The sequence below is a fragment of the Brienomyrus brachyistius genome, chromosome 5 (genome assembly GCF_023856365.1).
Source record: "Brienomyrus brachyistius isolate T26 chromosome 5, BBRACH_0.4, whole genome shotgun sequence".
In the NCBI taxonomy this organism is placed as follows: domain Eukaryota; kingdom Metazoa; phylum Chordata; class Actinopteri; order Osteoglossiformes; family Mormyridae; genus Brienomyrus; species Brienomyrus brachyistius.
Window position 1 is genome coordinate 7,288,084 of NC_064537.1, and position 144,179 is coordinate 7,432,262.

At 48.7% G+C, this 144,179-nt stretch overlaps 2 protein-coding genes and 1 long non-coding RNA gene across 9 annotated transcripts in view; 1 reads left to right on the top strand and 2 right to left on the bottom strand.

Moving 5' to 3' along the window:
• Positions 1-5,084: 5,084 nt before the first annotated feature.
• On the bottom strand, positions 5,085-102,935 carry elfn2a (extracellular leucine-rich repeat and fibronectin type III domain containing 2a). 3 transcript variants are annotated; one of them, XM_049015515.1, is made up of 3 exons: positions 102,600-102,935; positions 66,174-66,388; positions 5,085-16,739 (listed from the first exon to the last, which is right to left on the bottom strand). In XM_049015515.1, the coding sequence occupies exon 3, from the start codon at positions 16,417-16,419 to the stop codon at positions 13,636-13,638; it is 2,784 nt and encodes a 927-aa protein (XP_048871472.1). In that variant the 5' UTR covers positions 16,420-16,739; positions 66,174-66,388; positions 102,600-102,935; the 3' UTR covers positions 5,085-13,635. The 3 variants fall into 3 exon arrangements, with proteins under 3 accessions (XP_048871472.1, XP_048871473.1, XP_048871474.1); XM_049015516.1 differs by lacking the exon at positions 66,174-66,388; XM_049015517.1 differs by lacking the exons at positions 66,174-66,388; positions 102,600-102,935 and adding an exon at positions 96,121-96,161.
• Positions 102,936-110,931: 7,996 nt separating this feature from the next.
• On the bottom strand, positions 110,932-121,438 carry mfng (MFNG O-fucosylpeptide 3-beta-N-acetylglucosaminyltransferase). Of its 5 annotated transcripts, none has more exons than XM_049015291.1 (9): positions 121,404-121,438; positions 120,439-120,700; positions 117,060-117,105; positions 116,486-116,588; positions 115,693-115,846; positions 113,556-113,641; positions 112,943-113,108; positions 112,358-112,443; positions 110,932-111,830 (listed from the first exon to the last, which is right to left on the bottom strand). In XM_049015291.1, the coding sequence occupies exons 4-9, from the start codon at positions 116,524-116,526 to the stop codon at positions 111,779-111,781; spliced, it is 585 nt and encodes a 194-aa protein (XP_048871248.1). In that variant the 5' UTR covers positions 116,527-116,588; positions 117,060-117,105; positions 120,439-120,700; positions 121,404-121,438; the 3' UTR covers positions 110,932-111,778. The 5 variants fall into 5 exon arrangements, with proteins under 5 accessions (XP_048871248.1, XP_048871247.1, XP_048871244.1 ...); XM_049015290.1 differs by lacking the exon at positions 121,404-121,438 and adding an exon at positions 118,985-119,093 and having other exon boundaries at positions 120,439-120,575; XM_049015287.1 differs by having other exon boundaries at positions 120,439-121,435.
• Positions 121,439-142,130: 20,692 nt separating this feature from the next.
• Positions 142,131-144,179, top strand: part of LOC125742989 (uncharacterized) — a 7,006-nt gene continuing 4,957 nt past the window's right edge. Inside the window, exons 1-2 of the long non-coding RNA XR_007398254.1 lie at positions 142,131-142,231; positions 142,557-142,576. This is a non-coding gene — a long non-coding RNA (uncharacterized LOC125742989). The remainder of the gene's footprint in view (positions 142,232-142,556; positions 142,577-144,179) is intronic.

Sequence of the window (144,179 nt, forward strand, 5' to 3'; positions counted from 1 at the left end):
TATTAGTCTGTAGAATTACTGCTATCGATGTGCCACCACGGGCCCGGACATTTCACTTTTCGGTTTCGCTGACCCAACCGTGTGAAAACGAGCAGTAGGTTTTTATTTTTTTACTTTCTCTCTTTTTGCAATGATTTTTTTCGGATGGATGACTTCTGATTTTTGTTCCAGCCTATGTTTGTTTCGTATTAAATATTGATCTGAAGACACACCAACGGTGCCGCAAGTGAGTAATGAAACTAATGACTCGGAAAGTCGGGAAGAGAAGGTGCCAGAACGGACGAGAGTTTTATTGGCCCGGCTGCGCCTCTTGCGACTAATGTATGCCGCGCGTGGATCGACGTGAACCTTCGCAAACAACGTAAACCGCAGCCGGGTCATTACTGCCGTGACTCTGCTTAAATCGGCAATGCGATACACCCTTCGCATTGATTTAACTTTAATATTAATTCATTTTTAACAGCACTGTGTTGGGTAATAACCCTGGTATAAAAAAAAAAAAATGGCCGACAAAGATTACAGAGTCATAAATCACCGGCTTAAATGTTTGATCCGACTGTCAGGTAGCAGATTTATGCACGCATCCCTGTACGTTTTAATTAAGCTGATCCAGGCTCCATCTGCATGTTTTTGGGAGCGGCGACAATTTCTCGACTCACTGAGGTCCTAGGTTCTCGTCGTGTTGCAAGCAGCTTGTCATGGTTTCGGAAATGAAGCATGCTGTTGCGTGTTGCGTGTACGGCGGCACGCGGAGTCCGGGTCTGACGAGGAAGCGACAGTAAAAAGCAAGAATGAGAATCTACCTGGAGAAACGCAGCTCCGGTCTACATGTGACTCTACACATGGCTGGCGGGGGGGGGCATCCAGCACAGACTGTATGTTCTTGACAACTGACGTGCATCTCTGGACTTAACAAGGCCTCTGAGAGTTAAATAACAGATAATACATAATGTGTGGGAACTGTCTGGTAAGTTCATCCTGGTCTATACCCAGCCGATGATGTTTCTAGAAGTTTCTAATCGATGATGATAATGATAACTTCGGTATGTTCAAGAACACATCAGTCAGCAGGATGTTGTGGACCTGACCTTTACTTCCAGACATCCTTTCCCCATGCTAGTTCATACAGGGAAGGTATGTGTGAGTTTCAGGTTTACGGTGTAACCCCTGATCGGCGTGGCATGATAAAGTCCCCCATCCTGTCAGGTGGTACGTCCAGGTGCCATGACGACCGCTGGCATGAGCACCCCGCTGGGCTCTTTGCTGGAAAACACTTGTTCTTCTGAGTTACTAAAAATTGCCCTTAGGTGTGCATGTGTGAGTGTGCCCTGTGATGGACTGCCCCCCCCCCCCCATCCTGGGTTGTTCCCTGCCTCGTGCCAGTAGCTTCCAGGATAGGCTCTGGACCCCCCGCGACCCAGAAAGATGAGCAGTTTGGAAAATGGATGGATGGATGGATGGATGTTCTTCTGAAGCACGAGGTGAGCCACGCGGTCTGTGCTGTGCGTGTTCGTTTTCCCTTCATATGTTGTCATCCTCGTACAAAGCTTTGGGGTGGGGAAAACCTTTTGTATAGCACGCATGAAGAGTGCAGTGGGAGGCACTGCCAGCTGTCATGGATACGGCCCACTACTGGGGAAACCTGCGCCAGTCAGAGCCATAAGTGTGACACTCCGCAGCCACTGCTCCGAGCCAATCAGGGGCCACGCAGCACTCATGTGACCACCAAACTCCCTGAGGATTCACGGAGGGTACAGGGTGCCAGAGGGCGATGTCTCAGGCTGGCCACTAGGGGGTGCCGCTCTTAGAGAGGATGGGTCCCTTAGCTGTCATATGGTGAGTCACATGGGTCCTTGAGGTCTTTGAGCAGAGTTTCGTCAGCTGGGTGTCTGACTGCCTGAAAGGGGCATTCATATACACACACACACACACACATGGTCCAGGTATGCATTACATTTTGGGGACCAAATTTTGGTCCCCAAGAGGGGAAATTCAACTTATAAAAATTTGTGACTATAATCAAAAAATGCCAAAAGACTTCTGGTTACTTGTGGTTAAGGTTAGGGCTGGGTAGGGGTTAAGGTCGTCATGTTGGGATTAGGGTTTTGCCCATAGAAGTGAATGGAGAGTCCCCACAAAGATATGAGTACAGGTCTGTGTGCGCATGCGCAAGTTCATGAAGTCTGATATATAGATGACGTGAGGGGTGAGGTGGGAATAAGCATATTAGGATCAGAAGGTTGCATGTTCAAATCCCAGGGTCATCTGAGTGATCTTACCACTGGGCCCCTGGGCAAGGCCCCTATCCCCCACTCCCCCTAGGAAATGTCTGAACCTGCTTTCTCGTAGATGTGCACCATTCTGTATAAAAGCATGAGATAAAAAATGTGGATGTACGCTATGCGGTTGTGTTCAAGGTGATGTGCAGCCTAACATAACAACACGCCCTTCATCTGAGTGACTGCCATGGTCTCAGCACACTCATCTCATGGGACCAGATCTGCGAGACCTTCAACAAAGACAGAAGACTGTTTTCTTTTCAATAAAAATTTATTGCAAATATAGAAATAGATCTTTTTGTACAGAAACCCGGGAGGAAGTACGCTAACGTGGTGATGATGCGGGAAATAAAAGAAAACAAGCAACCAAAAGTGGCGAGTTCGTTTTCTTTCTAAAGGAAATGATTTTCATAACCCAACACAAAGGGAGATGGGGTCATATAAACAGCTGGGGGGGCTGATTTCCTAGATCACTGAGATCGACACGCAGAGGGCTCTGCTGAGACGCGGACTCTTACCACGCCGTTCCGAAAGGTCATGACCTTTTGGAGCCGCGAGGACCATGAAGTCCAGGGGTGAGGGGAGGTGCGGCAATGGGAAAGTGGCAGTGGGGGGACTGATTAAAGACATAATCAGTGAGGAGTCCCTTTTCGACCAAATTGGACCTTTTTGTCTACTTGGTGAAGCTCACAGATGCAGTCCATAGCCAGCTAGGCTCCACACACACACACACAACACTGTGTCAGACTTCAAATGGTCAAACTTAATCTAACCCCCCCGGTTGGACACATGCTAATTTGCGCCGTCATACTCACTTTGACTGATGTGGTCAGTTTATCTGGGCTGACAAGTGGGAACTAACAACTGGAATCCCACCAAAGGTAGCTATAGTCTTTGTTCTGAGGTGTTTCTCTGAGAATTTCTGGTGTGGAAAATGAATTGATCCTAGAGCTCAATTTTTTTTTTTTAAGTGCCATATTTTGAGAGAATTGTTTCATATCTCCTGGCCTAAAAATGAATTCATCCTGGAACTGCATTTTTTTTTTTGTAATGCTGTCTTTTGAAAGGCAGAATTGGTTCTGATCTGCCCGGTTCTGGGTTTTCCGGCTGTGATTAGAGCCGCTGGCCAGCAGAACTTTGACAATCAGGAGATTAATGCAGGGATTTGTGTGTCTGGGACAGTGCTGCCACGCTTCTGCCCCCTCCCAGCTTCTGGAGGGAGCAAAAACGTGGACCGACTATGGATCCGTGTCGACCAGATTGACTGGCCTGTGATTTCACATGTAAAACTGAGCTCATATGTGAAAGCAATACAATTATCACCCCAGTACAGATTGTCCCCAACTTATGACTGGGTTCTGTTCTGACAGGCAGTCCGTACGTCGAGACGGACGTCAATATGTCAGAGTAGGATTATCGCGCTGTGAGAATGAGACTGAGAGGTGTGTGTGAGGCTGGGATGCTCACGCTGCCATACTTCATAGTGCTTTCCAATGGCGACTATCATACGGCGGGCAGCACGCACTAGGGAGCATAGACCTGGGGGGCATACAGCTGCCCAAAATGTATTTTTACACACATTTGTGCGAGTCATCATGAGTCATATAGGTTGTAAGTCAGGGATAGACTGTTGTCATAAATAGTGGGTAGCGGCACAGAATGCTATCGGACTAATAGGCATTTTCACGGGGTAAGTATGAAGTCCCCTTGACTGCGATCTGCAGGGAGGGAACCACTGCAGGTGTGGCTAATGGGGGGGCGCTCTTCTACGCAGGAGGGCAGGGGGACGTGACCCGAAAAGCCCGTTGTCACGTTTTCCTGTGGACCAGTGCTGACGGGACACGCTGCAGTCTGGGACCCGTCAGAAATGTCACTGTCCACCGTGAGCCAATCGGAATAAATTAGGTCTGCCTACTGATCGCCCTCAGGTCCGAACCATCCCGTTCCGTCACCCTAATCTGTCTGAGTGCCAGTACAATGGTGCCCATACAGAAGTCCAGGCCAGGTTGTGCTGGTCATTAACTAATTTATTTGCCGTTTTAATTGTGTTCGGCACTAAGGTCTCACCTTGTCTGCACTCTGTAGGGCCCTGGCTGACTATGGCTGAACCGATCAGTGGCTCGGTACCCAGTGCTCATGCAGTACCTGTGCCACAGGGCACAGCCGGTCACACTGGCCGCAACTGGGACGTCTGTAAAGGGAGGAGAGCTCCCAGTTCACAGGCATGCAGGACCTCTGGGAAACCTGATGTGTTTTAATTGGAAGTGCGTCGTTAAAAGCGATCCAGTTTTTAATTGCGAATCCCCACTTTTCCATTGCCTGCAGAAAATCCCAGCTCCTCTGCTGAAACCCTCCAACAGATAACAACAGCAAGGATACAACAGGACAGAAAGGAGGCTCAGGTCCGCGTGGATGGGAGCGAAGCGGCTGATGATGTAAACCGATGAAAAACAAACAAAAAACATGGAGCCTAGGTCTCAAAAGGACAGATTCCTGTCACGAAAAAAGGGGTCAAAATCTTGAGTTCATTTTTTTAGTTTTCAACGTACATCCACTCAATATACACAACGATAGATTTCTTCTCATGAAAAATACAGGAATTCATGCAAATATAACACTTTATGTCATTGTCATTGATCTTTTTAACATTCTATATTCTCAATCTATTTTATATAGGTCATTGCACAACCCCGACCCCATCCATAAACAACTTACCCCTCAACCTTTGTCATTTATAACCCCCCCACCCCGACTCCCACCCACCCACCAAAAAAAAAAAAACAAACTAAAAAAAAAACACACGGAACAAGTTCAGTTAGAAAAACAGTCAAATGTTCCTTTTTTGTAAGTATACAAAACTCACAGATATCTCGCCATTGGTTGTACTGTGTCCCCCGTGTTTGGAATCGGAAACCGCATTGTGGTGAGATGAGACGGACCTCCACTGCACCTCATGTTTACCTTCCTCCATCACCGCGTTTTTGCCACATGTAGCTAACGGCCTTCAGGGCTCTCCTGCTCACACGTCCCCGGTGTCCCCCAGAAGGCTACTGCCTCTGTGACCGTCAGACATGACGATCGCTCCTTATAAGGTATACGACATCGCTACAGCATAGCACACATGCTAATACGACACAAGGGCTCTAGAATTACTTGTTTGGGCCAATAGGGCCATAGAATGATTGATAAACCTGGAGTATGAACTTTGATAAAAACTGTGACTATGACAAAAAAAAACTGTAAATACTTCTATCGTATCATATTGTCCGTTAAATTTTAGATTAAAATAAAATCTCTTTTAATTATATTCTCTCATCCAAGTTTCTGGAATTTTCAGTGGGGCCCCATTTTCCTCCAAAATTCTGGACTCCTCTCATAAGTACTGACCTTGTTGTGGCACCTTCCTGCCAGCTCCTCATCTGCACTGCCGAGACACCAGTCCGTTGTTCCTCCATCAGACACGATAAACAATGCAAGCACTCATCCAATATTGCCTCCCCCCAATGTACACACTTCAACACCCGAGGATGATAAAACCTCATTAATTGATATGTGAAGCCTTCTTGATATTAACCAGCCATTACGGAAAGCTGAGCCGGGGACCAGAGACGACCGCGATAATAACCAACTCCGCCTGCGAGTTAAGGAGCCGTCTCCGATTGTAAGAGAGGGATTACTCCTGATTGCTCCGGGATCGGCTGAAGCACGATACGCTTCGGACAATGCTGAAATGCCATCGCCCATCAACGGAATAATATCGGAAATGGACTGAAATTACGAGCCCATTGTCGGCGGGTAATTGAGACGTGCCTGATGCATGAGCCGCGTGAAAGTAAGCGGGCAGGATTTGCGGCCTCCGTATGCAAATCCATGCTCCCAGATTAGTCCGTTCCCATGACTTTGCAGTCGTCGTGTCCTTCGCTTTAAACAGCAACACATACTGCAATGGCTTTACTTTCACATTTCTTTCCCGCCAATAGGTCACGAAGTTCAACTCGCACAACGCTGATCACTGCACTAACCTTAACCCATGTAATCAATAGCTGAGACGCCATTCTGCTGTGGTGTGTTCCCTTCCCTGCTTAGCGGCCTGCATGCCATCCCATCCAACCCGTGTCTATACATGCGCAGGATTTCTCCTGCATGCGTGGCCTCATTCATGCCCGGAAGCCATGTTGGTTCCCTATTGGACTGCTCTCGGCGCCAAATAGCCAACTGAAGCTCATCTCCACTGCAGGGTACTCACAAAGGAGAATGGTGCGCACACACACACACACACACACACACACACACACACACACACACATACGCGCGCGCGTGCATGCACTCCACAGCAAGGCCGGCACTTTCACCCGGCAAACAGCGGCAAACACGCGGCGGGCAAACTCTCCCAGGCCTCCCGGGAGCCGCTGACACCTCAGCGCCGCCGCGGTGAGAGATAAAAGATCCTCGCTTTCCACCGCAATCCGTAAATCGGCACAGAGAAGCCGATTCCGGTGCCTCACGGCCGTCACGTCCTCCCCCGGCTCCCCTGCTGAAGCGATCTCTTTCCTCCTGCGTCTTACTGTACTCATCTCCGCGCACGTCTCCAAGCCTCATTTTGCACGACATGTTTTGACGGAGCATCAGTGCATTTCCACTGCTCCGCTTCCTCACTCCCCCCATCCTATCTCACCTCCTTCCACAAGCTATTGCTCTCCCCGCTCTCACTCTCTCTTTACCTTCTCCATGGAGGGCATATATAAATCCATCAGTGATGACAATGATATGTAACGTAGAGAATAAATACAAGCTTATTCTTACATAATGTGCACGCAGGAAATCAATTTGGCAGGAGAATCAGTTTTTGGTCCAGGCAAAGTAGCATTTCCCAACCCAGTCCTCAGGGACCCTCCAGACAGTCCATGTTTTTGCTTCCTCCCATGAGGGAGCAAAAATGTGGGCTGTCTGACAGTGAGCTGGGTAGGAACTAAAACATGGACCATCTGGGGGTCCCTGAGAACCGGGTTGGGAAACATTGATGTAAAGAACTCAGAGCTAAATGTTTTTATTTTTTTATATAATAAGGGTGTTCAAAGCTTAGAACGAACACTGAATTTTCAAACACAAAGTGATTCTTGTCAAATACGGGAATCAAGATGGATGGATGGAAGTCAACTTGTCATTAACCCTCCCTGCTACATCTCGGCGTTTTGAATCTCACCACGCTGCTGTTACGCAAACAGCACCACAAAGGAGGCAGGGCCCTGCTGAGCACTTTGTACTGTAGACCAGGTGATGCTCATCTGCAGAATCCCCTGGAAAGGTTCCTCACCTTAATTGCCGCAGTAAATATCCACCGAAAGTTTCAATCACCACCTCGGATACTTCAGTCGATAAAATATACAAATTTACAATCGGGGGGAGTCACTCTGGTGTTGACCGTCTGCTGTATAATTAAAATATAATTAATGGAATGTAATTATACGATATACGCATCACAACTGGCTCCATGGAGATACCTTCAATGGATTGCAATTTGTAAACAGGGCCAACATCATAAAATTCAATTGGGAACCCTGAGTGCAATTCGGTCAGCTGTTGAAGATCTTGACCCAACAGATTTGTGCCCAAATGGGCCAGTGTTTTATGGCTTGTGACCTTAGCCAAGACCTCCTGTAACTACACGACTTTCCATCATCGCACCACAAACCTGCTGCCCTTCCAGAGGACAAGATGAGGTTCGAAAACCTCCCCCTTGTTCACAGTTATGGTTACACAAATTATGGGCTATTTCATATACAAGTGAGCGAAATTAAAATGACTGATCACATGGTGGTCAATGCCTTGACACCCCATAATACTTCTGACCTCAATTCTATAATAAACAAATGCAATACACCCCTTTTAATTTCATTCTGACAGTCCATTTGCTCTGTCTGACAAGCAAGAAATGACTTTCCTCTTGAACAGCTAAATAATCCGTCGAGAGTTATTGTCAGAGTGATTCTATTTAAATGTGTTCTTACATTGGCCAAGCTGTGTGCTGGTGGCAAGTTCCCACTATGGTTAGAAGCATTTAAAAGCGGTTAATTTAAACCCAATGGGAAAATGACTGTAGCAGAGCTGAAAGCTACAAACATCTAGGGTCACTTGGAGGCTGTAGAAACATGCCTGAGGCCTCGTCTGCTTTGGACGATTCGTTCATGCCTCACTGAAGCGTCGCACAATGTTGTGTCAGCAGCTGGAAAACAACGACCAGTCACGACAATTAGCATGACGACAAACTTTAGCTAAATGCGGCTCTCCCGCACTAAACTGCTAAGGGTAGATATATCATTGTACAGTACATACAGTACAGTCCAGCAGGTGCTGTCGCATGGACTATCTATGTTCTCAGACGACCCGTTGTCATGGGGTCCCAGAGGATCATGGGAGGGAGGAAGCTAGCAAATCAACACTAGGCCATAGCTTGTGCCGCTACTTGTCGCCCTCGCAGTGCCATAGGGATTACAATGAGGCCAAGAGCACAAATACAGCCACCAGCCTCTCCCCCCCCACCCCCACTGTTGGCCACCCGTATGTTTAACATTGTCAACATGACTGAAAAATGGCTCAGAATGCAGTGCGGAAGGATGCCAGTGTCCAATAAACCGGGGAAATACGAAAAGATGTCTGCTGCAGTAGTCATCGCACGTCGATGGCAAGACTGCCGGAAGCTTTGCAGTGTCCTCCTCAGTAAAGAGCAGTGAGCAGCGATGCATAATGCATGCGACCCAAGACAGCCACTGTTCGGAGGAATAAATCCTCAACCCAACAAGCGGTGGGGCATTGCTTCCTGACAAACAAGCGGGGGTTGTGTCCCATTTAACGGCGATGATACATGGGAGGAAACGTACATCTGGGTCTCGTCGTTGTCCTTGTGAATCTCAGGGGCTGCAGACCACCGCGACGTCTCAGTTTTGCGTAAAACTGCAAAGATGCGTCTGACGCCATTAACTGGCAGTCGGGCTTTCATGACGTACCTGGGCCAGTCTGCTTTCAAATGGAGCCTTTATATCAAGCTAATGGCACCGGAACACACTGATGCGCTTCTTCTGCATGAAGGCCTACTTGTATCATAGAAAAGATCATCTTCCCTCGAAATGCAGAGAAAGGTATCCAGGAACACTCAAGCCCGCTGAAGACGATCAGCTAAAGCTATGTATTAGGGTAATGTGGAACCACCTTCCACAGAGGGTCTAACTGCACATACTGTATGATACAACAAAAACCTTAATTAGTCAAAACTTATGCTTGAGCCACAGTGGTGGTCTATAGGACCCCTGATAGTGAGTTTTACCAGAACCAGAATTGCAACTTTTACTGTTTTATTGTTCTGGTTGAAAACATTCTCACCTTCTTTTACTTTTATCCCTCTTTTTATGTGCATCCCTGACAAGCTGTGCACATGGTCAAGCACAAGAAAAATCTGAGATGAAAGATGTTTAAACTTTGTAAACAGATGTGACCACATTCCCAGTCCTGAATTCTGTCACCCTGCCTCTAAACGGAAACACAGAGGACCTAATCAGGAGAGCCACTGAAACGATTTCACAGTCCATATCCTATACATGCATCCACAGAATGCTGATGAAATGGGCATAAAGACAGCTCTGGACACGTGAAAACCAAAATAAAGGAAACAAAACGTTCAATTTCAGTGTCAAAATGTCAGTTCCGTTTACATTAGTGGGATAAAATATACCAAAACAACTTGCCGTTAAATCTATAAACACATACGCTGGTAGCACTGATGGGGGTGTTTGGCACGTGTTTGTTTTCACAGATGTTTAGGTCCTTGTCCTTTGTCACCACAATAGCTTGTTTTTGTTTTTTTTTTTTTGGGGGGGGGTACTTTTAAAAAGATTATTTATTTCTGTAAACGTAGATAGGAAATTCAGTCTTAGCCTTCTCAAGTGATTAGGCGCGTCCGTGTGTCTTCACATTTTCTGTCTGATCATTTTAAAACGAGATCTTATTTACTTAGTCTACGCTGAGACTGTCACAGTTAACCTCCGGTAGCAGTTCCTCTGTGGGGGGTGTTTCTGTGATGGGAGGGGGCAGCAGTAGGAAGTCTCTCCGGCAGAATACAGCGTTCATTCAGTTTGCATGGCTTGAAAGCGAATGCTACGCCGCCGCCGGACTAGACCGGATCGGAAGTGAACGTCATCCCAGCTGCAATGCCTGAATCTATGCACCGATGATTTTATCAGGCTCTGCGTAAACAATGTCACGTCTGATTGCGCTACATCTCTAAGAAACATTTAAATCGTGTCTGCATGCAATGCACGTTAATTTAACATACAGGTAATGTCGACATTTACTAAGCTTCCCATTATAGATTAAGAATGAGTGCAAATTAGAGCGCAAAATAATTCGAGTGACGTTTTTTTCCCTGCAGACACGGAAATCTGACCGGCAGCATTTCGTTAGATGCCGACAGAAAGCAGATGGGCTTTCGGTACCGAGCTGAGCCAGCTGAGCGCATGCAGGCTGAATGAACACTGACATAAGTGTTTATTAGTTGTTAGTTTGGTTCCATTTTATAACAAGAGATTAAAATCAGACTTAGACAATGGAAAACGAAATCCATCCGCGCCCCTGGGTCACGGTGACATGTTGCTTCCCCTTTCTTCGTACCACGTGTCATGCATCTAAATGCGTTGATTTTATAACTGGCCAAAATGGGTGAGATAAAGTCAAACTGGAGTCTAAACTTTAAGCTTAAGTTGACAACTACAAAACAAGACATGCAGCCACTTATAAAAGCGATCCCACTCCAGTCTACTTGTCCTTATATCTGATGTATATCTCCATCTCAGGGAATTCCCTTTTCTATATTAACACAGGTGTTAAATCTGAAGGAGAACTTCACATTAGCTGTACCCAAGACCACTGGCAGGTGGCAACTTGAACTGCAGGAGCTGCCGTTGTCACAGTGTCCTCCTCGGTTACCAGAAGGGGGAGTTTGTCTCCATATTCAACGTAGTAATCACCAATGGAGGGTGCTGACCTTAGGCCGAAAGCCAAAGGTGGAAACAGGCTAATGGTGTCGACTAGCGAAGAAGCAAATTCCTTTTAATCAAATCAAACCAGCCTGACAGCACTTATAATTCCCTCAGTCGCCCTGTGACACCTTTTTGGCTGATTGCTAATTAATTTGTCTAATTAAACTGGACATGAATGATGCGGCAATCTAAAAAAAGATGTATGAATTAATTAAATGTGTCTCTCTCTTTAGGATTCACTCTGCATTATATTAGTCAACAAAACTAGGCCACGTAAAGGAGGGAAAGCAGATTTAGGTGAGAGAGTCACAGGTAACAGGCATACGGTAGCTAAGCCAAGAGGTGCACACCGACTCTCTCCCAAGGGGCCTCCCTACTGGTGTACAAACGTGTGATGTACTAGTTTCAATTCACATCTACAGCGGCAAGAAGTTCAGTCCTGTTTACAAGTAAGTTAAGACACTGTGGATAAAAATGCATCTACACACGAAAGTTACGGAGTGATGTGGAAGCCCATCCAGGAAAATCTTTCCATGCCTTAGGCGAGGGCTCTGTGAGGCCCTGCACCTGTCCTGTCCTGTCGTCCTATCCTGTCGCCCTGTCCTGTCGCCCTGTCCTGTCGCCCTGTCCTGCCCTGTCCTGTCGCCCTATCCTGTCCTGTCATCCTGTCCTGTCCCGTTGTCCTGTCCTGTCATCTTGTCCTGTCGCCATGTCCTGTCCTGTCGCCCTGTCCTGTCCTGTCGTCCTGTCCTGTCCTGTCGCCCTGTCCTGTCCTGTCATCCTGTCCTGTCATCCTGTCCTGTCCCGTTGTCCTGTCCTGTCATCTTGTCCTGTCCTGTCGCCCTGTCCTGTCCTGTCGTCCTGTCTTGTCATCCTGTCCTGTCCTGCCCTGTCCCGTCCCGTCCTGTCATTTGCCCTTCCAGTCACAGGGAGGCGGACGATGAATCCCAGCTGCTCCTCTGATGTCTTTGTCCACGTTTCTAATGCGTATTGGGGGGGCAGAGCCTGGCAGCCCAAACACGGCACGAGGCAGTGCGTGCTGCACAGAACAGACCGGATGCACGCCACTTCGACCTCAGTGACCTTTCAAGCGCATGGAGATGGGCAGGGCTACAGGGGAGGGGGGTTAACGTGCTGTTCTTTCAGGATGAGCAAATGGGCACTACCCTTGGGGGGGGGGGGTCGGTGACAGTGATGTAAAATAAAGCACCCCAGTAGCTTTAGTGATGTTACCATAAATGGCGGTACTTATTTAGCCTTTACCTCCCGACCCCCCCCCCCCCCCCCATGTAAGAGTGTTAGCACTGGGCTGAAAGGTCTGCACAGTACGATTGAAAGCAGTTATTTGCATGACTGGTGAAGGTAATTTTCTGTTTGTTCGGGCTGCATTGTCACATTATTGTCTTGTTTATTAATAATTTCTTTTTAAAATACAGTGCCCTCTCAAAGGTTACCTTTTTCGGTGGATACAATTACCCGCTGCACTCAGTTGTCTGAGCGGAACACCAGGGCCATTTTCCCTGCCAGCCCGAAGTGAGACCGCGGATGTGGATCTCCTGCTGAATGTTTACGCTGCCATCATGAAACCCCCTCAAGGTGCTTCTCGGCAACGGTCGCTAGCAGGACGCCAATGACGCCAAGCCGTACCGCGACACTCGGGGGTAGGGGGGTTAGCATGGATGCAGGTGGCACTGCAGAAAGTTTGGTTCAGCTCCTGACATTGCGCCGAATGTGAAGGACGTGCTCGTCGCTGATCTGGAAATCTGCGCGGTGCCCTACATGCTGCGCGGTGCTCATGCAGGTGCATGAACACAGCGCCACACGGCGGCTTAGCGGCCTCTCGGAGCACGTGGCCACCTCGCCGCTGGGTGACTAAACCCTTATCTGTTCTTCGATAATGAATTAACAAAAGACACAATTTAACTGTCCATCCCCACCTCAGTGTGTCAACTCAAGCATTTTTTGTTTCGGTATCACGTCTAATTTCCCCAGTTTTGGTTTATTAAATATTTCTCCTACCAATACAGAGGAAGCCGTGGTAATTAACAGAAAAGTACCGGCTTTAAAAATTTGACATAAACAGTTGCCTCCTTGACATATTGACTTGGATCGCATTGTTCTGTCCTGTGATTAATATTTAAGAGAGACTTGGAAAACCTGCTTGACTTTAGGTGTATTTTTAAACTAAGGGTCCACCACTCCTCCCCCCCCACATCCCTACGGTGGATTGTAAGGCTCTGTCGAGGATCAAAATGTCAGGCAACAGAGGACTCTGCTCTCCAGAGAGTTCCCCTCCTGCTGTGTCTCCCCCCCCGCCCCCCCCCCACTCACAGCTTTTGCTGCGCCGAGACACCCTTCCAGTAGTCAAGGATGTCATGCAGATCCTCGTCCTTGGCGAACTGTACCTTCTTCCGGAGAGCGTGGCCGGCAGCGACATAGGAAGCCTCTTCCCGGGCACTCTTCTTGTAGGGGCGGAAGCGCTCCCAGATCCTGAGCGTGCTCTCAGAGGAGTACTCAGGGCTAGAGGAATATCCAGAGTAGTTGCGATGGCGGGGGGAGAGCTGGGAGTAAGCGGCGTCCCTCTTGCTGCGGGTGAGGGGCTTGAGGAACGAGGCCTTCTGAGTGGGGGAATCAGCGGGTCCCTCGTAATACAGAGCCGGGAATGAGTGCCGGTGCTCGGAGCAGTGGTAGTCCGGATGCACTTCCAGGTGGTGTTGGCCTCCTGTGGCAGCCCCCCCACTGCCTGCACTGCCAGCACTGCTGCCCCCATTGGTGCCTCCGCCGCCATTGGCACCGCCTCCTTGGCTCCCCATCAAAGGCATCCTTTCCAGAGGCTCCCCACAATCCACGGGGCTGCCCTTCTCTGAGTACTTGCAGGAGTCTGGGCTACGAGGCTCCGGAACTTCTAAGCTGAATACACGGGTGTTTTTAGCTGGCCCACTGGAGGAGGAGGATGAGGAGGAGGAGGTGCTGCAGCGGTTCTTGACAGGGCCTATGACCACCACAGCTGCATCTGCGCTCAGCTGTCTCTGGAGTGGCCGGGCAGCGGTAGCCGGCGGAGGTTCCCGGTAGGGGGGTGAAAGAAACCCCCCACCGCTAATCCCCGGCCGCTCCGACAGTGGCAGGACAAGGGGGAGTGGGGGAGGAGGAGGGATTTTTGGAGATGCGAGGACCTGGCATCCCTCGGTGATCCCGGAAGCCAGGGGAATGTGTCCCCTAGCTAAGGATGGGATGCAAGCCGATGAAGGAGAGGTGGGGTTGTCCATTGCAGTGGTGACAGCAGCGGCTGCAGCGGCCACAGAAGCAGAGTCCAGCTTAAGTGCATCAATGCAATTGTTTATGATCTGGTTCACCTTGTCCACCTCCTTAGCAATGGTAGAAATCTCGGAGACAGAGCCCCGGCCGTCATCGTCAGAATCTTCAATCAAGTCTGTTCCGTTGCCCTCCCTTAGTTTCTCATCGGCAACCCTGGACATGCTGCCATCTCTAATTCGGTCCTCCCCGGCTGCAGAGGTCCTCACATCCATGTAGTTGCCCTTGTTGGCTGCCATTACTTCTGAGAAGGTGGTGGACATCTTCCCCTCTTGTGGGATAGACGAGAGACGGGAAGAGCTAGTGTTAGCTGAGCCCTGCATCATCCCGGAGCTGGTAGAGGAAGAGGGGGGGAGCTTACTTTGGTGGTGCTGGTGATGCGCCTGGTCATGGAATTTCTGAACAACGGAGAGGTCATTGGCAGCCGCGGCAGCAGCCTCAGGCCCGTACCGCATCTCCAGGATGGTTTTCTTAACGCTAATGGACTTCTGCTTCTCCTCCTGCATCCGTCGCTTGCGCAGGCAGTAGTAGACCACCCCCAGCACGATAAGCATCCCGAAGAGGCAACCCAGGATGGTCATAATGTAATGCGTAGTGGTGGAAGTGCTGGGCCGCATGTCGTCGGGATTCTGCATGCGCGTGGCGAAATGGAGGCACGTGTGGTTGTAACGCTGAGAGTTGCGGATGGAGGCCACGCAGAAGGTGTAGTTAGTGTGTGGTTTGAGATTGTTCAAGGTGATGATCTCCTTCTTGTTTTTGAGGTTCATTATGTCAGACACATAGGTGTGGTTATACTGTACCAAGATGTACATCTTGCTGTAGGGCCTGGGGATTTGTACCAGCAGGGAGGCTGAAGACAAGGACACATGCTGCAGCTTGATGCTGGGACTGTACGTGGGATCGGTGGTGGAGGATGTAGTGGGCTGATGGTAGAGCCCCATGCGGTCGGATATGTCTGGGCCCAGGCCTGAGGCATCTGAGTCAGGTGGTAGCGAGGTGATGCCAGGAATTATCATCCCGTCCCGACACATAGAGGACAGGATAGCTCGGGCGTTGCGGCTGTGGCCTGTGACGGGACTAAGCAGGGGAAAGCCGGCAAATTCACGTGGCGTCTCGCACTGCAGCCGGTCGTATGTGTGGGTGACATTGTTAAAGGCCTCCAGCCAGGTGAGGAAGCTGTACAGCTCACAGCCACAGTGAAAGGGGTTCCCCGCCAGCTCGCACACTGACAGTCGGGTGAGGCTGGTGAAGGTGGAAGGGTCTAGGCGGGCCAGCTTGTTGGAGGACAGGTCAAGGCTGCTGAGGCTAGGACACTCCCAGAAGGCGTTGTAGGCTATCATCTCGATCAGGTTGTGCTGGACAAAGAGGCACTGCATGCGGCCCAGACCGCGAAGCATGCCCTCCGTCAGGTTAGTCAACTTGTTGTAGCCTAACTGCAACACCTGTAGGTTGGCTTGGCCAGCGAAAGCCCCATCCTCAATGTAGGAGATCTCATTCTTGGTGAGGTTGAGGTCCGTCAGGTTGGTGAAGCGGCTCAGCGACGAGAAGAAGACGGCCTTCAGCTTGTTCTCATTGAGGCGCAGGTCGTGCACCGTGCTGTTTATGTGCTGGGGGATGGTCTCGTAGGGGGGCTGGTTCTGGCTACAGATGGCCAGCCACACGTAACCCTTGTCCCCCTCGATGAGCCAGCAGTCGGCCCGCACTGGCGTCAGCAGGTGGAGAAGGAGCATAAAGGGAAGAAGGAAGAGGACCAGAATGGTAGGGCTTGTAAGTGAGGGGAAGTGAAGCCAGTTAGCCATAATGAGTACAAAATAAGGTGGATAGCAGGATTCTCGAAAGACGTAGGAAGAGAGCAGAGGGTGCTGGGCAGTGCTTCACCTCCAGGGGGCCACAGGTGAGGATAAGCAGTATAGGCTGACGAGACACTTGTGGAGAAACAGGTTTCCTGAAGACAGTCACAGCTGTGGCATCGGCATTGGGGAGTGCACAGTCCCCATTTCAGGTCTTCCGTGTTGGGCTACGGTACTGGACGTGACAGAATTTACTCATGGCCTCGCCTCAGTCTTCTTCTCCGCTCCCCCAGCAAAGTCTGATCAACATCCACCGGCTTCAGTCGGACCTGCAAAAGGAGGGTGAGAGATCCATTAGGGTTCCCGACGTTTAATTTTACATCAAGCACAAGTTGATTAAATCCTTTTTTTCACACGGCTTCTTGTTCTGGACTTTGATGTTTGTGCACATTACTAATAAATGTGGCTGTTTTAACTGGACGTTGGCAGGAGAAAACTTAATTCATTAATCAGTAAGAAAGGAACTATTGGGACCTCACAGTGCATCCATGGACAGTGTAATTACAAGAAACCCAAGTTCACGAACACCATCTGACATGCAGTCGGGCTTCACAAGTCTAACACTTCTAACTTCTACATGCTAAAACAGGGCTGACTGAAAGGCCATTTTCCTAATCTCAAGTTTATCTTTTAAGGCAATGAAAAGCTTTGAAAGAAAATTGCAGCATTAACTACAGTGCAAGTAAGTTGAGCGTCAAATGTCTCACAAATACAAATATTATTACAAGACATTTACTACAACACATTATATAAACTGTGTTTTTCTTTTTTTCATGATTTGGGGAGTCACTAATATACAGCATCACACCTGTGCCTGACACAACATTACTAAAATGTGGGAATTTGCACACGGCCTGGTTCCCGGGTCTGTAAAATAATTATAATTCAGGCTTTAGCCTGCATTGAAAGTAGGGGCAGGAGCAGTAATAAGCCTAAGTTTTCACTACAGCACTTATCCAGCGGGACATAATTGTCTAACTGATGCGGCGCTCTGGCAGGACGGAGCAGACACGCACAAATGCATCCGTCGTGAATTTATTTCAAGAGCGGATGCCTGATATCTGGGTCCGTGCAACACAAATGCAGATGCACAAAGGCATTCGTTGTGATTCATCACAGGAGCAGATGCCCTATATCTGGGACCATCCGACGTCCCAAAAATGTACAGATTTTTTTCTTCTTCATCCCAGTGGTACCAGTCACCTAACAATGTCTTTAACCTTGTACCACTGCTTACACTGAAGGAGACCACACCAGCAGACCACAGGAAAGGCATGTAGACAGGGGCCGACTGTGAAATTCGGCCTTGGGAGACGAACATAGTATGCACCTGTTTGATTGTCTTTTTTTTAAACCTTGTTCTCTCATGTAAGTCCCTAAGTTAGTCACCTCTGTCCATCATTAAAGCTCAACTGTCCCTAACATATGGACTGGGAAGGACCAAGGTCCGGAACTGCTGCCTCCTCAAACAGCCACCCACGCCCACCGACAGCTACTTGTCCCCCTATGCGGCGAGTGGCACCATGCAGGATGACTGGCGCCGCTCCCCTGATGCAGCTAAGTAGTCCAGTACTACAGGAACCGTCGCTGGTGAAGAGGCGACATGTCCCAGTTCAGGCAGGAGCTAAATCGGGACGGGAGCCTTTTCTGGCCGAGGTGCTCGAGGCGCCGTATTTACGATGTGAGGCTTAGCGTAGCCCCTCAAATCACACGGCTGCGTTTGCGCTTCTCGAGGGGTGGGACTTCCAGGAACTTCAGCGTATATGTCAGAAACAAGTCGTGGGATTTGATGGCGGAGAACAGGCACACCCCTCATTAACACACTTAAGGCCAATTCATACTCTCTTGTCTGCATGTGCTTTTAGTTGCAGATTTCAGTTTTTTCTATCCATTGTCAAAATTCAAGCTTTTAAATTACTCCAGTTAATTCAGACCAGTTGGGCCGAATTGACAAAAAAACAGTGATCGATCCTTCTGCCATAACCAGTTATCTGGAACAGGGTCACTGCGTCACTGGAATGTCTTTCAGGATGCACTGGGCCAGGATCCCCCTGGGCAGGACGGCACTGCATCACAGTGTACATGCTCAGAAAGAGCATCAGAAATAAACAGCAATTTAGAGACACTAATTCACCTAAAGAGGTTGTGAAAAACAGACCCCTTAAGACCAGCGTTACCTCATTTCATTTCTACTGTGTTCAGTTACACAAATAAAGCTCTGTTTTGAGATAAGACAACTTTACCTTCTTCACTGTAAAATGAGCTGAATTTTCACGGTTTATGTTCCATTAGGTCTCCGGATTTATATTTATAAGTGGTTCTGCATGATAGCCAAGAACTAAAATGAAATTTAAATAATACATTATTCAAAATGGCAGAAGCAGTTGTAGTTCACTATACATCTGCTTTCTATTGCTAATCTAAAATATAACATGTGCTGTGTTTATCACAGGATGGATGACAATTTTAAGATATTCCGGACGGTTATATTTGTGTGTCATAAAAGGACAATGATCTGGGTGATTCTGGTACAAGTGAAATCACACACACATACTGCCTGATTCTCCGTCTTTACCTCTCTCACAAAACAGCACGTTTTCTTTCTTGTCTTTTATTGCATATTCTATGGATATTCAGGGACTGACGTAAACGGCATGGTAACTAGTACACATTCGGCATATAATGCAATATGTGTGGAAATTTCTGGTCGTAACGCCGCAAATGCACATATAAGTAGGCATTTGTGCCGTGATGACAAGATATTGCCTCTCATTTTAACCTTTTTGGACAGAGTGCATACCTCATTTGCAGTATAAAGGTTAAAATGCACAGTAATTTCTTGTCACAATGCACAAATGCACATTAAAAAATAGTATGTCCCAGTACTTTTTACAGGAAACACGCACTGGCGGACCAGTTATGTCAGTGCCTGTCTATATTGCATATTACTTGTATATTGTATATTTTCTATGCAGTTTCACCAGCTTTGGTCAGCTGGCTGGTCTGAGGTTTTCCGGTCTGCTCGCTCATTTACATGTGTGTAACAGTTTTATTATCTAGCAAATAGTCTCTAGGGTTTGCAAACGACCCCAACACTTTTGATGTAGCTAATTTTAGGTTTTTAATGGAATAATATAGATTTGCGTAAAGAGGGGCTTGAGAGCGCGTGTCCTCCGTCAGAACCCGGACCACTCTCAAGCCCCGAAACGTCATTCCGAAAGACACTATTTTACGGGATGCCGGAAGTATCAAAGCGTATTGCTTTTTTCCGCGCTAATAAGCAAAATGTGCACATTAACCTGTCAATTTTGACAAAACGTTTCATGTCTCACTCCAAAGTACCGAAGTAGCAAAGGAGTACCCTAGTTTGTTTGGCACTTTTGGTACAGGAACTTTTGGTACAGGAACTTTTGGTACAGGAACTTTTGGTACAGGAACTTTTGGTACTTCTACTTGACCGGAAATCAAAGGAAAGTGAAAGTACCAAAAGTACAGTACTTGGTGCGGTGGAAAAGCGCCCTTAGTTTTGATATAGACTTATTTTTAGTCTTATTTTTGAAAAGTGTAGTCATATGCTATAATAAATAAACGGAGTATTCTACAGATGGGCAGAATTGTTTAATATGAGATATTTTTATGTGACCTACAACTCCTCACACACATACTTTAAGGCAAAGACGTGCGTGCTGTCTGTAGTTAGGAGAGCTGTTCAACACATGTACATTACGATGTAATCATCAATTTATAAATTATTAAGCCAGACCTCACACATGTTTAAGGAATGACTGCCACAGTAGCGAAACGTAAACAACGGCTTCTGTCGTAACATTTCTACATCTCTGAGAATGACGTATTGGGGCTTGCGAGTGGAACGCGTTATCTCAAGCCCCTCCAGCAGCCAGGTGCTCGTGAAAATTTCTTGCGTGAGTGTTCGAGTCTGTGAGTATGAGAGTCACATCAGATACATGACAGTTGGCAACCCTGTGTGCGTAAACTGTATGTCATTGTTCACCATTCTGTTATTTATTGTCCATCATTATGTTACATCTGCAGGGAGGCACCAAGCATGTATGACAATAAAGCTGTAGAATCCTTTAAAACCAGCCACACACACACTGACACACATAACTTTGTATGCACACACAGAAACATTTTTCACGGTAAAAAGCATTCCCCTCCACTCGGTTCGCTCGCCCTCCCTGTACTGCACTCTCTCTTTCCTCCCTCTCCCTTGTGGCTTTTGACCTGTTAGAGTACTGGTCTAATTAAACGGTCTCCATAAAGGTAGCTCCAGTGTGGTGGATGGGGGAGCCAGATCACGGAAGCAAGAAGAAAGTGTACAGCAGGGGAACGGCGGCAGTAAAATATTTCACCTCATTATATTACACATATACATACTGTATATATTATACTTGTTTTGGGAACTTAATCAATGTGGATTTTATTTCTTTTCTTTTCTTTGAAATAAAAAGCAGTTAAATTAAGATCCCTGGCATCCTTCCCAGTGTGTGCCCACCTCATTCAGTGGGAGTCCTAGGATAGGCTCCAGATGGATGGATGGATGGACTGACTGACTGATGGAGGGAGACATTTTCACATTTGTTTTCCACATGGTTGAATGAAGGAAAATACAATTTTTTCTTCCATTATTTTTATTATTGTCATTTTCTCTGATGACCTGCTCTGAATTGATTCACCATTTTTTGCTGCATCCATTCTTTGCATGTCTCCACCCCTCACAGAGCCCCTGTCAGCCCTGGGGAGGGCGGCTTGCTCTGGTTGGTTGCCTGCTCCCATGACATCATTAAATTAAACCATGCTTTTACAATCGTACAAAACATCCTTAAAGAACCTTGAAAGGTTTCGAGTAGCAGTAAGCAGGAAGCAACCAACCACAGAGAGACTGATAGTCTGCAGCTATGTATTGTGGGTAAAAAAAAAAATTATAATAAAAGCTCAAGGTTCAAGACGTGTAGCAGAGGAGTTTGCTGGAGACGCATGGCTGGAACAATGCAAAGTGCATGAAAATGTATCATTTATATTAGCCATGGGAGACACAAGCCTCACGCCAAATGGGAGCCGCCAAACTAACCAGCGAGATCCTGGGTAACATCAGGCAGCGGCTGACAGCCCATGGCGAGCGGGGAGACACTGCAGATGGTGCGGTGCGGAAACCTGCCTGCGGGGAACAACAGTGCCTATTTTGTCACTCGTCCCCCAGGGTTCCTCTGACAGCGGCGCTGTGTAGCCGCGATAGAGACGCCGGTGTGAGAACCAGACCGCCATCCCAGCCTCCCTGGAGCTCGCAGGTTTGGCCCAGTTAGCAGCCTGGAGAGGGTCTCCTTCATGTTCAAGCCACCCGCCGTCCTGGGTCTGGAAGCAGGCCCTGCCGGGCTTCGGCGCCGAGCGCCTTGTGAATTTGGGGCGCGGCGTCTCCGGCCCCCCAGGCACGGCACCGTGTAATCTCGCCCTCCCCAGCTACATCCCACAGGCACTAGTGACTTTCCCCATCCCCGCTGTTCCTGTTCTCCTGGATAATGCATCATGGGTACACACACGTCTCAGCTTTCCTTTCACAGCATGTCAGGGAAGTATCACATCTCATATCACACCCCTCCCCCATCTCCTTATTCTTACCAGCCGTCTCCTGTACCTACTGGCTCGGCTGATCGCCCATCGTACCCTGGGCTTTCCTAGCTCTGGTTAACCCTAGACACCAGTGTCTGCCATAGCCAGGCTCGCTGAGCCGCAGTGCGCATTCGCCGGCTCGCTCTCGCCGTAGATCCTTATTAACTGCTATTTACTGACCCGTCAATTGAAAGTATGGCAAGAATCGCGGCACTTAAAGTCAAACACTGTAATTTTCCGGACGTGTTGATTTTGAGGACTGCCTGTGATACAATGAGGAAATACTCACAGCTTGGATTGTTATTTTATAATCCCTTTGCGTAAATTTTTGAGCTTGAACCAAATGTTACACATTTTAATTAAATCTAAGGCTTGAAGTTATTCAATCTTTTAATTGCTTAATCGTTCAATGGCTGAGAATAATTGATGTGTATATATATATTTAATTAGTTTAATGAAAAAACATAAACGAACCTTTTTACCATTACAGTTATGTTATTCCTTGTACAGCATAAATTTAAATTATAATGAGACTTTGGCAAATTAATGTGGCTAAATTAAAGTAAGACGTCGACGGATTCATCCATCCGTCCCACTTCAGAATCACTTATCGATTGCGGGGTCATCGTGAGCACTGAGCCTATCCCAGGAAGTACAGGGCAGAAGGCAAGACACCGCATGAGGATTAACCTGCAAGCTCCACATCAATCCCCCAACCCAGTACTTAGCAGACCTTATGGCGTCGAATTCCATTTAACGCGGCTTCGACTCCTCTATTTTAATGTTTTCACCATGGACATCCTTATATCTAATGACTGAACTAAATATACTTTGAATGTAATTAACAGAATGCGTGCATTAATTAACTTACTTCCTAGATTTAAATGAAATCTTAGTCCGGAAAAAGACAAAAAATACCGATAATCCGCAGTTTCAATGGAGCAAGCGGCATGGCATTGAACTGTTGGTGCGCAGAGGCAGTCTACAAAGCATGGAAGCTCCCAGAACATTTAATTAACAACATTAACATAAAACAGAGACCTAATAAAAAAATCGTCAGGCACAGACTAGTTAACAACTAGGAGATAATATGAGCGGCTCTGACAAAATGAGAGGAAAATGTCCCTAACAATGTTTCCATTGATCAAGTCATTAGTTTATGTTTTTGCTTTTTAAAAACCGTGTGATATTTGGCAAAGTGCATCTGGGCAATTGGCAGCAAAGGGTCCCAGCAGTGGGCTGAGGGTTCGAGTCCAGCGTGCGATGGACGTCTTCCTCAAGCTCACATGCTGCTCCAATTTGCACCCAGACAGGTGGTTTAGGTGGTGTTTCGTCTATGTGTTAGTGCACCTTCCGCTGCGTGTTGTGCTTCCCAGGACCGGCTGCCGGATCACGTCCATGCTCTGCTGCAGAGGTCGGCAACCTGGAAACCTGGTCCTGGAAGGCTGGGCTCTAGCAGGTTTTCCATCCTACCTGTTGCTGCCTGAGGTGTGGTTCACCAGAGACCAGGTAGGTTAACCTGCTGGATACCAGGGCTGTGTAGCCCTGCTCTACTGGATACACTGGTATGGTGGATGGATGGATGGATGGATGGATGGACAGATGGATGGACAGATGGATGGATGGATTTATTCACCAAGCAAATATGCAAAATGAATTTTACTTGGTATGAAAGGTGCAGATGCACGGGCAGAGAGGCATGGCTCTGGCACGAAGGTGGGCTCAGGCTGGGCCTGTGGGTCACGTACACACTCCCAGCAAAGGTGTAAGCCTGTCAGCCTACAATACCACAGGCAGCCTGTGGAGGGAGCATATGCCAAGGGGGCTGCATATCAGCCCCCGTACTTAGCTGTGGGGGACAGGCTCCTTTTATCAACAACCTCTCTGGGCAAAAGGGCTACCTGAGGCAGGAAATGACCCTGCCGCTATTGCCATGGAGACCGCCGTAGGGATGCTGCCGTCCAGGATGTGACTTCCTGCAGTGGGAAAATAGGCTCTGCGGGGGGGAACGCTGCACACATGCGCCGCACCCCTCCTGGGCGTCAGGGCGAGGAAACTGGGCACTTGCCAGGGATTTGACAGGTATGTATACAGGGGCGGCTGGGCTGTTAGGGATGTGGATTCGATTCTCCGTCACATCAGACCAACAGTTTAGGATGATATTAATGTCACTTTATCTGCCCAGGTGAGCTGTTTTATTTCAGGAAGCTGGCTAAGCATCAGTGGGTTATAGGCTCGAATCCAGAAAGTGTCTGAGAAATGGGTCTGGCCTGAAATATATATGTGGACCAAAGTGGATGGATGATACCTTCATCTGCTCAGTAAAACCCTGAATTATATTTTATCAGGTTCTGTAGCTATAGGTCCACATCCTGAAGGTGCTCAGAAATAACTCATTAGTTTTATTCATCGTCTAAGCATGTCAGGCTTGTGGGAAATCAGTTTCTGTTTATGAAAATAATCATGTTGTGTTTTTAGTGCTAGAAAATATTACTTATTAAACCCCATCTGTTTCTCCATCTGATGGCCTTTTAAGTGAGACCATCCATTCAAAGAATCCTGTTACTGGTATGAAACCAGCAGAATTATACGCGAGATCCTTGCATCTTAAGTGACGAATGACTAATAATTTTGTTTCAGTGGAAATTTTTGTAGCACTATGCCGTAAAAAGGTCTGGCTGCCCGAGAGGAACGACCCCACTGGATGTAAATGTTACAGGCATTAAACAAAAGCTGAAGCGCATTTCGACTCTCCTTGCCATCTCTCCAACAAGCAACAAGGGTGAGACTCTAAAAATTGCACAGGAAGCCAGATGTCACCCAGCAACCATGGATCAGACGTAAAGCGAGGGCGAGGCACACACACACATACACACACACACACACACACACACACACACACACACACACACACACAGAGGATTTTATACCATTTAGGCCCCAGGGTGCTGATGGATTACCAGCGGGACAGTCATTACTCAGCAAAGCCGCGATTCAGTGCCACTGTGACTGTGTCTCCTGTGATTCTCTAGTGCTTCTCGGTGGGTTTATGCAGGACGGTGACGGCGTGCAAATTTTTTGCCCATTTTTAATAAAACGGTTATGGTGCTGCTGTGTGACAACCATGGAAATTTCCGTAGAAACCCATCCTGCCATCGCTGCTTATCAGGTAGAGGGTAATGGAAAGTCTGGAGCTTATTCCAACCAGCATGGACCCCGAGGCAGCGGATTCCCTGGACGGGACGGCCGTCTCACAAGCAATTCAGAGGCATCAGATCACCTCAGCGCATGTTTGTGGACTGTGTGTGGAAACCCTCTCATCGCACAGCGACACAAACACACCCACGTTCTTCCAGAAAGTCTTCCTGTCCTCCAGAAAGGACACAGTCCTGTTGCCAAGCGACAAGAACATCAGCAGCAGCTCCTCGATGTTGCGGGGACACGCCAGTGATTTTACTCGAGAGTGTCCTGGCTGTATCTCGAGAGAGTTTTCCGAATCCTTAAGGTCTCTTTGTGTAGTGTGTAGTGGATGCTATTTTGCCATAATGAGGCAGTAACTGTTAATATTTAGGAATTCCAGCTTAACTGGAGATAACTTTGGGATACGGAGTTCGGCCCCCTGTGAGAGATGGGCTTCTCCTGTGTCTTGTTAGCAGGAACACCTCTGGGCTGGGGTCTGGGGGGTCTGGGGGGCACGGCGTGACAACGTACCCAGGAGAGGATCAGCCAGAGACAGCACAATCGATACGCTCTCAAGCAGCCTCCAAAATCCCGTGCATGGCAGCCACAAAACCGGTTCTGTTGGCGCCTGCGGGTCAGCATTGGTCCCAGGCCACAACCTCTCGGACACAAGTCTTCTATCATCCACCACCCATAAATCCCCGCCTCTTTCACCAGGACGTTGATTTTCATGGCAACCAGCAGCAGGACCTTCGTCTCCAGAGGAGGAGTGAGGAGGGACGTTATCCCAGGCTCTCGGTCGACCATGTGGGCGAAGCCGAGGGTAAATATAAGGACGGCGCGGATCTCGGAGGCTCCCCGATGGCAGGAGCCTCTCAGCTTCTGCTTAGACTCGGACCCGGCCATGTCTCCAGCAGGACTCCGAAGTGTTCAAACGGGAGAAGCCGCGGGCTCCGACATGTCGCCCATTCCAGGAGCAGTTGTGTATGGCACCTCCGCTCAAAGCTGCTGCTCTTGCTGCTCGCTAATTAGGATTCCGGGCTAACGAAGAAATAAAGTGGCATTTCGTTTCACCCATCCTGTTCATTAAAGAGAAAAGTCTGATCATGACTTTGAGCGATTCCCTTTCACGGGCCAATTACGGGCTCTTTGACAGGCCACAGACGGCTGCGGATCAGACCATCTCAACACCCACCCCTGCCCCCCACCTAACGTCAGAACGGAAACAACAGGCGAGATTGTCAGCCAGCGGGGCAACAGCGAAATCAATCAACTTAAAGCTTTAACCAGCAACTCTGCCTGTGTTCAGCGCCGGCGTGGTGCAATCGCGCATCAAAGGCGAGATGATTTATTATGTATTTTAAATGTATATTTTTACTTGTTACTTGATATTTTGCCTGAAACCGCCACATAGGCCTGCTGGTAATGTGTTTCTCTTGGTGTGTATTCAGTATCTTCAGCACTGCCAATACTGAGATCCCACAGGAGTAATTTAGAGTAAATTAAAGCTGCAGCCTAGTAACCCCCTAAACACTCAGGGCATTATGCTGTCCAAATGGGTCTCAGGGTTGCTGATTGGGCTGGCGAAAACCCCCCCAAATGCCCCAGCTGCCTTGGCACTACACCCTGTGGAAGACTGTGCACCCGATTGGCTCGCTCCTCCCTGATGGCTTGGGGGGGGGGGGGGTGTGCTTTTCCTTCAAAAGGTTTGCATGCAGAGTTTTCTTATGGGGGGGTCAGTGTAACAGGTGGATTATAGGGAGAGCAGAGAGAGAGAGGGAGAGAAGGAGCGATAGAGGAAGTTAGAGAGGGAGAGAGAGGGGAGGAGAGCAGGAGGATGGGTGTCAAGTGATTTGCTAGGCATATCTGCAGCCCCTGGTTCTGTGCCCCCTCCTCTGTCTGCAGAATAGTAATGCGAGCTGCCGCCAGGCCACGCGCAGACACATTCGCTGCATCAAACAGACCCGGAGGCCAGTAGCTGTGCAGCCTGGCCGGTGCAGGACTCCTGGGTGATGCCGATAGGGCTCCGCAAAGCCTGGAGCCGTGTTTGTGTGTGTGTGTGTGTGTGTGTGTGTGTGTCTGTCTGTCTGTCTGTCTGTCTATATGTGTGTATGTCTGTCTGTCTGTCTATATGTGTGTATGTGTGTCTGTCTAAAAGTGTTTGTGCCTGTGTGTGTGTGTCTGTCTCTCTGTCTATATGTGTGTCTGTCTGTCTGTCTATATGTGTGTCTGTTCTATATGTGTGTCTGTCTGTCTGTCTATATGTGTGTCTGTCTGTCTGTCTATATGTGTGTGTGTCTGTCTGTCTGTCTATATGTGTGTCTGTCTGTCTGTCTATATGTGTGCATGTGTGTCTGTCTAAAAGTGTTTGTGCCTGTGTGTGTGTGTGTCTGTCTGTCTATATGTGTGTATGTGTGTCTGTCTATATGTGTGTCTGTGTGTCTATATGTGTGTCTGTCTGTCTATATGTGTGTATGTGTGTCTGTCTATATGTGTGTCTGTGTGTCTATATGTGTGTCTGTCTGTCTGTCTATATGTGTGTCTGTCTGTCTCTGTCTGTCTATATGTGTGTGTGTGTCTGTCTGTCTATATATATGTCTGTCTGTCTATATGTGTGTCTGTTTGTGTGTGTGTGTGTGTGTGTGTCTGTCTGTCTGTCTGTCTGTGTATATGTGTATGTGTGTGTGTGTGTGTGTGTGTGTGGGGGGGGTCAAATGTCTGCACAATGTGAACAAAACCTGTTATTTTGACCATTTGTTTGGCCCCCAGAATTTAATGAATATCTGTGAATGCAATTCGCAGGTGGGGCCCGAGGTGGCAAGAATCCCACCTGTGTTTGTGCATCACAGTTCACAGCCATGGTGTCACTCCACATCCACCCATGACATGCCCCCCAGCCCTCTCCTCCTTCTCTCACCTCCACCCTTCCAGGTCACTCCACCCAAGCATACCCCCACCCCTATCCCACATGTCCCGCCATGAACACCAGGACGTCAGGGGCCTGTAACGGACAGGGCCAGTGAAGCCCGTGTTGCTATGGGTTACCCTTAACAGGAATACGATAGCGATCACGACTTGGAAGTGAGAGATTCCCGGGGCATTTCCTGCCTGCTTCTGAAACGCTGATTCGGGCCTGGCAGACGTGACTAATCGATCAGCCCATCTTAGCACCGCTTTCTTCCCAGCAGTTATATTTAGGTGTGTGAAATGTCAATATCTGCTGTCGACTCGTGAGCCTGTTCATCCTCCCCCCTTGTCCATATACTGTATTGTGCAAAAGCCACCAATGAAAATGTTTAGAATGTAAAGTTTAAAGGACATGTCCGCTCAGGAAAAACAAAAACACAATTTAACATTAGAACATATGCAAATAACAGTAACACAATAAAAACTAACAAGAATTTCTTCTGTTCTCCAAAAAGTTACTGATATCTAGTTGGACGGTTAGATGAACATCGCTACAGTTCCCAAACCTCTCCTCGGGGGCACCTCAGCCATTCCATGTGTTTGTGAAATTTCACCACCAGCTCACTTAATTAGTTTAATAACTAGTATTTAAAAAAATTACAATGAGGTACCGATTAGCCAAATGGTGGTCAAGTCAACAAAAACATGGAGGTGTTGGACGGTCGCTGCAAATACTGAGCTGCCTTCAGAAGAGGTTCTGCAAAGCCTCAGCTTGCACTTTGACAGACATAATACCAAAACAGGATAACTTACAAATAATTTCCTTTGGAACTTTTGACAAAATAAGTGAAATACCACATGTAATGAGACATTTTTGAAGTAAGCAATTCTCAAAAATCAACGCGACTACGAAGGTGATTCCTATTAGGTTGGATACCAGTTAATAGGCATCCAATGTCAAATGTCAGAGGCCAGACACTCAGGCATCGGTCGGGGATCTCAAAAGCGTATTGCAAATGCAACGAACTGCATCGTTAATGGCCAGTCAAGGCTCCCCAGACAATTAAGGACACAGCCGCTACACGCCACCAGAGCACATCGAGAGGAAATCCTTAGCAGGACTGGGCTTTTCAAACCGCTTGTATTCAAGGCCAGTGCAGGAAACACATAAGGCTCTTAACCTGTAGCCGTTAGCAATGGAAGAAGTGATGTAATGTAATGCGGCCTGATGAGTCATTATTCACCCCGTCTCCTGTGTCCGAATGGGTCTGTACCTGAAAAAGAATCACAGGATGCCTTCAGATCACATCTGCTGCCAACTCTTTAACAAGGTGGGGATCCGTACAGCGATGGGTAGCACTTTCCGGGGAGCTACTACACCAGATGACCACACACATGGAACATGAACCCATTTTATAGTTCCAGGAGCCCCCAACGGTGCAATGTTCTCCTACATCGCTAAACAAATCCTTGAACGCCATTATGAAAGCCACCGCCTGCCACGGTTACTCCAATGGCCAGATCTACACCTCACTGAACCTTTATGGGACGTTCTGTAGCAGAGAGTACGAAGCGGATTTACACCATTTTCATCCCACGGGGACCAGGACACGGATCTTCTTGAATAACGGTCCAATATCCCGCGACACAGAGTTAAGGACGTGTGTGGCAGCATTTCAAGCGGGACTGAAGCTGCCCTTAAGGAAATGGGTGGTCCTGCTCCCAATTACATTCTCCATTCGCATTTCCTGTTAGGTGTATCGCAGTCCACCCTACACATATATACTCTGCTTAGGGTGTGAGTGTGTGCCTGGTGATGCACTGGCATGCCGTCCAGGGTGCCTCCTGCCTCATGCCCGGTGATGTACTGGCATCCCATCCAGGGTGCCTCCTGCCTCATGCCCGGTGATGCACTGGCATCCCATCCAGGGTGTCCCCTGTCTTGCATTTTCTGCTTCCTGGGATCGGCCACAGGCTCATCACGGCACCATACTGTATAAACAGTTATGCACGATAGTTGGTGACGCTGCTGGCATGCAGAGACCCACCAGACTGCAGGGAGGAGTTCAGCACCACGCCAATGGGTAGCGACCGCGATTCTGCTGATTATTGCAGGCAGGGGGGCGGAGCCACCTCCCGCCACTACCACTTACATAAATGCCGTGGGCAGCCAGAAATGGGAAAGTGGGTCGTCAGGGAACTGTTTGTTTTTTATCCCCCATCCCAGACAGCCCTGAGGACAAGCATCCAAATGGGACTGCTGCCTCCAAAGCCAATCGCCTGGAACCACAGGATCCGCGACTGGCCGCCCCGCATAGGAAACACCCCGTCGACATGGCCGACCGCCAACCCACAACCTTTTCCCCAAGCTCCGCCTCCTCCTTACACTGATTGGCCCTAAGGCTCCACACTGCCTGGACACTTCCTCTTTCTCCCCCATCACAGAATGAACACCTCCCGCCGGGGGCCTTCCCCTGCCGCCTGGATACGCTCCTGCCAGCCACAGCACAGGATAACAAACAGACTCCAGCAATTTCAAAGCAGACTGTGAAGATAAAACACTGCCAGAACAGCATTCGCTGCCATCTTTTTCCACAATAATAATCGGCGATACGTGAAGGCGTGTGCACAGCACCGGCAGATGGAATAGGCCTTCAGACAAACGTCTGTGCCCCAAACGCACAGCAGTATTTCCAGTCACCACACCTCGCCGGCATCCTTCGCCTGCCTCGCTGTTTACTCTCCTCGATAAAGGTTGAATAGAATTATTCAAAATCTGCCCCAACAGCTGAAAAAATAAGACCTTGTGCTGCATTTCGGGGGGGGGGGAAGGGGTTGGCGTTCAGGGACAATGCCAAGCTTTCGCGAAGAGCCCTCCGGCTTCGCGAGGAGAAAACACTGAACGATTCTGCATCTATTGACACACGCAGACAGCAGGAACAGGACTTTTTAATCATGAGGTAATTCCTGCTTCTAACACGAAGGCTTCTGACTGTAGGTGGGGGGGGACGATGTACAGTACTGATATACTGCAATATGCTTCAACGTTCCTGCCGGGTTCTGCATCTGCACCTGAGGCGCTGAGACTTTACAACCAGCTAATATCCATTTAAATGGAAATGGGAGGCTGGTGGCCATCATGTGTCTAAGCAACCCACGTGAACTGGGAATAGGGGCACAGAATGAAGACTGTATTTGTGGGGAACTGACTGGGGAACAGGACGGACACGCTGTGTGTCAGCAGCATTGATGCAGTTAGGCGTCGGTGTCTGGGTGTCTCCCCAGGCACTGCGAGACAAAACAGGAGATAGTTTTATATTATTGGTGATTTGTTACAACTAAATGATGGAGTTCGTCGTCTGACCCCCCCCAGAACATCACTCCCCTTCCTCTTTCCTTACAGCATAAAGAGTCCAGGAATATCAATTTATCTAAATTCTGATGCCTTTTACTTGCACAAAATTCTCACATGCCCCACCGGCATGTAGGCATCGCATGACTACACTGCCGCACAAAGGCAAACATTTTATCAAAACTGTGTTATGGCATAAATCGGAAGCCAAGGTGAGAAAATTATAGTAACAACAAAATCCAGTGTCAAACCGAGGCAAATGGCCCTTTTCTCAGTCTCAGTGTCGGCATAGTTACTGTGTTTTGCCTTTGTGGTGCTCTGGCTGTGCGTGGCGGAATGCAGCAGGCGTCTGCTCGACTCCCCTGGCCCCCGCCGCTGTAAGAGAACGCCCTCCCCCCTTAGCAGCACCACATAAAACCTCAGAGGTGTGAGGTCATGTGTAACCCAGCTGCCCGCTACACCGAAACCAGCACGTTCACCCTCCAGCGAGATGGCACTCGATCCAAATCCCGTCCCGAAACTGGGAGGGGTTAACTCCCCATTGTTCCCAGTCATGGTGCGTAAATGCGCTCGCTGACCTACGGATTAGAATGTCTGTGTGGATCGATCCCTCCCACAAACGATTCCTCTGCTCCCAAATAAGGGAGTCATCGGTGTCATTTATAACGTGGCGCTAAGAGGGTCGCCAAGGTTACGCGGCTCGCAAGCGCCACCTCTGCCCGTTTCCTGGTTCTGCTAGTGCACATGAAAGGAAGCAAAGGAAGCTAAAATACCTACAGAGAAAGCCGACTGACGGGCACCTCCGCCGTGCCACGCACCCCTAAGCCCACGCCAAGCTCTCGGGAAGGAAACAGAGGCTGCATTCGGCGCCTGTGGGTCCCTCTGGGCCAGGCTGGCCAGACCTCAGACCTACTTCCTTTCGCTGGGATCGAAGGCCCCCAAGAAGCGGGCGCTTACGCCACTGAAGTGATTTATGGCGCCGATAAAGAGGCTTTTTTGGGTCTATATCTGGGATGCGCCCATAGTGACCCAGTAACACAGCGACAGAGGTGATCTTCAAGTGCGCAGCGCAGTCCAGCTCGGCAGCCGCTCTTCTCTCTCGCGATTCCCGCTCCTTCCTGATTGGCCTTTCATCCTGCAGCCGCCCCACTGTGGGAGGAGCCTCAGCCCTGTGCCGAGTCGCTCCCGCATTCCTCTGCTTTATCCCTCACACGCTGTACCCTGCAGTTTCCGTCTAATGACTTGCCTCACCCGGGGGAGGGTCCCATCTCAGCACTCATCGGGCGCTTGCCTTATAACTGGTTTTCCGGCACTATCTGGCAGCCGACTGAAGGCAGTGTCAGGCCTGCCATTACATCCAGTTCACCAGGCTCCCCCACCCTTGTTTTTTCAACAGGAAATGTTACCATCTCAACCCCCCCACCACCACCACAAAATAGGAGACTGACAGACCGTGGCTACGCAACATATGTGTGAAGTAGATGAGTCTGAAAAAAGGCTTACAAAGGAAATAACACAAAATAATAAATAGAATTACATTTGACAAAAATGCCAGGCGTCAGACGCAGGATTCAGCAGGAAAGTGGATCTGAGGGCTTAATAGAAATGAGTTTCGGCATATTCTCGCCCTGTTAGAATCCCCCCCAGCCGCCAAAGCCAGCGCTCCTGTTAACAGCAAGGTGTCTCAGGATCAACCATAATGTGGGGGGGGGTGTTTGGGCAAGGGGAGGGAGGTGAAGCAAAGGGCAGAAAATCTGATGGTCGCCTCCCGCTTTCTAGTAGTTCAGCGCCAAAAGGAATGTCTGTGCTGGGGGGCAGAATGCGGGGAGGGGGGGTCTGGGAAGGCCCCAGCATGGTTCACACTGGAGATTTCCCCACCTCACAATGGACCATTAGTCTTGTGGCATGCAGTAGCCGCCATTTTTGACACCACCCACTTCAGGATACTTGTCAATAGTCTGAACAGGAAATGAGAGTAAGTTACTCAAAGGTGGTGCAGAGATGCGTTTGGCTGGTGGTCTGCAAGGGAACACAGGGGAGGGGTAAAAAAGTTACCTCTCACTGTGTGAAACAGCACCTCTCAGTATCTGAAACACCACCTCTCAGTGTGTAAAACACCACCTCTCAGTGTCTGAAACACCACCTCTCAGTGTGTAAAACACCACCTCTCAGTGTGTAAAACCATCTCTCTTCGTCTGAATCACCACCTCTCAATACATGAAACATCACTTCTCAGTGCGTAAAACACCATCTCTCTGTGTCTGAAACACCACCTCTCAGTGCATGAAACACCACTTCTTAGTGCATAAAACACCATCTCTCTGCATCTGAAACACCACCCTTCAGTGCATAAAACACCACCTCTCAGTGCGTAAAACACCACCTCTCTGTGTCTGAAACACCATCTCTCTGTGTCTGAAACACCACCTCTCAGTGCGTAAAACACCATCTCTCTGTGTCTGAAACACCACCCTTCAGTGCATAAAACACCACCTCTCAGTGCGTAAAACACCATCTCTCTGTGTCTGAAACACCACCTCTCTGTGTCTGAAACGCAGAATCTTATCTCGTGATACCTCAGCGGACCCCCACACCACCACTAGCCCCTGAAACATGACAACCAGCTTACATATATTATGCAGAAGTTATTCTGAACCAAACAATAAAGTGACTGTGGTAATGAGCTAGAAAATACAAGCAGAGCAGCGTATTTATATATAATGAAACAGGCAGCAGACAGGAGGCTTCATGTTTATGCAAAGGTTATTAGAGAGGCGCTAATGCTCGGGAGCTAACGCTGCACTAAAGCAGAACAGCCCCTTAATATATCTAGGCTCAGATGTGAACTCCTTCTTATTATTAAACTGCTCAGATAAACCGCTCAGATTCAGTATGTGAATCTGTACCAGCGTCTCCTCCTGGGATGTTACCCCACAACCCTCCAGTCATGACTGTGGTCTCCCTGCAAAACCACATCATGGCCACATTGTCACCTTCTCTCAGTTCCCGGTTCCCCTTTCAGCTCCGGGCTAAAGCACAACCTGACTTTAACACAATAAATGCAAGTTCATATTTAGGAGCTGCTTAGAAATCATTCTAATCACTATGAGCTGTTTAATATAGTTGGATACTGGTACTGAGGAAATTTAGGTCAAATAGTGAACGGAGCCTTAAAGTACAACAGCAGGGTCCATCCTGTAATTTTAACCTGCCAGGTTCAGGCCTTCTGCCAGCCCATAACTGCTGCACAATGTTCTCCACTAACACTGTGCATCTTTCTGTGTTGGTCTGAGTTAAACACAGGTCATCAAGCATCTTCCTCATCCCGCTGTGGAGAGACACATGTGAACAGAGTCGAAAGCCATGTCTGGGAAGCTCAGAAAGCCGAAGAAGAGGGCGGGCTCTTCGTCCAGGAAGAACACTGGATGATCTGGCTGCAAAGACACTGAGGGGCTCCCACTAGAATTCCAGGAGGCATCATGACTGTAGGAGGGCAGACACACTCAGCTCCCTGCTCAAGGACCTGCCGTCCAGAAGATCCTTGGGTCTGTGTCAACCTCTCATCGCTGCTACGACATTCACAGCAGAAACAGGCGAAGGCGATTCCACTGTGTAGGGACCAGACGGCCAGTTATGATGATCTTAACCCAACGGCTTAATGGGGGACTGGGCACTGCGAGAAGCTGAAAATGGGGCCCTGCTTCAGCGTCCAGCCAGCCTGTGTGAGGCGAGGGCTGCAGGGTGGCGTGCTACTGCCGTCACCTCACACCTCCAACGGCGTGTGGAGTTTTCATGCCCTCCCCATCTCCCTGAGGGCTTCCTCCACGTTTCCTCCCACATCCTACAAACACGCTGTCAGATGAACCGATGCTTTGAAGCTGCCCGTAGCCTGCGGTTGTTTGTGTACGTGTGGGAGTGTGTGCCCTGTGAGGGACTGGCACTGTTCTCGCGACACCACCCGCTACCATCGACTGCTCCAGGGTTCCTGAGATAAGCTGGAGATTCTAGTATGCGACTCTGCACTGGAAGGGCAGTTCTGGGAAAAGGATGGATGGATGGAGGAATCTGAAGAGGCTAAAGTAAGACTTGGGGGTGTCAGAACTTTTCACGTTTGGATGAAGGGTTGGGGGCAAAGGGGCAGCGAAATGGATGACTGACATCATCACAGGTGCCCCTGCTGGCATGGCTGCCCCCCCCCCCACGTACCCTCATCTGTGGTTCGACAGGGAGAACAAAGAGGTCAGCGTCTCATCTGCAGGTCACGCCAACTCACCAAAGCCAGACACCAAAAGTGTCGAACCCGCGTCCGGCCAGCTGGCGCTTGCCCGCGGACGCCGTCAGTATGTGCCGAATGGGGGACGGGGGGTGGGTCACCATGACAGTCGGAGACGACCCGGCGGACAGGGGTCTGTCTCCTCACTATGTCCAGCTCAGTTCCTGCCAGACCTTTGCTCCCTACGTTCATCAGCTGCCCTGCTAGCAGCAGCACTGCCACTGGCAAGTTAAGGCCATCAGAAGGTTGTTAGTTTAAGCTTCGGGAGGGATGGGGGAGCGTGCTGCTACTTCCCATGCGACGTGTCATCCATCCATCCTTCCGTCCATCCATCCATCCATCCATCTTTCAGCTGCCTGCTTCGCTAAGGCATATGGGCTGATTAACAGCCAGCTTCAGTAAGTAAAGCCAGAACAGCATATTCAGGCTGTGAAAGTCATTTTGGGTCCTGATAAGCAGATAAAAATAAATTATTTGAGTCATCTATCCACCCCACACCACCCCTCCTGGGCAGAGACACCCTCTGCCTCCCCTTGCCGGAGCTCCACCATCCAGCCGCTTCCTGCCCCGGTACGACTCCCCACCGGCCCCATTACCGACCCCCCAGGGGTGCTTCAGAGGCATGTCAACACCTCGCTGGATGAATCAGACCGACACGCACATGCACACACGCCCCCGAGTGTCTGACCCGATCGTGCCACCGGCCCAGGGGCCAGTTCATCCAGTTTACGCGACCCAGCTGCTAACGCCCTCACCTCCACAGCGTTTGTCTTGTCAGGGCGTGGCGATCTGTCTTATCTATCCCTCCATCCCTCCATCCATCCATCCATCTATCCGTCCAAACCTGATGCCGTTCACAAATTCTTGGACAGCAGGTCTCTCAAAGCCAGGGAGAGATCTTTCCAGAGCTTGAACTCCTACGCCTTGTTCAGATTCTCTGTCTAAACACCACGCTCACATCCCGCAGGAAACGGCCACCACTTTTTCTTTTTTAGAATGAACTTGGCTTGGGTGCCTTTCCGTCACATCAGGAGCAGGGAGCTGAGCTTCTCGCTGATGCTCCCTCCATCTGGATGCTGCTGAGGCTCTTCCTGAAGCTGCTCCGGCCGGCATGGAGAGTCGGGCAATGTGGGCGTCGATTAAAAGTGCTTTAACTGCGGAGATCCCCCATCCCGTGTGGGCCAGCCACTATTCAGATCACTAAACATTATTCAGAGGCCCTGTCTGTGACTAAAAACAGTCAGTGTGTGTCACCCTTAGGGGGCGGGGCTCAGTGTGCTAAAGCGATAAATGCTGTGGGTGCAGCATCCCGTAGAAAGCGAAACACCATCTAAGGCTCCTGGTTCTCCTGTCCACCCTGCGGGTCCATATATCCTCCAGCATAGCGCCCCCTCCAGGCTCTCCCTCAGTTATACACCAGGAATTCAGGTAGCATTGCTGGCCAAATAGGACCTGAGATGTTCAGTCAACATCAAATCATTCAAGCCGATTTCACGAGTGTATAGAACAGGGGTGTCAAACTCCAGTCCTGGGGGGGCCGGAGCCAATGTAGCTTAGTTCTTTCCTTGTCCCACCACAAATGATTTAGCTCAAGAGCTGTGTGGTAATAAGCACAAGGAGTTGCAAGTAGATAAATCAGATGTGTTCAATGAAAGGAAACCCAAAAAATGTGCAGGGCTCCGGCCCCCCAGGACTGGAGTTTGACACCCCTGGTATAGAATAAATATGTTAAAAAGTATTAAATATATATTTCTTTTAAACGAATAAATTGGGTTATTTAAAATACAATTCCCCACCATGAATCGCCACCTTACTACGGTGGACGGGTTTGCATGCCTCCAGGGTCCTGGGGGCTACGTTGTCGGGGACAACAGCCCCTGGCAGGATCTCCTAGGGCAAATCGGTTCTAGGTGAGCGGCCAGGCTAAGAGCAATTCAGAGCACCCCCATGAAGAAAAATATCAGAATGGACAACGTTACCCTGCCCGGATTATGGAGACCGGGGCTTTGTCCTGGAGCCCAGCCTGGGGCGAGAGCTGGAGGGGGAGAGCCTGGTGCCCAGGCCTCCACCCATGGGGCAGGTCAGGTGTAGCCCTAAAAAGTAACATGGGTCTGCCCTCCTGTGGGCCAGCCACCTGCAGGGGGATCTGTGCGGGGGCGGGTGTAATGTAGATGGGGTGGTAGTCGAAGGCAATTAGCATGTTTTTGGACTGTGGGACGGGGGGGGGGGGGGGGGACCAGAGTACTCAGAGGAAACCCCACGATGACATGGAAAGACGACATGCAAACTCCACACACATGGAGCTGGGATCAGGACTTGAACCTCACTCTCCATTGGTGTGAGGTAACCATACTAACTTATTATCGACTGGTCCCACCATCTCTCAAGGCACGAGGAAGATATGTATCTAGACTCTTCTCTTTGGCATCAATGTGGTGGAATTAACTTCCCCTAGATGTCCGAACAGCTGAGTCACTGGCTGCCTTCAAACGATGAGTGAAATCCTGCCTCTTTCGGAAGTACTTGGATTAGCACTCCTTCACAATTATACTCTTATTCAAAAATAAACTGTATCACTTGCCGACAGAGTTCTTTAGAGTGATAGTATTCCTATTGAACCAGTATCAGAATGTATTCACTGATGAGACTCCTAAGCACTTATGTACGCCGCTCCGGCTAAGGGCGTCTGCCAAATGCCGTAAACGTAAATGTAGTATAATGTATTATTTACAAGAAATTCATTAATTATTATAATTAATATAATAAAATTTGAATGTGTAGTATTTTCGTTTCTGACTGTTGACAGCTATTATAATGCATTTGTTTATGACTAAATTTTGACCAAGGGGTAAAGCGAGCTGATCCAATTTTAATGCGAGTTCAAAGGACAAGCAAAATACAACACTGCGTCAAAAAGGTGCTTGCAGAGTTAACAGCCCGTTATCACTGGCTATCAGCTACCCTGCAAGGATATCGCATACATCAGCAGTCCCGGCAGTACTTCAGACAGCGCAAGTCTGGAAGAGCTAGGTAGGAGAATAATGAACTAGTTAAACTGTACAGCAAGATATGTAAGAAGACTAGCTATTAGCTAGTTTGAATCAGTTAATTTATCTAGTCTTTAAATTGCCTCTCCGACCATTTTGAGTACTGTTTGATTCGCTAGATGCATACCATGAGAAAATTCACATGTAACTCTAATTAAAGGTGATAAAATTAACCTGACACCCCCATCACAGCTCCTCTGCTCTTCACATCTACACAATGCTCTTCCTTCCTTCTCCTTTCGACATCATCCAAGGCTTTCCCAGCAGCTCCAGGGCTTCCCAGAATAATTCTTTATAAATGCAGCACCTGCATTAGTCTCCACCAACCATCCAAAAGCATCCAGCTGAGGTTGACTATGCCTAGTCTGGAAGATCCCTGCCGAAGACTCGTTGGTCTACTCACTGAGGGATCGGAGTTTAAGGGAAATTCCACGGGTTGGGAAGTTTTCTCGGAAAAAAAAAATCACATAATTATAAGCTCCGAGGCGCCCTCCTCCTCCCTACTCTCACCATTATCTCTCCAAGCAGATCGTTCATAATGAAGAATGGCAGGCCTTCAAAAACATTATCCCAACTGGAGCTGGCTTCATGGAGCACAGCATGCTGAAGGGCTCCCTCGTGAGTCTCCTCTCTGCTCCACAGCTTCCCACCCCCCATCCCAAATAGTCGCCTCCATTCGCCCAGCTGAGCTCAGACTTTTCAGACCTTTACCAGCCTATGTCATCTTCGCCTCCTTCAGCCAGAGAGATTCGTCCTGATAGAGCTCATCTCGCTCACAAAATCAGTGATTTGAGGGGCAGGACTCAGTCTGAATGCAAATCAGCACCTGGCTAAGAGGCTGAACCTCAGAGCCCATCCTGATACGATAGATGGCAGCCTCACTGGAGAGCGGTTGTGCTCCTGGAATACAGGTCCACCCAGGGGTTAAATCAGAATCAGAGAGGTACGCAGCCAGGTACACAGTCAGGTACTTAGTCAGGTGCACAGTAAGGTACACAGTCAGGTACTTAGTCAGGTGCACAGTAAGGTACACAGTCAGGTACTCTGTCAGGTACTTAGTCAGGTGCACAGTAAGGTACACAGTCAGGTACTCGGTCAGGTGCACAGTAAGGTACGCAGCCAGGTACACAGTCAGGTACTTAGTCAGGTGCACAGTAAGGTACACAGTCAGGTACTTAGTCAGGTGCACAGTAAGGTACACAGTCAGGTACTCTGTCAGGTACTTAGTCAGGTGCACAGTAAGGTACACAGTCAGGTACTTAGTCAGGTGCACAGTCAGGTACACAGTCAGGTACTCAGTCAGGTTCACAGTAAGGTACACAGTCAGGTACTTAGTCAGGTGCACAGTAAGGTACACAGTCAGGTACTCGGTCAGGTGCACAGTAAGGTACGCAGCCAGGTACACAGTCAGGTACTTAGTCAGGTGCACAGTAAGGTACACAGTCAGGTACTTAGTCAGGTGCACAGTAAGGTACACAGTCAGGTACACAGTCAGGTACTCGGTCAGGTGCACAGTAAGGTATGCAGTCAGGTACACAGTCAGGTACTTAGTCAGGTGCACAGTAAGGTACACAGTCAGGTACTTAGTCAGGTGCACAGTAAGGTACACAGTAAGGTACACAGTCAGGTACTCAGTCAGGTGCACAGTAAGGTACACAGTCAGGTACTCGGTCAGGTGCACAGTAAGGTACTCAATCAGGTTCACAGTAAGGTACACAGTCAGGTACTCAGTCAGGTGCACAGTCAGGTACTCAGTCAGGTGCACAGTCAGGTGCACAGTCAGGTGCACAGTAAGGTACTCAGTCAGATACACAGTGGAGCATGTTGTGAGCATATTTTTAGCACAAAATGACCTTTTATTGAACTTTGAATGATTTAAAGTGTGAGACATTAAGAAAAAAAGATTATTGTTGAAGGAGGCGGAGCTGCGCTCCGGCAAGGCGCAATTTGGACATAAGGAGGCGGTACTGGGCTCTGCCGGGCTCCTTTCGTATTCAAACCCTGGGTCCAGCAAATGTTCCTCAGAAAGCCAGTTTACGGACGATTCTTGGATCCGGGGCCCATCTGGCAAGCCATTCATCCACCAATCCAGTCACCAAGGAGAAAAAATAAAAGCCACCGGCAGGGAGGAGCATGCAAAAGCTCCCGTAAAAAGCCTCCAGGAGGCGGCGTAATCATCGTAATGGCTAAAGAGACCTAATGAAAGGTAATGAAAGGCGCTGACCTCAGGGGAAAGTCAGACAGCGGGAGAAGCTTCACAGTGGCTTATTATGCTGCATAGCAGGTGTTCATGTCCATTATACCTTATAATACACAGGGTGCAATTTCACTCTTCGTCAATTTGTACAGCTGGGTGTTTTCAGTGAGGTAATTCTGGTTAAGTACCACGTTCGTGAACACAGGGCTCCAGTAGATCACCTCTGCAGGATCCAGCCAGCTGCCCCTTGGTCCTGGACACACTCCACCCCACCTCGCATCACTCTACACCTCCCATGAAAGGAAGTGAGTCCGACATCAGATTTAGCTTGACTGGACTGTAACCATGAAGGAAGCGAGTGCTGGTAATTCGTGGGCTGCCAGTTTGCGTGCCCACTGGTCCTGTGCTGGTATCATTTGTAATTTGTCTTTGGGGCAAGGACCTAATTCTGCAAATATCCCCTTGGGTAAGTGTCAGCTTTGCCCCTGATAGCAGGCTATCCTATGCTAGCCGCGATGCTAAATCCAAAGAACCTGAAGTAAATGGAGTGTCTTCACTTTCACAGGCCTGACTCTGGCTCGCGTAGCTCCTGTTGGTTCCCTCCCCCATTCGGTTTTTCCTCAGTCACTTTTTCGTAAACACCGGCCTTTGATTCACCGCAGCTCAGCATGGAGGTGATCGAGCTGTTGCCCTGAACCATGATACCGTAGTCAATAGCGGATCTGCTAACAAGCAAGAAAACATGAGCCGGGCAAACAAACAGAGGAGGCGAGTTACTGAGAGACGACTTCTATGCAGATGATTTGTCGGAGCGATAATGACAGGGATCCAAGGATCCTGTGAACACGCGTTCTCCCTGTGCAATCTGTGCCCCCTCCCCCCCGGGGGGGGGGGGGGGGGGGGTGTCACGTGAAACACTGGCCCAACTTCCCGGAAACTTTCACTAATTATAAAACAAAAGAAACTTTTTCCAAGGGTGAGACGCTTCTGTGAACATTTAAGGCACCACCATTGCTGTCAAGACGAGAGCTAACAAGACAGGAGAGAGGTGAGCATTAATGAAGCGATCCAGTGAAGCATTCCGGCCCAGGAGAAGCGAGAACACAGACTCAGGAGCAACACACCTGCTGGTGGCCGTGCATGTCGGCATGCACAGGTCAGCATGCACAGGTCAGCATGCACAGGTCAGCATGCACAGGTCGGCATGCACAGGTCAGCATGCACAGGTCAGCATGCACAGGTCAGCATGCACAGGTCAGCATGCACACACACGCTGCACACGCACCACCATGAAGCCTTCACAAGCTCCGTCAATGGCTGTTAACCGATCGCTCATCGATTCTCATTCATTCCCCGAGCATAAATGTTTACCGCGGACTGCTAACTCAAAGCACATGCCATCTTTTTCTGCTTTTAGCATTCCTACAGTGCTGGTTTCTTTTTTACAGAAGCAGTTGAGGCAATATTTGGCTGGCATTGTGCTTTTTTTTTTTGGGTTGAAGGTTCAGATCTGAACTAGACACCCCCCCTCCCCCCCCCATAGATGGCTATGGGGATCAGTCCTCGTTTGCGATTGAGATACATCGACTCAGTCAGCGCATCCCCCATTCGCATCCATCCCCCTCCTGTTTACCAAGGGTGAGGTCCTGCATAATCTAAAGATGCCCGTCGCCCAGCAACAGCGATGGATCCGGGTTCGACCTGTTCCTGTTTATATGTCGGATGATACCACTTCGCACAAGGAGGCAGCTCAGAAGTAATGTTCATGTGTTATTTTGTGTAAAAAAAAAAACCTGCAATTACTCAGGCATAAAATATGTGCTGTGGGAGCTGTTGTGAAATCATTGTAGTCAAACATTTAAGTCAAATTATGGCTTCCCCACATCTCGTGAAGCAGAAACGAATTTATCTCACGCAAAGGAATTTGACATGAATTCTTTGACACAATGCACTAATACACTAAACTGTGCTGGTGTGAGAACGTCCGTCTCACGCTTCCGGGGTCGAGCTTCAGGCCTCTGCTTCACTCTCTCACCTTTCCCACCACGTCCAAAAGGCCCCTAAGTGTCACCAGTGTGCCTGGTGCGGCTGCAGAATGGCCCGTCCACCTGCCATCGCCATGGTGAGACCGCTGGCCCCCCCCGGCCATCCCACAGCACACTGACAGGCTCTGCTTATCATCTTCATAACACTGGCCGGCAGCCGACAAAGGAGAACGTAAAAAAGATAAAGGGAATGACACAAATCAAGAGAGAACAAGTGATGTTGTACCCACGCTGAAACTGGAAGCTGTGGGAGAAGACAGCGAGATGAGGTGAGAAGATGGAGGTATCAAGGTATGAATCACGGTTTCTGCTACTGCTGTCATCCTGCATCCCTTGGGCCCCGAAAAGGTCCTGCTGGTTTTTTGTACTTTTGGGTAGTAACTGCTCGAGTTGACCAGTCTTCAGCATACTATTTGTATTAGGATTAAATCTGACGGGCAGAGACAAACAGGACGAAAAAATGGATTTGCTGTCAGGGAGAGGCACCAGTTCAATGATGTACGGATGCACTGATGTAATGAGGAAAAAAGTGGCACGGAAATGGTAGACAGAACAAAGAGAGAGAGGGCAAGAGAAGTGAAGCACAGGGAACAGTTCAATCGCAGGGGCACGGGTGTGGTGGGCATAGAAAGAGCCTTTTTGTGTAAATGGAGAAATCAAAACCAGTCTGAGAGCAACAGGGGTGAAAAGGTAAAGAGAGATGAAAAAGTGAGGTGTGAAACAGAGGCAGGAGGATAAAGAGAGAGATGAACAGGAGCAGGGAAGGAGAGAAGCAGAGAGATGACCAGGGGCAGCGAGGAACAGGCAAACGAGTCAGACAAACAGGCCAGAAAGAGTGAAAAAGAGAGGAGAAGAAGAAGAAGGAGAAGGAGGAGAGGGGCGAGAGCAACTAGGACACAGATCCAGTGTGTCGAACCTGAATAAGAGCAGGAAGAGGCAATGGAAGCAGCAAGGAACACAGAACGGGATGGGATCAGGAAGGAAAGGAGAGGATACCGGGAAATATCTGCAAAGGGGTGAAGAAAGACAGGGCTAATGAGATGAATACGGAGAGGAACAGGAACTGAGAATGAAATCCACAGGACAAAGCAGGAACAGAGAATAATGGGGGCAAGGAGGAACAGGAACTGAGAATAAAGGGGAAGTAGCAAAACAGGTACAAAGCATAGCAGGGGCATAGAGGAACAGGAACACATGGGAACAGGAACAGAATAAAAGGGAAGGGAGAAATGGAAACAGAGAGAAACAGGAACTGAGTGACTAGGCAAAAGAGAAACAGAGGAAACCAGGGGGAAAGAGGAACAGGGGCTGAAAGGAACAGGAGCAGTAAGGAACAGGAGCAGTAAGGAACAGGGCCAAAGAGGAGACGGGGCAGAGAGGCAGAGACAATAAAAGTGAGGAGCAAAAGGCTGAAACACTGAATTATGATCAGAGAGCTGACTGAGCCACAGTGTATTTATAGCAGTGGGCTGGAGCACTCCAACAGAGGATGAATTATACATTAAAAACTGGGAAAGGAAAAAAAAAAAGTCAAAATTACACTGTCAGTCCCTCTCTCTCCTTGGAAAGAGAGAAGAGAAAAGGAGAGGCGAGGAGAGATGAAAACACGGCCCTGTTTTTTGCAGGGATGTTTTGATGTTGCGGAATCATTAAGCCGCAGCGTGCGGCGGATCCTGCAGGACGTGCTGACAGGCCGGCTTGGCACAGGGCTCCCCTTCCTGCGTCAGCTGCCGACTCTCACAAGGGCCGCTCTCCAATTATGGACGATGATCGTAATGAGGACGGCAAGGGCGCCGATCCCTTCCGCACATATTTCCACCCCTCGCCTTTTTGACAAGGGTGCAAGAGAAAGCGACCGAATCTCTGCACGGTCGTCTGAAGGCTTCCCCCCCCCCCCCCCACCACATGTCTTTGATGATTAAGAATTTGTGTGAATCGCAGTCTTCAGTGATATAAGTCTCCAGATGATACATACAGACACCCAGACAAAACACACTAGACTATTCAGCTGGGTTTTTAATTTTCAGGATGTTATCGCAACACTGGAATGTTTTTTAAAGGAGCTGGATGTCATAGTTTTATTATTATTGAGTATTTAGTCAACCATCCATCCATCTTTCCAAACTGCTTTATAAGTGGTACCAGAGGCAATTCTAGGATAAGGTGAGGGGCTCAGGAAGGTCCATAATTCATATAGAGGGTCCAACCATTAATCAATGATATGTTTTGAATTGTTGAGTGACCAATGGCTACCAGGGCCAATCGGCTTTCAGCTGAGGCCAGTTTCCCTATTGGCCCCGCCCATGAATACACCCCTGAGCGGTATGGGGTCACGGCGAGCCTGGAGCCCATCACAGGAAACGCGGAGGCAGAAGGACATTCCGAGCGGGGGGTCAGCCATTTCTGAGTAGGCAGTGGGAAATTTTGAGTCAACAGCTCACCTGACTGCATGCTTCTGGACTGTGAGAGAACGCAGAACAGAGAGAGTGCTAACATAACATAACGTGTTAGGGCCATGAAAAAGTAACGTGACCCCCCCCCGAGAACGGAGTGAAAGGCTCCCTTACAGAGCGGCGGTGAGAAAAAAGCAACCATAATAGTGGAACTTATGGCTTCTGAGGACACGTTCATGAGAAGTTCGTGGAATTGGAGCGTTGACGTTGAGGGACTCCCCATGCCTGCGTTCCCACCTGCCTCTCCCTCCTACTTACGCTGCCATAGCCTTATCTGCCAGAGCTTATATATCACACTCACCTAACTGTTTGCGCAGCCTCTAGTACCCCCTACTTTGGGTAACTGCACGTTTTATTTCCCCCACTTCTCCTGGGGTGTGCTGCCCGGAGACCCCAAATTCAAGATATTCTTCCCTGCTGCCTGCGACGCCTCCAGTATCTATGGTATCCCTCCGGCCTGCTCGCCCTGCTGCCTGCGACGCCTCCAGTATCTATGGTATCCCTCCGGCCTGCTCGCCCTGCTGCCTGCGACGCCTCCAGTATCTATGGTATTCCTCCGGCCTGCTCGCCCTGCTGCCTGCGACGCCTCCAGTATCTATGGTATCCCTCCGGCCTGCTCGCCCTCCTGCCTGCGACGCCTCCAGTATCTATGGTATTCCTCCGGCCTGCTCGCCATTCTGCCTGCAATGCCTCCAGTATCTATGGTATTCCTCCGGCCTGCTCGCCTTCCTGCCTGCGACGCCTCCAGTATCTATGGTACCCCTCCGGCCTGCTCGCCCTCCTGCCTGCGACGCCTCCAGTATCTATGGTACCCCTCCGGCCTGCTCGCCCTCCTGCCTGCGACGCCTCCAGTATCTATGGTATCCCTCCGGCCTGCTCGCCCTGCTGCCTGCGACGCCTCCAGTATCTATGGTATCCCTCCGGCCTGCTCGCCCTGCTGCCTGCGACGCCTCCAGTATCTATGGTATCCCTCCGGCCTGCTCGCCCTCCTGCCTGCGACGCCTCCAGTATCTATGGTATCCCTCCGGCCTGCTCGCCCTCCTGCCTGCGACGCCTCCAGTATCTATGGTACCCCTCCGGCCTGCTCGCCCTCCTGCCTGCGACGCCTCCAGTATCTATGGTATCCCTCCGGCCTGCTCGCCCTCCTGCCTGCGACGCCTCCAGTATCTATGGTATCCCTCCGGCCTGCTCGCCCTGCTGCCTGCGACGCCTCCAGTATCTATGGTACCCCTCCGGCCTGCTCGCCCTCCTGCCTGCGACGCCTCCAGTATCTATGGTACCCCTCCGGCCTGCTCGCCCTCCTGCCTGCGACGCCTCCAGTATCTATGGTATCCCTCCGGCCTGCTCGCCCTGCTGCCTGCGACGCCTCCAGTATCTATGGTATCCCTCCGGCCTGCTCGCCCTCCTGCCTGCGACGCCTCCAGTATCTATGGTATCCCTCCGGCCTGCTCGCCCTCCTGCCTGCGACGCCTCCAGTATCTATGGTATCCCTCCGGCCTGCTCGCCCTCCTGCCTGTGGAGTCTCTCCTGCCTGCCCTGCTGCTGTACCACCGTTCATCCTGCCATCAGAAGCAGCACCAGCACCTGCCTGCCATCACCTACCTGCCCCCCACTTTGAGACTTAAATGTTAAAATTAGTGTGAATTGGGACTTTGCCATCTTGCTCACTTGCCTTCCTCTGCCAGCCCCTGGAGGATGGGCTCCCCCTTTGGGTCTGATTCCTCCCAAGGTTATTTCCTGCTAGGGAGTTTTTCTTTGCCTCTATTGCCTCTGGCTTGCTCACTGGGGGCTTTGGGGCGGGGATGCTGTAAAGCTCTTTCAGGCAATGTAATGCTAAACCCTGACACTGAAGATGCGCCATACAAATAAAATTAAATTGAATTCAACGGAAACATCTAACTAGTCCTCAAGGGGGCGCTCCATCACAGAGAGAAAACAATCTTATGCTCTCATGTTCCCCCCGCCAAAGCAGTCTCCCCCCCAGAACCCACACATGCCCTAAAGCATCATTAGTAAATTAGAAGCTGAGACAGATTGATACCATAGTGAGATGGTCAATACCAATGCATCTCCCTGCACTCTCCACAAAGCACCACGCCAAGGCCTCCCTCCCCTGCTCTCCTCCTTTGCTTCCCTTCTCTTTCATTCCCCCTCTTCCTCTCTCGCTCTCCCTCCCCCCACCACTTGGTGTTAACCCTTCGACAACCTCAGTAAGCTCAGTGCGTGTTGTCGAAACCCATCCAGCATGATTGCTCTGGGGCACCAGCTGCCCATGGTCATCGACACTGACAGAATGCGGAGCTCTCTCTTTGAACCTGGCAGACAGAAATCCGCAGGTCACAAACAGGGGGCGCAGACTTCCAGTACCACAGGATTCGGATCGGGGGGGGGGGGGGGGGGGGGGGCGATCACTGGCCACCTGGCATGACATGACAAAAAAATTTACAGCACATCTCCCATCCTAGTAACTGTACGCAAAGATACTCCTGCTGAAGAACTGGGTGGAATCTGAAACGAACTCTTCTTCGGTTTTATTACACCAGCGGAGGACAGAGACTGTGACTCTCCGTGACTTTCACAAAGACGGCATTCTGTAATGCGCACACAGACACACAATTCCTTGTCTACATGGCTCTCCGCTCACGTAATTCCCTGCCGGTGTCCCGTACTTCAGACTCCCTTTCTCTCCACAAGTTGGACAAACAGACAGACAGGAATTTTAAGCAGCTGGTACCTCCACCGACCGGAGACGCAGGAAGATGACAGACGGAATCCGCGACGTGTCCTCGCCGTAGTCTCCCGGTCCTCCCCGCTTTCACGCTCCCCTCAGTCGGCCACAGATGTCTCCTCTATCCCCGTCACTCATGAGAGGTGATGTTTAAGGTCTACTCCATATCCTCACACCCTCTATTTCCAAAGGAGCTATAATACGCCCGTACCACCCCGTCTCTCTCCCTCTGCCTACCTGTCATTTATCTCAAAATTGCCAGGCTTCACACACATTGGCCCTTTGAGGGAAGGAGTGAACGTGAGATAGCGAGAGAGAAAAGGAGGCCTGGAGAGAGCTTTCAGTAGACGGGTGGATCCGTGCGACGGCACGTCACTCAACGTGAACGTCAATGTGAAAGCGGCAGTCTGCCTCTTTCACATATATCTTAAATTATTTCTTGTTTAAGTGTTTAGCAAGTGCATGAATTCAACGTGACTTTGATAGATGACATTTTTTATATGTTTTTTATAACCTGATCCAGTAACCCCCTGGAGTGTAAACACCAAGCCCACCACCCCAGTCAGTGTGCTGAACGACACCAGCTCTAAGCACACCTGCAGCTCATGTCGCAAACCAACCTCATCACGGGCCAGACTGTGGGGCAAGACGTCACAAACTACCGGCCCACAAGATGGTCTCATACGGCCCCTTTCATGTTTTTAATTCCGATCGTTCGTTTTCCACTCGGTGACTTGTGCGTAGACTTGTTTTAGCGGAATCTCCACCTTACATTGTCTTTCCCTCTTTTCTGTTGGCCTGTGAAAAACAACTCATGTCTTCCCTCCCCCCACCCTTGGGTGAAGACCTCCTGCCCATTGGCCGCAGGTAACCTGTGTATGAGGCACCTGAAGCATATCGAGAGGAGTCCCGCTAAACCCAACACCTCCCGGAACAACACTTCCAGCACTCGCTGCCACTGCCGTTGTTGCTGAGGAGAGGCGGGGCTTACGGGTTGCCTCCGGCGCCACCTGCCTGCTTCTCCTGGTAAATCCATTGATCCCAACCTTCGTGTCAATCCCCGAACTGCGTCTCCACCCTCCACTGACCCCCACAGCTATGTTTGGAACAGCAACAGGCTCCACCGGGTCCCTGTGCCGGGTGCAGTTTCCCCTTGGCCGGGCACAGCAGACCCCTCGAGCCCCCCTCCCAGGTGCCCCCGCCTTCATATGCTGTGACAATGAGATCATTCTTCTCCCTCTCCGTAGGTCTACACCACATAGAGAAGACCAGATGGGTCACTATAAATATAATTATTATTATTACTATTATTATTAGTATTATTATCGGTAAGGCTAGCAGCTTGGTTGTTATTACAGTTATTATCATCATTAACGTCCATGTCCGCTGTCATTTATGGTTGATGTCAGTCACGGGGAAGCCACATCCCTCTCCGGCTGCCATATGGGTCAAAGTAACACACGAGTGACAGCGGCGGCGGCGAGCCCACGCCTAGGGCGGCCGACCCACTGCCGGGCTCTTCGTGACATGCCCCGTCTGCATGCCGGCGGGCCGCCATGTCGCGTGACATGAGGCGGGCGTTACATGCCATGTGGTGCCTTTGCTTTTATTTCACTTTGCAGCATCGTACCGTCCCCCTGTATTACATTATTAGCGCATATTTATTGTGTATTTTGTCATTACTTTTGGCCTTATTTAATTACTTTACAATTTAGATTCTGGGCTGTTGCTAAAGAGCTAGCTAGTCGGTGTGTGGTTCAGTGGGCTAGAACTGTAATCGGAAGGTTGTTGGTTCAAATCCCCTGGCCTGCACTCTGATGCCACCATTGGGCCCTTGAGCAAGGCCCTTAATTAACCCCCAGCTTTGGGTGCCTTTCTGTTGTGACCCCTAATCATTCTCTCATGAGTCCCATGGAGCTGAAGATGGGACAGGCCGGCAGGGACCTTTCCTAGACACTGTCTGTGACTCTGTAGCTGCTAGCAGGTGCCCTGCGCTATCAAGCAGCGTGGCTCTTACATGACAGTATCTTCCCCTCTGCAGATACAAGTTAAGCAGGCAGCTGACATGCGTCTTGTCTGCTGTTTTGAACCACAAAGAATCGCCACATTTCCCTACATTATCCATCACATTTTAACTGAAATTAAACGGAAATTTATTCTAAGCGCAGTCTATCTTTTAAGAGCGTAACGTTACTGAATTAACGTGCTGCCACAGGCAAAGGAAAACATTTCCCACATATTCCTGTACATATTTAATTGGCACGTCCATATCAATACATAAATCCCTAAAATACAACTTATTCTTTGTTTATTTCCCCATAACTATTGCTTTTATTTCCAGTCTGCACTGGCTTACCTGCTACAATGTGTATTAATTACAGCTTGACCAGTGTAGGCTTTCCGCAGGAATGGGCTTCCTTCCTGCTGAATCGACAAAATGGGCCGCCAGGCGGGTGCATAGCATCCAGGGGCTTTAATAAATTTAAGCTTGCAGAAATTCTATATGTACATTAAATTAAACTCCCCCCCATCCCCACCCCCAGTCACTCCTCCTCTTCGGAGTCCCGACCAGCTCGTGCAGCTGAATTTGGTCAAAGTCCAAAAAATGATTAAATACTCCTGCACAGCGGTTTTCACGGCCATCCTGCAATTCCTCCTCCGCAGGAAATTCACTGGCGCTGCAACGTAAACAGCAGCGCATGAGCTGTAAACCGATGTCTTCTGTGACTCCGTCGAACCCACCATATTTACACTAGACATTAAAGCCTGTGAATTATGAGCCCTCGCAGACAAGATGTACTCTTTTACCATTTAAAATTTAATCCTCCACGTGTTTTCTCGATTTCCCACTGACTCGCTAATAAAAATTAATGCCCGTCTGACTGGAGGCCTGGTCTATGTGTGGCCACATTTGAGAAATTATATTATCGAAAGCTCCCCTTTCAAATTATCTAATCATCTATAACAAGTCTGATATTTAACCATTGATAAAAATGTAATTGAGGCCTTGTTTGGAACTTGGTGTTGAAATACTTTTTATTGAATATGATCTCATAGTCGCGGCACATTCCGGTCATATTCCTGGAGCTGAAGTGTTTCTCTGTCGCTGAGAAGGTAATCGAGCTCCACAGGCACTCGATTACGACTAAGAGGGTCCTGATGAGTGCCCTGCATCCCTTCACAGGTGTAGCTATACTGGGAATGTAGCAAATGGATTTATTAAGCGTCAAAGAATTCACACTAATCTACCAGTAAGGTTTGCGATCTCATATATTCTCAGAAATTCGAATAATCTGAGAATCTAGCATATCTCAGGTGTTCTGCCGTTTGTGAGTTCCGGAATATAGGAACGCCCTCCGCCATCTTCAACGATGGCCGCCTATCCAGGGGCAACGTGTGGCTCTGTGGATTAGGAATGTGCTTGAGATCGGAAGGTTGCTGCATCAAATCCCGTGGTTAGAAGACCAATGACATGGTTGGAGCCCTGAGCTATGCCCAGCTGCTCCAGGGCCTGACTGACCCATCACTCTCTGACTAGTACATCACTTTGACCAAGCATCTGTTAAAGAAATAAATGTAAATGCATTATGCAGTGAATGGTTGTGGTGAGGTGGTGCAGTGGTTAGCACCTGTTGCCTCACACCTCTGGGACCCGGGTTCGAGTCTCCGCCTGGGTCACATGTGTGCAGCGTTTGCATGTTCTCCCCATGTCGTTGTGGGGTTTCCCCCGGGTACTCCGGTTTCCCCCCACAGTCCTAAAAACATGCTGAGGTTAATTGGAGTTACTAAATTGCCCATAAGTGTGCATGTGTGAGTGAATGGTGTGTGAGTGTGCCCTGCGATGGGCTGGCCCCCCATCCTGGGTTGTTCCCTGCCTCGTGCCTATTGCTTCCAGGATAGGCTCTGGACCCCCCCGCGGCCCAGTAGGATAAGCGGTTTGGAAAATGGATGGATGGTTGTGGTGAGCCTGGAGTCACCGGCTTCCAAGGAGGGGCCCTGGATGGGTAGCCCAGCTATAACCAGTCATTTTCAAAATCAGGACAGTAAAAATGACAGCCCTCATTTCATATCTGATGCGACCTCTAAACAAACTTCCTCCACATCCTACTTCAAGCAGAGATGTTTTCTCACGGGACACCCATCCTTCATACCCTCCAAAAAAGGGCAAAAATCCTTTTTAGCAGTCGGTTGAATTGGTGTTACTTCATTTCTCACGCTCTCCAAATCAGCCATTTCATCATCAGATCTGATATTAACAAAGCTTTCTGAGAATCTCCTCTCCGTGTTAGGTGGTCCTTACTAAATTTAATTGATTCAATGCCGTCTTCTGGACACATTCCCGGATCTTTAAAGCGTGACATAACCTCGACGCTATCTATTTTTAACTTTGCTGCGTTGAAGTTTCGGGGCTGAAATCCCCCTTGGCTGAGGAAAGTGGGTTTGCATTTAATCTGTATGAGCACCACGCACCTTCAGTAATCTGATATCAGATTGCATCGCAGGCTGCATCTATCTGTCCGTCCAACTTTAGCAGGTGATTAACAAGTCAGAAGAGAGTTACACAGACTTTGCCAAGAAACACAGCAAACTCAGCTATACATGGTCATACCTGAGCTGGATACACACACTCTCTCTCACACAGACAGACACACACACTCTCTCTCACACAGACAGACACACACACAATACCCTTGTTCAACTCTATGTACACAGAGCCAGGGGTGGGATTGAAAACCACAACTCTGCTGGTGCGAGGACAGTGTGCTACCCCCTGTCACAAAAGACCACAACCAGCAATGTCAACTTATGGTTAAAACTCAGATTTTAACCATAAAAATCTATCCTATAATATTCCATCTCAAACTTATGTGCTCTTGGTCTTTTCTGGGGAAACAGGAACATCGATGCACAAGGAGAGACAACGCACCAAACCTCAGAGACGTTCACATGCACTTTTTATTATTCTGATTATTCTCTAGAAAATGTCTTTGCATTGGCTCCATTCTCAAACGTGCCACAGTCCACAGAGGGAGATCTATTCCGTCGCTGCCCCCCTGCAGGCTCCACGTCGCCTCCCAGGGCTGGAAGGGGTTTATGCGTCTCCAGTAACCGGCTTGCAGGCGCGAGGCTACATATGCCGAGTGGAGTGGAATTTATTGCCATACCAACCATGTACAGGAATACAGTGCATAGCGTTTGCCCAGGACCACGGTGTGACACAATAGCAGTAATGGGGCGAGATTTTTCACAGGACAGTGTAAAGACTGGAGGGTTGGACATAAGGAGTTACATACATCGTGTCACACTCGTGTGCTGCAGATCCTTGTGTCCCACATCACTCTCATTTTTGTACTCGCTTAGGGATTTACTCTGACAAAATTCGAGATTCGACATTACTGCTTTTTTTGCAGGGGGGGTGGGAAGGTGGTTATACAGGCTGGTTTGTCCTTGTCTCTTGTCTCCTGTAACTGCCGGCCAGATCTAGGGTGTACGATGGCATCCGACAGGCCGGTCTGGGCACTGCCGCTTTGTCTGGAATCTTCCACCCCTCAAATGAAGGTCGAGGGGGGGGGGGGGGGGGAGGTGGTTAAATAAATAAATAAATAAGTTGACATCTTTCTGACTGAATGGGCTCATTTTTTTCCCGGTGCGTTTCAAAAACACACGGGCTCTGTTTTTGGGGTCGAGACAGACGAGGTTCACTTCACTCATTCTGACGGGAGCACATTTCAGACTGGGCAGCACGTTTAAAGCTAAACACATGGCACCCGAGAGCCAGACACTAACCCATGTTGCCAACGTAAACATGTACGGAGGAGATGCAGTAAAAATAAAGGTGAAGGAAACATCCCCAACAACACGGGGAGGGATGGGTTGACCTTTCTGATAATTATGGCATTATGGTAATGATGACATTCTAAGTGAGTTTTAAATTAAGCGCAGAATGTGTGTGTGTGTGCGTGTGTGCATTAGGTTTATATTGCATTGTGGGGACCAAATGTTCCCCGCAATGTATTGAAACCTGCTATTTTGACGTTATGGGGACCATTTTTCAGGTCCCCACAAAGATCTGTGAAAGCCATCAAAACACTAATAATGCCCGAATGCGCTCGTATTTTGCTTGGTTATTTATGCTAAAGTTAGGGCTGGGTGGGGTTAAGGGCGTCATGTTGGGATCAGAGTTTTCCTCATAGAAATGAATGTAGAGTCCCCACAAAGGTATAATTACAAACCTGTGTGTGTGTGTGTGTGTGTGTGTGTGTGTGTGTTTGTTTTTGGCCTCTTTTGTCTGGTTGCTGATCTGATTGCAGGAGAGATGGGTCAGCTTACATAACCTCATGGCTTCTTTCCCACTAGCCGCCTCTCCATTACTCACACCGAGTGCACCGCCCCCTACAGGCGAGCAGGCCTCCCCACGTCCACCTGCTTGCTCTTCCCCTCTGCAAGCGCCTCTCACCCTCCCCCCCCCCCAACTGGCCAATGTTCTTTATTCTTCTTCCTAGGCCTTGAAGTCGGAAGCACCCCCCCCCCCCCTCCTCGTCGAAATCTTGATTTTTCAGGACACCTCACACCATCCAAGCCGTGGTCTGTCTTCTTTTTATGTGTGAGCGTATGTGAGCGTGTGCGACTGTACGTGAGGGTGTGTGAGGGTGTGTGTGGGTGTGTGAGGGTGTGTGAGGGTGTGTGAGGGTGTGTGAGCGCGTGTGTGTGGGTGTGTGAGGGTGTGTGAGGGTGTGTGAGCGCGTGTGTGTGGGTGTGTGAGGGTGTGTGAGCGCGTGTGTGTGGGTGTGTGAGGGTGTGTGAGAGTGTGTGTGGGTGTGTGAGGGTGTGTGAGGGTGTGTGAGGGCGTGTGTGTGGGTGTGTGAGGGTGTGTGAGGGTGTGTGAGCGCGTGTGTGTGGGTGTGTGAGGGTGTGTGTGGGTGTGTGAGGGTGTGTGTGGGTGTGTGAGGGTGTGTGAGGGTGTGTGTGGGTGTGTGAGGGTGTGTGAGGGTGTGTGTGGGTGTGTGAGGGTGTGTGAGGGTGTGTGAGCGCGTGTGTGTGGGTGTGTGAGGATGTGTGAGGGTGTGTGAGCGCGTGTGTGTGGGTGTGTGAGGGTGTGTGTGGGTGTGTGAGGGTGTGTGAGGGTGTGTGTGAGGGTGTGTGAGGGTGTGTGTGGGTGTGTGAGGGTGTGTGAGGGTGTGTGTGGGTGTGTGAGGGTGTGTGTGGGTGTGTGAGGGTGTGTGTGGGTGTGTGAGGGTGTGTGAGGGTGTGTGTGGGTGTGTGAGGGTGTGTGTGGGTGTGTGAGGGTGTGTGTGGGTGTGTGAGGGTGTGTGAGGGTGTGTGTGGGTGTGTGAGGGTGTGTGAGGGTGTGTGAGGGCGTGTGTGTCTACGCGGGCTGGGAAACATCAGAAACCCCAGTTACTGATACAGCAATGCCAGGCTCCGGCAGAGCGCCATTGTTCTAAACATAATGGAAGGCAGCCTTTGACTTTAACTGTGTATAAACAGCGTAAGCGGCTCCTGTCCCCACTGCCTCGCATATTCTATGATTTAATTCTTTTTTTGTTTTTTTTTTCTGTTGTGCGCGTCTTCTAGGGAACCCAAGGCAGTGCTAATTAAGGCAGCCTCGCAGGTTTATTAGGCAGTCCTGCTGAAGAGATTTACACTTCAAAGAACAGAGGCAGAGAGAGAGAGAGGAGCAGGAATGAGACAGAAAGAGAACAGGAGGGGGGCCGAGAGATGAGGAGAGAGGGGAGGGAGAAGCAGTGTGGGGGAGAGGAGAAGCGGAAAAAGAACCAAGGAAGCAGAAGGAGAGCAGCGGCCGTGGGCCCCGCCATCCGTTAAAGGTAGCTAGGCAGGTGGGGGGGGCACTCAGGTGCACCAGCTGGTGTACAGGCGACGGGAACTCGGTTACCATGGCACTGGCCAGCATCTCGGTGAGATATGCTCAACCACCGTAATAAGAACGTAAAGACCCGGAAGGGAGCCTGCTGTTGTACCCTTGAAATCTCGCAGGGCTATAGAAATGGACATAAAGCCGTCAATGTGAGTAAAGGATCTGGACCGGTGAGCATGGCCCTAGATATAAATCCACTTAACGGCAAAGTAGCGTAACATGAGGCAAGATCAAAATAAATGGATTCTCCAACACTCGGATCAATCCCCGCAACAGGGAAAGCTCTGGAAACAGGTGGTGACCATGGTCTCTAATCAGCAAGCCACAACGAGAGAATCCCTTTGTGGGCGGGATTACGGTGCCCCGTCTGTCACTGACCGGTTTATAACGGTGTCAATCACTGACGATTGACAGTTTACAATAATCCTTCCTGCAGTGGCCTCGCTTCCTTCAGCACCAACAGAAGTTCAAGGTGAGAGGAGAGAGCGTCAGTCTCAAAGGCGTCATACAGATGTCAGGCACAAGGCTTAGCGAGGCTGCGTGAGGGAGGGGAGGCTCCCCCGCGGTGGTCAGAGCGGAGCAGAACCGCACACACACTTCTGAAACCCCTTTGAGCTGCACTAATCCAACGGCAAAAACCTAACCGCTTTTTCCAGAAATATCCAGGACAGACAGACAAAAGGCCGCAGTTATTTTCAACAGAAGATTGAGCCCTTTCCAAACAGGCAACAGGGGTGGGACAGATTAGCGTCTTACTGACACAATTAACATGACGTAATGCGATTCACGTGTGTTAAGTTAAAGCCTTTTTTTAAAATACAGTGCCTATTTGTATTCTGAAACAGTCACATACAGAAATGCCATGTCAATTTGGTCATGCTTTCTAAATCGGTCTATTAAAGATGAGTTTCAAACCAATAAAACAGTGAGCGTTCGAGGTAGTTTTAGAAGCGTCTGCCTTTGCGTCGTTTTAAATCGATCACAGATCGAGCGACTGATGTGCAGGGCTTCGGAAGACGTGGACCCTGCTGAACGTCAGCTTCTGTCCTTCTGATCCAAGCGCTCCTCTCTGCCTGATTTCCCATGTCACATGACGGAGCTCCCAAACGCCTCACTTGGGGAGGTGCAACGGAGCAGATGGTCAACGTGGGAAATACGGAGTAAGAGGAGGGAGCCGAAGCATATGGCTGGTTAGTTTTTTCCCCCAGTTCCCCCCATTTTTAAAGAATTGTTCTCCATGTTCAGGGTCTTGCTGATCTTTCGGTCAGGCTTCCCAGAAACTCATTCTCTCTCTCTCTCTCTCTCTCTCTCTCACATCCATCCATATATGGCTCCTTCTCCTGCCTTCCCACCCCTCCATCCTTATATCACCCCTGGTCAGCCTCCGTTTTATTTAACATTTTATGCTTTAGCCCCGCCCCCCAACCTTCTGGTACCCCCCCCCACCTCCCCCGCCCACTGTCGCTGCCTAGAGGAGCAGCTGTCTATGCGTTTTCCACACTCCCTTCACCCGCGGCTTTCCTCGTCGACGTCACAAGGGCAGCGGCGGGCGCCGGCATCCTGCGGCGAATCCATTTCCGGCGAGCGCCTGGCGGTCAGCCTGTCGAGGGGTCGAAGGTCACCCTGGACGGGGTCAAACTGCACCCCGCCCACGTTACGTTTGCCACCGGCTCGCCCCTAACCCTACCGGCCGCCCGTGTCGCCTGGAGGCCCGTCCCACTGGTGGCTGCGAGCCCAGCATCCACGCATCCTGCACACGTGACCGTGGACACGGCTGTGACTGTGACACACGGCTGTCCCCCACCCCTGATACACCTCACTCATCTTCACAAGACACTCTGCAAGCACGGCGCAGCAGCGTGCGTACTCTGCGTCTGATCCACAGACAGAAAGGGCCCCCACTTCGTATAGGCGCTAATTAGACACAGGTTCCCATATGGGCGCCTGCCCTCCCCCATAAACATTTTATTTCTGCTCTCATTCTCTTCCACCTGACCAGGGACCTCCAGTTAGTAGACCCCCTAATTCAGTGCGGAGGCTCATCAATACACCAGTGCCTGGGGGGTCGGGGGGGTGTGGACAGGAAACAACAAGAAGCACATAAACAAACATTCGCACATAAATACACCCACGCCCCCCCCCCTGCACACTCGGATACACGCAGGCATGCACGGCTATATTTCTGCATAGCTGACATTTAAATCGCATGAATCATTGATCGCTGAGTGCGAATGTTGTTGTTTTTTTCAAAAGCTGAGGCCGGAGCGCGGCGGCTATTCAACTCCGTAACAACTTGGTCTAATTTAAGCCCAGGATCGCGGACACGGGTCCACAAGGTGCTGTTGCCTGGAAACAAAACACCAATGAAGCATAATGGCTCAGTAAAAATAATTGTTGTTTTTGACCCGACGTGAAGGGATATTGAGATCGGGCAGGGAGGCGGACCAGAACTGAAGATGTGATAGGACCCAAGGATGATGGGGTGGGGGTGAAGGGGTAAGAATGGGATAGGACAAGAAAGCAGTAGATTGAATTTTGGAGGAGGGGGTTCAGGGGGGGGGGGGGGGGCGGAGCAAACACAGTGTAGCAGCTGAGCTTTATGTGCAATCGCCATGGCGAATTCTGACACGCCTTTTTGACCAATTGCTACCACGGAGATGGACGTTAAACATAACGCCTTTTTTTCCCCAATCAGAACATTTTACCACGGACACAGACGAACCGCTGACGATTATGTTGGCGATCCCTGGGCACGCGGGGCGCGTGACGCACTCATACCGCAGGCGGAGCGTGGCCGGGATGGACACACTCACGCACGCTGCTTTGATCATACTCCACCGGCTCTTTTTGATCCCTCAACTGACTAGACAACTGACTGCGGTGCATCGCCTGCACGCTGTGCACAGAGGGTTTCTGACGCACGCTCAAGCCACCATGCCAATCAAGGGATGCCAGCCGACTTCACTGGGCCGGCGACGAGGAAACGTTACTCTGAGAGACAGAGCGAGGTGTGGGAGCATAAATAATAATTACAGTTTAATTGTAATTTCAATTCACCGCAACTGAGAACTACATGAGCACTTATGGAGGACAGATGGATGGGAGATATTTAAACTGTAACAGGTTTAATATTGCTTGTGATAAATTCCTGTCCGTGCCCATATGAAATTAACCTATTCAGTCTATCATTTCAGCTAAGTTTAAGATAGGTTCGGGGTTTAAGTGACAAAGAGCCTTCAAGAGCCGGTGACACACAGCATTGATATTTTTTGGGTTGTTCTTGTAAGTGTGGAGTCATGATTTTTTTTTTTGCCCAACTGTGTCGAATTCTAATCAGGCAGCGTTGGAGCAGCCCAAGCTGGGCCCTTGGTGGGACCCTCTTACTGACTCATGCACTCAGAGTCCGTCGATTTCACGCTGAGCGCTTACAGCGTTCGGTGTTTGGCAGCGGAGGTCAGAGGTGTGTAAATTTGATTCCATCCTTTCATACACCTTGGCACAGGGTCACCAAATGCCTGAAGCCAATGCCAGGGACAGTAGGTACAAGGCAGGGGACACCCAAAACTGGACTGCAGTGCACAAACAATCACAGGGCACAAAAACTAGGAGCATCCTGAACAAGCCAATTTGCCTATCCGACATATCATGGTGGAAACTCACTTGGCATGGCGGAAAATACCGCATGCTAACCCCACAGATGCGACTGAAGCAGGGTTCGAACCCTCAGCCTGGGGGGGGCTGACAATACTGCCCACTGTCACCATGCCACCCACTCAGTGGCACGCATACTCATAATGCACCTCTCTAAAGACAGGGACAGTACGTGGAATGCAAGCTACCGCTCCTGGTTAGTCACCCGGCCAGAAGAGTTCAGAAAGGAGGAACTGGTGGTGAGTCAGCCTGGGAAGGAGCCTCGTGTCGTTCCAGAGCACGCCCCCGCACAGCACGCTGGGTAAATTAGCGCTGAGCGAGCCAGACTGAGCTCACGACTTACAGAGAGGCCGGAGACAACTGGTGAGCAGGGTGCCCGAGTCTCCCAGCTGCGAAAAGGAACAAACCAGACTTCCTGGGACCCCCACGGCTCCAGGGCTCCTCATGGGTTGGACAGAGCACTTTACCGCCGCTGTAGCTGCACCAGGCTCCCTGCATCACGGGGGTGTGGCAGCTTCTTCCTACAGCACCTGTGAAAGTGTGACATATGTTCCTGTGGTCTCTGCCGCAGAAAGGGGGAGCCACGTGACCCCCGCTACAGGGCGGCCCACTCCGCATTAGGGCAGTATATATTGTTTTCCTTTTATCCTGTATTGTTGGCAGGATGCCCAGCAGGGAGGAACGCGATGCACATGCTGGCGCACAAATGGGCCAAGAGGGGGCAGCAGAGAGCTGGCGGCTGTACTGGGATACGGTGGACGTGGGTGGCTACGGCCATCTTCGGGCCGGGAGCCGGATAACCTGGCAGCACCTCACTCTCGTTATTGGTCCCATTATGGGAGCAACGTGAGCATTTCTATTAGCCGGAAAACGGTACGTGAAAGAAACAGCGAGCGGGAAATGCAGCACCCCCTGCAGGAAGGAGGACCTGCGAGAGGCCACAGGCCAATGCATCCTGCCCGGTCAGCCCTGGGAGGAGGGGGGCTCTACTTATCCTGGCAGCGATGTCAGAAGATTGCGTCAGTTCAAGAGGGAACAAGGGTTCTTTGAACACAAATGTATATTAGTGCTGAAGTGAGCCCCCTTCCTGCTCCCCCGGCCTTCGTCTCCTTTAATCAGCACCTCTGTTCCTCAAATGCCCATTCTCCCCACCACAAAAGGCTTATCAGTTAGATACATGAAGTCACCTCTTAAGTGCGATAAAGTGCCAATTTGATCAGCCACTCCCTCCCCGGTTGTCGGTGAGGAGGGGTCACGCTCCGCGGCACCGATACAGCGCCGAGTTCCGCTCGCACCCGAGGCCGTGAGACAGAGCAGCCAGGCGGGGCGGAGGGAACGGGGTGTAAAGCTATGGTTCTGAGCTCCAAGAGATGCGGCATCCACTGTGTTTATGATGTGGGGGGGGGGATGTTAAGTGGGTCGGGCTGCCACGTAAACAGGTGCTGCCCTGGTCGGCCATTAGACAAGCGTCTGCCGCCCGTGTGACCCACGATTGAGCCACGAGTCACCCTCTCAGCTCCAGAGCTAATGAAAGCAATCAATCTGAGTGGGCTGGGGGGGGGGGGCTCACAGAGGCGCTGTCATATGCACACCATCGGCCACTCAGCAACACCCACGCCGGAACTTCCGGAAAAGCCCCTGTGAAAACTGAGTAGAGTCCCCAGACCGTGGATTTAGAGGCTGAACACTGACACGTCATGCCCGGTGCACCCAGGGCTGAATCCCAGCTCCCATAATGCACCACACGCCGCCCCACAGTATAAAAGGGACCTGCTCTATGTCACCAGCTGCCCCCACTGGAGCCTCCGGGTCCCTGAGCACTGGGCCTCGGCAGTCACCACTGCGCAGCCACAGCCCACCCTTCGCGCCACACTGCACGCTGCTTACAGGTCTCAGGGCCCTGCTGACAGGCAGCCCCACCCCACTGCCTGTGGCACCCACCCTCCTCCCCACCCTCCTCCCCTGACAAGCTGGCATGCCGTGACAGAGGCTGATGATGCGCACTCTGCCTCATCCTCAGTCCCTCTTCATCACCACTCTGTCCTGCTGACCCCCCCCCACTTCCCCCACCACCCTGCTTCCTGGGGCCTTGTAACCAATCTATGCCCCGCTCCCCTTTTTATCCATTTATCACTAACCGATTTCTCATTTTCTTTGCCCCCTCCCTTTTATCTCCTCTGCCTCTCCCTCCCTCGCTCTCCCTGCCACCACCCCTCCCCCTACCATTAAGTGTTGCCCGTGTTCAACCATGCCCCCCCGTCCATACCCGCAAGCCCCTCTGAGTCTCTGAGATGGAAAATGGCTGCTAAATAACGGCGACTGAGTCAGTGGCGGTGGCTGCAGGCAAAGTTGCGGGGGCCGCAGGGAAACTCGCGGGCGCCCCGGCATCTCGCCATGGCCCCCCTCGTCAGCCCACCTCGCTCTACTGCGCCGTGGGTGCTGGCAGCAGCCTCCCTCTGCCACACACCAGAACCTGGACCCGCCGCATGCTTCTCTCCCGGCATTCAGAGGCATCCCGCTCCTGCTTCCCGTAATCGGCAAACGGAAGGTCACTATGCACCCGGACGCCCGACGTGGGCTGGTTCTCTCAACCTCTCTCAACCCAGCAATGAATCAAGCATCTTCTCCAGCCCTTACTAACTGGCTCCTGATCATCTGCATGAGGAATGCAGAGAAACTTTCAGCAGGCCAACCTGACCATCTGGAGAGGACCGCGTTCCTGACATATGTGAGCGGTGACTCAGTATGACAAGGTGATGCTGGCTCCAGTTTGGGCCCCCAGCTGAGGGGCCGGAGGCCACAGCACTTAGCAAAGCCATTAAATGAGCACCCCCCCCTCACCAGGGTGACAGCGATCAGCTGACGAGAGTGGCAGGCAGAGCGACGCAGTGCCTGGAGGGGTATAGATGTTCACCACGACCGGGAAAGCTGACCCCTGGCGAGCCGAGCCAGAAGGGAACGTGGGCTATTGACCCGAGCAGGGTGACTTGCCAGCATTGACCTTCAGTCTGGGGCACCACAACTGGGCCTGAGGGTGGGAGCAGGAAGCTGTCGCAAAACCTTCTAATGGCATCCAGGGCTCCTCTGCGTGCCTCATGCAATTAGACAGTCAATTAAGGCGGACCCCAGGGGACCGGTACTCCTTAGAATAATGAACAATATTAGGACACTTCCCCAAGTCTCCCACTGACCTTCCAGCAAGTTATGGTCCTGGTCCACAGCCGGAATAAAGACGTCCTTCTACTATTGTGACCGGCCCCTGCACTGTGGCGGAGGAGATGTGCAGGGGGGCCTGATCCGAACACCCTAGCAGGACCACTAGCGGCCGCTACTGAGCGGTTGTGTCCTGGAGGTATCTCCAGAGCCTCAGTCTTATCGAGGAGCGACAGCAATGTTCCTTCACTGGCTGATGCTAGTCGGGAGGGTGATATCGTCACTGGGGATCTGGGCCCCCTGACAAGCAGATTAGATAACTTCCGGGACGTGGGAAGCGCCGGTACAGGCTACGCCGCCGAGGGGAGGGAGCGCCAGCCGATTCACAGAACTCGACCCCCCCCAAAGCACAGACCCAGGGAACTCCCCAGAGTGTGAAGAGCGTGCTCTCAGCCTCGGAAAACAGGAGTAACACGCACACCACCTTATCGGATCACGCACACCACCTTATTTCTCCAGGTGGCATAACGCAACGCGGACAGCTGATGGTTTTATAGCCTTCGGCGAGAAAAAAGCCAAATTCCCTATTCGATAAGTCTGCCCAGTGCAAAATAAATTTAATAAAAATTTTCATGCATCTCCGATAACTGCTCACCCAGTCAGAGAGGAGTCTGGAGCCTGGCTTACAATTCACAGGGCACAAGGTGAGAGGCACCTTGGATGGGATGCCTGTCTGACGTAGGCATGAACAAGCACACATACACAACCATACCCGACGGGCAAAGACACCAATTCTCCTAAATTAGGAGAGACCCCCAGAAATGGTAGAAGCTTCAGACACACAAACATAGCCATCTTGGGACTGAAACCCCCAACAATGAAGGCGCCTTAAACGATGTCACCGTACTGAGGAATTCGGCAGGGATTTATGCCGTACAAAGCGCCACTTAGCCAGGCCCGCATGCTCCTTGCAGTTCTTCGCTCCGGTTGCACCAAGCCCACGTGCTCCTGGCGGTTCTCCGGTCTGGTTCCCTCATTAGAGCCAGAACACCTGTGATGCTAAGAAGCAGGTTCCTCGCTGCAGCGCTCCTCTGCATCCCCACGCTTTCACGATCTCATTCGAAAGCAGTGCTTTGTCCCGAATCCTTCAGAAATGGCAATCATCTCCTGGGGCCTCCTGAAGCTTGTCGTGATGAATGCGACCCAAAAAGTCAGAGAGATGAGCCAGAGGAATGGGAAAAGCTAGCAGCTCCCCTAACCCTGCCACTTAGCCCACTCTCCATCAATAGGCGATCGGCGACTTTCCTTGTAAATCGGTACATTACACGCAGTGGCCCTGGCAGGAAGGGTCCTGAGGGTGCTATTGCATCTCATGTTGTCTATTTCATCAAACAAAAACAGCAGCACCCCAAGGAAACTTTATGATCATTTCCCCAAAAACACTACAGCGTTTAGCTGTTGATAGGTAATGATGATAGAAAAGAACTTCAGCAAAGTTTATTGGAAATTCTAACTGACAGCACCCAGAACTCAATGCTTACATGCTGTTCTTTTTACATCATAGTGCGCGCACACACACACACACAGACACACACACACACACATACACAGACACACATACAGACACACATACACATACACAGACACACACACACACAGACATACACAGACACACACAGACACACACACACACACAGACACACACATACACACAGACACACACACAGACACACACATAGACACACACACAAACACACACACAGACACACACATACACAGACACACACACAGACACACACATACACACAGACACACACACAAACACACACACAGACACACACATAAACACACACACAAACACACACACAGACACACACATACACACACACACTCACACACACACACACACACACACACACACACGCACGCACACACGTATTTGGATCTTTGTACCTACTGCCCATTGATTCATATGAGCATAACTCTAATCAAACATACAAACCACACCTACATGGAGAACATGCAAACCACACCTACATGGAGAACATGCAAACCACACCTACATGGAGAACATACAAACCACACCTACATGGAGAACATACAAACCACACCTACATGGAGAACATGCAAACCCTTGCACACACAGCGGTGCCCAAAATCAAACCCACAGACCTGGAGGTCACAGTGCCTCCTATTCACAGAATATTGCATACAAAACGTACTTTGACTTTGTATATTGAAAGGACACGTCGGGTTCACTTTCGACAGTAATATATGAATATATGAAGTTCTGCTTTGTTCTAAATTTAGTGCCCATCCACAATGGTCTTGTTTTTTTTAGCAGGGAGTCGCTCGATATTTCACAGGGCACGCGGTGACAGTGCCATCGACATTCACCAGCGACCCGCCTGCCCCGCTCCATTGATTAGGCTCTGCTTTCGGCCAAGGAAAAAGCAGCTCCTTCATCTGCAATATAATTAGGCCTGGACCGGCCTTGGTGCTAGACCTGCCTTATAGCCATATAGCCTATAGCCCTATAGCCTGTGGCTTGTAACCTGTAGCCCTGTAGCCCTGTAGCCTGTAGCTTGTAACATGTAGCCATGTAGCCTGTAGCTTGTAACATGTAGCCATGTAGCCTGTAGCTTGTAACCTGTAGCCCTGTAGCCTATAGCCTGTAGCTTGTAACCTGTAGCCCTGTAGCCTGCAGCCCTGTAGTCTGTAGCCCTGTAGCTGTAGCCAGAGTGGTTCCCTTGAGCACCCATACACGCACCCCTTCTATTCAACCCCCATCCTGCCTTCCTCGCCTCCTCCGTGAACCTTTTCAAAAAATGACCCATCCACGAGACTGCGGTATCTAAATCTCATTCCGTCATACCAACACTATACCGCGTTATAACTTATTTTGATGGTATTATCAACAGCAAAGGTATTCCTGCATTTTCAACTCTTGTTGACCAAATTCAGCAGGAGGGTTCCCTCACACAAAATTTGGCAAGCGGTATGCCCGAAATACCGCGGTACACTGTATTGCAGGAATACCGGCTAAGCCTGACGTCCAATATGGAATCCGCGCCCCAGCGAGGGCAGGAAGGAAGAGGAATATGATGGGGAAACAGGGCCCCATCACCCCAAGACCTCAAAGGCACTAAGGAGTCACAGAAAGAGTCACCTCCCCCCCAGTGGCCGGCGCCTCCCCAGTAGGCCCAAACAGACCTGGCAGGTCACAGTAGCGAGGCTCCTCCCCCGGGCGTGCCCAGTTCCCCTCCGCCAGCCTCCTCACACTCCCTCAGCTGGGACTCGGGGACTTAGCGCCGGGGCCCTATAGGTGGGCTGTTCCAGGATCCAGATGGAGGAGATGACCCAAGGCCAGTAGAGGGTGCTGTTCTCCACGTGGTACTTCAGAGCTCCACCCTCAAAGACAGACTGGGCTGTAACCAAAAGGGAGGTGGCAGGAAAGTAAAAAGTAAACAGGCAGCAATTAAAGCCAGGCTGAGCAAATAGCACCTATGAAAAGTACAGAGGTGCCTGCGGTTCACGAACACAATGCTTTCCAGGAAAGTGGCTGTGAACCACTTTGTACGAGAACCAAGGCAATTTTTCCCATAAGAAAGCATTGAAATTTTATTCATTCATTCACAAGCCTGCCAAATAATAATTTTTGTTAATTAATTTTCTGATTTTTTATAGCAAAAACCTCAAAGAAAAACAGAATATAGTGTGGAGACTTGCTTGCCGGGGAAGTCACGCTCTTTATTAACAGTCCTTAACCCTTGTATTGTTGTTGCTCTTAATGTTAATGGTTGCATTTCCCTATTGTCGCGCATGTGTTTGCCCGTGTCTTGTGTGTACCCGGTCCGATCCTTGTGTGTATTTAGCATGTGAAAATCTTTCACTGTGTGTGCACCCTGCAGCTCGGTGTCTGTGTATTTGGGTTCGGTGCTCATTGGTTGCCTGTTGCGGTCCTTCTATTTACAATTGCACGCGGGGCATGCTGGGAAATGCTGGGATGTGCTGGAGCATGCTGGGACGTGCTAGAGCATGCTGGGACGTGCACCCCACAGGTGCTACAGTAGTATAAAAAAGGAATCCGGTCAAGGAATCTACTCATCAACCAAATTTTGTACGCGAACCAATACATTTTTTGGGTCGTGAACCAAATTGTTTGTAGACCACATCATTCGTGAACCGCAGGCACCACTGTACCTTGTTCAGCAGCATTTGCCCATAGCTAATGTTTCACTTTGTCTCTTGTCATGAACAGAGCTGTATGCCATCCCAGGGCAGCACTGTCTCAATAGTGAAGGCACAGTGAAGGCATGGTGAAGGCACAGTGAAGGCACGGTGAAGGCAAGGTGAAGGCACAGTGAAGGATTAGTGAAGGCACGGTGAAGGCAAGGTGAAGGCACAGTGAAGGATTAGTGAAGGCACGGTGAAGGCAAGGTGAAGGCACAGTGAAGGATTAGTGAAGGCACGGTGAAGGCAAGGTGAAGGCATAGTGAAGGCATAGTGAAGGATTAGTGAAGGCACGGTGAAGGCAAGGTGAAGGCACAGTGAAGGATTAGTGAAGGTACGGTGAAGGCAAGGTGAAGGCATAGTGAAGGCACGGTGAAGGCAAGGTGAAGCGCTTGTTGCTTCGCAACAGAGCAGTAATGAGGGCAGGATTTCATCTCTTTGCATTATTGAAATTACCGATAATGTTTGCTGCTGTGCCTGACCCTGGGGTGGGTATTGACCGTGTTGACATCACACCGAGCACACGTCTGTATCTGAAAGCTTCTGCAGAGGTTAGTGCAAAGTCTGCTGGGAATCTGAAGTGAAAGGCTGAGAGAATTACTGTCAGTATGTTTCCTGCGAGCTGTAAGGTGTCGGTCCCCGGGAAAAGGGGAGCGATGTGTTTCTGAAATTAAAAATGTAATTTTGCTTTATTTGCCATTTGCGCGACTACAGGTGCATTGCAGTGCGTCTTTCCACATACCCCAGCTGAGGGCAACTATTCTGCCAGGGGTGGGATCCGATCACAGGCACATACCCCAGCTGAGGGCAACTATTCTGCCAGGGGTGGGATCCGATCACAGGCACATACCTATGAGCCAAAGCCCCCCCACTTATCAATGGGTTTTGTTTATAAAAGGCAGAGGTTACCTTTTTTTTTTGAGAAGATGAAATTTTTGTGCATCTCCGAATTCTTTTAAGGGCATGCTTGGGGGTTGGGGGGGGGCTGTCATCATTTCTCCAAAAATGAAACCCATTCCTTTGTCGCCTGCAGATTCCAGACAGTAAGGACTCATTTCACCTTGCGGGAAGCGGCCAGAGACGGGGGTCATGGGTGATGAGCCTCCTGAGGGTCTAATTCAAAGGCGAAGTTGGGGGAAAGAGGCCGCGAAATGGGGGCAGGGAGGAAGCGGGGGTGGGGGGGCACAGGGGGCACAGAGATGGAAGGGAACAATAGACGGAAGGCACCGGGGGAAAAGCGTTCAGGTAGATTAGGCAAGAAAAGGTAGAGAGACTTGGGGAGCGAAGGTGAAGATATTCAGCCGGAGATGAAAATGAAGCTTCGATCTGCAGGGGTGCCGATCAATACGACAGCGACCATGACTGCATTTAAGCAAGATGGAAAGATTTGGGGATGGGATGGGGTGGTGGGGGGCAAGATGGAGAGCTGACAGGATCCTGAAAATATGACGTCATGTGGGGGTGGGGGAGGGGCAAAGAGAAATAGAGACAATCGCTCTGCTACTGGAGGACAGTTTAGCGAAAATCAGCAGAAACAGCGAGAGATTGGCTGAGGATTATGACTCACATCCCAGAAACGCCATTAAGCGAGGGGCAGGAAGAAGAAGGTTGTCCCTGGCAACCCTTTCATTTTACTCTCCTCTTCTAGCTCCATGCCTCATCCCTCTCTTTTCTGCTCTACCCTTCCTTTTTCAGCCACCTGGTGCCCCAGAGGATGATAGGTCGACCTGCCTTGGTGACGGCTGGATGGACGGGGGGGGGGGGGGGGGCGTAGAAAACGCAGACAGATGGCCCACCTGCCACGGCCACGTTAATAAACTGCAACCACGCAAGGTGAGGGCAGGGCCATGACAACAGGTTCCGGCCAGTTGCCGGGGCAACAGACAACACACGCATTAACCATCACCATCACCAGGGGAGGGTGTCTAGTCTGTGGTGCCCCAGCTGTACGCCACCTTGGTGGATGCTGCTGGAATCTTCATGTTGGTGGCAGGTAATGTAGTGGATAAGTACGGACCGTTGTTGGTGTCCACTTGGTTCGGATAATTAACAAGCATCCCGCCCCCCTAGATGACGGCTCTCCCCCACCCCAAGTCTCCACTTGAACAGTCCGGCACAGAGAATGACCTGAATCCCCAGCTCCTCGATCTGGGTCCGCCAGCACCATGGACAGAGACCAGGCTGTAAGTAATGCCAGTACGAGCAGGACCAGTGAATACGAGCCGCTGCATCCAGTCCAGGGGAGAGAAGCTCCCCTAATCAAAAATGTAGACTGTCTGGTGCCCGAGGACTGGGTCGGGAAACACTGATCTACAGGACTCTCGGTTGCCCTCCATCCATTGCGACACGTATCTCAGTAACGCTGATCTCTCTTCTGGGCGACCTCTGGAGCTTCCCTCCTGCTTAGGACCCTCATTGCCCTCCCCATGACCCCCCTGTATGTCAGGCCCACATCTTCAAAACACTACCAGTCAAACGTCATGCGCGCGACCCTTTCCCATTTACTTCATAAACTGCAGATTTTTTATTCTTCTTAAGCACTGGAAAGTTGAGTGAACTATAAATGAAAATATAAGTCAAATAAAAAAAGTTGGAAAGAGTATGTTAACATGGAAAGAGTATGTAACAGTGCATGTCTGACATCCTAATAACTGGCTGTCCTTTAATTCTAAATGCACTAATTATCTGTTTCATCCCATGAAACAGAGCAGTATTTAATGTCCCTTGCAGAAAGGATGCCTCGAATTCTCTCTTCTGTTATAACTGCTAGAGGAGGTTACTTCGGTGAATCAAAGATATGACATTTTTTTGCTAATAAAGGTACTCGAACGGTGAACACACTGTAAATTTATATGTTGGCAAAGAATATTTAGTGTATTTTTTAGTAAATGCTCAGTTAGTAACGTGTAAATGTAGAAAATCTCAGTGTGAGCAAAAACTTTTGACTGGCGGTGTAATTCTCACACCTAATTTTCCTCCTCACACACCCTCACCTCCCCCCTCCACCAACCACCCGCCCCGTGCTCTCAGCTTATCAATCTGAATTATCCATTAAAATATGAGCCTGCATAAATGGGTCACTTCATTCCTCCGTGTACAAGAGTCATCTAAAAAATTTCTGCTGATGAATGCTGCTGTGCTCCGATCCGCACCCACAAAGCGGGCCGGACGCCAGTAAACAAACCCGCACCGCCATCCCCGATCCGGACATCACCGTGTGTTATTGGCACACACTGGCTGGGGCCAGCCTCCCAGAGCCCCCCTCATTAGCGTGACCACAGAAAGCAGGCAGCCCAGAAACATAGTTCAAACACGGCGCCCCATTCAGTTGTGACCCACTTCTCAGCTGCAACCCATCACCAGGCTGAGCCTGCAATCCAAACCGGAGTCGAAGTCATTAGGCTCAAAAGTATGAGGGCCTCACATCGCACATTTATCAGGCGCGAGCGTGTTCCACATCACGGGTTGGAGAGCAGGCGTACAAAACGAGGTCAGTACCCCCTAAAAACTAGGGCCCCAGAACTCCGTCACCAATAAGGTGGTTCTGGAACCTCGCCTTCTGATTCCACAGTCACTAGGGGCCCCACAGATGGTGCCGACCCAGACCTGACCCCTGCTCATTCCGGCTGGTGCCGCTGATGTGTCAGCAGATTACCCAGAATGCACCCCTCCGGTATGTTTTGTCACCCGGGGTGTGTGAACAGGACAAAACAACGTTCGTGATCGAGTTGGCCTGATACTTACTCTGAGCAATTGCCGTGAAATAAAAAAGACCACGTGGTCCGGTAATCACGTTACGGATGTGTGTGCCGAGTACATAATTGCGGTGGGCGGAAAGGGGATTAACCATCTTTCTCTGTAGACACAGGTTACATTGCAGGGAGAAAAAAATAAAACCAATATTAACGTGATTACACAAATATGTGCATTCAGATCGGCTGTGCAGTGATATGCATATTCCTGCTATTACAAGACTGGAAATATCACATGACCTCGCAGAGGCCATTATGGTGATATCTCTGGCAGAGTTGGAGATGTTGCTCTATCCTGTGGTCCGTAACGCAGCTGCATTTGATGTAGCTTTCGGGGACATTGGAGGCACGGCTGGGAGTGACTGGGGATAGGATGGGTGTCTCTCTCCTATTACACTGCAGCAAAGTCCTTTCAGACCTAACAGTATCCATCAGAACAGACCACTAATCAGTGCAGGTCATTGATCAGTGCAGATCATTCATCACCGTCGACCGCTAATCAGTGTAGACCTCTGACCAGTGCAGACTATCGATCAGTGCAGACCACGGCTCAGCGTGGATCATCGATTGACATAGGCAGCTAATCAGCCAGGTAACTGATCAGTGCAGATTTTTGATTGTTTTAGATTACTGATGGGTGGAGGCTGTCGATCCGTGCAGATCATCACCACAGACCTCCAGCCGGCGTAGACGATCGAGGAACATAGACCACCCTGGCTGCATTGAGCAGCTCTGAGGCAAACAGCTCTCCGTTTGTTTGTTTGCTGGGGCTCACAGGAATCTTCGACTGATGCCTTTTTACATGGCCTCCTGAGTTCGGCACCATGCTGAACAACGCTCCCAATACCCCCCCCCCCCCCCAACCCCCCCAGGGTGAACGTAAAAAGTTCTCGGAGGCTGAATACGCCTTGACGGAGGACGGAGCACGTCTTGATCTCTACCCCAGTGACATCAATCTATTTACTTTGCATATCACAGACATTCTACGTAACTATGAGAGTTACTGTCTCTGGCCCCGTGGAGATGACTCCCTGCCCCAGGCCCCATAGCACCAGCACAGCCCTACACACAGTCCCTCCCCCACATACATACTTTTGCTGCTTGGTGTCTCCCCAGGACAGAAAAGCAGCTTTCTGTCTCAGCACTGGGTAGTTAGGCCCTATTAATCCTACTCCCACCTAAGTGAACTGAAGGCTTGCATGTGCGTCAGTGACCAGGTACACACACACACACACACACACACACACACACACAAACACACAGTCGTGTAATCATATCTTTGTGGGGACCGCTCATTCATTTCTATAGGAAAAACGCTAACGCTAACTGTGACAACCTTAACCCCTCTCTACCCCAGCTCTAACCACAACCATAAGGAACCAAACAAAATAGAAAAGTTTTCACATTTTTTGTTTTTTCATTGCACTCACAGATTTGTATAAAATACAGGTTTCCCATATGGGGACCAGTCTCCTGGTCCCCATAAGGTAAAAAAACAGGTATTTATCACATTGTGGGGACATTTGGTCCCCACAAGGTAAGGTATACGTGGACCACACCCACAGAGACCCCCCTCGATACACACAAACCCATACACACATGCACAATGTGCCTTACTCTGTTACAACTGGTTGCCTCAACTCATTTTCACATTCATATACAGGCATTATTTTTCATAATCATGAACGCATTTCGCTGTTTATTTGCTGACTGACATCCTCGTCCACATCGTAGATGGATTGCATTTACAGAAGAAAATCAGTTCCTCATGTCCTTTGGCCTACACGTTACCAGAATCCACAGCTCTCTTCACATTAACCACTATGTTACCTGCTGTCCTTCTAGCTACAGTACCAAGTGGTGTTTTAATGCTTAGCTCTTGAAAGATTTAGCTGTTACCTAGCGACTGCTTTAATGAGAGGGCCTGGCCTTTAAAGAAATGGGTCATGCACAGAGAGAAGGTCAAGACTTATACTGCTGAGATTCAAATAGACAGCCTTAACCGCTGGGCCCCCTACTGGCCACATGTCAATGCAGTCAGTTGAAACACTGGATCAATCAGGCGGTTGGATGCACGTATTCATTACTTATTTATCCTTGTGCGTAAGCAGCTGGCTGCCATAAATTCTGACGCAACAATGTTGTGTGATCATCAACCAGCACTTCGGGAGAGAGAAAATATTCTTAAAGTTAAAAATGCAGGAGGCCAAGCACGGCAATTTATAAGAAGCTCCAGATGAATTACAGAAAGCAGCGTTGTAGATTCCCGCTTCTCTGTGCCTGCAGGACTCTCATCGATTTACGGCAGGCCTGAGCTCCACAGAAACCTCACTCGCTTCAGATACCAGAACCCCAAAACGGTGGAAAAACAGAGATGTAGGTTGATCCATTTGTACGAAAATCTGCGCATTGCCTTGTGTGGGTGTAACGCAATTTGCTATAAACTCTGGTTCTGCAGCATCAGTAAATGTCACTGGTATGTTTCTGTGGGGGTGGGAGAAGGGAGCAGACATCCGGGGGTGGGTGATGTCAGGTGATTTTCCCCTTCCTTTCACCTGCTGCCAATTTGTAGTGCAAAACAGCCCCGTCAAAAGACCAAAGAACACACCCTTAGCTTGTGGGTCGCATTTCGGATCCCGTAACGTCCATAAAAAGCCCTCATTTCCACCCCTGTGTCTCATCACCACTCCACCCTAAGCAAGTCTTACAGCCTCTCTCTCAGTAGTCGCTGTGTTGTTATGACACAATGATCTAGCAGCATGACAAACAGCTCCCCAATTAGCTACCACACCTGGATAAACAGCTAGGGCCATGGAAATGTCCTAGGGAGGATGACCATGGTGATGATGATGATGATGATGATGATGATGATGATCACGACATTTATAATGATGTGGTGAGGACAGTGTACAGTGATACTAATGGCGGTGAGGATGATGACGTCACAGTGACATTTAGTCCTCACAATGTGATAAAAACCTATTATTTTGACATTGTGGGGACCATTTTATTCGGCCCCCACAAGGGGAAACTCAATTTTATAAAAATCTGTGACTGAAATGAAAAATACTAAAAATGCCCTGTTTTGTATTTATTTTGTTACTTATGGTTATGGTTAGGGTTGGGTTAGGGTTAGGGTTGGGTAGGGGCTAAGGTTTTTTCGTAGTTGGGATTAGGGTTGTGTCCATACAAACGAATGGACATACGGAATGGAGAGTTCCCACAACCTAATCTGTGTGTGTGCATGTGTGGTTCAAAGATCTGGCACACACACACACACACACACACACACACACACACACACACCCAGGAGCTGCTGGAAATACGAACTGCGTGCATTTGCATGATACCAAACATAACAATAAACGCGTGACTGAGTGTCCGGCAGCTGTGACATCACTGCGTGGCATTTGACCACTCAGTCTCAGTCTTTGCTCTTTTACCCCACACACTCACACACTCTCGCACATTCTCTCTGCCACTGTCATTAGTGCCATTTTGCTTCCTATAAGGCAGACTAGTCCCTCCCCCCCCCCACCCCACGCACACCCAACATGCAGCCATTCCCAAGCAGCTCTGCACGGTATCCTTCTTCAGTCATCGCCCGCATATAGGGGACACACGTGTGCATGCGTGGATCTGTTCGCTCGGCAACCACCTTATACATGCACACGCTTACTACAGAGTCTCTTGCCTGCATCCATGTTGCCCCCGGCAACCCGCACCCATTTCAGTTCATCTTCGTGCCGCACCAGAGTGGGCCACCTGCGGGCTGCTTGCCCCGCCAAAGGTGCTGGGGGGTGCTGGGTCCCGACTGGACCTCTTAAGCCACACCTCCACCAGCCTCGCCGATGGGTATAGAGCTTTTGTATAGGGCTTCCCTACAGCGCCCTCAGGGATCCCCAGCCAGTCCGCATCTTTGCTCCCTCCTGGCTCCTGGTGTGGACAGTCTGTGGGGTCCCTGAGGACCAGGTTGGGAAACACTGGGTAAAGTTCAAACAATAAATCACCTGATTTTAAGTGTTCAGCTGCCTGTTGTTCAGTTCTGTAAGACCCAGCCCTGCTTTCCAATACACCACAACTACATGGGAAAATAGGACTGACAACCAGACCCACCTCTTTCCTCTGTCATCCTCCCTTTTAGTCCATTAGTGTATTCATGGGCAGGACCACAGGGACACTGGTCCCAGCTGATTGGCCCCCAAAGGACCCCCTCCACTGTCACTCACCGATTCAAAACATATCACTGGCTAATGATAAGATCGGCCCCTCTGAATGATTTTTTTCGCCCCTCTTCTGCCCCACTGTTATCTCTCTGCCCCCTTCCCTCCATCGAGCCAGTATCATGCCTCTCGTACTCTGGCTTCTGTAATGAACACGGCAGACGGAACAAGGGAGACATTTTCATCGTTTTTAAGTACAACCGGGAAGAGCCTGTAAAATACCTCGTTAAGTAATTACAACACAAATGTTTGTAGTTAGTAATTAGTAGGGAACTTAGGCCCTTTGTGTTGTTCCTCTTCGTGTTCTGCCTATTAGGGCGGTTTTTCATGATACGGCGTGTGGTCCGTGCCCCCCATGTTGTCTTTCTGATTAAGGACCCCCCCCCCTCCCTTGCGATTAATCGGCATTCCGCCGCTTGTCTGACGCATGCAATTCGTCACCGGCCCTTTTACGTGGCTCCGGATCGCCGGTTCTGCTCTCCGGGAAAACCCAGAGACAAGCAGGAGCCACATGAAAGGTATGCGCAGTTGCCTCGGATACTGGCCACACCCTGACCCCGTAAAGGCTGTGACTCACTGGCGTGGGTTGTGTTTTATGGTACATCGTGTGTGTGTGTGTGTGTGTGTGTGTGTGCGTGTGCGTGTGTGTGTGTGTGTGTGTGGAGGGCGGGGGAGTGCATGGCAGTCACCTGACAGCTAAAACCGCTCCATTCACAAAAGTGCTACTATAGTACAGCGGTCCTAAATGCCAAGGCTGCCCCTTGCTGGACTGATCCAGAGCTGTGCGTTCTCTATCGAGCCCGTCATCACAGCGCCCCCTGCAGTTCACCGTTTGTGGCACTTCAGACTCCTGAACGTCTAGAAATTGGACCCTGAGCTCCACTGCCTGCTGAATAGCCTGGTGGATCATTACCGCACGCTAACACACAGCGGTACTGTCCCATAGCGGCCACCAGGCCCCCCCCCCCACATCTGATAAACCTGCCAGAATGGCATAAAAGATTAGGTTAAGACTAGGTTAATCACATTTAGCTTAGCACTCTAAAATGGGTTGGGCCAGTCCTGTGTCCCCGTTTGGGTTCCGGGGGTGTTTCACGCCCCCATGGCCCCCTCCAAAGGGGCCTTGCTTCCTCCTAACGCTTCACCGTTTTCAGGGAGACGTGCCATCGCCGCGCCAATGGGCGACCATGGGGGCATTTTGGCAGACGCAGGCCCAGCGCCCCCCACAGGGCTGGCAGCCATATGGCTGCATTTGGCGAGGTTGTCAGGGCTGCACCCACGTAGGAGGGGCCATGCGGGGCTCAGCCTAATCTGGCGGTAATCCGCTGTTCACCGCGAGGCGTCACACCGGACCCACGTCCACGGGCGATAAACGCCACCGTCGGGTGGAAACACAGAGACACCAAGGAGCTCACCGCACCCCGGAGAAGTGGGGCAGCAGCCGCAGGGTCTGGCCCAGAAGCAGGCCAATGGAGGCCTCACATCCAGCCCCCACTGTCAAACAGTCTTTATGGCTTTGTGGGGGGGGGGGCACAGCACAGCATCTACCTTGGCCGCCTGTCCAAGTCCCACGTCTCACACTGCTACACTCTGCATCAACACTCACAGAACTAAACCGTTAGCGACCCTCACAGCACAAAAATTATGGAAAAGCGAAATAAACATTGTTGGCACCTCATCCTGGATTATTTCCCGCCATGCGCCAATAGGTTTTATGATCGGACAAGCGGGTATGGAAAATAAATGAATGAATAAATGAATGAATGAATGAAAGCTTGAATGAATGAATGAATGAATGAATGAATAACAACTGCAGCATACAGCGTGACTCCAGTTTGTAGGTCAGGACCCAGCGCCTGTGATCGGAAGGCTGCTGGTTCAAATCCCACTGTCGGCAGAGCGATCTGCCGAGAGCCCTAACCCCCGAACCGCTCCAGGATCTGGCTGACCCTCCTTTCTCAATTGCACGCTGCTTAGGAGAAATGCATCTGCTAAATAAAGAAAACTGTAAACTGTCGGGAACCTGACAATTCCCACCAGAGGCGCGAAGAATCGGGGGTGTAGGTGCTATGGAACATAACGCGAGCGGCGCAGCCCTTACATTAGCTAATATGCAGCTCTTACATTCATAAGACCCCATTCAACATTCATAATGTCAGACTTCAAGTTAAATAATATCTGCCTCCAAAAGAATGCAGATCATACTGAAACCTGGAAATAAGTCTTCAAACGTCCTCTACCTTGAGCTACATTGGTAAAAAAAAAACGTTAAGAGAATTCCATTTGTGTTTAATGTAACACCACTGTTACCCCCCACCACTGACTACCATCAATAACCATTACAGGCATATCTAGAGAGCAGCACAGCAGCTCAGTGGTTAACACTTTTGGGGTTTGGGGTTCAAGTATCGCATCAGCTCTGTGAGTGACGAGTTTGCATTGGGTTCCCAGTGCAGTGTGGGAACTCGACACGCTAACTGGTGTCTCTAAATTGCCCACACTTTATGCCCTGTGACAGAGTGGTACCATATCCAGGGTGAAGCTCAGTCTTTGGCCCCTCGCTGCCTGGGATGGGCTCCAGGGCCCCCCATGAACCAGAGCAGGAGAAGAGGGCAGAAGATGGATGGGTGTAATCTAGCCTAGAGGCAACGATGGTAGCATGTGGTCAAACGGTGTCAATGTCATAGCAGATTAACGCAAGCGAGTCTTAAGCTTGCAGCCAGGGGCCACAGTCGGACGCTGCAGTTTGACACGAAGAAAGTTGTATGGTGTGATGCAGGCGTCTGCGTTTATCAAACGATAGTCGAAAACCACGTTACAAAAAAACTAGGTAAAAAAAGACAGAAAAGAGGTAAGAATACGCGGCAATAAAGACAATAAACAGCTCTGTAGTTCAAATCGGCAGGATACTACAGGAACTGAACTTTTTACCCTGTTACATACCCTCGCTGAAGCACACTACGCACATCACTGGCCAGTTTACAACAGGCACATCCAAAGCCAGCCTGGGGGACCTGACACCGGTGGCCTCTGCCTTAAAGTGTCCGCGATACAATGGCACGGGCCCACTTCCTGCTGTGAGTGTTTCGCTGATGAGCCTCTTCACGGGGGTGATGAGCTCATCGTAGTGACCTTTTGCTAGGGGGGTGGGGGGGGGGGGGGGCTGTGGAAGATGACACTTCCTGGGTTCCCAGGGTCCGATTCTCCTTTGAAGCTTAAAGTGGGTTAGCTTATATCAGCCAGCCAGTAAAATACAGAAGCTCTGGAGGATGGAGAGCGATGAAGCTCTACAGCATGTCCACACTGAGCTGGGCCTTTAAATAAAGTCTCACGTACCACAGAAGAACCCAGAAGTCTCCGGCAGGGGTCGTCGTGCTCAAGACATGTATTTCATTAAATTGTTTCTGTTAAAAACCCTGCTGTATAGACAGAAAAATGCTTAAACCATGAGTTAGGATGGACGAACACTGTGGTAACGCTGGCATAACCCGTAAATAACACCCATCCGTTTTACATAACCACCTTTCCGACACGGGGTCACAGCGGACCCCGAGCCTCGAGCACAAGGCAGGAGAAAAGACCATCCCAGGCATGGTGCCAGTCCATCACCAGACAGAGAAACAAGTACATCCTGAGCACATTCTGCCAGACTCCGCCATAAATCAAGGTACCACAACACCAGGACAAAAATGCAGGAGGAAACTCAGAGAGGGAATCTAAGCACTAACCCCGCAAGTGTGGCCCCTGAACAATGTAATGCTGTGCAGGAGACTGAACCGAGTATTAATTATTAATGTAAACAACCTGTTTTGTGATTACAATAATGCTTGCATAGGTATGCTAATATTTGCCTGCAATTATAACACATCTCGCATCACTGCAAACCTTTCCGGGACCATTGAATCACCGCACTACCGACACAAACTGGCAGGTAATTACGGCCGGCTAAATGCGATCACCATCTCATTATTCTCATTGTCGCGCTGCTAACCTCCACCTGGGAGTCCACTCCAGTGCCGACGAGAGCCGAAGCCCCCTCTCAAGTGGGCCGAAGAGACGTCTGATGGCTTTCGTTTTGTATTTTTTTATTGTCATTTTCAGGGGGGGGGACAGCCCTTGGACTTGAGTTTGCATCCCAGGGGTCACCCTGTAGAAACAAGGCTGCATGGCTAGAATAGACATTTCCCAACCTAACGACGAGGAACTGAAGAACTAGCCGGCAAATCGCACGGAAACGTGGCACGATGACACCATGCCCAAGATGCTCCACTTGTTGGAATGGGATCTAGGAGAAATGAAGTTCATGGTCAATTTCAGAGCATGGCACAGTACCTTTAAGAGACCACAGCGCCGAATACCAAACCACACTGCCGATTGCCAGGCCACATCGCCGATTACCAAACCACGTTGCCAAATGCCAGGGCATACCACCAATTACCAAACCACCCTACCAGATACCATGCCACACCGCCAATTGCCAGGCTGATTACCAGGCCAGACTGAGAAATGATTTACAGACGCTCCATGCTTTACGATGTTTCACCTTACAATATTTAACTTCACTATGATGAGATAGCGAAGCAAGTTTAGGCCGAATACTCACCAAACTTTGAATTCTGATCTGGTCCCCGGCTCAGTCAATGTAAAACTTAATCATATTCCATTCAAAATCCATTTACAATATTTTCAACTTACGGTTAGTTCATCGTAACAGAACCCCATCCTAAGTCGAGAAGCATCTGTTTCACCATGGAGGCCGAAATGAAGGCTTCATCTGATTCGCTGGAAGTGATTTAAAAAAAAATCAAAACAGAAAAACACCAAAAAGAATCATGAGTCAGGGGTGTCGCTGGGGCCCCGGAAATAAAACCGCAAGAAAACCGTATTTGACGGTAATGAAATGTGTGGGTCGGTGACCAATCAATGGAGCACAACGCCTACAGAGCAAGGGGGGGGGGACGCCAGCAGTGCTCCTGTAATCTTCTGTGTTGTTTCAGGGAAACCGAATATTTTATTGCCTGGTGTTCCCCCCATTTAATAATAATAATAAAAAAAAACGGCACCACGTAAAAGCTAGTGTGTGCGTACGCGAGGAATCCCCTTCCGTTGTCTCACGTGCATCCCTTTTCATTTCTGCTGCACTTCCAGTGAGTCCGGGGGTTGTGTCTCAGACAACCTGCTGCATAAACTTAAAATCAACACTTCACAATATTTAACGTGTACAGGCCCACCGCCTCACAGTCAGGAGCCAGCCTCAATTTCGTTTAATTTTTGCTGGAGTGAACCCTACAGTGTAACGCTCACTGGAGACACGCATCAAACCTGATTACATAGTACACCAGCCATTTCCTAATAAGAATCACTCAGGCACGATCTACATGTAAACATTTATGAAAGAGTATCAGACAAAGCGCTGAATCAAGCATCTTGGCGGACACAAGCAGAACGTCTCACGGCGGGCGGATGCTGGGTTTGCTAGAGGCTGCGACGGGGGTTGGAAGGCGTGGCGCGCCGTCCGTGACATTACCATCAATCTGCCGCTGTCGACGTGGAGGAGTAATGCCCAGCGGACGCAGGAATCAGGGAAACGGCCGCGTCAGCGTGCTGGAGATGATAGGTAAAGCGGCACGTCAGAACGGAGGACTGGCATCGCACGTGCCGGGACTGATGGATTAGGTACCCAGAAAGGTGAGGGAGACCAAGGTAAAAAACAAAAACGCAAACACGAGAAAGGGGAATAAACCGTGTCTGATGGAACTGAAGCTGTAGCAGAAAAAGGAAGGTAGCAGCTCCATGTCCAAATATCAGAAAGGTAAACAAGGTCTTTTAAACCTTAACATGGCTGTAAATCTCTAAGCACGTGAGGATAAAAATTCACATCACACCAATTTGATAATAGATGGCATCGATTATTACATTTATCTCTACAGGGATGAGCTCCTGTTGCATAGCTAAACTCTCCTATGTCTCTGAGAAGATGGAGCACCAGCACCACTGTCTGTGAGGTCAGCTGACATTCATGGGCGCCGCCTCTGTCCCAGCTGGTGAGATTCTCTTCCGCGGTGAGCGGGTTTTCGCACGCAGGTGGGGATGGCGGGGAAATCCCCACCCGAAATGCCGTGCAGCTCAAGCAAACACCGCTCTCAGCGTTGCAAGTCGGTCCGGGCCGATCCGTCTCTTTACGGTCCCCAGGCAGTCGAGGCACCAGCGGAGAGGCCACTGATCGAATCACACAGTCCATTAGCCTACCCGCCCCCATCTGGGGGCCGCCTTGTTGCACAGGTCATAGCTACAATGCCGACAGGAAGGCATCCGCTAACGCCCACTGCTTTGATGTTCAAGGAATGATGGGAAAAACGCAACTCGATTCGATTTAGTAGAGAAAAACAAGACCGGGCAATAAAAGCATCTTGAAAAATTAGATTAGGATTTTTGGCTCATGTGATTATTAAACAACCCCACCCAGGATCTATCTTCTTATGAGAGTGAGAACAATAGAGCAAGCTTGGTTATACCACAGGGATTTATGATCTTTAGTGACAAAAGGTCCCACCATCCCTGTTCCCTCCAGCCAAGACCACACTACATTTTATGCATTTAGCAGATGCTTTTATCCAAAGAGATTTGTCGCCTATGGCTTACTCTCTGGGGGCTTTGGGTGGGGATGCTGTAAAGCGCTTTGAGACAATGTAATGTTGTGATAACACGCTATACAAAAATAAGTTTATTGTTGTTTGTTATGTATTTTTTTTTTTTGAAAGCTGGTTCGATCAGTCCCTGAAGCAACTGGAGGCTAAGGGCCACACTCAGGGGCCCCACAGTGGAATCATTCTGCTAACCCAGAGATTTGAACCAACAACCTCCTGGTGGGTCTCGACCCACTGAGCCACAAACCTCGTGCTGCAACATCACAAGCAGAGTTGGGGGCACTTCTCGGAAAGAGCGTCAGTTCCACTCACACAAAATCACACGCTCACACACCAAAGGGGGTTTAGAGAAGCCAAGCCTTAAGAGGGCGATGCGGGGCTGGCACAGAGCCGAAAGCTGCTCGAACCCGCAGCTCACGTGTCCCATCAGTGATACGGGATAAACAGCTCCCTGTTAAATCTGTCCCCTGGCTGGGGAACTGATGAACATGGCATCCAATCATGGCTTTGTTTAAATATTCATCCATTTGATAGGGGGTGTGGATGAGCTCCGAGGGACATGATTAGCTTTGGATGTAAAAGGCTGGCACGATGGGACGCGGGTTTATCCGGCCACACGGGCACTGGACACAAACAGTGGCCCAGGTCAAATGGAGGCTACGGGGTATTCCCTAAGAGTCCTGAGGTTAGCATAGCATGCTAGCACAAAACGTCCACTAAAAACAAATACAAAACAAGGAGGGGGTTGCATGGCTCAGTGGGTCACGTGTCTGTGCCTCTGATTGGACGGTTTCCGGTTTGATTCCCAACCAAAACATAACTGCTCTAGTGCTGTCAGATGAACAGTTGGCCCTACATTCACCCCCCGAGCTTCACTCATCCTCCCCCATAAAAGCAGGGAAAGATGGGAGATGCAAAAAGGAAACATTTCTCTGCACACAAAACTTTACTCCTTCACATATGCCATTCATATCAAGTTACATACGCCATTGTTTGGCTAAAATGTTACAATTAAGAATTCTTTGATATTCTCTGGCTCTGATATATTTTTTGATATTTCACACTTTCACAAGAACTCCTACTAGCCCGCTACTGCTGGCTAATGTTAAATAACAAGCACCCCTACCAACCTACCAATTTGATGCAACAGCGCCCCCCATTGAGCCTCTGTGTCTCTCTCATTATCATCCAGTCCAGGCTAAATTAATCCAATGGCCATTGCAGAATGAAATCGATGCGCGGCCTTTAATTAATCACTGTCCCTCGCGCTAACGTCGCCGGCTCGTCTGCACTCCGCACCGCGGTGGCCATCGCTGTCCACCCGCTATAGGCTCCTCAACGGAGAATCCGAACAGGAACAATGAAACGACACAGTGTCAAAGTGAAAATCTCGATTCCGCTTTAGCATATGATCTACATTCCTCACAACAGATGATTAAAGTGGCAGCTGGGACTCAAGGGAAGGAGCAAAAGAGAATAGAAGAGAAGATGAACCTCACTGATCTTGGACGAGAGGGAGGCATCTTCTACGTTGCATGCAGTCCCTCCCTCCCCCCACCCCACCATCCCCAACAAGCGCACAACTGTCGCTGCCTCCAATACTGCCAAGAACGTGAGGGTCAGCTGGGTCCCCGGGCGCGCTGCTCGCCTCCACGTAACCATGCCGACTGTTATGTGGACATTCCTCCCTCCCGAGCCTCCAGGTGCTGTCCTCCATTTTCTAGCTGGCATCTCTGCATAAGCTATAAGCTCACCCGTCAACAAAATGAAAAAAAAGCACAGACACGGCTGGCCATCTGGCCTTCAGCCACACCGACGTGTCACCTCCCTCCTCACGGACAGCGACTCCGATCCATGGGTACGGACCCTCCTGGCAGTGAGCCTCATTACCCGTCAGACACCTTCACCTTCTAAAAGCCACCTCTGGGCTACTCCGCTCCGCTACCACCAGCTTTAAATAGTCCCCGCCTCCCGCCTCCCGCCGTCGTCCTCCTACGGCTCCCATTTTCCCCAGTGCCGTAACGAGCTCAAGCACCTCGGATCCACCGGGCCGCCGCTCTCCCACGGACGCAACCCGGAGACACCCTCAGCCACTGGGATGACGGACTCGATGGAGTCCAGCAGCAGGTAATGCAGCGACGTAATGGACGGGAACCCCGGCGGAGCAATGGATGCATTACGATCCTCTGTATAATCCTTACATTTAAATAAGTGTTAGTTGAAAATTCCAACTCTGATCAATATTTTAATTAAAGCTGGACACTTATCCATCGGTTTTCAGGAACTGCTTACATGATCACAGGAAGCATGAGGTCAGGAGGGCAGCCCAGACACGCCGCTGAAGGACAGATATGTGCCCACACACACACACACGCATGCGAGCGCACAGAATCAAATACACACACAGTGTAATCGAGGTTCTCCCAAGGAGCCCTATACTTCGAAAGTAGGACTGAATTTAACTCAGATTTAACTTTCAATACTTCCGTCTTCCTCTTCATTCCCTGCTGAACTGGTTCTGGGGTATCTCCCTCCTGCAGGAGGTCACAGCGTGATCCAACGGGCGACTCACGTCTAACGAGGCCCCTCCCCCTCTGGCTGCCAGAACTCGCCCCTCTGGAGCGGGGGGGGGGGGGGGGGCTCTCCCTGGCGTGGTTTCCCTCTCCGCTGCGGCCCCAGCTGTGCGTGTCCTCGTCCGCTGGGCTCCCCCACATCTCCTGCACCTGCGCTCTCGTCACAGGTCGTGCCCAGTACACGCTTACGGAACGCAAGGCACAGCTGCACCCGGCCTCCCTGCTTCTCTTCCTCTCCACTGCAATCACCACCCATTCATCTCTCCGGATCCCATCACCCCGGTACCACTCCCTGGATGCCACTCATCCCTCACACTTCCTCCCCCCTGATCAATGCTCCCGTGTCACCCCGGTGTCACTCAGTCTCCCACTGCCCCCCCCCCCCACTTCATTCCTGCCCTCCCAGGCCACGTGGAGCATATCCTCCGCATACACATCCAAGGGGCAAATTAAGCACGAGGAGATAAAGGGCCCTTATTTACAGTGGAGTGTCTCGCTGGTCGATGACGCCGTCTGTAGGTGTGCCGGGGAAGAAGCAATTAGAGAGAACGCGCGCTCGCGAGAGAGAAAATTACGACGTCTAGAAGGTTCCGGCATAATATAATGGCTCAGAACGCCACTAAGAACAAGAGCATGGACCGACTGATTATAAGCACGTCGGTAGCAAAAACAGGATGTCAACGCCGAGTGAGAAAGAGCACCAGAAGGTTCTCTCCGACAGAGGGAGCGGGTTTCTCGGAAAACTCCTCACGCCTCCGGGCCTCCTGCATTTTAGACGTATACCTAATCCACGCCGTAATCCCCTTAGCCATTCTACCCCGCTACAGCTAATGAGCTCAGCTTGCTGGGGATGGAGGCATCGTATGCGCAGCAGATTGCGGTGGGGGGGCGAGGCTGGGTCGGGTTGGGGTGCGGGGCACACTCACGACACACTCATAAGTGCATTAACACCACGTTAATGCGATTTATTTCTTTTACAACCGCCTCCACCTTTCCGTTTCACGCCAGGCCCTCCGATGCCGTGTCATTACAGAAGTCTGGAGCATGCTGGGAAAACGGCAACAGCAGGATCGATCCACCCAGTTCAGTCCAATTCCGACGGCCAGGCTATAACGGGCCGACACACAGCATGGACTTTACATCCCGTGGGCGCGTAGGGTGCGTCGAATCGGGGCCACGCGGCAGCGGTGCGTCTCTAATGAGCGGCGGGATGCGGGGGCTCGAAGATCGCGTAAGGATATGTGGACACAGGTGGCTCAGCAGATGCCAAAGATCACTAATAGGGAAAGCGAATGTAGAGGAGAACATGTAAAACGTGGAACGTGAGAGGAAACCGGACACAGGCACACGGAACACGGGGCTCCACAGCACCGTTTCAATACATATGACCACATATACAACTGCAAAGAAATTAAAACATATTAATATTCGCAGTTACTCAGGGTAGGGTTCCCCAATAGGAAGAGAAAAATGTCCAAAGAGATAGGCCTGCTCATCAGGCAAAATCACCAGCGGAAGAAAATAACATATAAATAACATACAATATGGGGGGCAGTGGTCTCTGTCTTGGTGTTGATGGGATTTGGCAAAAAGAGACAAATATTAGAGGAGCCAAAAAAAAAAACAAGGGCAAACAAAACAGAGAAATATTGGCATTTTTAGTTTTTTGATTGCAGTCACAGATTTTTATAAAATTTAAATATAAAAATATGAAATTTCCCATTATGGGGGCCGAACAAAAATGGGCCCCACAAAGTTAAAATAACAGGTTTTTAATCACATTGTGAGGAAATATGGTCCCCACAACGTAATAATTACAAACACACACACACATACACAAGCTGGATAAATGAAGACAGAAAAATGCCTCACATGTTTTAGAACCCCTGGCAAAAAAGCTAACACAGACACAGCGGGAGCACACGCACTCCCAACACACAGAACAACAGGTGGGCGCTGAACCCACAACCTACAGAAACACAGCGAGAGCACGCGCACTCCCAACACACAGAACAACAAGTGGGAGCTGAACCCACAACCTACAGAAACACAGCGAGAGCACGCGCACTCCTGACACACAGAACAACAGGTGGGAGCTGAACCCAAAACCTACAGAAACACAGCGAGAGCACGCGCACTCCTGACACACAGAACAACAGGTGGGAGCTGAACCCACAACCTACAGAAACACAGTGAGAGCACGCGCACTCCCCACACACAGAACAAAAGGTGGGAGCTTAACCCACAACCTACAGAAACACAGCGAGAGCACGCGCACTCCCAACACACAGATCAACAGGTGGGAGCTGAACCCACAACCTACAGAAACACAGCAAGAGCATGCGCACTCCTGACACACAGAACAACAGGTGGGAGCTGAACCCACAACCTCCAGAAACACAGTGAGAGCACGCGCACTCCCCACACACAGAACAAAAGGTGGGAGCTTAACCCACAACCTACAGAAACACAGCGAGAGCACGCGCACTCCCAACACACAGATCAACAGGTGGGAGCTGAACCCACAACCTACAGAAACACAGCAAGAGCACGCGCACTCCTGACACACAGAACAACAGGTGGGAGCTGAACCCACAACCTACAGAAACACAGTCAGAGCACGCGCACTCCCCACACACAGAACAACAGGTGGGAGCTTAACCCACAACCTACAGAAACACAGCGAGAGCATGCGCACTCCCAACACACAGATCAATAGGTGGGAGCAGAACCCACAACCTACAGCACCACAGCGAGAGCATGCGCACTCCCGACACACAGATCAACAGGTGGGAGCTGAACCCACAAACTAAAGAAACACAATGAGAGCACGCGCACTCCCAACACACAGATCAACAGGTGGGAGCTGAACCCACAACCTACAGAAACACAGTGAGAGCACACGCACTCCCAACACACAGAACAACAGGCTGAACCTGCAACATGTGAAACTCTAGGTCCAATGTTCCACTGAGCCACCTTGCTGGTTAATTTGCAAATGATTTCAAAACAATACACAACCACATTGTGTATTCTGCAACTGGCTCTGAATCTTATTAACCTCAGCAGTGAGCATCAATTGGGGCTCAGTTATCGTTGCTCTGTGAGCATAAAGTCCTGAACTTGGTTTGGGTCGGATTCTAGCTTCTTTGCAGTTCTCTGTATTAACATCATCTTCTAGGTTACTGTCCTGGGTTGGCTGGAGTCTTGTTTCCATGTTTGTGGTCTTGATTACCCAGAGTTCTGCAGTTGGTTTGCCGAACAACCAACATGTTATTTTTATGTTTGTTGTCATCTACTTTTGCTTTGTTTTTGTCTTTCAGCCCCCCCCCTTCCTGGACCTTCTCTGCATTTGAATCTGCTTCTTATGCACCTTGTCCATCCAGTTAGCAGCCCTGCGTCCCAATCAGGGACTATTCTGCAGAAAGCAGACAATATGGACAGATGGCCCAGTAGGGGCTCCTCAATCTATGTTTTTGTTCTCTGAACCCTGCCGCTGACTTGCATTTAACACAGTTCCTCCCCATCTATCATTGAGTTCTTCCTAGTGTCACAGGAGCCAAACAATAAACAATTCCTGAAAACCAGCCCGCGTGTAAAACCGTTCCCATCATCACGGAGATTTTGTCTGCTGTTTTCAGGGAGGTTGGCCGTCCTGCTCATTGGCAGGCAAACCGCCGTGTCTCTCTGACATCTCCGCTCATCGCACCGCATCAAACGTAACTGTGGACCCCTTGGATACAAAGAGCGCATCCATGACAACAAGAGTCAGCACCAATAGCAAATAGAGTTCGGTCTACATGACTGTCAGGTCCAGACGGATGCAAAATGAACTGGTACGTTAATCAATGTATCAATATACAAGACCTGAGGGCCACCAATTGACTTGGAGATCACCTGATATCAAATTTTCACTCACTACAAAGCGGGGGTATGACACTTAAATTACCTGGGAAACATCTGCTAAGCATGTCCTCTCCAAACGGGGGCCACTTGAGCTATTTTTTATGGGCCAAAAGAGAAACGAGAGAGAGGAAAAACTGATGTCTGTACTCCGCTACTCCATAAGATACCCAGGTCTATGCAGATCGCTTAAATGAAAAATTATGAAGTGGAAAATGAGAGATCGACCTGCTGGGCCAGATTTAATAATGAATTAAAACACGGGCCATATAAAAATGAAGCGATCGGGCCCGCAGGGCAGTAGTTGGAAAGCTCTGCTACAACGGTTGGGTAAAAAGGTAGAAACGCAGCCAGGTGAGTAACGTGTGAAACGTGACCACTTCACTGTGTGAAGTCTGCATGTTCTCCATGTCGGGTTCCCTCTCCCACAACACAAAAACACACGCTTCAGTGAACCGCCGCCTCTCAATTGCCCATAATATAGATGAATCTTTATTTCACACGGACCCAGCAATGAACTGCCATCACATGCACACACCCTGGCCAGTGTATGGATGGTAGGGACAGCAGCCAGTGTGTTTAGGGGGTTGGGGGATTGGGCCTGATTTGATCCCTACATAAGAACATAAGAAATTTACAAACAAGAGGAGGCCATTCGGCCCATCAAGCTCTTTTGGGGGGAACTTTACTAATAGCTCTGAGTTGTTAAAATCTTATCTAGCTCTGATTTAAAGGAACCCAGGGTTTTAGCTTGCACTACACTAACAGGAAGACTATTCCATACCCTACACGCTGTGTAAAGAAATGCTTTCTCAAATCCATTTTAAAATGTTCTCCCACTAATTTCTACGTTGAAACCAAACGTAGAGCCTTGCAACTCCAGGCTCATCCAGCCCGGGATTAGTGGTTAGAAGGTGGAGGGAGGAATTTAATAAAAACAAGTCTGCATCAATACCCGGAAACAAAATGCATCTGGATTCATTTTGCCACTATTAGATTTGCTAGTCTTTGGGTTTAATCATCATAAAGGCTTGTCCATATTTACAGGTTTTGCAGATGGTGGTGAAGCACTTACAAAAGAATTATTTGCTTTCTTTTGATGATGAGCCTCATGGAGCATGAAGACCCCCCATGGGGGAGAAGCAGAGGTTGCAGGGTGAGAGTGTCACTCGCGGACAGCTGTGGGTCAGACAGAAGCCTCTGACTGATGTGCGGAAGGATCCGCCACAGTTTGCCCCAGGGCTGTGGCACCATTCCATCTTTCTGCACTGCAAATCAAGCATGGGAAGACTGGGAGGTCCCGCCGGGAAAAGAGGCTGGCGTTGAGGATGCATTCCAGGTCGTTAAGGGCGTCACAGGTTGTGTCGATGGGGCTCACACACATCTGGAAGTGTGCGCACAGTTAGGGAGGTTAGTTTGCACATCTGCATGCAAACGACACACTGACCCCTTGATGGCCTGGATTAACGTGAAAATAGCAACACCATTTTCCATAAATGCTTATCTAGTACTGGGTCACCGTCAGCCTGTAGCCTATCCCAGGACACACAGGGTACGAGGCAGGGCAGCTCCCAAGGAGAACATGCAAATTCCACACCCAGCACCACCTAAGCAAGCCCCATCAAACCCTAAACCTCTCTACTCCTGTCACGAGTCACCAAGGCCACTCGAGAATGCCAAGAGGGCATTTTAATTTATAGAAAAGAGGAATATTGCAGCAGGGCACACAGAAAATAGCCCCAATAACATTTTATCTGGGACTCAATGGACCATAAATTCATCACATAGCATGAGTGATGATTTCTAAAAAAAAAAAAAAAACCAGAGGTCACAGAAGAACAAATCGATTTCTGTAACAGACATACGGCACTTCTATGTAAATAAGGAATTTCTGCAGTCCCGTTTTCTCTTCCCCAAAGGCTGAAACTGTCCATGAAACACACAGAATTAATTAAGGAGGCAATTTCTAAAGAACACTGCGAGGCGCATAACGCTGTTTAATTTTCGTGGCTATCAGCTCCTCTTGGCGAACGTGGCCATAAACCCATTTGCATCCCGCCCCTCTCGCTGGGAATCGACATTATTTCCAGAGAGATGGCTGTCTCAATGCACCGGTACACATGCCGGTCTGCTTATTAATTTGCGAATGGCACGAGCGGAGGCAGACGCTCGTTTATGAATACTGACAACGCGCCGACGGGGCCCACATCTATGGGGGCGGGCGCCATTGGCCCTCTCAGCAAACCCCCGTTGCTGAGGGTCAAGCCTTCTTCATCCACGCAGTGGTCTCCGACGAGCTTCCCCCACAGACCCGGCCGCGTCGTCTCATTAGCGTCTCACAGGCGCAGCGGGGAGGGGGACATGATTGCGGAGCAAAAGTGCATTCATGAGGTGCTTTTTATTGCAACTGCTATGGTGCATGGTGCTTAGAACCCTTAATAAAGTCCAAATTATATTCCGAATGAGAGTTTTGTGGTCGAACTGTATTAGAATAATGCAGAATTTGATTTTGGATACCAAGGCTCCCTGCAGAGCGTTAGCACCAGGCTAGTGTTAGTAGAACTCCCCCGCGTCTCATGGCAGCATAAGTGAAGACTGTGGCAATCAATATGCGGGCATTGTGACATCATAATCAAGTGACGCATGCTATGCCATCCAAACATGCCTATAGTCCCCAAAAACGTGGTTGCCCCTCTTCTGAACCAGCTTTTTTAAAAGCCTCCCCAAAAGATATTCATGAAGGGGATGTCAGAACAAATGTGGAGAGAGGAGAAAGTCACCCTGTCTTACGCCCTGGAGGGGGGCATGTTTGGGGGTGAGTGAGGAAGGGAGCGGCACCCTCTAATTGGTCCAGAGGGTAACAGTGGATTAAGAGGGCAGCCAACCACGACGAAAATGACCATGACAAACTCGGGGACACGAAGCTTAGCTGTCGCCCTTCTCCCCCTTCTCCCCCTTCCCCCCACCCCCAGCACCAGCACCAAAGTCAGTCAGGCTTAGTGTGGGGCCGGTGGGAGACATTAAACCTTCCTGAGAAGAGATGTAGAGCACTGTCGCATCGAGCTGTCAGACAGCTTAGCGACTGAGAAGCAAACAACTTAACCAGGCACTTGATGAATGCATGAACAATTAAAGTATTTGGCTCTATTCTCTTAAACTCTAAATCCCAACCTTGAGGATGCTGCACCATCATTAGAAGTGTGTGTGTGTATACATATATATTACACTATATACACGTACTGTGTCAAATGCTTCTGCACACACTGCGATCCTCTGCATTTGCATGTCACTCACTTAACATTTACTAAAAATACACTCAATATTCTTTGCTAACAAATAAATGTATAGCATGTTCACAATTTCAGTACCTTTATTAGCAAAAGGCGTCAATAAAAATTCCATGCATCCTTTTCTACAAGGGACATTAAATACTGCTCTGTTTCATGGGATGAAACACTTAACTAGTGCATTTAAAGTTAAAGAACAGCCCAGAATTCCACTCTGCCATCACACACCCAGTTAATAGAATGTCAGACATGCACTGTTACATACTCTGTCCATGTTATGAAGGAAACTTGTTTTATTTGACTTATATTTTCATAGATAATTGTTCACCGCAACTTTCCAATGCTTAACAAGAATAAAAATCTGCAGTTTATGAAATTAATGGAAATGTGCTAAAAGCCCGTGGTGTGCAAAAGCTTTTGACTGGTAGTGTATATAGTATATGTTTGAATCACCCCTAGCCCCCTCCATCTGTATGATTGTCCTGTTTTCTCCCCAGGGCCGATCTAAACAAGCCACACCTGTTGATCGTTCGCCCCACCTTGTTCCAGCCCTCATTTGATTCACTTCAGCTGCCTTGTTTGATCCCCGTTAGTCCTGCCAATAAGTGTTCCCCTGTCTCGTGTGAGTTTAGTTCCGTCATCGATTTTGTGAGTCCCTGTTTTGTGTGCCTTAGCTCCCGTTTTCAGCTGCCGTGATCCTGTTTGTTTTCCGTTCTGTTAATAACAATAATTGTCCTTATTTCTGATTACCTGCACGTGTGTAAATCACCACCAAAGCATTATCACTGACTTCTAGTATTGAATTCATAATGAAACACATTCCAATAATCATGCATATCCTTCACACTTTAATCCAGAATGTCATGGGCGAATTTCCTGTACTTGCAAATAGAAGATTGATTACTTTAGAAGGCAAAGCCACGAATTAAAAAAAAAAAAAAAAAGTAATGATAATGAACTGATGATTCTAGGAACTTCTAAAAATAGAGGCTTTCATCAGAAGCTCTCCCAAAGCAGCACCTTCTGTAGACACCTCCAGTGGTTAGCTGGTGTTTCCACAGAAAGACATGAAGCGTTTCTTTTCCGCAAGGTCCTGTTTTTCAGGGGCCCTTAACAGAGACCCCATTACCTCCCCATCACTCCTTCCTCAGGAGCAGTCCCACACATTCATTACTCATTACTCTATGGAGGATTCTGCTTTCATCAGTTATTACCAAATGGGCGCTTTATTGCAAAAAGGCCCAGCTTAGTAACCACCTCAGGTAAGCATAGCTATTTGGCAGAGATAGGACGTAAAAGGCATCATTACATGGTAGCACAATGGGTAACATGGTAGCTCTCATATTCAGGGTTGCAGGTTCGGCTCAGGCTTGGGGGGGGCGGCATGGTGGTGCAGTGGTTAGCACTGTTGCCTCACATCTCTGGGACCCGGGTTTGAGTCTCCGCCTGGGTCGCATGTGTATGGAGTTTACATGTTCTCCCCATGTCGTCGTGGGGTTTCCTCCAGGTACTCCGGTTTCCCCACACAGTCCAAAAAACATGCTGAGGCTAATTGGAGTTACTAAATTGCCCATAGGTGTGTGAGTGAATGGTGTGTGAGTGTGCCCTGCGATGGGCTGGCCCCCCATCCTGGGTTGTTCCCTGCCTCGTGCCCATTGCTTCCGGGATAGGCTCCGGATCCCCCGCGACCCAGTAGGATAAGCGGTTTGGAAAATGGATGGATGGATGGATGAACGAATGAATGAGAAGTGCCCACAAAAATATGAATACAAACACTGTGTGTGTGTGCGTGCGTGCGTGCACATTGCCTGTGGGTGTTCTGGTTTCCTCTTGTGGTCCAAAAACATGCGACCATGCAAATATGCATCCCTAAATTGGCGGTATTGAGTGTGTGCCCGGTGATGGACTGGCATCCTGTGCAAGGTGTTCTCCTGTTGTGGGGCCCTGAGCTGCCTGGCAGAGGCTCCAGGCTCCCCGCATGAACAGCTGGAGGATGGATGTCATATTACAATATTTATAATGGGCGATATTTCTCATCGCAGCAGAAATTCTGAAATTCTGGTGGAAAGCCACACAGACATAATTGCTGATATTGATTTATCCCACCAGTCCCCCCTTCCCTCTCCGCGTCTTGGGAGACCACAACATCGCAAAGAGATGCTTTGGGGAACCCTACCTTTTCCACTTCTCTTTACATGCCACCAAATCAGCAGTGTTACTTTTGCGAATATGCTGAGGTTAGTCCTGTTGCCCCGTCACCCTCTCGCTCAGCTAAGCAGCTGGAACATCCAAGAGCACTTCCCCTTGGGTTAAATATCACCCAGAACCAGAGGTGGCCCCAGAAGGGGGGCGGAGTTTTAAGCAAGGTGTTCCTCTGGCACATCCCTCTACCAACAGGATTTCAGAAAAGAAAACCACCCATTGTGATGCGTCAATGGTGTCCCACGGCGACCAGCTTGTGCTGCCTCTACTCAGGCCAGCCCCATGATAGAGCCTGCCTTAGCCATAGCCAGAAGAAGCCTGACACACTGCTGGGAAAAAATTGGACTTGACCCACGGCCAAGAGGAGCGCAAACACGAGTCCGTGAGAGGGAAGCTGAAGGCGGCTTTCCTCACAGAGCTGATGAGGACTCTTGAGAGCGTCAGTGTGATAAAAGAAGTGGGTAGGTGATCCTCCATCACGGACTGAAGCATTCGCGGCCGATTTTAAGCACATCCATTCCCAGCGTAATGAAGACATTCTTCTCCAGCGGCTGTTTGATGATTATTTTTTAACATTAAACAAAAACTCTGAATGCTGAAGTACCCAGTCTGACAGAGTGGATCTTGCACAGGCTGCGGCCGGTATCTCTCTCTATCTCCTTCGCTCGCTCGCATTCATCTCGGCTCAGAGGTCGGGACGGCAGAGGAGGAGGTACGCCAAAGAGCTTCACAGGCAGCAGACTGATAGCCAAGAAAAACAGGTCACGAAAAGCATGATGATTCTTATTGTTTTCGGCTGGGCTTAGGGCTGGTGCTCGTTCCTTCATTCATGCTACTGGAATTGCAGAGCCGCGAAACACAGCCGTGATGTCGGAAAGTAACCAGGCGGAGGAAAGCAGAGGGAAAAGCGAACCGACCGAGTACGCCAAACGAAAATAAAAAGCACCATGAAAAAGAGGGGGGAAAGAAACAAAGAATGATTGCTAAAATTCAATATAAAATATGTGTTTTTTTACGCATGGCCAAAAATATTAAAAACTATCAGCAGGGGTGGGTAATTTAGGTCCAGAATGTAAAACAAGATTTTGTTTCAACCAGCCAGTTGAGTACTCTGTGACTGTAACACTTTATACTCAACCACTGAATATCAGCAGGGATAAAGCCTTTTGTGGTCCATGTTTGCCCTCATTGTCAAATACCCAATGACATCCAAAGCCAGTAGATTCTTCTCAGTTCCGCCCAGAACGCATTCATACCCAGGCTGGCACGCACTGTCACGCCTCAGACACACCTGCGCGTGCCAATCAGCAGCGGCCCTCAGACAGACGAGGGCGGGGACGATTAGCGGCACGGATGAAGACGCCAGAACGCGGGACGCAGCCAGAACGGGGTTAATTAAGATGCATCCCACTGCTTGAGAGCCGTGGCAGTGCCGGGGGAGGCTAAGAGATAAAAAAAAAAAAACCTGAAATCTAATAAAATAAAAAGCAGACATTTTATTTATGAGCGGTTCAGGCACTGAAAAATGCTCACGGCAGGGGAGTCCCCGGGTGAGGAATGACCATGTGGGAGACACCGGGGGGTCCCCCCCTCACTGTCCCCAGTCACTGACCTAAAACGAGACGCAGAAGAGCCTTCAGGCAAATGACAGACATGTCCACTCCGTGTCCAGCCACATGAGTCATCTGTTTGTGATACGGAATTAAAATCCAATCCCTTCAGGTCATTTCACACATGGGATTAATTTCATTAAAAAGAAAACAGGCCTAAAATATGCATGTTACGGTTAAAATACATTCTTAATAACACTCCACTTTTCATTAAACTAGTCTGTTTGCATTTATAAATACTATAAATAAAAAAGCTTATCCGCCTGGGTCTTTTTGCCTAGAACTCAAGGTAGAGCCCATCAAGGGCAGGGTGCCGGTCCATCACCGATGCACTAGGTCCAGCTGAAGGAAATGCAAACCACGGGAACTGCGGACCGGGGTGAGACCGGAGGCCTGTCTAAATTGCACAGCCTCAGAGAGCCCGTGACGAAGCCGGCCCAAGCCCCCACTACAACCCGCCAAAGGGACTCTGGGACTGAGACTGACACGCAGCCCTATGTTACATTATTGGCCACAGGGCGTCCGCCTACCTCCCCACACCGCACTGTAATAAAGGTCACCATCAGTGTTCCATTTCCATGCATCATTTGAGTATCAGTCCTGAAACTGCTGCAGCCGGTTTCCGTGTCAGCATCACTGCGTGTTGCGTGAGGCCCTTGATGCTGCCTTCGCCCCCCCATCACCAACATTACAACCACCCCATTATAAAAGGAGCAGGCTACAAACATACCCAGGGGCACCGCCCATTTCCTCCTTGCCACGCTGATCACCGGTGGGGGGGGTGGGGGAATTTATCTTGTCACATCTCTAAGACCGTCAGCGTCTCTGCACCCCCACCGCCTCAGGTCCGGCCAGCTGGCAACCCCGGCACTGAACATTATCTCCCAGCAGAGGGTGTTAACTAATTAAAGTGGAATAACTTTGGGGGAAAATGTCCATCAGTGCAGATGAGAAACGGCGCACAACTTGCAATTCACTTCTTACGCCGACCTGTAAGCCGGAGATGAGCAGCGGATGAAGAGTATTCTAAATAATTTCCGTCATCACCATGGCTGCGATCTAGAGGCGAGGCTAAAGCCATGTGACTTAAATCCCAAGAGGGACATTGCAGTTATATCCAGGATACCTACATGTAACATGAACAGTTCCAGTGAAACGTCTCGTGATACAAACAGGGAACTGTAAGGTTCTTTGGATAAGGGCCAAACTGTACACATTTCACTGCTGTGCTGTACTGTCGTTAGATCAATGATTTACCCCCTAATGTAACATAACTATGCGTCCGGGTGCAGTATGTGAAGGCAGCCATTAATAGGTTAGTGGCTGACAGAGAGGTCAGTCTTAATGAAAACATGGAATGGGACTTACAGCTCCCAGACCAGCCTGGGACTGTTCCGGTCCGAAATGCAGGAAAGGGCCAAAAACGGGGCCCTGCTTGTAAACGAGGAACTTTCCCAGCTCGTTATCTCTGTGCTATCAGCCCCCCATTGATTAATTACCGTAATGAACGAAATGAAGAGCTCTCCCGACGCAGGTATAATCAGCAATTACATACACCCGCCACCCCCGACTGGAGGGTACCCAGCTTTGCTTAATCCGTTTATGGCCCCCACCCCCCACGTGGGGACAGCTGACAACGTCAATGACCTTCAGTAGCCATCGGAAACACCAGGCGTCCCACGGGAACCACTGCATCACTGCGGCCTTTCACAAGCCTTTCCCAGAGGTCATGTGACAGGTATAATGTCGGTGTAGTGGGGCGATAGGGTGGGGTCCCAGGCTCCAGCCAATCCCAAAGCCCGTTCCATTCAGAACTCCGGCTAGCCCATTACAAGCCCCATGCATGATCTTTGAAGTATCTTTGGCGAGTATCACACCGCCTGAGGTCCGGTCTACTTCACATCTTTGCAGACACATTTCAATCTGGAAAAAAACCCAAACATCCCGACCTGACCGCCCTTCACTCCCCTACCTGACTGCTCTCCACTTCCCGACTTGCTCTCCGCTTCCCAACCTGACCGCCCTCCGTTTCCCTACCTGCCCGCTCTTCTCTTTCCAGACCCGACCGCTCTCCGCTTTCCTATCTGCCCGCTCTCCGCTTTCCCGACCCGACCGCTCTCCGCTTTCCCGACCCGACCGCTCTCCGCTTCCCAACCCGACCGCTGTCCGCTTCTCAACTTGACCGCTCTCCGCTTCCCAACCCGATCGCTCTCCGCTTTCCCGACCCGACCGCTCTCCTCTTTCCCGACCCGACCGCTGTCCGCTTCCCGACCTGACCGGTATCCGCTTCCCTACTTGACCGCTCTCCGCTTCTCAACTTGACCGCTCTCCGCTTCCCAACCCGATCGCTCTCCGCTTTCCCGACCCGACCGCTCTCCTCTTTCCCGACCCGACCGCTGTCCGCTTCCCGACCTGACCGGTATCCGCTTCCCTACCTGACCGCTCTCCGCTTCTCAACTTGACCGCTGTCCGCTTCCCAACCTGACCGCTCTCCGCTTCCCGACCTGACCGGTATCTGAGTCCAAATCTGTCCACTCTCTGCTTCCCGAACTGATCGTTCTCCAGTTCCTGACCTCACCGTTCACCAGTTCCCAGTCGGCCCACACTCCAGTTCCTGACCTCACCGTTCTCCAGTTCCCATTCGGCCCACACTCTAGTTCCTGACCTTACCGCTCCCCAGTTCCCAGTCGGCCCACACTCTAGTTCCTGACCTCACCGCTCCCCAGTTCCCAGTTGGCCCACACTCCAGTTCCTGACCTCACCGCTCCCCAGTTCCCAATCGGTCCACACTCCAGTTCCTGACCTCACTGTTCTCCAGTTCCCAGTCGTCCCACACTCCAGTTCCTGACCTCACCGCTCCCCAGTTCCCAATCGGTCCACACTCCAGTTCCTGACCTCACCGTTCTCCAGTTCCCAGTCGTCCCACACTCCAGTTCCTGACCTCACCGCTCCCCAGGTCCCAATCGGTCCACACTCCAGTTCCTAACCTCACCGTTCTCCAGTTTCCAGTCGGTCCACACTCCAGTTCCTGACCTCACCGCTCCCCAGTTCCCAATCGGTCCACACTCCAGTTCCTGACCTCACCGCTCCCCAGTTCCCAGTCGGCCCACACTCTAGTTCCTGACCTCACCGCTCCCCAGTTCCCAGTCGGCCCACACTCCAGTTCCTGACCTCACCGATCCCCAGGTCCCAGTCGGCCCATACTCCAGTTCCTGACCTAACAACTTGGTGTTCCATCCAAAGTTCCTTTTTGAGAGGGAAACTCAGAGGGTGGCCTGAGCAAAAATTTCATTGTGTCCCACAGAGTGATGAGGAATTAAACAGAGAGACAAGAAGACCGCGGAAGGCACGGGAGACAGGGGGTAAGCAGACACGATGGGGCATGGTGTGACAAACAACCCCCCCGCCAGGCCCCCGCTCTAAAACTAACCTATGCTAATGTATGCTAATGCAATGCACTAGAGTCCCACATGCCAACACACAAGGGCAACAGCAGCCGCGGTCACCTGCTGTCGCGGAATGGCAGCGTAACGGTATGAAGCACCCCCCCCCCCAGTGGATTAAGCAGACAAAAACCTAGATGTCTTCATGTCAAACCCCCAATCCATCATGGAAGGGAGGTCACACAGCAGAGACTCACCTCCACTAAGCACCAATGGCTGCGTGCCACTCGTACCCCATACCAGGGTAAAGGAGGCCTCCCATCAGGCATAAGGCATGCCTCTGACAGGCAGAAGAACACAGGGTGCATGTTCCGTGTTCCATAATCTGAGGTTTCAGGAACGCGGAACAACCTTTTAAAATGAGGCTTCTCCTTGTCCTACATTTCACAGGGCCGGCTGTAATGGAGACGGGCCTTTCTGGATGCTGGATATATCACCCCCCCCCCCCCCACCTTTCCGTGACGCACGCACACACAGGGCCCCGGCGGTTTCCCAGGTTTCACATGACTGACGGGCACGCCCCTGCCTAATGAGCTCCCCACTCCGATCTTTTCAGAAGGCAAACGGCATGATAAAATAAATCGAGGAGAAAAAAACGTGCAGCCTGCCCCCGGCGGCCAAGGCACGGCGCCCTGATGGGCAGCCGGGCATGGCGCAGGGTGTGAATCGCAGCCAAACGTCCACGCCCCATGGCAGGCGATGTGCCCGCCTCGCACTGGTAACACCGCTGCGTAATTTCATTTTCCCGGCACAGTAATAACCCAACACACAGGAGACGACCGCTCGGAGCTGCTATCCTACAAAAAAAGAGGAGGAGAAGGAACAGCTGAAGCTCTGCTTCCTTTTTTTTTCTACGAGCCGCAATCACTGGGGGACAATAAAGACGGATGAACAATCGGAGGAGATAAGATCCCCGCCATGCAGCTCCACTGTACCACAGGTTACATACTGCAGGATTTCCTGTCTAATAGGAAGCAATGGACTGAAGTCAGTTCCACCACCCCCCTACAGAGCACAGGGGACAGACTGGCACCAAACTCATAGTGACCACGCCCATGGCACACCTCCCACACCCCCAACAAAAACCCATCCCTCAAATACCAGCGAGAAAGCCCCCCTCCCCCCACCCATATCTTTCAGCCCCCATCGCTTCACTCTGCACCTCTGGGCTCCATCCTTAACGGGACTAATTATTTATGCCAAATTCCAGATAAGCCTCTTTTCTCTTCACAATCTTATCTGCCGCTAATTGAAAGACAGTTCCCCGGCAAACAGGAGCCCATGCAGCACCTAAAGGAGTGTTCGAAGTCACATTAACCGGTGTTTACATCACCTCTTACACATCCGAAGGAAACCTGCGCCTGAAATGAACGGCGGCCCAACACTGAGGAGACGTACCCCATCGCCACAAACAACCAATTTCTGATCCAAATCCAGCGAAGGCCCATGTAGAAACGGAGCTGACATGGTCCGAAAGCCCACAGGAGTCTTCCGATTCCCGAACCAGGACTCACCAAGCGTCCTTCTGGAGCAGAACATTCAGCTTTTCTGAAACTATATTCCGACACCATGTTAATATTTATGTGTAAAGTGTGGACCCCCTTATGCTGTATAAACCACAGCTTCCCATGATCCTCTGGTGCTCTGAATATGTGTGGAGGAAGAAACAGCACGGGCAACTGCAAGAAGCTCACGTGGGACTCTTTAAGGATGCAGTCTGCTTGCTTTGATCTTTGCTCTGGGCAGTAAAACGTGACAAAAACAATTTTTTTTCCACTTTTGAACCAACATAAGTGTGATCTGGTGAGAAATCATGCCGTAGCAGCCACAGGTGGTTGGCATATCGCTGAATTTTAGCTAGTTTTACCTGTTCTATGCAGCAGGTTGGAGGAAAGAGGGTGATGCACAAATCCACATATACTGAAAAACAGAAATAAATGACATTCTACAAAACTAGGGAAACAATAAAACTGCAATAGGGAACATTCTCACCTAAAGCTGTCTTGACCGCTTTCGGGGCTGGTGTGCTGATTTTTCCTACTGACGTCACGCGACCCACCCCAGCCTCCCCACTTCTAGGTCCTGCTGCCTACCACTCTGGCATAGACAACGAGAAGCGCGGTCCTTTCCACCAGAGCCACTGCGTCCCACAAATTTGATACCGTTTGCTAAAGAGCACAGCAGTCTTCCCTTGAGTTCCTTGACCACCAGATCGGCACACAGGGAAAGAGCCCAGTGCAGCTATAGAATGTTAAGCCTGTAGAGGGACTCCTGGCTCCCCTCCCAGGGGAATCCCTTAGCCCTCGTCAATCTGTCAGATTCCCTGCTTTGATCTGCTTCCCGCAGTGTGATCTCCTTGACCAGCCAGTCGGTGGCCAATGCAGACACCCGCCACCTTCAGGATGCGGCCGTAAAAATGCTTCGGGAAATCACTGGCGGTCTGAGGCTCAGATTTAAATTAACCCCACCCCCACGCTCCAGAGCCTATCCGGTCATGGCCGCAAGGTGCACCTCTAGCAAGCCTAAAGACACGGAACCTGTCTGATCTGAGTAGGAAAAGCGTCTGTAAATCAGAGTGCTGGCAAGGAGAGGAAATACACCTCGCTCTCCATCAGAGATTAACAAAACATAACAAACAAGTGTCCTTTAACAGTTTGCGTTTATCTCAGTTACATCATTTAGAAGTGCATTATGTTTGGTTTGAACCCAGATAAGTTTAACTGGATTTTATTGTATTTCCGCGCAGGTCGAAAGATTCAGCGCATAAGTATACTTCTCTATCCCATTTTTATAGGGTAATGAGATGCCGATAAAACGGATATATTTTAAAAGCCCCGCTTTTCGCTGACGAAATCCGTGAGAGGGAGAAAAATACGCACTTCTGTAGTACAGTATGAGTCCTCCGCGCGTTAGGGTTCATTAGCATTCCCTTGTAATCCCCTGACTGCCGTTCAAATGACAGCCAGTCAAGCCGGGAGACCCCAGGCTTCGGCAGTCGTTGCGTATTTGCCAGCCTATAAATCAAGCCAAGGCGCTTCCCTCTCCAGCGCTACTTCAGTCCCTCTCTGCGTCCATCCCACTCTGTCTGTCTGTCTGTCTGTCTGTCTCTCAAACACACACACACACACACACACGTCAGCACACGCGCGCGCACAGCCACCGCTTTTAATTAAAGCGCGCGTGCCAAAGAAGCGATAATAACGCGACCAGAAAACGCGGCACGAGGCGGGCGCGCGCGCGGAGAGCACCGGCCGTTCGTCACGGTCGGCGAGGCACAGGCACGCGGCACCCTCAGCCCCGGAAACGGCGCACGTACAGCACCTCGCGTGGCGCACAGCCGGCCACCTGTGTACGCCCCCTTTATCCCCCCACTACATGTGTTAATGCAAAATAACGGACCGCAAAACTGCATAATCCGCAAGCTGTGCGCGGCTATCCGAAACACGAACAGCATAAAAGTGCTTCGTAGAGAACTGTTACTTTTGCAATTCATGATCGGTTCGTTGTGTGAAACACTGAATGGACCCTCGTATCTGGCTGAACTTCGCAGAATCTAAAATCGCCCAGAATCACGTAGCAATACATTTCCATGTCGCCGTAAGATTACAAGAAAACTAAATATAAATGGGTTACCCCAGATCCTATCACAGGTCCTAACTGGAGCAGCTCTGCTAGTAGTTTGGACCGGTTCGCAATGTATATTGCACATGCATTACGAGGTTTGTAACAGCGGCGTTAAAAGGCAGATAGCAGTGTTCCGCTTTACCTGAATGTGACCGGGCGTGTAACCCTCGCACGGGAGCTGCTCCTTGGCACACGTATGATCCGCCGCGTCTCATGAAAGGCTGTTTTTCATCCACCGACAAAACGCCGTGCGCTCTCGGAGGAAGAGAGGGAGAGACAGACACAGACGACGGGGATGGAGGGAGAGAGAGAGAGAATCGAGGAGGAAGGGGGGGGAGAAAGAGAGAGAGAAGGAAAGGGGAAATAAAGCTCTAGCTGGTTTTACCGTTCCCGACTGCAGAGGAAAGAACATTACTAACAATAATATTTTTCCATAGGTCTGTTATTGAGAATATAAACCGAGACGTTCAGTGATATGGTACCATCATGGTATATTGCAATTAACATGCCAATATATTAACTTGAGATAAAGAAGGCAAAATCTTTTCGGTGTTTGCGAAGGCACTTGTAATAGTAAATATGCGTCTTTACTGGATGAATAATAAAATAAAAGGAAAAGAAATAAATACGGCACGTTCACAAGCGGAGCGCGTGACGGCGGCCGGCGCGCGGCTCGTTGTACGCGCGCGCCTGCTCTGAACCCCGGACACGTAGCGGGACCCTTTGGCGGCGAGCCGGCACTCAGGGCTTGGGGAGCTGCGCTCCGACGGCCGCCAGCGCTACTCTGAGCCCCACCGCATCCTATATATTGCTGTCTTGCAGGATGCGCTTTAAAACCCGCAATTATACTGGGAGGGATACTGAAAAACTCACGGTAATCCGTATCCGCGACCCCAGGCCAACCTCCAGCTAAATTATATATAATACTCCGTATAATGTATGAAATGTTTTATATTAAATTAAATTAATATCATATTATGGTTTTATGTAATATTTGTGCATGGTGCCTTTAGAATCCCATGAGGCGTTCTAGACAAGCTTCACTGCCCAGTTTCACTTTGTCCCAGACAGTGCGCACTGGGGTTTGGAGGGGGCGGTTTGCTAAATTGGCGTCGCCCCCCCCCATGAAGATGACGTCCTAGGCGACTGTCTTTGTCGCGTAGTTGGTTGACCTGCCCTGTTTGTCCAATTAAGTTCGCAGTGCCTGTAGTAGCTGTGCGTGAACAGTGCTGTAATAAATACTTTGGAAAAGTGTGACCGTAACACAGACTGCATTTCAGGAATTCCACAATAACTTCATGTCTGTGTCTCACAGTAAAGGATCTGCGTCCTGACCATCTGTGTCTGTCTGTGTCTCGCAGTAAGGGAGCTGCGTCGTGACTATGTGTGTCTGTGTGTGTCTGTGAGCATGTCTGTGTGTCTGGCTGTGTGTGTGTCTGTCTGTGTGTGTGTTGCCACTTGCTCACAGTCATCCTGTCTTACTGCGTCACTGCTCTGCTTTTCGCACGATGGATGGCTGTGCTGTAAACAGACAATGCTGTGTCATGAACCAGGCTGATGCAGGTCTGCTGAGCAGCTTCCATCACACGAGCCGACAGAAACCAGTGGGCAGGCGACGAACTGTCGCTTATGGAAAAATATTCAGCGTTTGACTCTACGCAAAACCTTACATGAAATTCATATTTGACGTGGAGAATGATCAATTTTCTTTTCCACATGAGAGTGCTGTGATTGGTAGCTCTAAATATCCTTCACCCACGTGCAATTTATAGGTTACACACAGATGATGTGTGATCCTACCCTGTTGCGTCTCACCTGGCCATTTCACACTCCCGAGACCTGAGCTGCTTATTTTCATTGTAGTTTTGCTACCTGGTTAATAAAGTCATTATATGAATTGTAAGTCATTGCAGGTGTCAGTAACACTGGGGCCTCCAAATTTCAGGCCCTTTGGCACACGCCGGGAGCCCCTCCTGATTCGTCTCACCGTGGATTTCGATTGGTTCCGCTGACCAATTGGCCCACGTTCAACACAGCAGCAGGGGCTATTTTAGGGCTATTCCTATTCTGGAGTGGGGCCATAATTCATGCAGTGGGGGCAACCATCACTAACCAATGATGTTTTAAATCAGTCATGTACATGGGAGGGGGCACTCTGGTGCCCCAGTGTCCCCGCCCCTGTATATGCACAGCAGTACCCCAACTCCACATAAGGACCCCTCTCACAGCTCACCGCCAGGTCTGGCCAGGTGGGGGCACCCTCCGACCGAAAGAGACGTGGATAAATTTGCAGGCAAGGCCAGAGAATGACAGTAGGCCCGGCGCCCGTTGTTGTGAGCCAACAGATGGACCTCTGAGACAAACAAGGGGGTGGGTGAGATGCGTTGGGTGTCCTTTGGAAGTTCTGCATCACAGCCCGCTGTGAGGAAATAGACAGGCTGAGAGTGGGGGGGGGGGGGGGGGTTCTGTTTATGTTGAATGCCTCACAGCTGCCTCTATAAGGCAAATACTGACACGCAGGTGCTCCCAACCAACAGATGCTGGTGCAAATTTGGCACAAGACGCACACACAGACACTCGGTAACTCTTCCAGAAAAGATATAGATGTGTGAATGTAGATCTAGAACTATACCTAGATTACTAGACGTATAAATGTACTAAAATAGATATTGATCTAGATTTAGACGCTCACATAGGACCTATCTGTGGAAACACCAGCCAGCAGGTGTGAGGTGTTACAGCTTAAGGCAGTCGGACCTAAGAAACAGCATGAAGGCCTCCAGCAAGCATTCAGGTCAGGGGTGAGTGGGCCGCAAACTTAAGCATCGTGGCGACGGTGCCTCATTGGTAGGGAAGCTCCAGGACGTAAGGGGTCAGCGGGGGGATTCCAGACGGACGTCACCCCTGTGCTCCAGAGGCAGACAGCCACCCTCAGGGACTGATTGCAGACGGAGACGGAACGCAGGGGAGTTGGGGATGCATAAACCGGGCCTGAGAGAGTGTCAATTACTCAATTATTCTGTCATTATAGCGCATTTTTGCTACCGTACAATGACACTCATACGCTCGCTAACATACGGTGTACTATAGCCGAGCAGGTCAGGGGCAGGTTCTCAAACTGGGGGGGGGGGGGAGTCATGGCCCAGCAGTACTTTTTGCATGCTGGGGGTAGATACTCAGGAACCCCCACCCCATGCACATGTCTGCCCCCATGCATATGTCCCAAAAGTCGCAGGTTGAAATCCCGAAGGGTTCCGTCTGTTATACCTTTGAGGAAGGTATGTAATCTGATTTGTTCCGATAACTATACAGCCAAGCAGATGGGAAACACAGCAAGTACCTGGAATAAAAGCAACAGCCAGGTGGCAGAATCACAGCTGCGCAGTGCTTGCTGGCGACAGGGATTTGTGGAGCTGGGTTTGGTGTGGCCTCTCTCCCCCCCCGCCCAGCCCCGCCCCGCCCCCAGCAGGCCAACCCAGGGACACAGGGGGAGACCATGCAGGGCTGGGCTGGTGATGTCACACCAGCACGGGTCTGCCTATCAGTCCGGGACCTTCGGGTCATGTGATTCGAGCGGAGAGCGAATAAGGTGGGGGGGACAAACATCAGACACCATACGTGGAAAAAGGAGGGATTGTCACAGATTAGTGGGTCGCCGTCGAAAAAGACGAGGGCAGGGACGCTTGGGGATTAGCAGGTCGGTGTGGCTCTCAAAGCTGATTACATACATCTTAATTCGTTGGGTGACGGAGGGGCCACCGATAACTCGGAGGCCCCAGCACAGGGGCCCCGCACCACTGTCTCTGGCGGATGCCCGCTCCGAGAACTGCCGACACGTTCCCATGGCAACGGACCACAGCAAGCGAAGCTGTAACACCGGCAGACAGGAAGAAACCACCCCTCCTCTCTCTCCTCTTCATTCATTCCCCGTTTCCTCCTGAAGTCATCACAGGCATCTCTCCCTTCCTGTTGGGGGGGGAGGGGGTCCGGACCTGCTCGAGTTTGGGTGTGTGGGAAAATAGCCAACTGGCAGCGTCAGAGAATGGGGAGGTAGATTTGCTGAGGAAGGCAGATGTGACAAGGGGGACGGATTTTCAGACAGGTGTGGCAGAGGTGTCCTAGATTATCATGGTCTGCCGGACGCGAGACGGGGGAAATCTAGGATGGAGAGTCACGGGCAGGGGGACCGTAGATAGGTAAGGAACTTTGGGCCCCCGCACTCACACATAGACCCCCCCCTCCCACTGACCATCTGACCTGCCTGCCAGCTCCTTCCCATGCAGGAAGCAGCTCGATTAGCCATGCAGATCGATGCCATCCGAGGTGAGCTATCCACCTTTTTGTTTACACTCCATGTCAGCCCCCCCTCCACCATTGCTTGGTGGATCTTTTTTTTGTGCTTTTAGTCTCCAGTGACTCACACACTAACCTCACGTGCACTCCGGGGATTACGATCCCACTCAGCTGACCCTCCTTGTGAATGCTCCTGTCCAGACTAATCGCCAACAGAACGGAATCAACCCTACCTCCTTCAACCCCCAAACTCCTCCCGTCATTTCAGTCCTCCTAGCACCACAGCGCCCCCTGCTGACCGCTTCATTGCCTTGGGGTGTCCTGCTGGGGGTGTCACCGGCTCATTAATCACGCCAGGGATGCCCCACACAGAGTGTCAAAACAAGATTAATGTGTCATGAAGAATAAGCCTTCGTACGGGAGGTAAAGGACATGCTTTGGATTTCAGCCTCGACAACTGACTTGATGCGTTAACAAGACTGTTAATACGATGGGTATTTAGGCAGACATTTACGAATGACATCGGTGGACACAGTTATCTGGTCACAACCCCGTAGCCCCAGTGGAAGGGGGTCACCCAAGCATGCCATTCTTTGTCACGTTCAGTGGAACAGGAGGCCTCGCTCTGGGCTGCCCCCCCAGGGTGACGCCAGCCGGTGATGCCTCTGGCCGCTGCCGTTCCCCAGGCAACTGGGCAGGAGGCCACCTCTTCCACAGGAGGGTGGGTGGAGCCTCTCCCCACAGCTGGACGCTGCGTACCTGGCATCTGTCTGCTGCCCCCTAAGGCTGCTATAAAGCATTTGAACCATCCCAAGCACCCATGAACAATAAGAAGGGCAGAATCTTCTGCTTTAAAACAGAAGCACTCAGCGCTGCCTTGCACTTAAATCAGCCTCCATGGGTATGGATTACAAACAGGCAATAAGCGATCAATCCATCTGCACGTGTGATCAAGTGCTGCCACCTAGTGTTCACAAACAGTGTCACCCCCATTTCCCAGCATGACTCCTTTCCATTTACTCTGTGTTTTTATTGAAGGAATCTCCCTGCTCCCCCCCCCCCCCCCCCCCCCCCCCCCGCAATCCACCCCTCCAGCCATCTGTCACTTGGAATTCCTGTGGCATCTCATTCTCTGTCTATCTGAGAAAAAGATGCACATAGACAGTGATGTTTACAGTTTTTCCACACTGGGGGGGGGGGGGGTGCTGACTATGTATCCTGAGACCATACCTTCTGCTGCACAGCAGGGGGTTCCACGCTAGCTGGTGTATCTATCTGCTCTGTGGCGTATTGTATCTATACAGTGTTGTCTATTATAGTGTAACCCCTTGTGCATATGTAGAGTGCAGACTGTGGGGCAGCTTGTACTTATTTAACGTGCTGCACTGCTAATAGAAAACTCATGACCCAAGTCTTTCACTCGCCAGCTGACTTGTCCTGTCGACGTGACGATAAGAGTGATTTGATTTGATTGGATCTGACTCCCATCGCAGATCTTTTTTTTTTGCTTCGGACTTTTTTGATTCGCTGGAGCTGCTGGAAGTGAAGAAGTAGGCGGCAGAGGCTGAAGATCCAGAGAATGAGAGGCTCCCTTACTGTCTCAATGGGCAAAGCACTGAAGTGCCCCCCCCCCCATTATGTGGGCAACGACTAACAAGAAGCAATCAATAACACAAATGACAATATAAATACATATTAGCAGAATAACAAATGCAGGCTCCCGTGGCGATAGCCTAATTCCCCAGGAGGATTTTCCATCTAATGACATTGGAAGTTTTTTAAACTCTGCCCCAAACCTCCACCTATAAATAAACTTCACGGGGCAGCTTGGCACTGCTCTGCACTGCGTCACCTCCAACATCAGCAACCTTTTGTCACTGTAATGCCCTAACCGGGGGAGGGGAAGATCTCACCAGTTTATAGATAAAACTTCCTGAGCTGCAAGGCTTTGGTCTGCAGGAGAACACTGGAACAGACAGAGGGAGCCAAGACGATATGCAAACACTAGACATGCAAACTTCATACATAGAGGGTGGAGGCAGGATTTGAACCCATGACCATGAGAGCAGGACATAGCTGTGCTATTGCTCCATCCTTGGCTTGGTACACGATAAATTGCACCAGCTGTGTTGGGGGGGGGGGGGGGGGGGCTCACCATTGTAGGCAAGATCATTTGCAGATCACTTGCATGTTAGGGTTCTGCAGGTTGATGTCACACATTTCAAGGGTCTGCAGGGTCTCTGGACATCGCATGCTTTTAAAATCAACAATTTATCATCCGTCAATCCACCTGTCCATCCATCCATCTTCCCTAACCAGGGTCACGATGTCTTGGTCATTCTTCACGTTAAAATTTTCCAGTCAGTGTCCCCAGAACCTACAGCCTATTCCATAAAGGGTGGTTCACCATGCAATGCAGGGGCCTCTCAGAGACGCGCGCTGAGTGCATCACACAGTGCATCGCCGCTTCACCTTCAGCTCCGTGACACACGGTGATTGGGGATATTGAAACTCCAGACACTGAGCTGAGCTTGAATTTGCAGCCATGACCTTGGAGCCACGAAGCGGCGATTCTACCTGCTGCGGTAATTCCGAGATTAAATAGACGCTCAGATAGGACAGACAGCGCGGCTCTAATGTGATGTGATATTTCGGTGAGAAGGGGAGCCTGCCTGCGCTTCCCTTCTGCTCCCGCGTTTCTCACCTTTTTACCCATGACTCCTCGGTGCGCTGAAGCATTTGCTCGCGGTTGTGTGAAATCGCCAGCCCCCCCACCACCATCCACAGCGCCTGCAGGCTACGTCCTGGAACAGATCAGAACCCTCTCTTCTTCTCTCTCTCTCTCTCTCTCGTGCGCGATGGTGCCCCTTCTCTAGGTAGCACTGGCCTCCACCCACCGCCCACCCCAAACAGTCATTTCCATCTCCAATTAATCAGCATTCACACTCGCCCCCCCCCCCCCTCCACATGGCACTCAGTGTGGACAGGCTGGTACCTACCATCCCATACTGTTAGAAATCATACTCACTGCCCCCCCTACTTGATATCGGACTTATACCCACATTTCAAGGTCATTTCCACACCTCCCTCCCAAAACTCTCACTAATGTAGCCAGTCGGGGTTGGGGTCACAACTGATACCTGTTTAGACCCTGGGGTGCCCCCTCCCCATCACTCTCAAACTCAAAACATAACACTGGCTAGTGATAAGGTTGGCCCCTCTTATGCCCCCGACTTTTAAAAACCCTAGCATTGCCCCTATAGCTAATAGCAGCAGCTTGGTTGCCTAATTTAAGAACACCCACCCACGTGCCCCATCCTGTAAATAGGCAGCAGTTAAAAGCCTCCCCTCTGAAACACGGCTGGTGGGTGACAGGGATCCCCACGGATCTCTCTTTTATTGAGTATTATATCTGACCCACAGGGGGTGTCTGTGGATCCAGTCCAGAGTGTCACTGCTGCTCTGGGGGTCCCTTTGTTTCCCAGGATTTGGTAAAAAGCATTTTGCTCTCAATCTTAGATGAGCCACCAGCCTGCAGTCTCAACACCGACCAGATGGGGGCGCTTTGCGGGTGGGGTGGGTAGGCTGCACAGCGGGACTCTGAGTAATGTATCGATTTCATGATTTTTGCACGGCCTCCCAACACAGCCAAGGTCCATTTTTCAAGAGAAATACCTCCGCATATTTCAGCAAGCTATGCATGCATTGACGTGAAGACCTTTGGGGAGAAGCTGCATGAATCTGCAACGAGGCTCCGCCCATCCCTCATCCGCGAAAACATCGAAACTCGGCGTGTTGGGTTTCATTTCAGCCGGTAACCCCAGCGCCTGAATTCTCCCACCTCATTCATCTTCCTGTCCTCAGAAATGGTCTCTTCATTTTTTCTTTCTGATATTCCACCCACCCGCCCCGCCTCGTATTAAACAACGCTGTCCTGTCAGATCTCACCGTTTGCCAGCCAGAGGGATTCTCACTGCAAAATTATCAGAACCAAAACGCAACGCTTGCTGTTTGAAAGCAGTGCTGAAGCCAGACATACCCACCTCGCAGAACTGAAGGTCGAGTCACCACTCGAGGGCGGAGTCTCGAGACCTCAAACTATCAGCTCTCATACTCGGTCCTGAGCTGGCACTGAACAACACCCAAGACGAATCGATGAAATTGCACACAGCAGACTCGCATGGTAAAAAAAAACAACATAGTTTAATAGCATGGTGAGTTACTAACTGATCAGCCACACACAGGCGTTACAAACGATTAGTGCCAATGCGCGAATTCTTAACAATGTGTTCATTTCACAGACATTGTGACATCATCTGTGCTGAGACCGGTGTGGCATGTTAAGGACATGATCCAGGATCGATCCAGGTCACAGTAGAGAAGATCACCACATGTATAAAAACTGTGCATGGCCACATCTTGGACTCAGTGTCAAGGTCTTGTGCTGTACGTATCACGTTTTTGAGGGAGCAGGTCCATTCAATGATGGTAATGATGATTAGGGAACGATGATATCAGATGTGGAGAACACATCTGCCCCACACGGCCACATCCTTTCCCATAGTGCTCTGCACCCTCCCATAATGCTCCACCATCTCCCACAATGCTCCACTGTCCCACAATGCACAGCGCCTCACACCTCTCCATTGTTCAGTCCCTATCAATGCTAATTTTCTCTCTTGTTAGCTGTAGCAGTAAGTCCAGGCTCACGACACAGTGAAAGACAGCAGACGAGGGAGGATCACAGCAGGCTTGGATGAAGCGATCAGCAAGTGCTACACTGTCCCATCCTGGACAGACATGCCTGCAGAGGGCTCAGCTGACAGCCAACGCACAGCTCTCTCTGCTTGGAGAGGGAACCCAGGGGAACTTCCTCTTGAATGCAGGTTCTCCGTTTCAGCATTTCAGAAGCTCCAAAGGTAGGGGACACTAGGGCCAGTTCTGGAACATCGATGACAACCCCATCATGCCCCCCCCCCACACTGCCCTTCTCCAGTCCCCCCCCCTGGCAGGTTTGGAGGGTCCACATCAAGGACACCAGTGTGTCAGTGGGTACAGCAGACAATGGAGAGTCTTGAATCTGCAAATGTAATCAGGTCACAGAGTTACTCCCATGGATACGATTAAAGTGAAAAGCATCTGCTTTATTCCTTGGACACTCTGGCTTCATCTTGGTAGGTAGAAGAAACCCCTTAAGTCTGACCACCTGCAGATGGTGCAGGTGAGCTTCTCGCTAGTAAAAACGCCATTATAGTCTTACAAGTCTGCCGCTAAAATCCATCACCGAGATACAGCAAAACATATTAGAGTCTTCAAGAATAAATTTTGCATTTATATGAAACAGGACATGGCTGTGTTCCGGCACATTCTACTGCAACTTCAAAGGAAGGAGGCGGCACGGGAAAATGAAGATCCAATGGGGCCAATGAAGGCAGGAACCGATAAAAGTGAGCAAGTGAAGTGAAACACGACAACCAATCAGAGTGAGCGAGTAAAACAGTGTGAACCAATGACAGTGAGAGAGGGAATAAATTAGTCAGCACGGCAACCAATGAGGGTGAGCATGAGAAGGTATAAGTAAATAGGGGTGAAGGACCCGGGCCTAACCTAGAAGGATCGTCGTCCACGGAGAAGATTCCTTTCAGCTCCACGCTGTTCATCTTGTTCTCAAAGAAGCCGTAGCTGAGAGTCACCTTTGGATCACAGTAAGGTTCAGACACCCTCAGAGGTCCAGCACTACACCAGCCCACAGTGCATTTCACAGCCATGCGCCTGTGAGCACCCAGAGCTGACGAGGAACGCAGGCAAGTAGCGGCTCCGCCCTCTATGCACCTTTCATGGGAGTCTTGTGTAGTGTCGAGAAATGGCGAGTTAATATGTGATCAAAAATGTCAATATGAAAGATGAACGGATGAGTGGCAGATATACATCGAGCTCGTGGTGCACGAGTGACAAAGTGACAGTGTGTATCATTGAATTTTGATCTATGCGAGCACAAGTTTGTGAGATTATAACGATTCATGAAAATTAAGCGGTGACTCAGAGAAGCCGAGACTGAGAACCAATGAGAACCCCTGAGTGAGCCTAGCAACCAATGAGAGGAGGCGAGTAACGCTATTATAGGTGATTTCCTGAGCCAATCAAGGAATTCCCAGCCAATGGCTGGTGACATGGGTCCGCGGCGACTCTAACCTGTCGAGGGATGTGACTGGCCAAGAGCAGCTGCAGGTTCTCCAGGTGGGAGTGGAACAGGGGGCTGTGAACCAGAGAGACGCCCAGCCTCCGCTCCACGATGAAGCCCACCGTGCAGTCGTCCGGCAGCCGGATAGCAGCTGAGGTCTGCTCGAACCTGGGGCCACTGAATGCAGACAGGCAGACTGTCTGTGATCAAACAGGCTATGTGACTGACCCAGTTACCGGTCCAGGTCAGAAGGATTTTAATTTGAACATTTTTACTATATGTGTGTGTGTGTGTGTCTATGTCTGTGTATCTGTGCCTGTCTGTGTGTGCGTGGCAGTGTGTGTGCGGCAGTCTGTGTGTTCGGCAGTCTGTGTGTTCGGCAGTCTGTGTGCGGCAGTCTGTGTGCGGCAGTCTGTGTGTGCGCGGCAGTCTGTGTGTGCGTGGCAGTGTGTGCGCGGCAGACTGTGTGCGCGGCAGACTGTGTGTGCGGCAGACTGTGTGTGCGGCAGTCTGTGTGTGCGGCAGTCTGTGTGTGCAGCAGTCTGTGTGTGGGGCAGTCTGTGTGTGACAGTGCGCCCCCTTCTGGAGCTGGGATTCTGAGGCACGAAGCGGCTCATCTCTCACCTCGCCCAGGGGGCCATTTTCTCAGCCAGCGTGCGACTCACACAGAAACCCGCACCTCCCGTAGCAAACCAGAACTCCACTTCTTTCTGGAAACACGGGGTGCAGAAATAGGCTTTTTTTCACAAAAGTGTGTGAGAGAGGGTTAGGGTGTGTGAGGAGGGAAGCAGAGGCCAGCCTTCACACCTAACCGTGCAGAATGCCCCGACCAATTAACCTCCCGCAGCCAATCGGGTGAGAGCTGAGACAATCCTACACGAGGACAGCGATTCCCATGGCCTCGGTGGCTGCTAATTTGGAAAAAAAAAATCCTAAGAACAAGGGGAATGAATATCTTCAATGTTACGTCGTCTCCTCTTTCTCTTTGAACGCTGGAGAGGAATGAATAGGACCCTCCCCCCGGAGGATAAGGCAACGTTTGCTACCTGACAGCCCTGGGGTGCTGTCCCTGTGTACCAGCTACCACATTTCACACCGGCAGACTTCCGACGCACTCGCCTGCCCATCTGGAGACCAAACCAGCTGGCTGTGCGTCACCCTTCTGCTAATTCCCAATGGTCCCCATGAACCGGGGCCTGCATCTTAATCAGGTCGACTGAAAGTGACACTCAGGCTTGGGGGGGGGGGGGGACTCAGGAAGATGGGAGAACATTGTGGGGGGGGGAGGGCAAAGCAGTGCTGTCTTCTGATTAACTTGGAGATTCGACAATAAACACAACAGGCGCAGAGTCAGAACCACTGTGTGTCTATTGTAAAAATCTCCAAGTAAAACACCAAGTTACAATATATTGCCAAATGTTTTTGGACACCCCTCCAAATCATTATATTCAGGTGTTCCAATCACTTCCATAGCCACAGGTGTATAAAATCAAGCACCTAGGCGTGCAGACTGCTTCTACAAACTTTTGTGAAAGAATGGGTTGCTCTCAGGAGCTCAGTGAATTCAAGCATGGTACCGTGACAGGATGCTACCGGTGCAATACGTCCATTTGTGACATTTCCTCGTTGCTAAATATTCCACGGTCAACGGTTAATGATATTATAACAAAGATGGATGTATTTGGGAATAATAGCAACTCAGCCACGAAGTGGTAGGTCATGTAAAATCACAGAGTGGGGGCAGCGCATGCTGAGGCGCACAGAGTGCAGTAGTCACCACCTGACAGCAGGGTCGATAGCTACAGGCCTCCAAACTTCTTGCGGCCCTCAGCTCAAGAACAGGGCATAGAGAACCTCATGGAATGGGTTTCCATGGCCGAGCAGCTGCATCTAAGCCTTGCATCACCAAGTGCAATGCAAAGCATCAGATGCAGTGGTGTAAAACATGCCGCCACTGGACTCTAGAGCAGTGGAGACGTGTTCTATGCAGTGATGAATGAAGCTTCTGCGCCTGGAAATCCAATGGATGAGTCTAGGTTTGGCTCCCAACTTTGTGGGAACAGTTTGACCAAATGGCCCCTTCCTGTTCCAACATGACTGTGCACCAGTGCACAAACCAAGGTCAATAAGAACATGGATAAACGAGCCTGGTCTGGAGGAACTTGACAGGCCTGCACAGCGACCTGACCTCAACCCAATAGAACACCTTTGGGATGACTTAGAGCAGAGACTGTGAGCCAGGCCTTCTCATCCAACATCAATGCCTAACCTCACAAATGCTCTCCTGGAAAAATTCCCATAAACACACTCCCAAACCTTGTGGACAGCCTTCCCAGAAGAGTTGAAGCTGTCATAGGTGCAAAGAGTGGGCCAACTCCATATTAAAGCCTATGTATTAAGAATGGGATGTCATTAAAGTTCACGTGTGTGTAAAGGCAGGTGTCCCAATACTTTTGGCAATATAGTGTACCATTGACTTATCTGTTTATATTCTAAATCTGTCATTCCTGTGAGGGGCACCATTAACAACAGTACCTGGAGGCATTAACCAAAGACAGGCAGGCGGCCCAGTCTATCCATCACAGAGGAAGAAAAATAACCAAGCTGGAATCCAAATATCCGCTTTGAAGAGCAGTGACATAGTCGGGGGCGTCTGACAGGTACGCGGAGATCGACCGGTGATGAGACAGCAATCACAGGCTCACGTTTCCCACCACACAACGGGCCGCCACAACACTTAAGCAGGGGCCACGCGACCCACCGTCTGATTGTTTTCCAGAAGCTCGTGGGCTCTGATTGGCCGGTCCAAGCTGGGTTTGCCCACGTAGATGTCGCTGTTGGGTGGGAAGGCAGCCAGCAGGGGGAGCAGCGCCTTTGGGTTCATGTAGTTGTCGTCATCCACGTGGCACAGCCATCTGGGGGGGGGGCATGACGTGGCGGGGAGGGGGGGGGTAAGGTACCTGATTCAAGGTCAGGCAGTGGCTCTCCCTGAAAGCTGCTACCATAATGACTACAGAAAAGCAATTTTGATGTATATGCAGAATAATCCGCCCATTTTCCGACACACATCCAGCCAGGACACTTACATTCACACATTCAATTACCTGGGGCATCTCACACCCTCGGGCCCGATTCATTTCACACTGCCAGCAGTTTTAAATCAAAATCGCACGGAGAACAAACCCGCCCCCCCCCCGCCCAGATAGATGTGACAGAGTGAGGCCTCATTAGGGGCAGGTGCATGTACTGTCAATTAATGGAACAAAGGCAGAACAAGAAAAGCCTGACAGCTGGAGGGGGATTAAATGGAAAATGCAAACCCTTTATACGCTGTTTTTTCAATAATGCTGTTCGTGTTTATCAATTATCTTAAGCTTCACCTGTAAAAAAAAAAACTAAATACAATTTTGATAACAAAACATAATAAAGCCACCTCAGACCAGCCCAGAGTCGGTTGGCCACAGTCCCGAGTGATGGAGCACATTCACGCAGAGCAAGTGGCATAGGGGCGTGATGACGGCAGGCTACCACAGGGTGGCGACGGCGAGACTCACTTTTTGTCGGAGGCCATGAAAGCGTCGTACTCTGCGGACATCTTGCAGGACAGCGCCTGGTGACTGTGCTCGGGCGAGCAGTTAGTGATGACGATGTTAAACCCTGCATGCAAGGAAAATGGGTGGGGGGGTTAAAATTCAATGCTTAAGGGCAAACAGCAGGGGGCGCAACAGTTAACAAGAAATTGGCTTTTGGAAAATAAAATTTAGGTAAGACACTACGACTGAGATGTGACTTTTGATGCCTTGGTGTTGAGGGGGGGTACGGTTCAGGTCTCCGCGGCGGCAGAGAGGACAAGCAGATACATCGGTTTTGGGAGAAGGACAGCGAGAGTGTCATGGGCGTGATGGAGAGGCAGCGTGTGAAAGCAGCCCTCGCATCTGCCCTCCTATATCAGTCTCTGAATCTGAGCCAGACACACAGCAGAAGGTTTACCTGAACAGAGAAGGTGAGGTCGGCTTCAAACTCACACACACACACACGCATTCGCTCACGGTCACACGTCTCAGAACAGGGACACAGAGGATGCAGGCCCCCCCAGTGCTTTTGAGTATTTAATGACTGATATCCTACCTTTCAAGCTGTACTCTTCATCCCGGGTGTCTGTGAAGATGTAGGTCTGCGGTGAGGTTAAAAAGAGAGATGATCACTGGCGTGCTTAGGGAAGTCACGCATCCTCACATTCCCGCATCGCATTCAGCGTCAGGCAGGGCCAGCCTGGCACACTCGCCAATGGCCGATACTGCTTTGGCCAGGTGCTCCCCCTGGTGGTCACCATAAGAACAGCAGAATGACCAGCATACTTCTGCTGAGCTCTTAGGCTGTTGTTATGTATGTAGATTCTGCTCAACAGCTACGCAATCTAGGTGGCACTCATAGCCTCTAGTGGGTGGGGGGGGGAGGGGAATGGTGGTGTTCTTGTGTGTCCTGGGAGGAGGATGTGTTTGACTGTCTGGATCGAACTGATCTCAATCGAATCCCAGCTAGAGCTGAAACTTTTGTCAAAAGCTGGAGGGCACATTCCACCCTTCGCTGATCATTTGAACCCAGTAAGCTATGGTCCACTAAAGACTTCTTTTAGAAACCTTTTGTTTTTAGACCCACCAGGCACATGCAGCGCAAATCATCAGGTTGGCCGATTGACTTCCCAGAATTCCAAGTTGCACAGATGAAGCCGGCTTAATCCATACTTCACTTTTCCACGCGTGTCGACAAATCTCGTCATCAGGGGTGCATAGCCCAGTGGGCTTTTTTACATCTGGCTGCAGCGGTGGACTGACAACCAAAAACAGCCCAAGACTTTGTTTTAAAGCGGCCGCAATTTCATATCCACCCCTCCTCCCAAAGTCACCCTTGGTACATTCTACCACCAACTGGCCATCATTAGACCGGCCCTTCCGGAAATTTCTGCACCTGTCTTGTGCATCAGTGGTGTTAACTGCACATGGGCAAGGGAATTAACTAGGTGTTTGCTGTAGGCAGCAGCAGTGACTGTCACAGAGCCAACGGCAACCAAAAAAGAGCAGATGAAGAAGATCTATTGTAGGACGTAGGGAGGTATCTGTGTATCTAATGTTTACTGTCCTGATCATTTATACTGTCTGTACATTATATGACCACATACGGATTTCTCAGTTTTGAAATCTGGGTGGTAAAATTTGCCATGTATTTCAGCTAATTTCGCTTTAATAATTTGGGATTTGAAAATGTTGCGGTATGCTGTTTTATTGTAAAACCACCTAAACTTAAACTAGCAGCTTTAAAACTGTTCATAAAAAGTTTACCCCTTTCATTGTCAAGCTTGTATTTGCAATATATCTGCCCCCTGCTGGTCTGGTGGAATATCACTGCTGTATGCTTGCACCGACCGTGACTAAATGTAGTATAAATATGAGATTTATGAGTATAAATGGGAGTATGACCATCCGCAGCCCAAAAGTGCCCCGGGCAAAGTGAAGTTTGAACTAGGCTTTAGAGTCCTTACTGGCTTTGTCACAAACAGATACTTGGGGAGATGGAGGCTCACTAATCGATCGCCAGTCAGATTCAAGGGTTCATACACATTCCAGTAAAAATGATGAGAATTCTCCACAAGGCCTTACTGAGAAAAAACACAAAACAAAAAAAAAATCACCAATCAGCTGCAGGAAAAAAGGGAACAACCATTCAAAACGCAAGGTACAAGTGATGACATCAAATGAGGTCACTGCAGAAAGACAAGGAGGATTGTGGGAAATGTAGTCACACGTACAACACGCGCCCCTGACACCTAAATTCATGCAAACACTGTAATAAAATGCTGCCGTTGTGCAAAAAATTTGGACCATGCACAATAAATATTCAACATTATTTCTCATCATAAATGGAAGAGCCATGCAACGAAAACAGCATATTTTTTACCCAAATGCATCAAACACCGAGACTAAAATCTAAATGTATCCAAAAGTGACTTGATAAGCAGGAACCCCCCCCATTCCAGCCCGTGCGTGGGTGTTGACCTTTTGCTTTGTCCTAGTAGGCTTCCCCTTTTCTGCACTGCTTCCGTTCTGTCATTGTGTGCGACGCCGAGCTCCAGGTGGCGACTTCCTCCTGCCTTCACACGAAAGCCTACGAGTGGGCAGGGGGGGGCTCAAACATTCACCCAGAAATAGTGAAAGGCATCATGTTTACAGGAAACCCCAAGCTCAGGTCCCCTTACACTGTCCTTCAGCACTAGAGCCGCATTGCTGCGCTCTCAGCTTGACGACAGTAAGAACCAAAAATCAATTTTTGCAAGTAAGCTGTGGCTCTGTGGTGTGATCCTTGACTTTTCGGACTGTCCATTAAACTCAGAGGACCTTAATATCCGGACTAACCAAGTCTTATCTTATCACAGCCCAACTGCTGTGATAAATTTAAGATTTTTGGGTAAGGGACGAAATCTACCAGCCAAACAAGACCCAAGATCAGCCGGGTCCAAAAATTAAGACAAGATGTGTCTATGAGTAAGAGCTCAACAAAGGCATGGCTGGTGGCAATCGAACTGGTGAATGGTCCATAAGACTCTTCATTGTCTATCGCAGACTCAGACTCAGAGTCAGAGCAAGACTACAGAAAGAGAAACAGCTTGGTGAAAAAAAACACACACACACACACAGACACGCACACAACAGGAAGCCACCAATCTGACGCCCCAAATATGCCTGCTGCTGCATTCAACATTCAGCCAGCTTGTGGCTTTACCCCCGCCCCCTGGTGCACCGCTGAGGAGGCTGGGGAGAGGGCACCATGACTGTCTGTCCCCCAGACAGAGCTGGCTCACACTTCTCTTTGGCCTAAGGGCCAGTCCGTTCAGGCAACTGCCAAGACGCCCGTAGCGTGGCCTTAGAATTCGATACGATGACTCAGACTGGCTTTTTTTTTATCTCGATGGAGAGGCTGCCTCACGTAGCATCCTGTCGTTTCAGAACGGGCCAGGATGGCAACGGAGGGACAGCCTCACGCAGAACGTTACTGGGCAGTGGGACACGGATAAAGCACGTTACCTCAAAAGCAGAATGTACAACCCCCTTAAACATTATAAAATTGCCATTCTGCTACAACCAATACCAGAAGCAGGACCAAAAAAAGTCACGATACTGGTGTTCTTTGTACATATTAACTGCTGACTTGTTCTTCTACCCTGACTAAATTTCTATATCAAACACCTACCTCCAGTAACAAGTTTCATTTTCATTAGATAGACGAGCAGATGTCCTGTTCAATATTTTTTTCCAGACATAAGAGACCTTGCTTTAGTTTGTGTTCATATTCCTTTAATATTATTTAAGATATGTAAAACTTGCGCTGACTTTGGACTGAGCCAAATAACCGTATTTTTAATGTTTGATACAAATGTGACCATGACCTTGAATATTTTGAAGGTTGTGTATAATTAAAGTTCATTTCCAGGGGAGTAACTCTAACTACTCACGTGCTCCTTGGTCTTGGAAATCCAGGTGTCCAACAGCAGAGCCAGGCGAGTGCGGTGAAATCTGCCAGTGGTCTTCACCGCGATGAAGATGTCTTTGAGCTGTAGGTTTGAGTTGGCAGAATCCAAACTGTTCTTACTTAGGGCCTGGGGGGGCTTGTCCGAGCTCTGATGACCCCACCGCAGACCTGGTATCCCCTCCGGGTGGGACTCCGCGTTCCGCCGGGGATGCGCGAAGCCGCCTCGGAGAGACGCACCATAGGGCCTTGGGGGTTTCCGTGTCCGCAGTTGTAAGTCCAAGAGCAGGATTATAAAAAAGGTCAAGGTGGCCCCGGAAAGGGCACGGAAAGCATTCTTAATAAACATCCCGAATGAAACAACCGCGGGCGATCAATTTAATCAACTATCAGCCGCGTCCTTTAGAGAGAAACACGCCGCCTCTGCTGGGTATTTAGCGCGACGACGAGCGCAAGAAACAACTGGCTCCAAAAACAGGAAATAGGGAGAAAACGATAAATTCGCTTTATAGATAACGGATCTCAGGGTTTCAAAAGCCATGCTGGCGCGCACCCGACTGGCAACTTAATTGCCAGGTGCGATTGTCTAACTTTTGGATTATGTGCGTTAAAGTATGTTTTAGAGATTATAATGAATATGTAAGGAAACCACCGATGGTAAACCGTAAACGCATAATCGGATTATTCGTATACTATTCAGTACATATAACTGGACCAGTTTCTTTTATTTCTCGGTGCAATGAGACAGGCGATGGTAGCTCACAATTTCCAGTTTCCATTCTTTAGAAATTGATTAGTTTTACAGCCTCTGTAATATAGGCTATATAAATGATCCTGTACCATACATTATTATATGTCTATGAGCTGCTATTCTGCCTGCTCCAGTAACAATTAAGGCGCTTTGCCTGTTACCGGATCCTGGCCAGTCGAAACGGGGACAGACCGTCCTACCTGTCACTTGTGCTGCGCTGCCGGTATGGGGAAGGAGGCGGCGGCTCTGGGTGGAGCGGGCTGGCGAGCACTCCGCCCCCCCGCCGCTGACGGCGCCGGCCGGAGCCGCAAAGCCGGGGGCTGCCAGGTCTCTGACAGGTGGACCAGTCCGGTCGAGCATCGGTTAAGCGATGCCCTTACAAACTCCAATGCTGTCACATGTTCATGAAACACTTTGCACTATGTGTATTATATAACGACAGAATAGCTCTGTATACATATCCTGACATAAATAAGATACGAGACCCTATAGGTGGGAAAAATAAGACTTTGAATTTGAAATGCAAGCGGTGCGTTACTGCTTTGCTTTATAAAAGGGGATTCTTTGTATCCACCTGTATGTTCTCCTAAGCTGCGTTCATGGAAGAGGTCTTCACAGAGGTGGACCATTCATGCCGGACAGGTTGCTCAAAACCGTGGGAAAGATTTTTTTTTATCCCTCACAGGTTCAGGGAATAACTCCGTGACAAGAATATCACGTAAACCACATATATTAGAAATATTGTCACCTAAACTATATGCATACTATTATAATTCACGTAGAGTTTTATTTTCTTCTAAGCTATGTCAGTAAAAAGTATCTGTTCTGTGTAATTTGGGAGTTTGTATGCTGTATAAACAGTTTTGGACCAAGACGTTTGCTAGGCAACTAAAATAATGTTATGATTGTTCTCCAGCTCTCATCTTTCATTCTTTTTAATAACTTTTCCAAGCGCCGCGGTTTATAACCTGATTTTTTTTTTGGCAGTAAATTCAACGAGGCAAACGGAATTTACCAGGAACACTATTACTCAATGTCATTCGCACCCAGATAAATGTGGAACTCAAAAGGTGAACTTTTTGGGTGCATGGAATTAAAATTGCAAATATGCTGCTGATTATTCAGTATGAGGCTGTATTCATTCATGATGTAAAGCTTTTCATTAATATATTTGAATACATGCATAAATACATAATCTGCATGATGAATGCGAGCTGATGTTTTGCTGAAGAAACACTCTGCAGCAAAGCTGACACTTTTCCTGCATTTCTCAGTCTTCTCTGGTTTGGGGAGACTTACAATTAACGGGACAAAACGCCACCTTCATTAAGGCATTTATTTATTTATTTTCCGTTCTCAGACGTCTCGGGTTACCGCCATTCTTCTGCGAGTCCCAGTTACCAGCTGCTTCCCTTTTTTCTCCATTACCCACATCCCCCAGTTCGGTCCCTCAGGAATAACAGAGAAACCTGGGCACACCCTACGTAGGAAAGGCCCAGGATCGGTTTACGGCCTACCTGAAAAGATCCTTTTAAAGGCCCAAGTACATTGCCCCCTACTTCAAACAATACCTTAGAGGAGCGCACTTTTTCAAGCTTTGCCCTGGAACCCAATCTGTGTCGCTAATAAAATTCGAACGGCTTCATGGTTCCCCAGGAACGATACAAACGGCCATTCTGGCTCCAGCACATTCATATCCAAACATGTCAGGCTGCAGTTTGGTGACAGCCGCCAGGGTCACCATTGAGAGCACATTTGGCTTAGGTTCCATAATGAGTGGTGGCCAAAGAATCCCAACCCAACCACTTGCTCAGAAACCTCCAGGCCAAGAAACTTCTTTTAATCCTTATCAGAGATCTGAAACACCTCACATCTCCAAATCTCTCCTTACCTGAGCACTGTTCGCAAAATCGGCTTAGGAGGGCTCTTGAAATATGAAGCAGACAGACTTGCAAAGCCGGCCAACACCATTGATATACCGCTGACAGATTGTTGGATCATTGAGGTTTGGTGGTTCCACTTCATTGGATATGCATTCCTATCCAATCAGAGCTCAGCAAACAGTAGTAATGGCTAATCACTTATCACCTCAAGGGACTCCGTGACCAGAAAAATCAATTTCAGAAGTAAACTTCCATCAGGAACCTGGACTTCCTAAGATCTTAAAAGTGTTGTAATTCCCTGCTTTCAGAATTTGGCACTGGTTTAACCATCCATCCATCCATCCATCTACTTTGGAAATGCATGAAATACACAGTCAGCTCAAGTCAGTTGCCTATAGCACAAAGCCAAGGGATGAACACACTCCGTAAGGGATACAAGTCCATCACAGTGTGCACACACAATAACGGTAGTTTTGCGAAACCAGAGTGTGTTAAGCAAACTTACATGAACATGGGAAGAATCAAAACAGACAATGAAACAAAGCCAGGGAAAGAATTATAACCACAGTTGTTCAGAAGCCACTCGTGTAAGAAATGCACCTGTTCAGTTCACTGTATAATAGCTAACAGTGTGTCTGCTTGGCGGAATGTCATACATATATTTACAGAGTCTCCATTAATGGTTATATAGATATTTTAAACTTCTGCCTTTTTGTTTTGATGCCAGGCATGCTGTCAGCAATGCATGTCGTGTTTTATCTGTAAATAATCCCTGAAATTCTAGAAAATATTTGACATGTTTTATGTACACAAAAAGAGAGGACTAAGTACTGCTTGAATTATTATTATGGGATAAACAGAGACAGTTGCAGAGGCGACATAAGATATTATTAGATCATAAATATTCCTCAGGGTCTAATGCGACTCGCAAACGATATCTGTGATCTCTGAAAACATTTTGCTCTCGATGACAGCCATACTTAAGCTATATCCAGAAGTCACGCTGAAAGGAGTCATCGGAGGAGCGTAGAATTGCGAGAGACCACACACGGCTGCGTCGTGCCGAAACCAGAGGACCTCGTGACCCGCTTCACCTTCCCCTGCGACATCCCGCCGATTACAAAACATTAGCAACGTTGCGTGACGTAGCTCAGCGAAACAGCTTAGCTCCAAGAGTCACGTAAACACACGAAACAGACACTTGATAGCATGTCTGCATTTGACTGGCCTAACCCACAGCAGACGGCTTAGGGTTAGTTAGGTTCTCAAGTTCACATCACTTCAAAGGGAAGCGTGATACACACTTTCCTTCAAAAAAAATTCAGTCATTGTTGTCACCTCCTTTCAAACCTAACAAAGTCCATAATTTTGCACACAATAAAAGCATAATCCTACTACAAAACTGTAATAGAATATTTACACGAATACATACAGTTTCAAGCTTGGGGTTTGAGTCCCTGCCTGGCTTTACGAGTGTGGAGTTTACATGCCCCCCCGCCAGTCCCAAAACATATAAAGGTGAACTGGAGCTGCTAAATTGCCCGTGGGTGGGAATGCGAGTGCTCTGAGATGGGTCGGTGCCCTATCCTGGGTTAAGTAGCGTTACATTCATTAACAAATTGTCAGCCACTTTTAATTAAAGTTAAATTAATTAAAGCCTCTCATTCCTGTTCCCGTAAACCACATAGTTTTCTCACAATATTGGTAAGGACACGTCCCTCCCATACACATGCAAATGTACTTGCTTGTATACAAGGTCCACTTCTGTGAATGTTTTGTGCTGAAACATCCAGTGATTTAAGGGCTGTGCATATCATGTTATTTTGTGACTATGATTTTCATCACATTTACTCAGGTGAAAAGGAAAACATTTTCGATTAAGCTGTTGTGGTTTAGCAACGAATGACAGGGTCATGACTGATAGTTTTACAATGCGATGCAGAGGGATCTCAGCGAAGATAAGATTGTGGCCAAGGCAGCAGGGATGTGCGAATTCAGACTTTCTAAATGGCTTGCATTTAACTGAGGTGGATAAAGATTTTAGTAGGAGTCTTCGATCGATAGGACAGAACGTGCCGGAGATATGGTATTTGGCCCGAATTCATTAGACTCTTGATTAATTTTCTAGTATTTCACAAGAGGTCTGTACAAGGAACGATTTAAGTAAAGGCGAACAGACACTGAAAAAAGAGGTTACAGAGAAATTACATTTTAATTTGTTCAATTTGTTTAACACAGCCGTCCTGTAAATTTTATGCATTAGTTTTTCTGGCTGGGGACTTTTGCCGAGTCTAAATTTAAAATGGTAACCATGTCATTCACCATATTAGTGTTTGTCTCAAAACATGGTGGAAAATTGGGCTGATATGGTTCCTGTAGAAATTTCATCTAGCTGAGGTGCAAGGGCAAGGGTATCTGAACATTTCGTTTTTTAAATGACTACCTCAAGGGCACCTTGAGATGATTTGAGGTTTTTAGTTATATGGAGAGCTGCCAAGTCTCATCAGGTAGAAGCCGTTGGCTTAGCGAATGCTAAAATGCTAAAAAAAAAAGATAAACCTAATTTTAATAATGAATCCTTCAAAAAGTAAACATTTTGGTTATATTGCATGGATAGCATAATCCCACAGTTAATTGAAGGAGACAAAAGGTTTGGTGTGTGTGTGTGTGTGAGAGCAGGTATACCTTACCTTATGGGGACACAATGTCCCCACAACGTGATGAATACCTGTTTTCTTTCCCTTATGGGGACCAGTTTCCTGTGTTTCCTGGTCCCCATAAGGGAAACCTCAATTTAATAAAAATCTGTGACTGCAATGAAAAAAATAAAAATGCTTTTATTTTGATTTTGCTTGGTTACTTATGGTTATGGTTAGGGCTGGATAGGGGTTAAAGTTGTTAGCGTTAGCATTTTTCCCATAGAAATGAATGAACGGTCCCCATAAAGATATGTTTACCCGACGTGTGTGTGTGTGTGTGTGTGTGTTTGCAGGATTGTATTTGCATGCTTTCATTCACTCGTTCAGCCTCAGCCAGGCCATTGCGACACGTCATTTAGTTATTTGTAGAATGTGTTTATTGTGTATCTTAAAAATTGCTGGCTTTGTTCTCTCTCAAAAGGTTTTATAAAAAATGTCAGTGAAACTAGCAAAAAGCCTATCAATTTTCAAAAGCCACTTCTGCAGCTGAGGGTCACAGTGATTTCACGAACGACTTGCCTCCCGTGCAAATTGAAACGCTTTTCCATATACGACTGTTACATTGTTTTATGAGCTTTGTTTTATTCTAGCTGGAGCTGCGGAAGGCTGCCCGTTGTCTGCGTTCTAGTCTGCTGATTGCTAAACCCTGAAGTCACAAAACGATACGCATTGAGATCCTCAACAGACAGGCAATTAAATCTGAATTAATTCATATCTGGGATTTCATTGAAATAAAACAATAATGAAACGTCTTACCAGAAGTAGCAGAATAATTTTCAGGAAACAAAATGCATTGCTGCTCAGTTGCAGCCACTAGTGTTGTTGTTCTGGAATTTCTAAAGGATCTGCGTTATTTTCTCTGTATGTGCTGATTCTGCTAGTGGGCAGCGTGTTTCCTTTGTGTGTGTAACACATAGGCATGGAGGAGGCATGTTCGGACACCCTGACTGTGGTTCAGATCCCAGGGTCAGCAGAGCGGCTCTCCTGAGAAAAACCTTTATCCGTCATTTGCTCCAGGCACTGTCTGTCACTGTCTGTCACTGCTTTCTCAAAAATGCACAAAAGCATCAGCTAATTAAATGAAATCCAAAATATTTCTACTGTACGTTGTGCGTACCTTCCTGGATGGTCCATATCTTACCGAAAACGCCACAACAGGTTTGTCACACACGCTGACGACTCACTGACGGAAAGGCGGATTTTGAGGAGATATCTCAGAATGGTATGTTTCACAAGAGGCAAAGCTGTAGATGTGAAAATGCTGTCCATACTCAGCGTGTTCGAGGAATCTCAGATACCTCAGCACTTAAAATGTCCTAAACTATGTCACCAGACATTTACGACACAGGGCAAACTCTGTGATATTTTCCTTGAAGCACATTCATAGGGGTGGTGTGTTGGCCCCTAAGCACAGTACTAATTCATAATTCCCCCAGGATGGTCTGACCCAGCATTTTCTCAGAAATGTTCCTCACATTTGGATAAATCCATCCACTTTCCAAACCGCTTATCCTACTGGGTCGCGGAGGGTCCGGAGCCTATCCCTGAAGCAATAGGCACGAAGCCGGGAACAACCCAGGATGGGGGGCCAGCCCATCGCAGGGCACACTCACACATCATGCACTCACACATGCACACCTTTGGGCAATTTAGCAACCCCAATTATCCTCAGCATGTCTTTGGACTGTGGGGGGAAACCGGAGTACCCGGAGGAAACCCCACGACGACATGGGGAGAACATGCAAACTCCACACACATGTGACCCAGGCGGAGACTCGAACCCCAGTCCCAGAGGTGTGAGGCAGCAGTGCTAACCACTGCACCACCATGCCGCCCCCCATTTGGATAAATGTACCTGCTAAATAAAATTTAATACAAAAATGTTTCATGGAATTAATTGAGCATTTAAAGCACCCATAAGTGCAGCTTCTAAGCACTACCAGAACACCAGGAAAAGACAGACTTTAAAATAAAAAAACTATATTCCAGAAAATGTATGAATGAAGTTGTACCTGAAAATTATTCCCAACTTAACCGAGACGATGATAGTACACGCACTTCGCACATTGAAAACGGTCCTTAAAGCCGCTCTGCTCCAATCTCTGCAGCCCAGTCGCTCCCAACTACTCCTCCTATCATCACACCCAGGGTGTCTCGCCTATAAAAGCATTATCATCTGCTGACTGATAAGCAGGCTGCTCTCCAGGCAAATCTTCATTCATTGAAGTAGCGGCACATTTTTAATACTCATCTGTAAGCGAGTAAAGGCCGGACTATTTTGTTCACTGGAGTTAAGCTTTAGAAGCACGTAAAAGTCGTATCAGTTTGGACCTGAGACGTGGCGGATCAGTGGTTAGCACTGCTACCTCACACGTCTGGGACCAGCGTTTGAGCCTCTGCCATGGTTCCATGTGTGGAGCTTGCATGTTCTTCTTGAGTTGCTGCGGGGTTTCCTCCTGGTACTCCAAGGACATGCTATTGTGAAACACAGCTACCAAATTACCTGTAGTTGTGAATGTTGTGCTTTTCCTGTGGAATTTGGTGCTCCTCCCTGGGTTGGTCCCTGTAGCCTTTGGGATGGGTTCATGACCCTGAATAGGATAAGTGGTTATAGAAGATGGTTGGGTTTTGCAGCTTTATGTAAAAAGTGTGCGCATTAAAGTATAGCTCACCTCACTGTCACCAACTGCTGTTTTTAGATCAGTATCAGAGAGAGTCGCACCCTCACCACATATAGAGTATATTACATATAGGACAGCATGCTGGCTCAGTAGACAGCACTCACACCTCTCCAGATAGGGGTTTGTATCTCAACCCAGCTCTGTGCGTATGCTGAGTTTGCAAATTCTCCCGATATTGTACAAGGTTTTCTCTCACAGGCCACAGACAGGCCCGAAATCCTGCTTTGATGTTTTCTGAAGTACTGGTGCGGGCTGTTCTCAGGTAAGTTGATGATTCAGGATTTTACACTGTTACTAGCCACTTAACTTACTAATCAACAACTTCACATTGTTCTGACATCATTTGTTAATATTTGGTCACAGAGCAGATGTTTCTATCCTGAACATTAGCTTTTTAAAATAGATTTAAATATTTACAGCGGGCAAAAGTATGTTAAGTACTTTGCTCAAGGGTATAGCCTCCTCCAGCGCCTTCAACCAAAAGCTTTTAAGCTGGTTAAATTAATAATATAAATGAATAAAGCCTGAAACGAATAATATATTAAATAAAATGAAATAGACTCTTTAACAAACCCTATACCATACAGGGTCTGATACGGATACGTTACAGAATTCAGCGTTACCATACAGTGTCTGATACGGATACGTTACAGACTTCAGCGTTACCATACAGGGTCTGATACGGATACGTTACAGACTTCAACATTACCATACAGGGTCTGATACGGATACGTTACAGAATTCAGCGTTACCATACAGGGTCTGATACGGATACGTTACAGAATTCAGCGTTACCATACAGGGTCTGATACGGATACGTTACAGAATTCAGCGTTACCATACAGGGTCTGATACGGATACGTTACAGAATTCAATGTTACCATACAGGGTCTGATACGGATACGTTACAGAATTCAGCGTTACCATACAGGGTCTGATACGGATACGTTACAGAATTCAGCGTTACCATACAGGGTCTGATACGGATACGTTACAGAATTCAACGTTACCATACAGGGTCTGATACGGATACGTTACAGACTTCAGCGTTACCATACAGGGTCTGATACGGATACGTTACAGAATTCAGCGTTACCATACAGGGTCTGATACGGATACGTTACAGACTTCAGCGTTACCATACAAGGTCTGATACGGATACGTTACAGAATTCAGCGTTACCATACAGGGTCTGATACGGATACGTTACAGAATTCAACGTTACCATACAGGGTCTGATACGGATACGTTACAGACTTCAGCGTTACTATACAGGGTCTGATACGGATACGTTACAGACTTCAGCGTTACCATACAGGGTCTGATACGGATACGTTACAGAATTCAGCGTTACCATACAGGGTCTGATACGGATATGTTACAGAATTCAACGTTACCATACAGGGTCTGATACGGATACGTTACAGACTTCAGCGTTACCATACAGGGTCTGATACGGATACGTTACAGAATTCAGCGTTACCATACAGGGTCTGATACGGATACGTTACAGACTTCAGCGTTACCATACAGGGTCTGATACGGATACGTTACAGAATTCAGCGTTACCATACAGGGTCTGATACGGATACGTTACAGAATTCAACGTTACCATACAGGGTCTGATACGGATACGTTACAGACTTCAGCGTTACTATACAGGGTCTGATACGGATACGTTACAGAATTCAGCGTTACCATACAGGGTCTGATACGGATACGTTACAGAATTCAGCGTCACCATACAGGGTCTGACACGAATACGTTACAGAATTCAGCGTTACCATACAGGGTCTGATACGGATACGTTACAGAATTCAACGTTACCATACAGTGTCTGATACGGATACGTTACAAAATTCAGCGTCACCATACAGGGTCTTATACGGATACGTTACAGAATTCAGCGTCGCCATACAGGGTCTGACACGGATACGTTACAGAATTCAGCGTTACCATACAGGGTCTGATACGGATACGTTACAGAATTCAGCGTTACCATACAGGGTCTGACACGAATACGTTACAGAATTCAGCGTCACCATACAGGGTCTGATACGGATACGTTACAGAATTCAGCGTTACCATACTGGGTCTGACACGGATACGTTACAGAATTCAGCGTTACCATACAGGGTCTGATACGGATACGTTACAGAATTCAGCGTTACCATACAGGGTCTGATACGGATACGTTACAGAATTCAGCGTTACCATACAGGGTCTGATACGGATACGTTACAGAATTCAGCGTTACCATACAGGGTCTGATACGGATACGTTACAGAATTCAGCGTTACCATACAGGGTCTGATACGGATACGTTACAGAATTCAGCGTTACCATACAGGGTCTGATACGGATACGTTACAGAATTCAGCGTTACCATACAGGGTCTGATACGGATACGTTACAGAATTCAGCGTTACCATACAGGGTCTGATACGGATACGTTACAGAATTCAGCGTTACCATACAGGGTCTGATACGGACACGTTACAGAATTCAGCGTTACCATACAGGGTCTGATACGGATACGTTACAGAATTCAGCATCACCATACGGTAGAGGATCTGATTTAAATCCTTCCCAGAATGCAGTCTTATTGTGTAGGATTGTGTAACATGTGTAACATGGATCCTTTATAGTGTTACTGTATAGGAAATGGTGTAGCCTTCACAGGACACAGTCTCACTGTACATGGTTAGGTACAGAAGTACAGTTAAAACAGAATTCAGAGCTTTGAAGTAAATGATCACAATCCAGCATAATTCGGGTTTCCCAGCTGAAACAGCAGCACTCTTTAAATATATGATAACTACTCTTTGTATTCCAACAACATCAAGGACTAATCTTACATGGCAATGGCAGCTGTTATTAAGAAGGATACAAAATAAATTTATGTCACTGAGACGCGACGGAGTAAAAAGAAAAGGCAGCATGTGCTGGCTATGGTGACAGAATTCAATTTATGTGAAGATTTGAGTTTTACAATTCACTTAGAAAACCCGGGTGCAAATCTGGAGCACGGTCCCTTGTCACAATAAAACCAGACACATGACAGAACAGGCCGAGATGTCAACATTATGTATACCTTCCCGACTGCTATCGGCTCCCAGTTACAGTACAACCTGAGACATCTGCTCTGAGGTGTGCTAAAAAGTGAGCAATGTATGGTTCTGGATGCCTGTTTCAGTGGAATGGGAATGAATTTAGATGCAGATGTTTGCCATTAGTTCATAATATCCTTGTCACTCACCTCCCTTCCTGACCTTTTTTCTTCCAGGATGATGTCAAGGGCAAGCTGCCCAGGATTCCTGCGTGATAGTCAGAGCGCCCTCCTCAGGCTGCTTCCTGCACCTGACCTCCTCACCCCAAACAAAAAGGTAACCACGGTAACAAGCCAGCGTCCAACTCCGTAACTCACTATACGATTCAGTTTACCTGGAAAAACCCCACAGCGAACATCCATCCATCCAATGAGATCATGAGAACTGGATATTCTGGCACCATGCAGGACTGCGTGTGGGTATAGGAGTATATGGAGCCTGTCTGCTTTAAAATGAACTTTGCATGATCTTCAGTCATTTTTAACATTTACAGCCCGGTCAGCGATGGTGGAACTAACAAGATTTGCCAGTGTCAGAGAGTACGAGAGCAGGGAAAATCGTGTTCCCTGCCTTATGTTTGGAAGAATGAGTTAAGGAGGTCTGCCGTTCGCTTTATGGAAACGGTGTCCTGGCCGCAGGGTAATGTTGAATTCGTTTTTACTGCAGACGAGCGGAGACCAAAGAAGGCTGCGCAATGGGCTTCTCTATTCAGTAAGGGAGTGAGAATCCGTGGTGTCTCTCTGTGAACAGACCGATCATGCGACCTGAATCCTCGTCCTGCTGTAAGAGAGACAGGGATCTGTGCTGCCAGACAGCGTGGTTTGCAGACAAACTCTGAGCCGGGAAAACTGCGGTGATGAATCAGTGTTCATCTGCTGTACCCCATTTTTACAGGTAAGCTCTTTCAGGCAAACTTTACAGTAATTAACAGTGATTCTTCCAGAACTGAAAACTGAAAAAGAATTTGCAAAATGGTGGGAAAAATTGAAAAATGACCTTTACAAAGAGGCAAGTCAAGTAGTACTCCTGAAAAATACTGTCCATCTCTGTGTAAGTGACTAATAAAAATGTAGAGAATGTACACAAAAAACCTTATCACAGAAGATAAGGGGGGGTCAGCAATCTCAGTCATGTGATCCAGCTTCTGGGAGCCAGGGAAGAGGATGAGAGAGGGTGATGCAGACGACTGTGTCGGTGCAATGGATCTTGCCAACACTTGGACCATTCTTTGGACGCAGGATGGCTGTTGGGCTCCAGGTAATGATCTATTAGCTCAGGGGCCAGATGGTCCCAAGCAGGAGATAAAATGGAAAGGAGAAAACAGAGGCAACATTTCTAGTTTATAAATAGCCATAAAATGTTACAGAAACAGAAAAAAAGTACAGAACAGCTCCAGTGAGCTACGGCCAAATAATGACATATGTGACAAAGATGTGAAGGACAAATATCCGTGAAACCCGAGGCAGTCAGAACCAAATCCCAGCAACAGGAACTACCCTTATTTTAATGTGCAACTTATTTTTTACATTACTTTCCACATAATAGTAAGAAAGGCCGGCATTTGTGATTGAGTTCGTGAGAAGGTGACATCACGACATGGGCTTTCAGCTTGGAACACGAACGTCCTGTACTGTTTTACTCATGACTGAAATGCAGGGCTTAAAAGACGGAGAAATAGGACCCACATCGTGTTTTAGGTTAGGGATGCTCAAAATTTTAAATTTAAATGCTGGAAGGATTTTAAACGGTTGGGTCATTATGACATCTGTGTGTAATGTTTTCTTATACGAGTGATTACAAAGATATCATTCAGCATGGTTTCTCCTGCAGTCCAAACGGATGCACTTATGCCCACATGTCTAATTTGTCTAATTTGTCATAGCCTCTGGCACTATGTGCCCTGCAATGCACTGCCATCTTATACAGGGTGTGCCCCAAGCCACCTGATCACCACCTTAATCGAGATAAGCAGTTAGAAGATGGATGAACAAATGAAGGAAAATTATCTTAGAAATTCTACTGGTTTTCTGGCAGCACAATCCCAAGTGTGGATATTCAGTGCCCCCTTCAGGGCTTGCACGGTAGTGCAGTTATCAGGCCAATGTTCAAACTACTCGCCAAGCTTCTCTCAAAAAAGCCAGCAAATCTCATTCAGTCGCCTGTCGTGACTCGCTCCAGCTTTACTTGAGTTTTTTTCTTGCTCTTGAAAAGGGTAGCATCATTTCTGTGACTTCTGGAGTTACATGGGACTATAGTATTTAACTCATCACTCAGTGCATTGCCAGAATACATGTTTTATTTATGTTTTTCTGAAAATGTGTTAGGCCTTGATTGAGAATTGTGTAATATGTTAAATCCAGGTTATAAGGGCCATGCTGAAGGGCCCAATGTGGGATAACTCTGCTGACCCTGGGATATGAACCAACAACCGTCTGAGTCCCATCCCACAGAGCTGCCCCCCTCCAAATTATATTTTATTACTTTTCTGGTCAGTGCATAATTCCATATATGTCGTTTTGATGTTTTTATAATTATTCTAAAATGTAGACAATAGTACAAATAAACCTTTCTATGGGTGTGTCCAAACTTTTGACAACATTACAGTATGACAACATTTATCAGTCTTTAAACTGTGGGTTATGGGATGACTGCAAAATATATTTCATTTATTTTTAGTTATATTTATATATACATATTTAGGGGGTAAATTACTACACTGTTGAGTGACTGCAATTATACTATGATATAGCGTGTAGTGCATTGCAGGCCTAATGTCTGAATGTTAAGTACATGAAGCAATGACTGTTTCTTTGGGTCATTCTGCGACTATGACTGTGTAATCGTGCTTTATGAATAGGAATAAAATAAATATTTTAAGTCCCATGTTTCTTTCAGAGTCCAAGCCCATGCAGCTTACAGAGAAAAGGTACTCGGGGTGCTGTGGTTGTCCTTAGGTCATCCGTTTTAGTAGTTGCTTACGTGGGTGTTGATGTTGGTCCGGCTGGTGTTATTGACACGGCAAGGCTTAGACCATCTTAGCCACAGGTAATGCATCCGATTCGATTTCAAGTGAACATCGAGTCCTTGGGGTTTCATCAACCCGAGGGAGACGAATTGGACAAGTGAAAATGCAGAAAACGATAAGCCGCGATCTGCCCGGAGATGGAGAGAGACTCGCGGTGCAGCCCCTTGCTTTCATAACCTCTATGTATGCGTGTCTGGCGAGCACCGAAAGTCATTTTTTAATTTGGCAGTTTTTTTGCTTTTACAGCTATCAGTGCAGCAGGCCTGTGAAACTCCGGCAATTTGGTTCTATATGAGAAATGGTCCTTGGGAGGATAGGGCTCCGACTGCAGTGTGGGAAGGGAAAAATGTTCCGGATGTGTGTAGTTTTGGAGGTCAGAGATCTGCCAGAGGGGTCTCAAAAAGGCAGTGAACCAGACGGGAAACATGAGAGATGATAACGACTGCCCCCACTTCAAGAACTGATAGCGGGTTGCATCCCATAATTTTTAATGCCTTATATACGTCGATGTGTCTCTGCTCAGTTTGTATAAAATATTTGTTAAAATATTTTTGATTCAAGCCCTGACATTCTTCGGAGAGAAAACAAAATGTGCTTATCTGTTTGTTATACTAATGACAATGTAGTAAATTAGGAAACATATGCATCTAAATGCTGATCACCTCGTCAATGTTACGTATTTGAACCCACGCAGTTCCGAATCGGTTCTATATGAGAAATGCCAATTGTGTGGTCATTCTAATATTATTAGTAATGAAAAGCTGCAAACCTAGCATTGTACTTCATTCGCTGACTATCTTTTACGGTTTCCCCCTTATCCAAACATATAGACAGGGGAGACAGAAGCATTTTGAATGTGGGGGGGACACACTGGCGAAAAAACTAATATTTTATGTTAAATGTAGGGCGTCTAAACAAATACAGTCGAACCTCGTTACTACGTACCCCGGGTACAACGTTTTCACCTTTTCAACGTACAGGTTTCTAATTCCCGTTTTTAGCCTATGTATTATTCCAATAGCAGCCATTGTTTACAGCGTACACCCTTACAGCGTAAACTTCGATACAACATCCAAATTTCTAGAGAAAATACGAAAACTAACCATCGTTACAACGTACAGCGCTCTCCCCGCCCACCACAACTTGTGTCGCTACATCTACCTGCATCTACCTGATCTTCGCCCGACAATGCACATTTGTCTATTGCGTTGCTTGGCGTTAAATGAGTTGCCTTGACCGATCGTTACTGGACTGCGTAGTAATGGCTTGTTAAGTGTTGTCTGCGTATTCTTTGTTTATTAAACCTTGTGAAATACCGGTCATGCCGGTAATTGTGAATTCAGAATAATAATGGAAGTAAAGGATTTTATGATTTAATTTGACCAATATTTCATTAATATTAAATGTGTTCGTTTGTTTTGTAGTCAATTTAAGGGTCTGTTCTATTAAAGTTTTATCATTTACATAGATATTTCGTGAGTTCTTTCATCCATCTTGCATTAAGTGGTTACAACGTTCTATGCTTATAACGTACATGTTTTTGATATCCCGTCTTGTACGTAGTAACGAGGTTCGACTGTAATTATGAAATGTTAGGGGGACACGCCCCCATCAGATTTAATGGCGGCGACACCCGTGCATATAGACATGATGAAAACTAAACTTTGGTTAGTTTCGTTGTTCTGAGCTTTACTGAAATCGTCAGGTCTAATTCAGCCATTGTAATTAATCAGTGAATAATGGCAATAAACTGAAATTACCAAACTGCCAGAACACATCATTTTTCTATCTTCTAAACTATTGTTTATACTGTGGGATATTCCACAGTATCCATCCATTCGTCGCGGGGGTCCAGGGTCTATCCTGGAGGCTACGGGAGCAAGGCAGAGAACAACCCAGGATGGGGTGCCACCACATCCTAATCCGTCGAGGTGGGGGGGGGGGGGGGGGGGGCAAACTGGGGCCAGTTTTTCAGTTAGGGGTGGCAGATGTAACTGACCTTTATATCCTCCAAGAGTTACAAGAGTTATAGTACTTGTAACATCAGCAACTATGACTATGAATACAGCTATGTTTAAAGGCTATGGCTGCAGTAAACCAAAAAATACATCCTCCCTACTCACCCCCACTGACTACCATACCGGTGAACAGGTGACTATTGTAATTCCTGCCCAGCTATGCCCTTGACAATTATCATATATCACCAAATATATATGACATGTACAAAACCACTACAATTAAAACACACATGAATATGTCACCTACACTCCAGCCCCTAATTATCATCAACAATAATTACATGTCTAATATTCCAAAGAAATAAAATCCATATTCATTCATCTTGCACATCTCAATCCAACATGGTCCATGGTCTTCAAAGCAGGAACAAAAGTCACCTGGGCCAGAAGTTGATAGCACTTAGTCCAGTAAAAGGTTATCTTTAGCATTACCCTCTAGTGCCATCAATGTCAGTGATCGTGTCAGTCCACAGACCTACAGAAGCCTATATGTCCCTTTATCCTGAAAAAGGCGAATTTTAGGTATGGGTCCATCTAAACAGCTGGTCTTTGTCTTAACATGCACAAGGCATTTATGATCTGGATATGTTCGAATAATCATCCCTAAAACCCATGCGTTGCGAGGAGATGTATCATCAATTATAAGTACTACATCACTTGCAACAAAGTTGTGCTTCACATTTGACCATTCCTGACATTCCTGTAATTATAATAGATATTCCTTGATCCAGTGCTTCCAGAAAAGGTCAGCCATATATTGAATCTGTTTCCATCTTTGCTGAGTGTAGATATCCTCCTACTGGAAAATTCCAGGTGGTGAAAGTGGTGAAGTTCTCAGAAGCAATAAGTGGACAGGTGTTAGTGCCTCCGACACGTCGGGACCAGTAGATGCCTTAGTTATAGGACGACTATTAAAGACAAGCGGCTTCCACTTCACAATGTACTGTGTGCAAACCCTCTTCATCCAGAGTCTGTGTATTTAAGATGGAATTGAGAACCTTTTCACACAGTCCTGATCATCCTTTCCCATACCCCTGAGTAATGTGAACCGATACGGGGGTTGAAGTTAATTCCAACACAAACAGAACAGGCACACACCCTTAATGACTATGAACTAACCAATGAGCAGAAGTTAAATATCATAATAACTAAAACCAAACCAAACACTCAACCACAGCAGTAATCAGGCCACTACTGAAGAAGCCAAGTTTGGATCCACAGGTGCTCAGCAATTACAAACCTATCTCGAGCATACCATTTTTGTCAAAAGTTCTGGAGAAGATAGATACTGCTCAACTGTACTCATACTTGGAGAGACACAACATATTGGAGTGTTTCCATTTGGGGTCCTGTCCAGGACACAGCACTGGAACTGCCTTGATTAAAGTTGTAAATCACATAATAATGGCAACTGATGCTGACAGCGTGATGCTTCTGGACCTGAGACCTTGAGGTTGTAGTGTGTGGGACAGTGCTGAAGTGGTTTGAATCGTACTTGACTAATCCTTATCAATATGTTCAAGTGTAAAATGTGGAGTACCACTGGGATCAGTGCCTGGTCCTTTATTGTTTTCTCTCTACATGCTGCCATTAGGAAACATAATGAAAAAATATAATGTTAGCTATCACTCCTATTGTGACAACACCTAAATATACATTTCAGTTACGCCTGACGACACTGCGTCTAGCCAAATCACACGTAAGGCGTGCTTCATACGGCTACGCCAAATCACACGTAAGGCGTGCTTCATACGGCTACGCCAAATCACACGTAAGGCGTGCTTCATACGGCTACGCCAAATCACACGTAAGGCGTGTTCCATACGGCTACGCCAAATCACACGTAAGGCGTGCTTCATACGGCTACGCCAAATCACACGTAAGGCGTGTTCCATACGGCTACGCCAAATCACACGTAAGGCGTGCTTCATACGGCTACGCCAAATCACACGTAAGGCGTGTTCCATACGGCTACGCCAAATCACACGTAAGGCGTGTTCCATACGGCCACGCCAAATCACACGTAAGGCGTGCTTCATGCGGCTACGCCAAATCACACGTAAAGCGTGCTCCATACGGCTACGCCAAATCACACGTAAGGCGTGTTCCATACGGCTACGCCAAATCACACGTAAGGCGTGCTTCATACGGCTACGCCAAATCACACGTAAGGCGTGCTTCATACGGCTACGCCAAATCACACGTAAGGCGTGTTCCATATGGCTATGCCAAATCGCCAAACTGCAATGATTTCTTACTATTCAAGGCAGAGAGAAATTGATACACGACTTTGTATACAGTAGGTATACAAACCTTTATATCCTCCAAGAGTTACAAGAGTTATAGTACTTGTGCAAGAGTTATAGTACTTGTAACATCAGCAACTATGACTATGAATACAGCTAAGTTTAAAGGCTATGGCTGCATACTACTGTAATGCTCTGTTATCTGGCAGCACACACTGCACACTGCACACTAAATACCTGGCAGCATATTCAAAATGCAGCAGCTCAAACTGTCACCAGGAGCAGGACGTCTGAACACATAACGCCTTAGTTCTAGGTTCCCTGCATTGGCTTCCTGCTAGGCTTAGAGCTGACTTCAAAGTTCTCCTAGTGACATATAAGGCACTTAAACGTCTAGTTCCTGCCTACCTGACAGAATCACTTCAGGTTTACAAGGTGCATCGTCCACTCAGATCACAGAATGCAGGTTTCTTTGTCCTTTCACATATAAAGTGAGAGAGGGCAGTAAAGCATTCTGCTACAGGGCCTGTACTTTGGAATGGCTTACCAGCCTATGTTCGGGATGCTGATGTCTTTAAATTTTGACTGAAAACCCATTGCTTCAGATTAGCTTACCCACAACTGAACACAACATAACTATGATTGTTGGTGCTGCTGTACATGTCATTTTTATCTACAATGCTTGTCCATTTATGTGTCAATGCATGTTCTGACCATCCATACTCTCTGCTGTCCTTTCCACATGTCTGGATGGTGCCCAGGGTGGCAGGTATTGATATCTATCGTATTATGTGTGGTTTCACCACTAGTGGGCAGTGTGATATTTGCTTATAGCCTGGTAGAAGTAACGTGTGTAAGGGCGGTTTCTTCAAGAAGAGGTTCCAACTATGCAGCACTGGTGTATGTGTCTCAATACATCTGGTCATCCAACTATATAGCCCAGCAGTTGGCCATCACTAGATATAGCATAGCAATCCATGGACAGTATTTTTTTTTAGCAGCCAAAAAAAAATTGGACCAGGATGGGACAGGAGTTTCGGGATTGGGCGGTAAAGGATTTTAAACATTATTTTGCATGGGATCGGGACGATACAGGGATTTTATGTGGCAGCGGAATGGTACAGGAGTGAAAATCCACTTCCGTGTCACCCTCTGGCCTAGACCAACCCGAGCTCCAGAGCAGGACTCAGCTCTTTGAGTGCCCCTGTGCCATTTTGAAAAAGAATGAAGAAATAGGCGCAACTCTAATTTTAATCATTTTCATTAGGGGGAAGTAAACATAACTGTTAAAGCAATCATGTCCGGTTTAGTTTACGTGGACTTGATCGTCTCTTTAAAAACCACTAGTAGTTTAAAGTGTGATGTAATGCATTAATACTGTGGAACAACAACCATTATTTAAATTCCATCGGAAGGAAGTCTGAACTAATACACATAGGAATGTGGATAAAGACTAAGGAAGAAAGCAAGAGGGAAAGAAAAACACAGACACACACACACACACACACACACACATCTACACCTATTTTGGGGTAACTGATTTTCGTCCTGTTACATATACAAAAATAGCCAGACAACAATACAGTTGAAAATAAAATACATTTTATTTACAATATAATTCACCACATGGTAGCACAGTTCTTGATCCCTCGCAGGGTTACGGGAATATTTACACTCCATAAGAGCAGCAGATAAAATTGCCTGCAAAAAGGCTTCGAAAACGACTCGGCTCTGGGTTGCCTACTCTTCGTCAGGTGGTATGAGCCACTCTTGACTTGGGGTTGGACATGAACCTTTTCGTTTCTTGTAATTCTGTGGTGAACAGAGCCAACAACAACCATCAGACTAGTGTTACCTGAAGCATAATAACTCCTGTTCACTTGGAAACTAAAATGTCTCACAGCATTTTAACTCCTTAAAGCCCAGTACCTTGGTGAACATGTTGCGGATCCTGCGGAGGGAGAACCAAGACTTGATTCTCCCAAGTCTGCTGCTATAACTGCTCGTTTTAGGCAGGGGGTCTCCTTCACAGTCTGCATCACCTGAAGACAATACTGCAGGATGAGTATACAGGTCTTTTTACCACTTTCCATTACCTTCTTCTTGAGCTTGGGCCATGGGCATATGCTAATCACTCTGTTGAAAGGTGTGTGATCCACAGGTGATGCAGTACCTAATATAATAATAACATAGAAAATATCCTGCACCTCAGGGGTGCATGGTTCCTCACCATGAGCGAGGCTAAGGTCCAGGCGGAGAAAATTTTCCATAATGCTTTGCAGCAATGCCTGGCCAGATTCATTGGGCTCCTTATTAATATCACAGACCAGCTCAACAAAAAAGCAGGTTGATTTGCTTTTGTATATGCTGAAGCAGATACTGTCTGATATGCCCCCCTTCTCAAAAAACACCTCCACGTGCCAGGCTTCCTTTACTTTCCTGCACATTCTTGTGCTGAAATGATACGTAATGACAGTAAGATAAGTAAAGAATGAGGAGATGAATTGAACTATACACTATGCTACCGAAAATATCGCTCTGAGAGTCGGGAACTGCGCCTGACGACACCCTGACGACAAATATCGGCGGCGGGCGACAATGCCTCGCAATTTGACAACCCGGGTCCGGGGGTTGCAGGCCGCTTAATCATTACTTTTCCCTAGAGTGGGGATGGGACGGCAATAGTATCCAAAGGGGAACAGCGGGGCCGGGAATCATAATATATTTATAAATACGGTGGAAACTGCGTATAGTGATCACGGTAATAATGATCAATCGCATTTAAAGCTCAAAAAGCTTGGGACAAAATCTTTACTGTACAGATTCTCTTTAAATAATTCGCGTATAGTGATCAAGTAGTCTGCTTACAGTATTTGTTTTGGGTCTTTTTAAACGTGATAACATACATTAAAACAGTGGTAAATACATATATATATATATTTACTTTACTTTGATCGTCCTACTTTACCTTGCGTTAGCCCATCTGCTTCTGACTGGCTATCCGAGGCTAATGCGGCGTGCACAGAAAACATGACTAGAAAGTCATTTTCTCTCAGTAACAAGCATAGGCTCATCAAAGCTTATGATAAGCTGCCAAAAACTACCCAGACAGCAGCTGACTCCGATCCGGATCCGCATCTAAGCCGGCAAATCCGCGTTACAGTCAAATCCGTTTTACATCTGCGATACGGACAAGGGCCGGACCTAGGCTTCAGTGGCGGGAACGCAATAATGTCAGCAGAATCAAAGCAGCTACGCGCCGGATCCGGGGAACGAGCGCGCGAATTTTCATTTTCTGGAATCTGACAGGATCACCGCAGCTTGGGTCGAGGCGCAGGAAAAGTTTGAGGAAACAGTTTTATTCCGGTACATACAAGACACACAGTGCGGTTAAACTGTGTTAGAAGTAAATTAATACCTTTTTGATTATGGTGGGTCGTTAATTGTTAAGTTAATCTTAAAATGTGTGACTTTTGTCGCTATATAGTTTGTTAACCGGCAACTGATCTGACTGTTAGCTATAGCTCTTACTAAAATAAGCGTGGGTCGGTTAATAAAAGGTAACTGAGAGTTATAATACCATGAAATATGTTATGTATTTCAATTAATTGTGTTCTTCGGGTGATTTAGTAGATTAATCGAGAGAAAGTGCAGACATTTGACATTCAATAGCACACTCTCTCCGTTTTAGGTTCGACCACATATCCAAGGGTAAGTGTTTTTTTTATTGTAATATTCTAGCTATCTGGAAAAATTAGAAATACCACCGTGTAAAACTGTTGTCTGATAATTATACAATACAAATTAGGGGGGAAACATTTAAACGTTAATGAATAGGTCAGAATCTCAGTGCACGGTCAGTGTCTCAGTGTCATTTGGTTTTTGTTTTGAGTATTATTGGCTAGATTCGCCTGTGAATCAAACCGATGCTCCACTCGCATATACCTTCAGAAATCATACAGACATGTATTGAAGGCTGTATTTATACTGAACATTATAAATTAGCGTTTCGAGGCAGAATCGTGAGAGAATTGTGATATCAGTTCTGAGTGAAAAAGCCATTCACGTTTTTTCTGTAACTGTACCATAGTTGTATATTTCATGCTTTCTATTCTTCATATTTCTTTGCTCATTTAGTTGAATGTGAAAAATTTTTTTACAGAGTAAAAATGACTTCAGTCATTGAGATATATATCACACACACACACGCATTAAAGGCACGTGCAGCTAAATTATACTGGCTAGTGGCAACATATTCCTGCAGTACATATGCACTGTAAAGCTGTTTTTCTTAAATCTTTTTAGAGACAATGAAAAGGAGGGAACCTCCATTAACAAGCTCTGGAGTCAGGCAGAGGGCTCGCATTTCTTTAGAAAAACGACTGCATGACATTGCAGAAGACTGTCTGATAGAATCAGAGCAAACAACAGCTGACAGAGTTGACTCTCAGTTCACCACCAATGACACTGATAGCTGCAGTGACTCAAGTCTCTCTCCGATAGATGACCATTTAGATGCACTTTGCACAGATGATACTGGAGGAGAGGCAGAGAGACTAGATGCTTTAGATTCTGATTCTGAGTCAGAGTCTCAGTTTGTTGATAAGCCAGTCAGCCTTGTTGCAAGCTTAGCCAATTGGTCTGTACAGTTTGGAGTTTCTTTAGTAGCACTCACAGCCCTCCTTAGTTTGTTGAGAGTGTACCACCCAGAACTGCCCAAGGATGCTCGAACCATCCTTCAAACAAACACTGAATATAAAATCCAACAAAAATGTGGTGATTTGTATCATTATAGAGGTATCTTGACAGCACTGCATGACACACTAACCCAGCTAATTAAGAATGTTGCAGATGGCTTTACTTTTAGATTACAGATAAATATTGATGGCTTGCCATTGTTCAAGAGCACAAATATACAGTTATGGCCCATTTTAGGACTTTTGTTAAGTGTCCCGATGAAGGAACCCATTGTTATTGGCCTTTTTTGTGGTACAAAAAAACCAAATGCCCCTGATGAATTTTTAAGTGATTTTACCCATGAGCTAAAGCAGCTGCAGGAAGGATTTAATTTTAGAGGGAAAAAGGTCTTCATTGAACTGGCTTCGGTTGTATGTGATACCCCTGCTAGGGCATTTGTAAAAAACACAAAGGCTCACAATGCATATCATGGATGTGACAAGTGTTGCCAGCCAGGTGTTTACGTTAACAACAGAATGACAAACCCCATAAATAATTTTGTATTGCGCAATGATTCATCATTTTCAGACAGAGTTGACGAGGACCATCACCACAATGGACCACATGGATTTTCTGG

Bases quoted from the DNA above. Each gene is read 5' to 3' on its own strand.
- elfn2a (XM_049015516.1), bottom strand. From the start codon at position 16,419: ATGGCTAACTGGCTTCACTTCCCCTCACTTACAAGCCCTACCATTCTG.
- mfng (XM_049015287.1), bottom strand. From the start codon at position 120,801: ATGTTTATTAAGAATGCTTTCCGTGCCCTTTCCGGGGCCACCTTGACC. The intron at 116,589-117,059 runs GTAGGATATCAG...CCTTGCATGCAG, and splicing joins TGAAGAGTACAGCTTGAAAG to GGTTTAACATCGTCATCACT. The intron at 115,847-116,485 runs GTGAGTCTCGCC...CCCCCCCCCCAG, and splicing joins TTCATGGCCTCCGACAAAAA to ATGGCTGTGCCACGTGGATG.